This window comes from Populus trichocarpa, chromosome 11 (assembly GCF_000002775.5).
Source record: "Populus trichocarpa isolate Nisqually-1 chromosome 11, P.trichocarpa_v4.1, whole genome shotgun sequence".
Taxonomy (NCBI): domain Eukaryota; kingdom Viridiplantae; phylum Streptophyta; class Magnoliopsida; order Malpighiales; family Salicaceae; genus Populus; species Populus trichocarpa.
In genome coordinates, this window is record NC_037295.2 from 13,032,240 (window position 1) to 13,164,558 (window position 132,319).

The 132,319-nt window shown below is 31.6% G+C and overlaps 7 protein-coding genes and 2 non-coding genes across 28 annotated transcripts; 5 read left to right on the forward strand and 4 right to left on the reverse strand.

Annotated features, from left to right (window-relative positions):
• Window positions 1-4,033: 4,033 nt before the first annotated feature.
• On the forward strand, window positions 4,034-9,983 carry LOC18103326 (mitogen-activated protein kinase 19). Its single transcript, XM_006377643.3, has 10 exons — window positions 4,034-4,527; window positions 6,113-6,521; window positions 6,700-6,827; window positions 6,912-6,971; window positions 7,531-7,680; window positions 7,768-7,923; window positions 8,055-8,266; window positions 8,373-8,474; window positions 8,650-8,813; window positions 9,334-9,983. Exons 2-10 carry the CDS (start codon window positions 6,125-6,127, stop codon window positions 9,753-9,755), a joined length of 1,791 nt encoding a protein of 596 aa, XP_006377705.3. The 5' UTR covers window positions 4,034-4,527; window positions 6,113-6,124; the 3' UTR covers window positions 9,756-9,983.
• A 19,844-nt stretch (window positions 9,984-29,827) lies between these two features.
• Window positions 29,828-33,544, reverse strand: LOC18103328 (probable LRR receptor-like serine/threonine-protein kinase At3g47570). Of its 3 annotated transcripts, none has more exons than XM_052445163.1 (3): window positions 30,694-33,544; window positions 30,137-30,511; window positions 29,828-30,043 (listed from the first exon to the last, which is right to left on the reverse strand). In XM_052445163.1, the coding sequence occupies exons 1-3, from the start codon at window positions 33,347-33,349 to the stop codon at window positions 30,030-30,032; spliced, it is 3,045 nt and encodes a 1,014-aa protein (XP_052301123.1). In that variant the 5' UTR covers window positions 33,350-33,544; the 3' UTR covers window positions 29,828-30,029. The 3 variants fall into 3 exon arrangements, with proteins under 3 accessions (XP_052301123.1, XP_024436700.2, XP_006377707.3); XM_024580932.2 differs by having other exon boundaries at window positions 30,134-30,511; XM_006377645.3 differs by lacking the exon at window positions 29,828-30,043 and having other exon boundaries at window positions 30,050-30,511.
• A 7,955-nt stretch (window positions 33,545-41,499) lies between these two features.
• LOC18103329 (probable LRR receptor-like serine/threonine-protein kinase At3g47570) lies at window positions 41,500-80,394 on the forward strand. Of its 7 annotated transcripts, none has more exons than XM_052445476.1 (3): window positions 41,500-43,295; window positions 78,684-79,694; window positions 79,864-80,394. In XM_052445476.1, the coding sequence occupies exons 1-3, from the start codon at window positions 41,636-41,638 to the stop codon at window positions 80,214-80,216; spliced, it is 3,024 nt and encodes a 1,007-aa protein (XP_052301436.1). In that variant the 5' UTR covers window positions 41,500-41,635; the 3' UTR covers window positions 80,217-80,394. The 7 variants fall into 7 exon arrangements, with proteins under 7 accessions (XP_052301436.1, XP_052301435.1, XP_052301434.1 ...); XM_052445475.1 differs by having other exon boundaries at window positions 41,501-43,843; window positions 79,232-79,694; XM_052445472.1 differs by lacking the exons at window positions 78,684-79,694; window positions 79,864-80,394 and adding exons at window positions 59,641-59,745; window positions 59,915-60,437 and having other exon boundaries at window positions 41,503-44,201.
• Window positions 80,395-83,694: 3,300 nt separating this feature from the next.
• LOC7470914 (uncharacterized) lies at window positions 83,695-85,359 on the reverse strand. Its single transcript, XM_024611579.2, has 2 exons — window positions 84,099-85,359; window positions 83,695-83,989 (listed from the first exon to the last, which is right to left on the reverse strand). The coding sequence occupies exons 1-2, from the start codon at window positions 85,083-85,085 to the stop codon at window positions 83,936-83,938; spliced, it is 1,041 nt and encodes a 346-aa protein (XP_024467347.1). The 5' UTR covers window positions 85,086-85,359; the 3' UTR covers window positions 83,695-83,935.
• Window positions 85,360-85,742: 383 nt separating this feature from the next.
• Window positions 85,743-89,626, reverse strand: LOC18103331 (probable sodium/metabolite cotransporter BASS1, chloroplastic). The gene is made up of 7 exons (XM_024611578.2): window positions 89,030-89,626; window positions 87,923-88,016; window positions 87,802-87,835; window positions 87,646-87,700; window positions 87,022-87,105; window positions 86,656-86,943; window positions 85,743-86,166 (listed from the first exon to the last, which is right to left on the reverse strand). The coding sequence occupies exons 1-7, from the start codon at window positions 89,528-89,530 to the stop codon at window positions 86,014-86,016; spliced, it is 1,209 nt and encodes a 402-aa protein (XP_024467346.1). The 5' UTR covers window positions 89,531-89,626; the 3' UTR covers window positions 85,743-86,013.
• A 14,202-nt stretch (window positions 89,627-103,828) lies between these two features.
• Window positions 103,829-113,358, forward strand: LOC18103332 (uncharacterized). 11 transcript variants are annotated; one of them, XM_052445528.1, is made up of 4 exons: window positions 103,882-104,174; window positions 110,807-110,871; window positions 111,238-112,913; window positions 113,174-113,358. In XM_052445528.1, exons 3-4 carry the CDS (start codon window positions 112,395-112,397, stop codon window positions 113,225-113,227), a joined length of 573 nt encoding a protein of 190 aa, XP_052301488.1. In that variant the 5' UTR covers window positions 103,882-104,174; window positions 110,807-110,871; window positions 111,238-112,394; the 3' UTR covers window positions 113,228-113,358. The 11 variants fall into 11 exon arrangements, 9 of the variants coding, with proteins under 9 accessions (XP_052301488.1, XP_052301490.1, XP_024467287.1 ...); XM_052445530.1 differs by lacking the exon at window positions 110,807-110,871 and adding an exon at window positions 104,510-104,651 and having other exon boundaries at window positions 103,882-104,169; window positions 111,471-112,913; XM_024611519.2 differs by lacking the exon at window positions 103,882-104,174 and having other exon boundaries at window positions 110,564-110,871; window positions 111,238-111,348; window positions 111,471-112,913.
• Window positions 103,994-104,096, forward strand: LOC112323444 (U6 spliceosomal RNA). The gene has a single exon (XR_002976890.1). It is a non-coding gene; the product is annotated as a U6 spliceosomal RNA (small nuclear RNA).
• LOC112323446 (U6 spliceosomal RNA) lies at window positions 110,688-110,790 on the forward strand. Its single transcript, XR_002976892.2, has one exon. It is a non-coding gene; the product is annotated as a U6 spliceosomal RNA (small nuclear RNA).
• Window positions 113,359-114,409: 1,051 nt separating the features above from the next.
• Window positions 114,410-118,075, reverse strand: LOC18103333 (bidirectional sugar transporter SWEET2). Of its 2 annotated transcripts, XR_008060471.1 has the most exons (8): window positions 117,870-118,075; window positions 117,550-117,586; window positions 117,240-117,456; window positions 116,989-117,147; window positions 116,772-116,891; window positions 116,417-116,552; window positions 115,277-115,360; window positions 114,410-114,854 (listed from the first exon to the last, which is right to left on the reverse strand). XR_008060471.1 is itself a non-coding variant. In XM_006377651.3 (7 exons), exons 1-6 carry the CDS (start codon window positions 117,928-117,930, stop codon window positions 116,439-116,441), a joined length of 708 nt encoding a protein of 235 aa, XP_006377713.1. In that variant the 5' UTR covers window positions 117,931-118,075; the 3' UTR covers window positions 114,891-115,360; window positions 116,417-116,438. The 2 variants fall into 2 exon arrangements, 1 of the variants encoding a protein (XP_006377713.1); XM_006377651.3 differs by lacking the exon at window positions 114,410-114,854 and having other exon boundaries at window positions 114,891-115,360.
• Window positions 118,076-132,319: the final 14,244 nt, after the last annotated feature.

Genomic DNA, 132,319 nt, shown 5'->3' on the forward strand with positions numbered 1-132,319 from the left:
TGGCTCAGTGGTAAGAGTTTGGGACCAAGAGGTTTGCTCCCTCTGTGGTCTCAGGTTCGAATCCTGTGGTTGCTCATATGATGGCCATTGGAGGCTTACATGGTCGTTAACTTCAGGGCCCGTGGGATTAGTCGAGGTGCGCGCAAGCTGGCCCGGACACCCACATTAAACTAAAAAACTAAAAAAAAAATAAGAATTAAGGATGTTACCTTTTAGGATTATGAAGGAGTGTTTTTAAGTTTGAATGGCATTGCATTTCATTTATAATGTTCAAACAAGACAATGGATGTTGTTTTGAAACAATCTTTTTCATCTATTTGGATTTGTTAAAATCTTAATCTCATGTCCAACTTTGAAAAATTGATGCACAGTGGAGTTTTTTGATTAATTAAGTATCGTTTGTTAGATATAATATATCTATTCCATTGATGTTTTTTGTATTATTATTATTATTATTATTAAAGAGCTTGTAATTAATGACAAGTCTTGGTGCATCTTGTTCTATTTTTGCTTGATTTTAAACATAGAAAGCAACACAAAACCAAGGTGACTTACTTGGCGTTAAGAGACCTTTTTAAGCATTTCATTGATTTTTTTTTTTTGCAATATTCAAGTAATTCATGATTCTTATGGATTGGCCTTGATTTTGTTGTAATCCTTTTTTCATCATTTTTTTCATAAGCTAATTGAACTATATGCTATTTTCTATTTCAAAATGCATTACGCACATCGAAACAAATTTTTCTTTTGAATAATTCTTGAATTTTTTAAACTTTTTCTTGATTTTGTAAACTTTTAATTTCTTCTCCAATCTTTTTATAGTACATTTCAAATTTAATGAGTTCTTTTGAATCACAAAGATGGATTTGAAAATTGATTTATTTTGAAAAGTATGTTTTTCTATTAGTCTTAGGTCATGATTACCTTTTACCAAGTATTTTGTTTTAATTCCTTGGCTATCTACTTTGAAATGATAAATTTAAATTAAAAAAACATTTCTAAAATAACTTGTTAAGTCGTGTCTCAAAGAAGTATTGATGTATTTTTGAAACAAATCTCTTGATTGTATATATGAATCTTATATAACTTGTAAAACTTTATTGACACTAATCTTTTTTAATACTATTTTGACAACTCCAGAATCAACTAAAGCAATTATTTTGATTTTGTGTTTTTCATTAATAGCTAGGGCTTTTTAATGTATCATTTTTAAAACTATATTTTTGTAATAGTATTTATGAATTCTTGATGTTAAATATGATTAGTAATATGACTTGAGATGTTGATGGTAGATCTTGGGTTGTAAAATCAATTTGAGATGAAAATCTTGGTCTTGTTCATAATGATTATTTTATAATTGCTTTAATTCTTTGAAAAAACCCCAATATAATCAAATAACCCTAACTCAAAAAATCTATAGAATTGAATGGAATGATTTCATATGATCCTTATACATGTATATTTATAGTAATTGGCAATTGACAATGTAAAGATAAATCTTATGATGCTTAAGAAGTTACTATTGAGGCTTCTTGATAGTTACTTTTCAGACTTATTTTGAAGAAAGAAATAATAGAAGATAAAAATTTTAGATGGAAATAATATCTTCATTTTTTATGTATTATGAATTTTTTATTCTCCCTCTTTTTTATGATTATCTCTCTCCTCAAAATAAATTTCAAGAAGTAATTAATAGAATATCACTAATTATTTTATAAACAATTAAGACTTTTCATGTATATATCTCGGTAAAGGACCATATATTTTATAAATAATCTTCAATAAATATAATGCTTTATTTAGTTTTTAAATTTATTAAATTTGCTTATAATTAGAGAGTCTATAACTACAAAACATTTATAAAAAAAATCTTACAATTTATATAATCAAATTTATTAATTTATAACACTTTACCTCGCCTAAAAAAATATCAAAAAAAAATTATATATAAAATTACAATTATATTTTAATTAATAAAGAAAAACCCTTATACAAATATTAAACTTTACCATCAAACTATAATCAAATTAATTTTACAACTTTGTAATAAAAAGAAGAAGCTAGAACTTTCACAAAACACTTTGTGTGCATGCAAAATCAAACCTCACCTAATTCCAGGAAATAACAAAATCACTATCATCTGACATACCGGCAGTCTTAGATGCAGTAGAAGAATCTTGATTTTCATAAACAAATATTTCTTCAGCAGCTTCTTTGAAAATAACTTTTTTGGGTTCTTCGAGCTTTCTGCTATTGTTGAAGCTGACAAGCTGATGGAAACAAAATGCTTTCTTTGATGGTAGATGGATTGAGATTCACCAGCTTGGTTTTCCAAGATAGCAACATCACATCCCTGCTGCAAAACAGATAAGAAATATGTAATCCCTTTACCATATTGTCGCTTTCAGAAGTTATTTTATCAAGAAAATTAACACAAAGCCACCCAAGAATTCCTGTATAATCAAGCTATAATTGTTCGGTAACTATCACAAAATGTGCAGCATACCATCGCCGATGAACTGCAGGTTGAGAACCACGTGGTTGGCGCTAATTATTCAACATTTTGCTTAGTTCAATGCTATCAAAGCTATCCACTCCATTTGATGAGATGTATTGAATGAGTGCTGGAAATTCTTCTTGGAAAAATCTGCTTTCTAGATCTGGATTTTTGCTGTTTTTCATCATGAAAAGTTACCCCTGAAAGGATAGAGAGATTTGACGAAGATAAATTATTTAGCAAACATATTTCAAAGGTCAAAGATTTTTTAAACAAGAATCATCTCAAACTTCTTTTAGACCATCCCTGTATGTGTTGGCTTTCATGCTGGGCGAGCTTTTTCCAAGTTATGGTCTTCTCTAGGCTCAGTCTGTTTTCATCAGCATTTCAATGAAAATAAACAAGGTAAAATGTTTGGTAACAAATTAAATTATGTTTTGTATTTTTAGGATTACTAAAATATTAAATTTGAAATATAGGTTTTATGCAGCAGTGTTTATATTTTTTTTACTGTGTTTCGTGAAACTTTGTTTGTTTTTGTGTTTCAAAAGCACTTTTAAAAAAAATTATTTTTTTTTATTTTTTTCTTTACTTCAAATTGATATATTTTTGGTGTTCTCATCAAAAATAATTTTTAAAAAATAAAAAAAATATTATTTTGATGCATTTCTAAATAAAAAATATTTTGAAAAACAACCGCAACCACACTTCCACAAAACATTTTATACATGTTTTTTGCTACACATAAACTTCAATCATAATTTTTACCAAACACATATCTAAATTCAACTAACCATAGCTAAACCATAACTAACAATATTTTATTTAAATTTATTTTTTTAAACCACAATTATAAAATTTACCTGAAAAATAAATATACATCCATTATCGAAACATTCCCAAACTTCTTAAATTTGACAATCCCATTTCTAGGCCTACACCATCTTTACTTCTTTACTCCTTAAACACACTAGTAATTAAGGTTAATAAAACAATACTTCTTATTTTTCACTGTTCAAGCATTATTAGAATATATTTGGAAATGGGATGTAAATGACATTCTTAAAAATTTTAAAATTTGTTTTTATTTAAAATATTTTTTTTTATATTTTCAGATCGTTTTAATGTATTAATGTCAAAAATAATTTTTAAAAACTAATTTTTTTTTTATTTTAATACATTTTTAAATAAAAAAATACTTTGAACCGTATCGCTACTACAATTTCTAATATATAAATAATGTCAAAGTTTGAACAATAAAATCTTTTATTTTATAGAATTTTAGTCTCAATTTGGGTTATGATGATGAGAGTTTTTTTTTATTATAAAGACAAAAAAAATGATGTTGTTTTTTTTAGTTGATTTTATGATATAATATATATGAGATTATTTTGATTATTTTGAATTTTTTTTTTGTTAGCTAAGGATATTTTATATAATTTTCAAAACAATTGATGTAAAATGTAAAAAAATTACCTCTAACATAATTGAAAAAGAGAGTAAAAAAGATAAATATATAAATAAAGGAATAAGAGAAGCAATAACAAGACAACTTCATTTTCTCATTATTTAACAATCACTGTACCACGGTTGTGATTCTCTCTTTGTTTCTCTCTTTCCATTGTTCTCTTCTCCTCAGATCCATACAACAACCGTTTCTCTCTTTCTCACAGATTCCCTCTAAAATTTTATTTCACCAATTGAGGTGGTTCTTGTTTCAAAGTTTAAGCTTTTTGAGTTTTTGGTGGTTTTGAGAGAGAGTGAAGAATTTGAAGTGGGGGTGTTGATGGTTGTTGAAAAGAAGATAACTTTGAAGCAGAGAGTGAGAAGGAAATAGATTTGGTGGAGGTTGTTGGGCAAATGCAGTTGTTTTTTTTATAATTATTATCTTAAAGGAGAAATAAAAATAAAGCCTTTGTTTTTGTTTAAAACAATAGATAAAAAGAGAACAAGTTCTTTTCTTGTTTGTGTTTATTGTTTTGTGGTGGGTTTTGAAAATCTAGAAGACTCAACAGGATCATCCAAAGAAGGTTAGTTTCCCTTTCTCTCTCTGTTTTTTTTTCTCCTATTAATCTTGATTTTTCTGTTGAAAAAGTTTGAATTCTCTTGTTATGAAGAATTTGGGATCTGGGTTCTTTGATTCAATTTGGGTAAATTTGGATTTTGGCTAAAGTTTTTTATTCTTAATTGTATGGTATTTTTTCTTCCGGGGGAATAGAAACTAAAAGAAAAGAAGTTGAATGGATTTTTATCAAATTCAACCACTCAATTGATCAAAAAAGAATTTTTAGGATTTTTGCGGCCTTCTTTAACTTAAGGGAAGATGAAAGATTTGATTTTCGATGGTGTTCTGTTTAGTTTTTGTTGAAGTGGAAAATTATCCTTTTGAATTAGGATCTGGGTTATTGATATTGTCTATTCGGGTGGGGAGAAAGTGTAGGATAATGGATGAAGTTTTGTAATTTGAGAAAATTGGGCTTAATCAGATTAGTAAGTAAATATGTTAAGTTTGGGGTTATTTATGCTTAATTTGCATTAAGTTCATGGTCAATTGGTTTGGTTTTGAAATGTGGTTGGATACTACTTCTAGTTAACTTGTAAATTAATTCTTTGGTTTGGTTGCTGATTTATTTTAAATTTTGAAAACTTAAGCTAATTATTTGTACTTTTATGCTCTTGATAAGTTTTAACTAGAATTTTAATACTTTTGTTACTTGTACGAAAAAATATGATCTGTTTTTAGCTTTTGGTTGCTTTGTGATCATGAAGTGGTTACAGTTTTGTCTGTCGCTTATTGAAACAAATGCAAGCTGAAATTCCCCATTTCTGAACTGCTAAACTATGAATAACCTAATTGATTGGTTTGGGTTTGATGCTTGAAAATTTTGTTCCTGGTCCTAATTAGTCAGATAAATGGTTCTGATTCTCACTGATGTTGCTTCCCTCCAGAAAATAAAGGTGTTTTACTTGATATTTTTGTGTGCTGTATTGCAATTGCTAGACACTATTCTAGTCCATTAGATTCTGAATTTGATTCTTCACTAATGCATATTGTGAGCCGTGACCAATTGCAACCTGATGCCTTTCCCTAAAGTTGATGGTGCACAATTTCTCCGCTATTCATTCTTCGGTTCTTTTTTCTAATGTTTTTCATGTGTATTGATTTGTGAAAGATTTCACTATCTCATTCTTCAAGCAGTTTTTTCAGTGTAATGATGATCTTTTGGCATACAATCAAGTTAGAGATTAGTTCACTCCTAGCATGATCATTCGATAAAATTATTGATTTATATGTGTCCAGTGTTGGCCCCCTCTGGAACACTGGTATGTCTTGCTTGCTTTGGAATATACAACTTATTTCCATTTGCTTGTTGAACTGTCGGGATCTTATTTTTGGTTATGCATGCATCTGTATATAATTCCCAGTATATGCTCTATGTATGCTATCGTTTTAACAGAGGCTTCATCTGCTTGTCTTTTTTGTCCAGAGGCTCTTGGATTTGTGTTTATGTTTTCTAATTTTTTTGTTAATTTGTTTCTAGATGCTTTTTATCTAGGCAATCCCTGCAGCAAAATCATTACATGCTTGAATCTGAAATTTTTGTCTTGTTTCAGGACTTAAAAGAGATGGAATTTTTCACTGAGTATGGGGATGCCAATAGATACAAGATTCTAGAAGTTATTGGAAAGGGAAGCTATGGAGTTGTTTGTGCTGCAATTGACACTCATACTGGAGAAAAAGTGGCAATAAAGAAAATCAATAATGTTTTTGAGCATATTTCTGATGCTTTTCGAATCTTGAGAGAAGTAAAGTTACTTAGGCTTTTACGGCATCCTGATATCGTTGAGATTAAGAGAATCATGCTGCCACCCTCAAAGAGAGAATTCAAAGACATATTTGTTGTTTTTGAGCTTATGGAATCTGATCTTCACCAAGTCATCAAAGCTAATGATGACTTGACAAGGGAACACCATCAGTTCTTTCTTTATCAGATGTTACGTGCACTGAAATATATGCATACAGGTGACTGTTTCTTTCTTACCTGCTCTGTCAAAGGCCGCTTTTAGGTCAAAATTTTCCGTCTCTAATCCTTGAAAACAGATATATGCTTGGTCATTATCTTGTGTAACAGTGTAAATGCAGCTTAAATTGTAATGCTTTTGATCTACCTCTGTTCTAAACTAAAGTTGTTTGGCTGCAGCAAATATGTACCACAGAGATCTTAAACCAAAGAATATTTTGGCAAATGCAAATTGCAAACTTAAAGTATGTGACTTTGGTCTGGCAAGAGTAGCATTTAGTGATACACCAACCACTGTTTTCTGGACGGTATGTATTCCAGCATTTTATAACAAGTATCAGTTGGCAACATCTCTCAGTTAAGAAGTTTTCATTAATAAATGCATCTTGCAGGACTATGTTGCTACAAGATGGTATAGAGCTCCAGAGCTGTGTGGATCTTTCTTTTCAAAGGTATGGCTTTTATTTACAATGTGTGGCCATTCTTTTCCAGAGCTAACCTGGTTGGAGCGTGATATTGGCTACAGTGGACTAACATTTTGGTATAGGTCGACATGTAATTTACTGGTGCTTGATTCCTAAATTTCTTACAAGTGTTGCTTTATAGTGGTACATTATTTTTGTTAACACTATGGTTATTTCTTTTGTTGAATAATGCTATAGTTATTATGTCATTGTTCAGCATATTTAATATCATTTTGGTATTTCCTTGTTTTACAATAAGCTTTTGTTGGATATGAAGCAACAGAAAATATAGTACAATTGGTTGTCCTTGCATCATTGAAGCAAAATGTTTACTTCTCCATAAAATGATTGAGTGCTTTATAGTTAGCAGTAATGCCTAGATTAAAATAATTGTTGTTCAGGGAGGACTATGAACTCTCCTGGAAGTTGAAATATCTGTCAATTCAGGTAACTGTGTCAGGTTATGTCTGTTTCTCTGGAGTGGTTTAATTGCAGTGTAAAGCTCTATAATTCTGCTGCTTATTTTTGAGTTTCTACTTGGGTGCAGTATACACGAGCAATTGATATTTGGAGCATTGGCTGCATCTTTGCTGAGGTACTGACAGGGAAGCCACTGTTTCCGGGTAAAAGCGTTGTTCATCAATTAGATTTGATCACTGATCTTCTTGGGACTCCTTCATTAGAAACCATTTCTAGAGTATGACTCTCTCGCTCACCCCCCCAGTTGGTCACAGCAATTCCTTTTCAAGTTATTGGTCATAATTTGTATTGGATTAAAATGCAGGTCCGAAATGACAAGGCAAGAAAATACTTGACAGAAATGAGGAAAAAACAGCCTGTGCCATTTGCACAGAAATTTCCAAATGCAGATCCTTCGGCACACAGGCTACTGCAAAGGCTTCTAGCATTCGATCCAAAAGATCGACCAACTGCTGAAGAGGTGTGTGCTTTGTTGCATTTGCTCGCCTTAAGAATGGTGTCCTGGAATTCAATTCTTGTTGATGTATGAATGGAGCCGCTCCTTATCTTTATTTCATTGCTGAACTGATTGATGCAAGTTTTGTATAATAGGCATTAGCTGACCCTTACTTTAAGGGCCTAGCCAAAGTTGAGAGAGAACCTTCCTGTCAGCCAATCACGAAGTTGGAGTTTGAGTTTGAAAGGCGAAGGGTAACAAAGGAAGATGTTCGGGAACTGCTATACCGGGAAATACTGGAATACCATCCACAGCTGCTCAAAGACTACATGAATGGAAATGAAAGCACTAATTTTCTCTATCCTAGGTACTAAGTTCTTCCTCCCTCCAGCTCACCTTTCCCTTTTCTGAGTAGCAGCAATTGCCTTTCCTTTTCCTTTCTATGTTTTAAGTATTTATAATTTGAAATGCAGTGCCATAGGTCATTTTAGAAAGCAGTTTGCATATCTCGAGGAAAACAGTGGTAGAAGTGCACCAGTGATACCTCTAGAGAGGAAGCATGTCTCTCTTCCACGGTATGACTTGCAATTACTTGTTCCTTTGTCCTCTAAATCATTGATGATAAAATGGTTTATAGGACTTATTTGTTTTGAGGGTTATAGAGTATTGTTTAATCTGGAATTCTTGTGTTCTTCCACTGTAAATATGTTGTCTGCATTCTTTCCTTTTAACCTTTCCTTTTGTTCACAGGTCTACTGTTCACTCAAACACAATGCCTCCTAATATGCAATCAAATTCAACCTCATTTGACAACAGGCAAGTTACAGAAGATGCTTCTAAAAATTTAAGAGTACAGGATACAAGTTTTGAAAATCCAGCAAAGGTCGCAAGGCCCCCACCTCGAATGCCATCAGGTATAACTTATGCTTATTTTGCTTGCTTTCTGTAAAGAGACATTTCCCCCCTAAATCTAGCCTATTGGGAAAACTTTTGTATTCGACCTTCAAGCCTCTGCAAGTTCTCTCTCTTTGTCAGTAAGATGTTGGAGGGCTTCATCTTTCAGCAGTTACTGTTAAGGATAGACTTTACTAAATAACTACATCAATATATATGGATCACTTGAATGTTGAAGCTGCAGGGAGTTGTCGATTCATTATCATACCATAGTGACTTATGGCAGAGCTAGTTAACTTTTTTGTCCTTGCGACTAGTTTAATTCCTATCCTGGATATATGCCGTTTCCAAACTGCAAAAAGATAATTTTCTTTTGAAGCTCGGAAGCAAGAACTAGTTTCTGAATTGTTCTTATGAACTCTTTTACCAGATGTCTTTCAAGACCTTTTATTGTGCTTCCTGGGAATTTTGGTTTCCCCAAGCTAGATTCCGTTTAGCAGACTAAACATCTAATTTTTTTTGTTTTGTTTTGTTGTGCAGCAAAGCCAGGGAGAGTTGTGGGATCAGTTGTACCGTATGAGAATGGCAGAAATGTCAAAGATCTCTATGATACAAGGATGTTTTGTAGAAATGCTGTTCTTCCTCCCCAAACCAGCTCTCCACACTGCTTCTTGAGGACTAACACATTGATACAAGAGAAGTCTATCTCGGAGACTGGAAAAGATTCACAAACCAAACAGCAACCTCCTAAATGTAATGTGGCGGCCAAGCCATCCTCTGGGATGGCCATGGATGTGAACACCAACCCATATTACCAACCACAATCTAGGGTAGAGCAGTTAAATGAAAGAATTGCCATTGATGCAAAACTGCTCCAGGCACAATCCCAGTTTGGTCCGGTTGGTCGTGCTGCTGTAGCTGCTCATAGGAACGTGGGCACTGTTCATTATGGATTAACATAGTCAGTCTTATTTGAGATAAATCCTTTCCACCCTCGCGCCGATAAGACAAGTATCAAGATTATGCATTGGATTTAGGTCTAGACTCGAGTTGGGGTAGCTGGTCTTCTTTCTAGAATGATAGGTTTCAAGGGTGTAGTCAACTTCCTGTATATTCATGCTGTGTAATTAGATATCTAATGTAATTCAATTCGTTGATCAGAATAAAATTCCACTCAGCATTTCAAGGAACTTGTGTTTTAGTGGAGTACTGTAGTCTCAAATCACTATTGTCGTTTAAGCAACAAAAGGGGAAATGATGCCTGAGCGGTTAGGAGAGAGCTGTACTATTTATTAACCAGGTTTTATTTAGCAGACAGGTTTGAGCAGCCCTGTGCCTGCTAACAAGGACAAAACTAAAAGGAGAAACAGGCACAAAAAGTTCGAGGAATTTCATGAATCATAGCTATAATATTTTTTACTTGGCATTTTGCTATCTGACTGTATCGTTCTTAATTTTGGAGCAACAGTGTTAAAGTCACTGACGATCCTCTCTGCCACTTGATCTTTGCTGATGTACAGTTGCCAAGTCAATTGATGGTCAGTTTCTCTTCACAGGTTAAGTGCCAGGATCCTGCATTGCAACAATGAATCGAATAAAATAGTAAGAAGCAATTCCTAATAACATATTGGCACCCTCGTCTGACAGCAAACTTCGAAGAAAGGAAGAGAATATACCTGGTCAAGAAGTACAGTGCCAACGTCAAGTTCCCCAAGTTCTTGGATCCCCTATCCGACCAACCCCCTTCTTTATAGAGTACCCGTATTCCCCCCAAACAGGATGAGGAAGAATTTGCAGCATCTCTTGTGCTTGAGGGTTGCTATATGGATCACATAGAATATGTGGCTCTTCAAGGTGCTCAGCAGTGCCCGGAGCACACCAGAGGTGGTAAGCATCATGAGGGAAGTTCTCCTTATCGGTCATGTGGATTTTGATTCCATTTGAAAAGGGGCTATAAGGTGGACACTACTTCAAATTTTCTGGTTGGCACCAAGATTTTGTTTCAGGATTTACGATCATCTCGCGGTATCGTGTAACGTCTGTGGTCACATCCCCATCACAAGGTTTTCCTTTGTTTTTTCAACATCCTCCCATGTCCTTCAGGTAGAACTGGCTATTTGGACGGCCTCCTTGCTTTATTTCTAGTCTGAACTTCACTTCGAAAATGGGTGATTTTGGAGCCCGAGGGATATTGATAATGTGCATGAAATTAAGGTACTTATTCATAAGATCACGATCATACTAGTTATGGTGCCAAGTGGACGCTTTCAAAAAGTGCTGGAGGCCGCAACAAAAAGGCAGGAATCACAGGAGCATAACTAATTAACTTGCGACCTTGTAATAGTTTGCAAGAATAGATCGAAAGCTAGTCCTCCTGCATGGAAAGGGAATGTAAGCTTGCGGCCTTTAAAATAAATCAGTGGACGACGATATTAGAAGGGAAAAGAACATGGCGAATGAATAAGAAGCTGGAATTAATTAATTACGCATGGCAGGAACAGTTTTATGCGCCGATAAAATTAAATTCATCAGAGGAGCAATCATAATAAATGACAGAGTCGTAGAAGCTTCTGAAAGACTATACTTTAGCAATTTAGAGCAGAGTTAATTCCAGAGTTGGAACCCATCCATGCAAACAAACAAAGGCTTAAATGAGCTCCCCCGAAGCTTAAATTAATCAAAATATATAATCCAAACATCCATGTTAATAATAATAATAAAAAAACTTAAATTAACAATGTATTTCCTTGTATATAATAATAGAAAAAAACCAATAAAATAAAGCTAGCGATCAACTTTGTAGTTGACTGGAGCATCTTAAACTGTGGAAATTACAAACAGAGAGCAGCATTGGGGTATGATATAGAAAAACATGGTACGTGCTAAGCTTGAGATGTGCTAAACATTCCTCCAAGTCCACTTACATAGTAATTTATATAAAATTAATCAAAGTATATATAAATTGAACTGAACATTCACGTTAATAATAATATTAATAAAAATCATGTCCAAACATCATGGAAGGTGCAAGACTGGAGGCTGAGCGAGAAGATGTGGCATACATATCTTGTGAAAGTGGACCTGGTTTTATTTCAATACCGATTCAAGCGTAGGTGAAGCCACTCAGAATTTTTTATTACTCGCGTAGATTTGCAAATAGACAGTAAAGAAATCTATGTATAGTTTAGTAATTTAAAATACAAAAACAAATCAACTCTTAATATTATTGGCATTGGCGAGAGGAAACCTGAGTGTTTTCTATCTGGTCTGAAAATAGTTGTTGGTCAAAGTGATTTTCACTCAGAAATACATTAAAATAATATTTTTTTTATTTTTTAAAAATTATTTTTAATATCAGCGCATCAAAATGATCTGAAAATACTAAAAAATTATTAATTTAAAGAAAAAAAAATAAAAAATTTTTAAATTTTTTCAAAAACGTTTTTAAAATACAAAAACAAACAGGACCGTAGTCAATATCGTTGTTGAATCCCATGCGAGGAATTTTTGCTGGAGCGTGCAAAAGTTACCATATAACATTGTTTAATTTCATAATAATCTATCGTTGCCTATAGATTATGTCCATAATTTGATGGAAGTTTAATTTTAACATAAGATTATGTCCATAGCTTGTTACACTAATTGTTAACATCACTTTACAAGATAATTTAATTAATATTTATCATATTAAAAATCAGAATGACACGTCTTTGAAAGATTATGATAAACATCCCAAGGTTTGTTTGTAATTGCAATTTCCCTTTCACATGTAAAGAACTACAATTTTACATACCGAGTCAAAGTCAATTTTTTATATTTAGATAAAAAAGATGAAAATAACCCAAATCTCCCTTTCTTCTCCTGCCAACATAAATCAAATTTGGCTCAATTCCCAAATCAAAACGCATTGACAAATACAAAACGCCATAAGAGATCAATTTTCTATATATAAAGAAGAGTCGAAGAGCTAATGTGCATCGTGGGTGAAAGGTAACAGTTGGTTGGCTTCATAGGTTGATGATGGTGGTGTCCGTTGGTGGACAAGAAGGGGTGATGATGTTAGAGATCTAAATATATATGCCATAGTTAATCTTAGCTCACTCCCCCTTAAATTATTCTAGATTACTTTTCTTGCGCCGGTGGTTGTGGTGGTGGGAGAGAAAGACAATGGTGATTGTAGCGTTTTTTTTTTTTTTAAATTTTTTTTGGATAAAGACATTTTGAATATTAAATCAATTATAATGTAAACTTATACTATTTTAGTACTCTTTTTTTTTTTTTACTAAGTTTGCACGTTATTGATTCTGTATGTAAGGTTTTATTAACTATTTTAATTTATAAAGTATGATTTTTTAATTAAATAGAGAAGGGAAAATGCAATCACAAACAAACAATCCCTAGGATGATTATTATAATTTTTCCTATCTTTAAACATTACAAATGTCTTCATGAGATATATTAGTGGAATATCAAGAATACATCTCAAAAAACATATATTGTTTAATTGTATAAATCAACACCTTGTTTTTTGTTTTCATATATATATATATATATAAAGAATATTCAAAGGCTTGGGTTTATGCAGATGCTCTCCTTATTTAGTTTTTCTTATGGTTTTAATTTAATTTTTCTGATATTGTTCAAACTAGAGATCGCATATTATATATGTAAAATATCCCCATCATACATACACGTGTGTGTTTTTGTATGGAGGAAACAAGATATCAAGATAGACACAACCTTACATTCGTTTCAACTACTTTTTCATATAATTCCTTAGATAGGGGTGATTAGTTTGTGAGAGATTTTGTTGTTGTGACTGGGTTGATCAGCCGGACCGGTCCGAATTTAATAACTATGATTGTGAATGATTATAAAGATCAAATTTTAGTGATAACAAAATAGTTATTGTATATCTTTCGTATTTCATGAAAACCAGATTTTTCATATCCCTTTTTGTGTGTTTATACGAACACACACATTCTTTGAATGAATGTATAAAGAAAATTTTTTTTTTCCCCAAACCACTTCTTTTGATTTATTATGTTTTCCAAACAGAGATTCTAAGATTCAATGGGATATTTGCTACGCACACCCAAATTATTGACCAAAAAATAAACTTAGTTAATAAAAACCTTGGTGGTTATGAATAAGTTAGAAAAACATAGCAACATAGAGAAAATCTTACTACTGTCATCTCAGAAGTCTTGATGACTAAAATTAACTGTAAACCCCAAGTCTACTAGTGTAAACCCCCTGACAGACACACACACACACACACACACACACACACACACACACACACACACACACACACACACACAGAGAGAGCTTCCCAAGATATTTAGGGAAAAGGGCCGTTGTCGGCCACCGCTTGCTGACGACGGAACGCATCGTCAATTAAAAGTCCTCACGTTGGACTTAGTTGGAAGGGTAGGTGTTCGGCATGTCCCTTGACACCCCTGATAAACAAAAGATGGAACAAAATTTGTAAACACAATAAGAACAAAAGATAAACAAATATGTAAACAAGTAAGTTGGGTTGTTACACCTAAAAATGATCTTTAGATCTGGTCACAAGTTTTTAGTCGATATACTTTATTTTAAAACATAATATAAAACATACAAACTTCTGATGTGATTGAAGAGATAAGTCTAATAACTTAGAGTCCGCTCTAACAATCAAACTAAACAATCATAGTAAATAAGTATAGGAAAACATTCATACTCATCATATAAACTGAAAAGAAATGATAGAATAGATCTCATAGTTTTTGAAATCCGAAGGTTTCTGTATTCTTTCAACCAAGAAAAATAACTTAGCCTTGCATGTCTATTAAAAAAATAAGGAAGAGAAAAGATGAAAACATAATTTCGGGTTTAAGAGAAAAGGGTGAGAGTTTTCTTCTTCTTTCTGGCTGCCTCCTTCTCTTTCTTTTTATTTCATAGGAAACTCAAATCCCCACATCCCTCTAATCCGTTTGTATCCTCCAAAAATTAAAAATAATCCATTCCAAAGTAGACAATCTACATTTAAATAGTACAATAATTATTTTCCTAAAAAGAGAAAAAAATAGTCTTGCATAAAATCTTCAAGCTTTGACTTTGGACTTAGAGAAGTTAATTTGCCCAAATAAATACCTTTTTCATATGAAGAAACATTTGTCATGTTGGTTTGGATGCTTTGGAAGTAAGTTGGACTTGTTTCTTCACAAAACCTGTTTGTTGGCAGAATTTATAGGTTGTCTTAACAAAATCATATCTCTTTCATATGAGCTCTTTTTCTGCTTCAATTTGGTAGGTTGATAGGTATTTGAGTCAGGAATCCAAAACAATTGAGTTTTCATCAAAATGACTTCTTTAACTCAAGATATTCAAGTCGGAATGACCGAATGTCAAAACTGGCAGAATTTAAGACTTGTCTTTGAAGGTAGTGATTTCCATGCCCTTTATTTTTTATTTTTCCTTTCCATAAATTTATAGAAATGTGTGGATGTTATCTTTCTAATGCAACTAGAATCACTTCATTGTGACCTTTACAACTCAAGTTCTGCATAAAACACCGAACATAGGTCAAATATGTCAATATTCGACATGAATTGGAACATGGTCTGAATTTTATGTCTAATTTACTCCTTTTTAAATATTAAATCCAAAAGTTCCTTCAAAACATAAAACAAAGATTATTGAGGCATTTTATATATAAAACATGAACAAAATACTAGGTAAATATGAGTAAAACTATCAAATAATATGGTTGCATCAAGTCACATATGGTAAAAGCCTGGCCTAAAGGCAACCCACATTCAAAAATATGATCAATCCCTCAGGGGAATTGCTTAAGGAACTATTTTGATGCATACATTGGAAGTTTCAATTCTCATGAACAAAACCAAGTTTTTTAAAGATTTTCTTTTTGAAAAAGATTTTTTATACTAAAACAAAACCAAAAAGCCCTTACGATGGAAAAGGAAATTAAAGCATTGATAAAATAATTATAGAAAGCAGTGTCAAAACACATATTCAGTGGAGTAAGAAAGGGCCCCACAAGAAACAAAAGCTAGAGACTTCCTCCCAAGAATGTGATGGGTAAGAAAGGCAGCATAAGAAATGGATCCTGACTCAAGAATGAGCTCACACAAAAAAAAAGAGTTCATAGGAAACCAAAGAAAGGGTGAGACCTATGTTTCCAAACTAGGTAATAATATATACATTGAACCCCAAAACATTGCACAAGTTTTATTTTACACAAAAATTCTTGAAATCGGACTTACACGAGTTAAAAGACTAATAAAAAATGAGTCTTTGAAAAGCTTTAGTTGAAAGGGATCATTGAGATCTAGGGTTTCAAGTCAGCTGAGCTGGAAAAAAGGTAATATTTTGGTTCTGGTTGAAGGGGATCGTTGGATTGGGATCTCAGGTTGACTGAGCTAAAGTCAAAGACCAAGGTTCGAGTTAAAGGAGTTTTCTAGATTGAGATTTTAGGTTAACCAAGTTGAAGGCAACATTTTGGTTTTGGTTAAAGGGGATTGTTGGATTGGGATCTTAGGTTGACCGAGATAAAGATAAAGACCAAGCTTCTGGTTAAAAGGGGTCTCTAAATTAATATTTCAGGTTAACCGAGTCGAAGACAATATTTTGATTCTGATTAAAGGGAATCACCAAATTGAGATTTCAGGTTAATTGAGTTGTAAACTGTTTGATCATAGTTTTAATTGAAGGGGATTAATGCGAAGACAGAGTTTCAGGTCAACCAAATTAAAAGCTTTGAGATGATTAGTTTTAGAAGAACATTATGTTTGTTTGTACAAACTTATTACGCAAAGCACATAACAAGTTTTTCCTCCGTAAGTATTGTAAAGAGGGGTATATATTGTTACCCATTTTTTGAGGCCCCACATAAACGAAAATATCAAAAAATAAGGGAAAAGAGAAAATACAAATAAATAAAAAAAATATTGGAAGAAAAAAAACAAAAAAAAAACATATTAGTTGAGAAGAACATATCAGAACGCCTAGGAAATTGCCAAAGACTGGTTGAAGAGGATCAAAATATACAAGATTGGAAAATTTGACACCATATTTTCAACTAATGAAGACCCTATTGGAAAAAAAATATCAATTTTGAGGAGGAAAATTCAAAATTGAATGTTTAAAGATTCAATTGAAATTTTTCAAGGTTTAGTTGAATTTATTGATGGATTAATTACTAGCAAAATTATTTCTTGAAGTCAATTTAGGCTTTAATTGGAAGAAATTAAAGTCTAGGGGTCGAACTGCAAATTTTAAGAGTTAATTTGGTCAAATCAGGGGCTTAATTGCATAAATATTGAAGTTTAATGGGCAATTAGAAACTTGATTGAAGAAATTAAAAAATAAGGACCAACTTGTAAGAAGCGCAAGACTTTAAGGTTTGAAATCGTTGAAATCAGGGGCTAAATTAAAGAAAATTGGGGTCCTATTGAACAAAATAAAAAACTAAGGACTAAGTTGTAAAAGACGCTCAAATTCTAGGCTGACAATTGAGTTTGGTAGGGGTGAAATTGCATGAAATTAGGAGTTTAAGAGGAAATTACGGGTGAAAGTAAAAGAAATTGAAAGAATAAGGATTAAATTGAAGTTTTTCAAATTCAAAATTAAAAACTCTAATTTGTAGGCTTTAGCCTAAACGATGTTGTTCGGCTACTGTGCATCTTCTTTTTCGACAATTTTAGCTGATCAAGTAGGCACTTTCAGGTTAATGAATATGACGTTTCTGACCACTTCTAAGGTTGTAACCACCACCATTCAATTGACAAATTCCCCCTCTACAACCTTATTTTCACGAAATCAAACATTTACATCTCATTTTCTCCATTAATCTCAACAACATGTTGTCCACAATCAGTCATCACTGTATTTTTAGATTTTGTACTGATTAAGTTGACATTTTCAAACGAATGAATGTAGAGCTACAAACCTCGAAATTAAGCAAGAGTGGATCCAACATAAAGGTATGCACCCTCTTTACCAAATTTAGGTGGTATCGGGCAACGTTGACGTTAGAGTTGCTCCGACGAAGGCATAAAAGTGACCAACCCATTCAACTTTAATTGAGACACCTATTTGCACAAAAACACTCAACTCTTTCGTGTGTTCACACTTAAAACACTCATAAAGGGTTCTTATCAAGGGTTTGAAACCATTCTCTCAAGATCTAAAGGCCAAAAACACTTTACGTTGGTCTCCAACTTTGTTACAAAACCACCTAAATCCAAAATATTTGATCTTGTGGTAAAACCAACCTAGTTGTGGTTTGTTAGAACCCTAACAAACTCATCTAGAAGTATGAATCATCCTATAAAAGGATAGGTAATCAGAGGAGAAATGGGGAAGAAAAGGGGGAAGAAGAGATAAGAAATAAATATTGGTTAAAAGGATCCAAATTTAAGCTCACGAATTGAGGAAAAGATCCAATATGTTCTTGTTGGGTTTAGAGATAAGAGGAGCAAAAACAAAAATCGATTCTCATTTAAAGATTTTAAGCTTGAAAAGTATATCTTTGCAAACTTTGAAGGTGAAGCCCATTAAGCCTGCTGAATTGTTTTATTTTTTAAATGCAATGTTTTGAGTTGTATTAGCATGATGATTATTGCTTTAATATGTTAAGTTAACACTTTAGTTTGATATGAAATCTGTCAAATATGGCAATAAGGTTATGATGTTGTTTTGTGTTGATTGAGGCATGTTTCTAGGTTTCTGAGTGTTATTTGGTTCTTGTTAAAGGTTTAGAAAGACATTTTGAATCCAAATTGTATAAATATGTAGGCTATTTTAAGTTGATAATTTTGAAGCTTGAATTTTTTTGCAAGTTTATGATGATTTTTTTTTTATTAGTTCTTTTTTTTATTCAAGTATGCTGGTTTTGATGATGTGCTTTGTTGGAACTAAGAAAGCATGTTTTAGAGGTAAAAAAAGATCATTCTAGGTTGGATAGTGGCTGGTATTTTCTAGGCAGTTGCTAGGTTTCTAAGACAATGTTTTTTGTGTTCTTGGAAAGAACATTGTCTCAATTCTATGACTTAGATAATGTTTTATCCATTTACTTGCACATAACCTTTTAAACAACTTGATTGGCAAATAATTTAGGTTTAAAACGCATATATAACACAGATTCATACAGTTAGATTCTTGGTTTCTTTTGAATGCCAAAAATACATTTTGACAAAAATAAATAATCGAAGCAAATTGACATTTGGTTCTTGATCTATACTTGATTGCGAATAAAACCTTGCTTTCTATTGCTTGAAATGTGGTCTGATTTGATGTTCATATTGCCGGGTTTAAGTTTGAATGTTCTTCATTCTTTTTGTGTTTGATCCATTCTTCTTGAAAAAAAATTGAGTTTTTATGTTTTCTTATGTTGAATCTGTTTTGGTTTTGGGTCCTTGTTTTGGTTTGTTTTCGAGTCAACCCGGTCGGGTAAAAACCAGGTTAGGCCTTGTTTGGTTTTTTTTTGTTAATGTTTCTTTGGTTTAAGGGTGTGTTTGGCAAACACCCTTTAGGTTTGTTTAGGTAGTTTTATTTTTAAAAAATAGGTTTTTTTTTTGCCAAACATAAAATATATATTAGCATGCATTGTGGATTTAATAACTAGTTTATTAGATCCATGAGAACGTGATCAATATTTCAATAACCCTTACAATTTTTAATTCATGAGAATTAATTATTAATATTCTGGTATAAATGTTGGACCTACAAGTAGGCTTATATTTAAATAATAGGAGTTGACCATAAAATTTTCAAAATTATTCTGAATATTCACCAATATTAATTGGAAGTCTTTTGTTTTTTATCATAATATACGAGTTGTGAAAAACTCTTCCGCCTTTCAGGATAAGTGAACCCTACCAGGTCACCTATATGGATCCTTTCTATAAAAATTCATTTAGGCACATGAGCTCATAATAAATTTGAAACACCATATTTATTCACACGAATAAATCCCTATCTTAATTCTTAAGTCAAAGACAGAACACTAGTTAGAAATCCATTAAACCTTTTAAACCACATTCACACAACACAATGTAGCTTGCTCATGTAAGGTTCGCTAGGAGTGCTAATACCTTCCCTAGCTACAACCAATCCATTACTGTTAAGATTTATGATAAGCCCAGTTCACCTGGGTTTTCCTAAAGACCCTGAAATAAACAACTAGATGGTGACTTCCTTGATTCCCCGACGTTGCATGTCCATGTGCGACATACATGTAAAATATTAATGTTAAAGAACTTTATATTGGGGTTGTACATTAGTTAATAGTCTTTCAGAAAAAATATTTTGTATATGTATAACCCAAATATAAAACCTTAAAATATTAATTAAAAAATTGGTGCAACCCTAGTACAAAACTTCAGATATATTTGATGAACCTTATACATTTTGTTTTTAACAATTATAACATGCAAGTGTTAATAACGTAGCCAAATATCCTTTGGTTCTGCCAATATAAAAATATGAAAGTATATTACATTACATCACATTTTTAGTTTATTTTACTGTTCAATAAACAGTAACCACATTCTTTTTTAGTTTTAGTATTAGCCTCGGTAACCGCGCCTCACTTCGAGTTGGATAACACGCAATGAAATAATGATTAAAAACTCGATCAATGTATTAGAGTAAATTAATCAATCACCATAAGCATTGATAAATAAAAAACATTTGGTGTGACTTATTCGACAAAATGGACAAACAATAAATTGGTTGCCTCACTCAAATGGTGATCTGTTTTTTTTTTTTTAAAATGTCTACGTCATTTAGTCTTGTCTAACCCTAACTTAAATATGAAAACAAAGAATTGCCAAAAGATTAAATCGGGAAAAAAGAAACTAAGGGAGTGAAATGAAAAGATGAATATAATAAGTTAACCTGATTGAATAATTTATCTTTCTTTTTCCTTCTTTTATTCGATTCTCGACTAGGTCTTCATCAGGTCTTAATTGACCACAAATTGGATTAAACCTAGAAGCAACTAAAAGAGTTATAAAAGAATTTAAGCTAAAACTTTAAAAATCTATCATATTGTATTAATCTTAATCAACTTTAATTGAAAAATAAAATCTAGAACCCTTGTCAAAACATGATTCCAATCAGGCATAATCTTTCTAAAGCAAGTGATAAAAAATGATGAAATTGCATTTTTTTTTATTTTAAGTTAAATAAAAAAGGGTCAAACTATATTTTGTTTTTTTAATTTTGAGAAAAAAATACATAAAAAAGCCCTAAATATTGTGTCATAACCGGTTGAATCAGCGATCCATGCCATGAAGTCAGTGGAGTTTAAAATTGTTTTTATTAAATTTATGTTGCTAAAGAATAAAAAGAATTGCAAAAAAAAGCCCCATAAAACAAGTGAGTCTAGGCCTATAGAAAGAACAAAGCCTAGGCCCGCATACCTGGGCTTTATGTTTTTTTATATACTTTTAAGGAGTAGATGATCTATCGTCCGTCTCTTTTATTAAAAAAAAAGAAGACAACGTGCTGCCCGTCTATCTAGAATTCAACCACCATTGTGGTGGCTGGAAAATCAGGTTAGGGGTATTTTTGCCTAAAAATCCTGTTTTTTAACCAATTTTAACAAAACAAAAAACCTCTTAAACATCCTCACAACATCTAGAAACCTATTTAACAACTTAACAACCTAAAAAATGACCTGAAAATATGAAATCAAACTGGGTTAGATTTCTCTTTCTCAACTTTAATCTTCTTTTTAGGTAATATTGAGGTTTGAAACAACCACCTTTCAACTCCTTATATCAAATGAAACTTGTGGACATCAATATCAACCAATTTGATGGTTGTAATATGAGAAAATAATGATTTTCTTTCTCTATGCCAGAATCCAACGAAGATTTCTCTCTCTTTAAAAAACAAGGGATCAAGAAGGTCTAATTTATAAATTGGGTGATTAAAGCATATTTTTTACACCAAATTTAAACACATGACCTATTTGTGGTGCCTTTTCTTAGTTAAACCTTTGTCTTTCAATTTTGTTCATAGCCAATAAATTTGGAGTAAATGGGTGCTAATTTTGCAATTAAAGGACATAATAAAAAAATACTTAAGGGACCAAAGTGAAAAAAAATAAAATAGGCACTGCTCATGTCCACAGTTCATTGTTAGTGTGTGAACAATATTAATCATTGTTCAAAACACCCTTCTATTTTAGTTGTTTATAAATTTCGATCAATGCCCGCAATAAACTGTGAGTTAGATAAAATGTTTTTTGTTAATATAATAAAAATTTCTAGGCATTATTAATATTTTGTTTCGTAGAAATTTTTTTAAATCGCATGAGGATTGACTTAATATGACCTGGTCACCTTAATTGGTCCAAAGACAACCTAGAAAACAAATAAAAATATAGTTTGATTCAAAATAAATATTTAAGATGATATTTTTTATAAATATCGAGACAACATCATATTAGATTGATTTGGGTCAGCATAAGTTAATCTGCCAATTCGCATGCCTAGTCATGAGAATATGATAACTCCGTAGAAAACAAATAAAAATAAATTATGAAGCCTAATTTTCAATAAACTTAATGTTGAATGATGAAATCGAAAAGAAAATCAATTAAAAAAAGGATAAAAAAATAACTTGAGTCAACCCACCAAAACTACAATCCTTTTTATAATACCGGGATAACCCACTAGAAAGAAAATTGAAATAAATTACAAAGCTTAATTCCCAATCAATCCAGTGTTAAAAAATAAAATAAAATAAATCAATTAAAAATAGGACAAAAAAATGACTTCAGTCAACTCAGGTTAATATACCAAACTCGTGACCCAAGTCGTGAAACAGGGATAACCTCATAAAAACGCAAACCAAAACAAATCACGAAGCTTAATTCTTAATCAACTCATCATTAAATGATGGAATTAAGGGAAAATTAAATTAAAAAAAAAAGAAAAAAAACTCGAGTCAACTGAGTTATCTTATTAAACTTGTAGTTCGGGTCATAAGACTTAAATAACCTCATAAAAATAAATTAAAAAATTATAAAGTTCAATCCCTAATAAACCTAATGTTGAAAGATAAAATTTACCAAAACAAACAAACAAACAAACATAGATTGTAAAAAACAAAAAAAAAACCTCCTTCACTTTTAGTTCTTTTTGTTAATGTTAATGTTAACTAGCCTTAAAACACAAGACGAAAGCATTTTTACTATGGATGTGTTTTTGGGTATCATGAATTTTTTTAATTAAAAAATAAAAAGATATTATTTATGCTTAATAAAATAAATAAAATAATAAATCAAAAAAAGAGATGTTAACAATGCTAATTAAATAATAGATGCAAACTGAAATTTTTACATGGGTTGCCTGTTTCACTTTACAAGTTTTAATTTATTTTATATTAGAGATTAATTTTCATTGTTAGTTACAAATGATTTTCATTTTTTATAGGTGCACTATTAAAATACAACTCATTTATATAAAATATAAAAGACAAAAAATTGATAGCAAATTACAATAATCTCTTTGAAGTATTATGAAGTAAAAAATATATATTTAAAAAGGTCAATCACCATTTAAAAAAATTAAGTTAAACAATTTAAAAATTAAGAGAAATGATATCAATCAATATTTATGTAGAAAAAAAATCAATAAGAGAGAGGCCACGCCCATGCTCTTAGCTATCAAAGAGCTTAGGCTTTGAAACTTAGGCCTGCATATCTCACTATGTTTTTTTTTTCTTGTTTTATTTTTTTATTGCTTCTTGTGGCAGAGGATGTGTCGTCTACTTAAATATTTTCTGGTCACTAGACGTGACGAGAAAAAATCGATGTCAAAACTTTTGGACCCAAAAAACCCATTTTCTTGACTTATTTGAAAAAAACTCAAAAACATCATAGGAACCTTGATAAAAATATTTCTAATCTCAAAGCACACTAAAAAAAAACTCAATAAAAAAAATACTTAATGGACCTCGATTTATGTTTTCTGGTATGTTAATAGAAATACATCATCTTCATTGAACTTTTAATAATACAATTCGTTTGACACAAAAATGAGAAAGGGAACTTTGATTAAAAAAATATAAATTTCTTCTAAAATTTAAATTATATCTTTCTTACTAAAAAATAACAATTTTAATTATTACATAATTAAATAAAAATAAAATTTGAAACTTGCTTCGTGTAATCCTACTTACTAGTATAAACTAGAATTTGAGGTTTTCTTTTTCTTTGAATTATGATAGTTATTAACAAATACTCTAAAACTCGTAGGTTATTTACTGTAGCCCAATCAACAGTGAAATATATTTTTGAGGCTTAGCTTGAGGGTATGATAATATTTTAACGTGTGTAAAAATACTCTTTTACCCCCAAAGTCAACAAAACTTAAAATAGTTGGCTAAGAGCTTTCTTGACTTTTGACAAACTTTTTAACAGTGAAAATACTTTTTTGGCCCCCCAAATAATCAAAATATTTATGGCCTGCTGGACAAGTGTTTTTTTCAATTTTTTTATTGTTATTGTACAATGTAAAAACAAAATTAACCTTGGAGGAGACAAAAAAAAAAAAAAAACTTTGCATGTTGGGGGTATTTTTATACTTTCACACGGGTATTTTTTGTAATTGCCAAAGTTATTGGAGGGCATTTTAGTATTTTTCACATTGTTTATTAATTTTTAAATGGGAAATATTTCTAGCACGTGTATTGTATACGCCACGCGTGGGTGGCATTCGCGTCTTTCTGACGATGCGTCTGATGCCACCTGGTAGTCAAATCTAGTCTTCCACTGTCTCCTTGGATGCTCCACCATCTTCTCTTCAATTTGGAGTGGAGCGAGGTAAGAAAGTGGTCGAATTGTCGCCAACAATACCTTTTCTTCCCCCCCCTTTCTCTCTCTCTCTCTCTCCTTATAGCTAAAGAACACAATTATCCTCTTTATTTGTTTTTGTGTCAATTTCAGTCCTTATTATTTTAATTTCTTATTTCATTCTGATTTCTTTTATAGAAGTTTTTTTATTTTGCAATTGAGTCCTTCAATTACACTTTTTGAGATGTTTTATTTCTAATTTCAGTCCTCGTTCCTTTAATTTCTTATTTCATTCTTATTCTTTTTAAAAAAGTTTGTAGTTTTTCATTTTAGTCCTTCAATTACAATTTATGATTTGTTTTGTTCTTAACTTCAGTCCCCATTCTTTTAATTTCTTATTATTTTCTTATCCCTTATATAGAATGTTTTTTCAATGTAGTCTTTCAATTATATTTTTTTCAAATGTTTTGTTTTTCATTTTGGTTCTTATTTTTTAAAATTTTTCATTTTTTTCCTTGACCTTGTTGTTGAAGTTTTTTTTGCTTTCAATTTCATCATTCAATCAAAGTTTTTTTGTATTATTTTTTCCAGTTTAGCCCTCATTCTTTTGATTTTTTTTAAAAGTTATTTTTCAATTCAATTTAAACTTCCAAGTGAAATTTTTTATTTGCCCTCTAATTATTTTTTTTCACCCTCAAGTTTTTTAAAATCCTTCTATATAATTGTTTGTAGTCATAAGTTCAACTAGATAGGTGGTTTGTGCTATGCTATAAGTCGGGTCAAAGTTTTTTTAAATAAAACAAATATTGAGGAGACGTTTTAAAAAAGTAAGAAAAATCTTAGACCCGAGCCATTGACCTGACTATGTTCAACAAGCTCGGTTAATTTAATAATATAAGTATAAAAAAGCATTGACAATACATAAAGCGATAAAACAAATAGAATTATTAACTATAAAAAATGAGTTGCCAATATCATACTAGAGGAGAAAAGAAAATCTCATTGGAGACTCATCATTACTCCACCATGAGCACCCCTTACCACCAGAAAGAGCTCATCAAAATAGTTTTAATGCCACTACAAAATGGTTCACAACAACACTGAAAGAGCTTGTATACGCTGTTAGAGCAACAATCTAAAAAAGAAAACCAAATAAAATATCATGAAGTGAGCATGTCCTATTTATATATAATCAATTAGTTTAATTTGATTAAAAAACATAATTTATTTAAAAAAAAACTAAATTTAACAAAGAACAACACATAAAAAGACTTGAGATAATCTATTATATTTTTAAAATTAGTGAAAAACCCTATAGAAAGTAAATAAAAAAAGAGTAATAGAACCCAATATCCAATTAAATAAACGTTCAAGGATGAAAATGAAAAAAAAAAACATGATCTAAAAAAACAAAAAAAACAATTAAACTAGGATGAATCTCCTAAACTTGGTTAATCTTCAAAACTCATAACCCATGAAATCCTAGATATGAGCTTAATCAAAAAGCTCAATTCCCAAGCAATTTAATGTTAAAGATGAAATAAGAAAGAAAATATTAATTTAAAAAACTTTCCTTAGTAGAAAAACTAGCAATCTAAAGATTGAGTATCAAATTTGCTAGGAAAAAAAAAAAAAAAATAATGATCAAATTTGATAAGAAAAAAAGTTAAAGGAGAATGAGATTGTAAAAACAATTCAATTTTAAAAATTATCTTATATAAAACAAATAGTAATAAGAAAAATAAGAACCATTTATAACAAATGAACAAATTAAAAGAGGATGAAATTGAAAAATAAATTCTAATTTTATAAATTATTTCAAATAAAATAAATAGTAATTAAAAGAAAAGAGACTAAATTTAAAGAAAAAACAAATTGAAGGGCTACTTTAAAAATTTAGAGGGTTATGTATGAAAATCAAGAATGAGAGAGAAAAGGTAAAAAAAAGGTCATCAAAGCCAAAATAGATATCAATAATCCACACGCGCTGCCTAAGGATGAAGGGGATGCTGAGATGATTAAAATGTCGCCTCATAAGCCACCATTTGACAGTCAAACACCCCCTCACGCATTACTCGAATAGCGGGAACGCAACCTATACGCTAGCTCGTGTAGTACATGCGCTAGGCAAGTTTGCTTTTAAAATATTATATTATATTTATTAAAATACCAAATTGTCACTTAATCATCTTGATTATAACAAAAAAAAAAAAAAAGCTAATAAATATGAAAAATCCCATTAATGTTAGTTATAGCTTTTTTTTCCTTTAAGGATAATTTATCTTTTTAATATGTTTTATAAAAATAGAAATCTGAAAAAATCCCCTAGATGCCAGTATAACAAGTTTTGCTTTTATAGATAATTGAGTCATTTTATTATGCTATAAAAATATAAAAAGATCGAATTGTCTCCGATCAATCTGATATTGACTAATGAAACTTGTGAAATGAATGTATTACCCCTAATAGCCTGAGCAATAATATTGTTTTTTGGGCAATGTAAAATTATTATTACATTATTTCAATCCATGGTGTTTTATATCTTCGTCCATAGTGAAACAATCTTTTAGTTTTTTTTTAATTCTAGAATTTATTAGCATTTATTTAAAATTAAATTTGTTTATGTCTCATGCAAAACTGATCATGTTAGCATTAGGTAATGGATACTAAGGAAGCATTTAGTATTGTGGTTAGGAGAGAGAAAAAGAAGAAAAAAAAAGGATATTAACATCAAACTAGAGATCAATAAGTCACAGACATTGACTATAAATGAAAGGGGTTGTCAAGATGATTTGAACACTACCCTAAAAGCCACCATTTGACCGTCAAACGTCTCCTCACGCGTCACCCGAATAATGGGGATGCAACCCACACACTGGCTCGTGTAGTTAACGCGTCAGATAATTTTGTTTTAAAAATAATATTTTATATTTACTAAAATACTAAATTGCCCTTTATTCATCTTGATTATAACCAAAATGCCAAGCTGAAAATAGAAAAAATCCCTTTAACGCTAGTTAAAGAAGTTTTTGCTTTTAAGAATAATTTAGCCCTTTACTATGCTTTAAATAGTGAAAACTTGAACAAAGGCATGTCAGTAAATTTTTTTTTGCTTTTATAGGTAATTTAGTTATTTTATTGTGCTATGAAAATGCGAAAAAATCAAGTTGTCCTCAATCAATCTGATAATGACTAATAGAACTTGTGAAATGATCGTATTACCCCCGGTAGCCAGGCCAATGATTTGTTTTTTTTTTAAGTGTAAAATCATCATTATATTATTTCAATCCTTAGTGTTTTATGTCATAAAGAAAGGGAAAACAAAACGAAAGGCTATCGACACCAAACTAGAGATCAATAAGCCATACGCGCTGCCTGGAGATGGAGGGGTCACTAAAACGATTCGCACACCACCTTGGAAGCTATCGTTTGACCATCGAACATCCCTTTGCGTCGCCCAAATAATGAGAATGGAACCTATATGATGGCCCATGCAATACACGAGTGAGTCAATTTTGTTTTAAAAATAATATTATATATTTACTAAAATACCAAATTAGCCCTTAATCATCTTGATTATAACCAAAATACCAAGCTGGAAATAGAAAAAAGCCATTGGATGCTAGTTAAAGAATTTTTGCTATTAAGAGTAATTTAGCCCTTTCCTATGCTTTAAAAAGTGAAAATTTGAAAAAGGCCCCTAGATGCCAGTAAAACAAATTTTGTTTCTATAGGTAATTTAGTCATTTTATTGTGCTATGAAAATGCAAAAAGGCTGAGTTAACCCCGATCAATCAAATAATTACTAATAGAACTTTTGAAATGATCGTACTACCCTTGATAGTCAGGCCAATAATGTTTTTTGGGCGAAGTGTAAAATCATCATTATACTATTCCAATCCATAGTGTTTATGTCTACATCCATAGTGAAATAGTCATTTATGTTTTTTTTTTATTCTAGAATTTATTATAATTTATTTCAAATTAATTTGTATATCACCCATGCAAAATATGATCATGTTAGCATAAGGTATTGGATACCCGAGATCAATTTAGTAGTGTGGTTAGGTGTGATTGAATCTGTGTTTCGTCCCAATTACATATTTAAAAATATTTGGCTAATTAACACACAATATATACTCAAAACTTTCTTTTGAAATCTTGATTATAAAAAAAATACAATTTGTAGTTTTTTTAAAATACAATTTTCGTAACTATAACCGTAAAAGCTATCACAATATTAAACACACTAATAGCTATTAATATATATGAGTTTGTTGAAGAAAATTTTCTTTTATTATTATATAGCTGACATCAACATATTTTCCTTACACATATTTGTAGATTTTGGATTAGTTTCTTACACCATGGTATTTAACGTGCATCCGAGCTCTTTGAATCCATCATAGAGGGAAAAAAATAATTAGATCACATCCTCCTATGATGATGAAAAAATTGTTCTTGTTACATGATGGAATTTTATTTTTTTTTCAAACGGTTAGAAGTGTATTTAAATCATTTTATGTTTCAATTAAAATTGATTTTTTTCAACGATTTTGAAAACACACTCAAAATAAATTATCTTTGTTATTGATTTTAAAATTCAAACCCAAAAATTTAATAAGAAGAAATTGAATATAGTTTAAGGCCTGCTTAATGATTGTCCTTAGAGGTGGAAATGATTTTATGAGGAAATTGAATATATATAGTTTACAAATATTATCCTTAGAGTTGACCCTTTCATGTTGTCTTCGACCCAGTCTTATGATGTGAATAGGCTTAATTTCTCGTAGATTTATACACAAATTCAATGAATCTGCCAAGAAATAAGGGTTAACAAGTTAGATTTATCAATGTTAAAATTTGGGAACGTGTAAAGATGAAGTTGTAAATGACTTTTGTGCCAAAGCTTATATGGGACAAAGATTAAGAAAAGATGGTCTGAAGCTCTTGAATTTTTGTTTTTATTATTATTAATGTTGATGTCCGGACTAGTTTGCATGTATCTCGATTAATTCCACGGACCCTGAAGTTAACGACCATGTAAGCTTTTAGTGACTGGGACTCAAACTTGTGCTTTTTAAAAAACAAACCTAAAATCTTACTAATTTAGCTATACCCTTCAGAATTGAAGCTCTTCAATCTTAATTTTACTTTTGGTGCTTAAGACTTTAAGATATAAAAGTCAAATTATGTAAGAATCAGTGGAGAAAATTCTGAAGTAAAACATGACAGTTTTTCCGCACTAATATTTACAGAAAATGTTCATCATACAAACAAAGCATACTGAAATTAAATAAAATACAACTAATGGCATGATAGGTGGTAAATGGCGAGGCCCAGAAATGATAAATGATTGACAGGCGCCCCTGGCGGATGCTCCATCTCGACCGTTTGGAAGCTTGGAGAAATGCTATCATCCTTGCTTACCTGTGATGGAAGAATTTAAAATTGTGCGATTTTACATGAAAATATCAGTAATGGAGTTCTAACTTTTAAGTAGGAAGATAGCATTATTACCACCAGTTGATTGAAGTTCATTTCGGACAGAATGGAGTTGAGCAACGGCGTCGCTAATCTTCATGCGCTCTCTTGGAAATTCAACAGAACATGAGATTCCAATTCGTAATATTGAGTTCAAGCACTCGAGAGGTCTGCTGTTTCTCATGCTGCTAATTTCACGTTTGTCGTCGTCCCCAGTTGGTTCTTCCTGAAGAAGAGTTGGATCTGTTATCTGTTTCACTTGTTCAGGCACAGCTCTCTTGACAAAGTTATGAAGATTTGAGCCTTCTCTAAACATTTCATCAGTGGGCCTCTTTCCTGTGAACATCTCCAACAAGAGTATGCCATAGCTATATGTATCACCATATGCAGACACTTCACCTCCTACGCCATACTCTACAGTTCATAACCAAAACATATGATTTACTTTGTTTTTTTCAAAACATATGTAACAGTAATGCCATATGCTGAAACTTCACTTCTAATGAATGTTTACTTCTATGTTTGATGTGCGAACCTGGAATAAGAGGTTACGGGACAGAAAAAGTAAAAGATTGGAAGATTGATAGTTCTACTACCTGGAGGAGCGTAACCTATAGTTCCTCTTACTCCAATTGAAGTTGATTCATTTGTTGGATTGTCAAGGCTTGCTCCAGAAAGAAATTTTGCTAGCCCAAAGTCACCTACATGTCCAGTGAGTTCATCATCGAGAAGAACATTGCTTGGTTTAAGATCACAGTGAGCTATTGGCATTTCACAATGATGATGAAGGTACTCTAGTGCACACGCAACATCGATGGCAATGTTAAGTCTCTGGAGAAGATTTAGAGTCAGCGCTGTGCCACCTCCTGTACCAGTTGGATGCAGCCAATCCTCTAGACTCCCATTAGCCATGAACTCATAAACTATAGCCTTGAAATCATTACCATGGTAATCAATACTTGAGCATGCAGTTAATACCTTGACAAGATTCCGATGTCTGATGTTTCTCAGGGCTTCACATTCAGCTATGAAACTCCTAGAAGCTCCTTGACGCATGAGATTAAGCACTTTGACAGCAATGACCATTCCATTTTGGTCAAGCATTCCTTTATACACAGACCCAAAGCTACCTATACCAACCAAATTCGCTGAAGAGAATCCATTGGTAGCTTTTAAGAGAATTTGATAAGACACCTCCAATAGCTCATTCCGCATAGAGCTCAATTTAATTTCTCTTCTTTTCCTTCTTGATGAACAAAGAAATAAACAAGTGACAACAAGGGCCAATGCTAGAAGCACTGTAATGGCAAAGATTGCTATCTTCAATTTGAGTTTCAGCCTCTTTGGTTGGTGGACCTTGCATCTAGGCAGCCCCAACTCGGTGTTACCACCACATAGCTGGCTATTTCCTATGACTGAAACTGCAGTTGAGTTCTTGAAAATTCCTTCATCTGGTATCATGCCCTCGAAGTTGTTATAAGAGAGATCCAACATCTCTAATGAGTTAAAGCCCTGAAAAAACTCTGGAATTTTCCCTGACAAGTTGTTATGAGAAAAGTTGAACTGTAGAACTCCTCTCAGTGAACTCAATGCTGAAGGAATGGACCCATGAAAGAAGTTGGAATTCATATACAAGTCTTCAAGACTTATACAACCCCCAAGACTGCTAGGAATCTCACCTGATAACATGTTTCCAGATACATCTAAGAATTCTAGATTTATTAACTTTCCTATTTCAATGGGAAGGGAACCCGAAAAATGGTTTTTAGAAAAACAGATATACAGTAATGAGAAGATCCCAAAAAGTCCTGGGGGTATGTCACCACTAAGATTGTTTCCACACAGAGTCAACACTAACAATTTCTTGCAGTTCCCTAGACTTGAGGGGATGCTACCTTCAAGACTGTTATCCCCTAAATAGAGAGCCATTAATTTGGTCAGATTCCCTACAGAGGATGGAATACGCCCTGATAAATTGTTGTAGTCAAGAACCAATCCCTCAAGATTTTGAAGCTCTCCAATGCTAGAAGGAATAATACCTGAGATTTTGTTGTTGCCAACATCAAAAACTTTCAAGTTCACCAGCTTCTCTATTCCAGCTGGGATGCTTCCAAGTATGTTATTTTCCGGTAGACTGATCACCCCGAGCATGGTTGAGAGATTGCTGATTTGTTTCGGCAACTCCCCGCCAAAGTTATTTCGTTTAATAGACAAATACTCTAAAGTGGTGGCATTGGTCAATGAGGAGAGAAAGCTTAAGTCATTAGCTTGTCCACTTCCTAAATGGTTGGAGAAAAGGGTGAAAAAGTTGAGCCTATGCAGCTTTTCTAATGTAGGAACTTCTCCTGTTAGATTATTTAAACTTACTTGAAGCAATTCAATATTTGAAGCATTTGATATGGAAACAGGAATGGAACCAGTGAACTGGTTTGAGGCGATTGAAAAGAATTCAAGATTTGGGAGAGATATGCCTATATCAGATGGAAGATTGCCATGGAAAAGGTTGAATCCTATATCCAAAGCTGTCAATGAAGAAAGATTGAAGATTGAGGGTGGAATGACACCTGAAAGCCTGTTATCCATCAGATTTAAAATCCTAAGATTCTTCAATTTTCCTAGAGTACTAGGAACATTCCCAAACAGAATTTTATTTTTTTCTAGCCGAAGGATCTCAAGGGAGGATAGATTCCCTAAAGAAGGAGGGATAGTCCCTGTAAGACCATTGACTTCCAGAGTAAGGTTTTTGAGCTTCAACAAAGAGCCTAGCTCCATAGGAATTTCTCCTGTCAGATTGTTGAATTCAATTTTAATTGAAATAAGGTTAGAGCAATCAGATATGCTAGGAGGAATTTGACCAGAGATGGAATTATTGTGTAGAGAAAATATCTGCAAACTACGCAAACGGCCAACCTGTGGAGGGATTTCATGAAAGAAACTATTGTTTTGAAGGTGTAGTTCCCTTAAAAAGCTCAGATTGCCAATATGGGGTGATATGGTACCTGAAAGTTTGAGGGACTGTAGGGCTAACACTCTGACCCTTTGGTGCCTACGACCACAAGAGACACCATGCCACTGGCAGAAATGGATAGTACTATTCCACGAGCTCATGATCCCAAGAGGGTCATCCACTATTTTGTTCTTGAATTGGATTAAGGCTAATAAGTCAGTCTCATTAGTGTAGTCGGAGCAGGTGACTGAGATTAAAGATAAAAGAAAAACAAAGGATCGGAAGCAAAAGGCTGAACAAAACATGGATGAATGAGCCACTCGGCAGCTAAAGGGTTGGGTACTGGTGGTTGGATTTTTACAATTGAAGAAAAGATCAGAACAGCATGCAGATTCAGGTGGACATGCGGACCAAGAAGTGTTATAGAAATGGAGCTTTATAATAGATTAAGAGGTGAAGTGAAGATGCAATGTTCGACCATGGCTTTTCCCAATGGATCACTAAAAACAAAGACTGAAACCATGTGCAAATTGTCCAGCGTCACCATGCAAGTGGATCAAAGCTAGCGTTGACTTCTATGTAATTAACAAGTACAAAGTTAGAGGAATTTGTAATTGCATTTGTCTTTGTAGCATGAAAACAGTACCATCTCAACTGGATAACAACAACAACAACGCTTGTTTATGAAAGACAAGATAAAGAACAGGTTTGGCCAACATGAACTTCACTCTTGTATTGATCAAAATAATAGGTATACAATGTAACAGGACAAGAGTAATACAAGGAGTGAAATATGGAATATACAGTTTGAAAGTAAGATTTACACAGCATTTGTAGGAGAGTGTTCAGCTGGGTGTTATGTAAAGTCGACAAGTGAAGAAACAGATTCACCAACACTTCTACACCATTAATTTGGAACGCAAGAAAGTGAAGCGTAGTGATGTTAGTCCCTTTGCAAGGACATAAACCAGTTAATCGTCAAACTAAAATATCTTTATTAACTATCTTTTCTCGAATAAAATAATATAAAATAGTAATTAACTTCAACATGCTTCGTGCCGGCATAAAAATTATATTTGAAGCACGGGCATTGTCACAAACATTGCCACACCACAAAGTAGGAGGACAAGGTATAGAGATACCAAGGTCTCAAAATAACATTTGTATCCAGTGCAATTTTGTTGTTGCTAGGGCAATAGAATGATATTCAATTTCAATATTTGGACTATTTATGGATTGACAGAGTTGATTTACAACATAGCTGATATCTGAACAAGTAAGAGTACAATATTGTAAGGCACCCACTACTCCTTTATAATATGTGGCATCTGCTAGTAGCTCACCTCATATGCAGAGAGCTTAGCAAGCTCCAGAGATTATAGAAGAAGCCAGAGTATGATACAAGTGTTCTTAAACAAGTTAAAAATATATTTGGATTATCAAAGATGGAGACCAGTATGATCTATTACGGGGTGTTTAAAAATATAATAATGATTGTTTTTCAAAGTGTTTTTTGCTTTAAAATATATCAAGATAATATTTTTTATCACGAGTTTTAAATTTCAGAAAAAATAAAAACACAACCATAAAAATATTGAAAAACATCAAAAAACAAAAAAGCTACAAATGAAATCCACAAGTCAAAGTGTACTAAAACTAAAGGATTGGTAGATTGTCGGGTGGTGGAGTCACTAAAGGGAAATTTTCCAAGAGGACAATAAGATCAAAAAGTAGTTTTATTTGCATATGATGAGAGAGAAATAGAACTTAACGTTGAAGTTACTAAAAATAGCTTGGGAAGGATGTCCAAGCTGACTATGCCATTGCTTAGCAGATGCTTTCTCACCGATAGTTGTTGCAAGACCATTTGGACAATGAAAAATGGTCTTGCAACATTGAACTTAAAACGTTGAAAAATTATTGATAGAAAGTAAGTTTGTAGAAAGCATATGGACAATGAAGAATGTTGGACGGTTGAAAATCAGACTGGTCAATTTGTAAAGAGGCGAATTCAATGCTTTTAATTAACAAACATGTATCATTTTCTACAGTGATAGTCTCTCCTCCATTGAAAGGTAGCAGATGAGTGATATTTTGAGCATTTGAGGTAATGCAAGCATTGGCTCCACTGTCTGCATACCACACCTGATGTTCAGATTGTGCATTAGACTCAGCTACCATTACTCCATGCTTGGTTGGTGGATATTGACCCTGATAAAAGGAGAGAAATCTATGATAGCAGTTTAATAACTGTCTTTTGAAGACAGTGTTTCCTTCTCGTCTCTGTTGATTACCTGACTGTATTCTTTGTAGTTGGGCTGTGTTTACATGGGTTAGTTCTTTGGGCTTCAATATATACTGGGCTGGTCTTAGACGTTCCTTGATAAAAAAAACACAAATGGGTTTTGAGCTATGGCTTTGTTAATGTAGGTTAAATTCTTTGGGTTGTATTCATTGGGTTTGGGTTAAGCACACTCATGTTCAAGAATTAAAAAACAAAAAAAAATAGAATAAAAAAATATAAATAAAATCAAATTTATGTGAATCAATATTTTCTCTCCAAGCACCCTCTATATGATTTTCTCCACTGTATTCCTCGTAGTTTTGAAATTCAACTAGGCCCGGTGGATTAACTCAGGACTCGGTCGACTCGGGCTGAAACCGGGCTGGGTTGAAAAAAAAATATGAGAAGGAAAAACCCGACGTGACCCTGCAAAACCCGGTCAAAAACCTAGTTGCGACCCGTTGACTTTTATTTTTTTTTTGCAAAAACGACATCGTTTTGATTTAAAAAAAAAAAAATTGCCCGAGCAACCCGGTCAAAACCCGGTGACCCAATCAAAACCCAAGACCCAGGCCGGCCATCAGACTAGATCTGAAAACTATAGTATTGCTAATCATATCTCCAAACAAAATATTTATATCTCTAATTAAATCTCCATGCAAAATCTCTTAGCAAGATCTTGACACCTCCAATAAAATCTCCACATCTTCAAATTATGAGCACTCTAAACATTTATCTTGGTAATTTCTCTATTAATCCACCATTGTTGTTGGCACAGTTCTTATCTTCACACTGCATCACAAAGCATTCTCCACCTCAAATGAAAATGTTTTTCGCTTTAGGAGAAACAAACAAGCCAACCTCCTAAGTATGTCATAACTCTCATCTCTCATATATGAGAGATTATAGAAGAAGCTTCGTTATACTAACTCACGTATAAGAGAATTTTATTTTCCAATAAAAAACTTGTTTTTACAGGAAAAAATGGAAGTACCATGCCCAACCGCTAGCTTCGACCTAAAATGCAGCAGTGAACAATCCAAATACAATTCAAAGTTCTTGCAACTTCATCAGTTTTCAATTCAGACAATCGAGTACGTACTCCTAGAACTACTCGGGTCCTAGAAAGCAAGTAGAGCTAGAAAAATTTCATAACATTGCCGGCAGAATCTAACTTAGTTGCCATCTGTTTCATTAGCTTCGTCGAGATCTTATGTAGTGATCTCATCCTCCCATGCTCATCTCAATTAAGGCCTACGAAATATGATCTACTGACAGCCATAGGCGGAGGCATGGCAAAGGCTGGGGTGGGCTTTAACCCAGCTCAAGATTTTATTAATATTTTTTTACTAGTTTTATGTTAAAAAAATTTGTAATTCTCAATTAAATTATCAAAAAATTATTAAAATTTGCGTGAAGTCTTTTAACATGATGGTTTAGCTTGGGTTAAAATTTCAGAAGTTTTAGAGAAATTTAGAAATTTAATAAAAAATCACAATTTAACCAGTTTTACGTTATTGAATGTAATTTTCAATCCGACCATCAGATCGAGCTGAAATTTTACGAGGGATCTTAAAATATATTGAATAAAATCTGGTTAAAATTTTAGAATGAACGGAGCTTGGTAGTGCTAACAAAAAAAAGAACCGTCAAATAAAAGCAAAATGACTCATTAAGAGTAAAATGGTTATTTGCCATTAAAAAATAAAACAAATCAGCTCCTCCTTCCTTTTATATGTTGCCAACTGGGCAGAAGCAGAATAGAAAAAGAAAGAAAAGAAAAGGCGAGAGATAAATAGAAAAAAGTAAGGGAAAAAAAATCCAAGAAAAAAAATTAGAAAAGTGAGAGAATAACCTTGTAAACTTACAAAGTCCAACTTATAAAACACTAATCTAGGAAAGAATCAAGTGAAGGAAGGAGAAATTGAAAGAGAAAAACAATTTAATTACTTTATTTTCCAGTTGACATGAGATTGTTATTTTATCCCGGTTGAAGGGTTGTTACAATATCAATTCAGATTCGATTATAGATGAATTATATTCCACAAAACATCGAAGGATGTAACTTTAATAGTGAATTTATTTTTACTTTCACTTTAATTTTATATACTTTCAAATTTATTTTTTAATATTTTGGGTAGTGTATTTGAATTAAAACTTTACTGTTAACTTCAAAAATTTATGTACATAAATTAATAATCGATCTTAAAAAATATTCATATATTTATTTAATAGCCCAGAACAAAAAAAATTCCTGGCTCCGCCATTGGTGAAAGTATTTAACATATAGCAGCAGCAACGACCGAACAGTGAACAGATTAGACAAGCAATAATACCGCAGAATCAAAATACTTTCAAAGAACTGAAAGGATATAAGAAGTCATTTTCAATATATCCCATGTTTGATGTTTCTAACTCTTCTAATCATGAAATGATCCTCACTACCAAAGTATAATTTTTCACTACCACAATTTGTGATTGTTAATATAATAATTATTAGAAATTTACATAATTGTGTTGCTAATATAATAATTATTAGAGATTTATATGATTGTTAATTTTAAAATTCGTGAGATTAGTCGAGTAACACGTAAATTGATACAGACATCCATGTTAATCAAAATAAAAATAATAAATTCTTGTTGTTCATGTGTGTGTATAAAGTCGTAATAAAGTAACGTAGAGTGATGGAAAAAAAAATATTCTCTCTCTTTTTCTTTCAACATTAGCCTACAATTCTTGTAAAGCTTGAACACAGAATTTGTCGCATAGTGTCCACTAGCGATAGACCTTATTTATTATACAAGTAGATTTCATTAATTAATAGTTTTGGTTGAATGAATTCGGTAAAACTGTTGTTAAAACTAATTAGTATTAATTAAATTAAAGCTTGACTAAAATTATTTAAAACAATTATATATATCAGATCAATATTATTCAAAGTTAAATCTTAGTTAAAATTCCTTAAAACTTTTTATACAAGGTTAGCACTAGTAGAGTTAAGGAAATTAACAAGGCAGAATTTGGATTTTTCTCCTTTTAAATTTTTTTTTAATTTAAAATTAATTTTATAATTTTTAAAAATAAAAAAAATTTATTTTATTATATTTTTAAATAAAAAAATACTTTTAAAAACAAACACTTCTTATCTCTTAAATATCTCGTAATATTTCGTAGGTAATGGACAACTGAAACGTCGTCGAAAATTGACAACTGAAACTTCTCGAGGGAAACGTGTTGAAAAAATTTCAACGTTGCTATTGGCCTATTACTTTAGGTTCCCGCGTCTGTGATGTATTGTTGACTTCTCTGTATCTATCTATAATGCTTGCATGGACCATCTTCGCCTACCGACTTCTTTTTTTTTTTTTTTCCAAGACATGATTTAAGTAAACTAGAATATTGAAAGCTTGTAACTTTATTCCAAGTATTTTTAAAAAAATTTATTTTTTTTATTTTTTATTTTAAATTAATATTTTTTTAAGTGTTTTGAGATTATTTTAATACAATAATGTTAAAAATAATTTAAATGAATAAAACATATTATTTTAATGCATTTCTAAATGAAAAACACTTTAAAAAATAATTGCAACCACATTCTTAAATACGCCCTCGATCTTATCATAAACAAAGAGGCGTCTAGGTGTCAAGTTGTCTAAATCTTGAAATATTTTAATCCGGGTTATTACTTAACTCGGTTTTAAAATTAAACAGTATAAGAGTTATTTTGACATAATTTAATTGATTTAGCCGATTTAAAAACAACTTGAACAATTAATAAAAAATATGATTTAATTTAAGAAAAAAAAATCAAAGTGATCTCTTTTTAATATTAACATATTAATATATTAGATCCAACCAAGCTTCATAAATCAACCTATCAAATTCACGATCTAGGTAATGAATTTCACTGAGTTTAAGAATTTTATTTTTTAAACTATTTTTTATTTAATTATATGTTAACAAAAATAGATATTTATAAAATTGAGTGCAAACTAAATATCTATATATTTATTTGAGACTATAATACCCTTATAAAAATCAAAATGAAATAATTTATAAAAATAAATTCAAAATCAAACAAATATTAATAAATAAAAATAATTAGAATAAAAAAATGGGGGAAATTAATAATTTCACTCCAACTCTAGGGGGATAAAGCAAACCGGAGGGATGAGGTAATCTAGTCTATTTAATAGATCATGGAAAACTAGACTCCTGAAAAGTTGATGAGCTTCTGTTTGTTTGCTGGAAAGTATTTTTTTTTTTTAAGTGAATTCCGGGAAAGTGAATTATTTTCCAATATTTGGTAGTGTAATGGAAAATAAGTTGGAAAATATTTTCCAGTGTTTGGTTATGTTATGAAAAATGAGCTAGAAAATAACTTATTAATGTTTTATTTTTCTCAAGTTTATTAAAATAATGAGGAACAAATCTTACAAATTAAAAAGTTGAATGAGAATGAAATTGAAAAAAAATATATAATTTCATAAATTATCTCAAATAAAATAAATAATAATCAAAATAATAGAGATCAAATCTAAAAATAAAAAAAATTTGAAAGATGAAGAAATTAAAACAATAATAATTAACATTTCATAAATTATTTCAAATGAAATAAGTAACAATAAAAAGAATGAAAACCAAATTTGATAGATAAAAAATTTCAATTAAAAAATGATAAGGGAAAAACAAATAATAATTATAAAAATGAGGACCAAAGTTAATATAAAAATTAAATTCTAAGGGATGAAATTGAAAAACAAATATTCAAAACAAAAAATTTAAATAGCAATCAAAAGTTTGAGGACCAAATTTGATATAATCAGCAAATAATATGACATTTCAAAATTTTTCACAACTTCCAGAAAATGTTTTCCGTTGACCAACTTTTCTAATAATAAACAAACACAAAAAAATTTAAAAAAAAATTTCATATATATATATATATATTACCCTCAGACTTCAAACCGGTTGCAAGCTCAAACGTTTTTAGTGGAATTTCTACGACGGTGATGGCATTCACTAGTTATATTTTATTACATCTGTATCTTATTTATTATTTACATATAAAAAAATTATATATCAATAATTTATTTATTAAACTTTGAATATCCGTTCAAATATTTATTATTTGAGTATTATTTATTATGTAATAAAAAATTAGAAATAATATATATACACTTGAATATATATATATATATATATATATATATATATATTAAATAATTATAATATAAATGTTATACATATTCCTTTTTATTTTAAAAAAAATTCACTCATTCAATTTGATTAAATATTTATTAAAATTAGATTAAACTAGTTATTTGACCCGCGCTTCATTACGAGTTAGATAATTTTTTTTGACAAAAAACAAATTAATATGCAAGTTTTTTAAATGTATTTTTTAATTCTAACTATAAATAAAAAAAAGTCTATACTTGCATTTAATTAAATACATCAAGAATCATTTATACCGGTAAATACAAAAAAAACAAAATATTAATACATCTATTCAATTGCCTTGCTCTAAGTTGAATAATGTTTTTCTAACGTAAAAGAATTAATATATAAGTGTTTTAACGTGTTTTTTAACATTGAGTAAAAAATATAATCATAAATAAAAATTTTAATACTTGTATATAATAAAATATAGTAAAAATTATATGTATTAATAAAAATATATAAAATCTCAACAAAATATATAAAATCTCAACTTAATTTTTAATCGTAGTTGGATGATAGAATAATTTTGCAATTACTAGAGTAAAACATCATTTTCTTATTCCTTGCATAATAATTTCTTAAAAAAATATAAAAAATTATAAAAAAAATTATAAAAAGAAAATAAAAAAAAATATAAATAAATCAAGTGTAGAATAATAAATATTGAAAGTATAAAAAAAATAATTTTTTTTAAAAAAATATATAAAAAAAAGAAAACACCATTAAATGTATAAATAATTGTTTGTCACCCCGAAACCGGTGTCTTGTGGGAAAGACTACCCCGACCATAGAATTCTTGTGGTGCGGCATTATCGTATCTTGTTTATCGTACAATGTCGACCACTTTTGATGGCCCTTTCCACACGCTCGAAACTACTCTTAGTTCACTTCCGCTGTTCTTAATAATTATAATAATGCAGCTGGTCGGTCCCATTTTCTCATTTTCTGCTAAAATTCTCATCCTATTACTATATATTTCCTCCTCCTTGTTCACTGCCAAACTAGCTTAACCCTTGGCCTTTATCAATGCCTAAAAGCACCCAGTAATACCACTCAAAAAAACCTTCAGCTATTGTTCTCAATGGGTTTTTTAGTGCCTTCTCCAGTCTTCTGCCCCCGTGCCATTGTTCTTCTTCTCTTGTGTCTCACGTCCTCTGCCTTGTCAATCGACAGGAATGAGACCGACCGACTAGCCTTGCTGGATTTCAAGTCCAAAATGACCCGTGATCCTCTTGGAATCATGCGCTTGTGGAATAGCAGCATCCACTTCTGCCAGTGGTTCGGTGTCACATGCAGTCAGAAGCACCAAAGGGTGACGGTGCTGGATCTGCGGTCCCTTAAACTCTCAGGTTCCGTATCACCATATATTGGCAATCTGAGCTTTTTAAGAGAGATATACCTTCAAAACAATAGCTTCAGTCATGAAATCCCAGCGCAAATTGGCCACTTGCATAGATTGCAAATACTATTACTGCATAATAATTTTCTTACTGGTGAAATTCCTGCTAGTATATCTAGTTCCTATAACCTCGTTTCACTCAAATTAGCAAACAACAAGCTGATAGGAGAAATTCCAAAGGAGTTTGGCTCCTTCTTGAAGCTCAGAAACCTCTCTCTAGCAGGCAACAACCTTACAGGAACTATCCCTCCATCTTTAGGGAACATATCATCCCTCCAGACACTATGGCTAAATGATAATAAGTTGTTTGGGAATCTCCCTGCTACTTTAAGCAAATTGGTAAACCTCAGGATTTTGTCATTGTTTAATAATAGATTTTCAGGTACCATACCTCCCTCCATGTTCAATCTCTCTTCATTAACGGCTTTTGAAGTAGGGCTTAACCATTTCCACGGCAATCTCCCCCCTGATCTGGGCATTTCCCTTCCAAATCTTGAATTCTTTTCCATCCATTCTAACCAATTCACTGGAAGTGTTCCTGTTTCAATATCCAATTTATCAAATCTTGAAATGCTACAGTTAAACCAAAACAAGCTTACAGGAAAAATGCCTTCACTGGAAAAGCTACAAAGGCTTCTTTCAATAACCATTGCCTCTAACAATCTGGGAAGTGGGGATGCCAATGACTTGAGCTTTCTCTCCTCCTTGACCAATGCCACAAACCTAGAGGAATTGATTATAACGCAAAATAACTTTCAAGGACAGCTGCCTCCACAAATCAGCAATCTGTCAACTACACTGGAAATCATGGGCCTAGACAGCAATCTATTATTTGGGAGCATCCCTGATGGAATAGAGAATCTCATCAGCTTGAATGATTTTGAAGTACAAAACAACCACCTTTCAGGTATCATTCCTTCTACCATTGGGAAGCTTCAAAATCTAGAAATATTGGATCTTGGATTGAATAATTTTTCAGGGCATATTCCATCCTCTCTAGGAAACCTGACAAACTTAATTGGACTCTATTTAAATGACATTAATGTTCAAGGCAGCATCCCTTCAAGTCTAGCAAATTGCAACAATTTGTTAGAGTTGGATCTTTCTGGAAACTATATAAGCGGAAGCATACCCCCTGAAATATTTGTACTATCCTCTCTGTCAATTAATCTTGATTTATCACGAAACCATTTGTCTGGCTCCCTACCAAAGGAAGTAGGAAATTTGGAAAATCTAGGAATTTTTGCTATTTCTGGGAATATGATATCAGGTACGATTCCTAGTAGTCTTGGACATTGTACAAGTCTGCAAGTCTTGTACTTGGATGCCAACTTTTTTGAAGGTTCCATTCCTTCCTCCTTGAGTACCCTGAGAGGCATTCAAGAATTCAATTTTTCTCATAACAATTTGTCAGGTAAATTTCCAGAATTTTTCCAAGATTTCAAGTCCTTGAAAATTTTGGACCTATCATATAACAATTTTGAGGGGATGGTGCCTGTTAGAGGAGTTTTCAAGAACGCAACAGCAACTTCAGTCATTGGGAATAGCAAGCTATGCGGTGGCACACCTGATTTTGAGCTTCCTCCATGCAATTTCAAACACCCGAAGAGGTTGAGCCTAAAAATGAAGATAACAATCTTTGTGATTTCCTTGCTTCTAGCGGTGGCAGTACTTATCACTGGTTTATTTCTTTTCTGGTCAAGAAAGAAAAGAAGAGAATTCACTCCAAGCTCTGATGGGAATGTGCTATTGAAGGTGTCTTATCAAAGTCTCCTAAAAGCTACAAATGGATTCTCCTCGATCAATTTAATTGGTACTGGCAGCTTTGGCTCTGTCTATAAAGGAATTCTTGATCATAATGGAACAGCTGTTGCTGTCAAAGTGCTTAACCTAAGGCGTCAAGGAGCTTCTAAGAGTTTCATGGCTGAATGTGAGGCTCTGCGGAACGTCAGACATCGAAATCTAGTTAAGGTAGTGACAGCATGTTCAGGTGTTGATTATCATGGGAATGATTTCAAGGCTTTGGTGTATGAATTCATGGTTAATGGGAGTTTGGAAACCTGGCTGCATCCAAGTCCTGCAACAGCTGAGGTGCAGGGGATTCTAGATCTTACACAGAGACTAAACATTGCCATCGATGTTGCCCACGCACTAGACTATCTTCATCATCAATGTGAAAAACAAATAGTTCACTGTGACCTCAAACCAGGCAATGTTCTTCTCGATGACGATATGGTTGGCCATGTAGGTGATTTTGGGTTAGCAAAATTCCTTCTCGAAGACACCCTTCACCATTCGATGAATCCATCAAGCTCCATTGGAATAAGAGGGACCATTGGTTATACTCCCCCTGGTAAATGTTGTACATACATTTGTTCTGTTCATCCTATTCTTTTTCATTTTAATATCATATTTTCGTGCCGCTGTTTCTTCAAATGTCTCTAAACACTTTAAATTTTTCATGCTACTGCTTGCTGTATTCCGTAGCAAACTTACTTCCCATCTTATGGTTATGATTGTAGAGTATGGTGCGGGAAACGAAGTGTCAGCATATGGTGATGTATACAGCTATGGCATACTCTTGCTGGAGATGTTTACAGGGAAGAGACCAACTGATGACCTGTTTAATGGTCTGAACCTTCATAGCTATGTGAAGACATTTTTGCCTGAGAAAGTGTTGCAGATTGCAGATCCTACTCTTCTTCAAATAAAATTTGAAGGGAATTCTATCGAACAAAATAGAGTTCTTGAGTGCTTGGTCTCAGTATTTACAACTGGAATCTCCTGTTCTGTCGAGTCGCCACAGGAACGGATGGGCATTGCTGATGTTATAGCCCAACTATTTTCTGCCAGAAACGAACTTCTTGGAACCTGATTACATTACCAGAGAATGACATCCCTAGTTCTGTGTATGCTTCATGATGATGTTATAGCCCAACTATTTTCTGCTAGAAACGAACTTCTTGGAACCTGATATTACATTACCAGGGAATGACGTGCCTAGTTCTGTGTATGCTTGATGATGATGTGCTACACTCTTGTACTCAGTTCTTTCGATAGAATGTAGATCAACTATTTTCTTTTATTTCACTATGACTTTAATCGCTTTGAAACAGTAAGATCAAGTGAATCTTTTAGAATCATAATTTAAACTTATTAAAATATCAAGAATGAATTCACATAGCCTTTTCTCTAATAACTACTAATTAATGTTGCAATTTGATAACCAAAACCAAAATCAAACAAAAGAAAGTATTAAGAGAAATTTGCAAAGCAAAACAAGTTTTCCTTCGCCCTCTCTTCTTTCTCTTTTTAACTTTTGCTTTCCTTATTTCTCCCAAGCTTAAAAACCTTATTCTATCTCAATAACCTCTCTAAAGTCATTAAATCTCCCTTTTATGCCATTCATTCTCTTAATTTCACAATTTTCTCTCATGAATTTAATTGAAAAAAAGCATAAAAACCCTAACCCCCAATTTCTTCTCTCTTTATTCTTTTCCAGCAGCTCAAGCCAGCTTTAAAGGGTGTTTGAAAATGTGGTAAACATTGTTTTTCAAAGTATTTTTTACTTGGAATTGTATTAAAATAATATATTTTTTATCTTTTTTAAAATTTATTTTTGACATTAGTACATCAAAATGATCAAAAAACACTGAAAAATTATTTTGAAACAAAAAATCAAATTTTAAAGAAAAGTATATTCAACCTCAACGCCAAATACCCTTTTAAGTTGAAGAATAAACTGTAGTTTATTGATAAATGATTGTTTTACACCTCACTTACCTCTGTTTTTTTTTCCTACCCAAATGTTTATATTTTTTAGAACCTTTCTGAACTTGAATTTCTCCAAGATTTTAACCTGAGGTAAAAAAATATGTCAACCAACTTCACATAAAATTTTAGCCTGATTAGACAATTGGTTTAAAAGATATACTTGATAACATAAAACTTGCCAATACATAATTTTATGTTAAAAAATTAAATTTTCTTGTTCAATCTCTATTGGAATCATATCAGTTATTTTAGTAAATCCTCAAGACTATTTCCTTACTTCAAAATATGTTTATTTTTTCTTTCCATCTTTTATTTCTCTTGCACACTTACTACCGTTTCACACAAATATTACCGATTTTAAATTGGGGTTTACACCAACTTTTTTTTTGTACAATTCTTTCATAACTTTCATCGTTCATTTTCATTATAATTCCTTGGAATTATTTTCATTCTCAAAACACATTCATTTAAATTTCCGTAATACTTCTATCCGTCGAAACACGTTAGCTAAAATAAAAATTATGAATTATAGTTAAAAATTCATAACATCAATGAAACCAATACTTTTAAATTTATTTATGGAGATCATTCCCTCCATTACAAATCACATTTATTTTTATTTCCATAATTTATCCATCTTTTAAAGTATGCCTTGTCACACAAACTATTTGTTAAGTATGAATAATGCAAAACTAATGAGAGAGTTAATCCTATCATGTGTGAGTGGTAGATTAAGGAGAAAATGATTTGGGTCAGATGGGCCAACCCAACCCAATCTATATTAATATTATTTATATTAATAATAATGATGAAGAGTTACATCATAACAATAACTACCAATGGTCGGTAACCTTTACCCTTATAAATATGTCTATTAAATATGTTTTCCTACAAATAGATTACATTCTAGAGAGAAAAAAAGCTCTTAACAAAATTTTTTTTTAAGAAAACTACTAAATGGACTCCAAAGTTTTGTTTTGCATTATTTTGAGTAGTGTCATTCTTTATAATAACAACTCAACATCCTAATTTACTTAGCAAGTCTTGTTTATACTTTCAAAAATCTTTTTCATTCAGCATAGTCATTTAAGTCCCCTAAGCATTGTCTAGCCTTGCTAATAATAATGGTGTGAAGATTTTTTTTAATATAAAAAAACTAATTATAGGATGGTTATAAAATATTTTATATTAATTAATTTTTTTGTAAAACGTATTATATAAAAGAAACAAAAAATACTCTTACAATAGTTTACACAAAATAAACAAAGAAAAGTCGAAAGAACAGTTTCTATATTTTCTGTCAAATGTTTCACACAAAACAAATCTATTAATTTGTACTGAGTCTAAGATTGGAAGTGCTCTCTCCTTCCCCTTTGGTCTCCGCTAGTGAGTAAACATCGTGTTATATATAGATGTGTTTTAGGTTAGAAATAAGTAGAACAATCAAATTCATCGGGAAGTTAAGAATTAACATACAAAAATACTAGATAGAGATGAGTTTGGATCGATCATTAGTAATATTGGATTGCCTAAATTAGCCTAATTCATGACAAACATATACTAATACATTCCGCTATGTTTATATATATATATATATAACCTAAAAGAAAAGGATATTTTCATTGTTTATTTTCCTTTACATTTTAGATTGCTATAGTGCAACTAAGTCAATCTTTTTTATGTGCTTGAAAAATTATGTTGTTGCTGTCACTAAATCTTTTTTTTTTTAATTTTATCAGTCAATATTATGTTAATATTATGTTGAGATGGTTTTAAGCCTCATACTTTGTTTCCTCTTGCATGCTATTATGTATTCATGGCGTTCAAAAAGTTTTTTGACATGAAATTAATGCTTAATTTTGTAAAATATAATTTAATTTTATCAATTAAGAAAATTTAAGCAACATAGGCAAAATTTAACACTACAAGAATATTCATTTTTGTTTTTACAGTTCATTGGGTGCAAAAAGCCATAAATTAATCCCTAAATTTTTTTTAAAAAAATTTATTCCTATATTTTGAGGGTTCCATGTTTCAATCCTAAATTTTACTTTTTTAACATATTAATCACTCAAATTTGAGAAAATACAGCATGTTGCTGGAAAAAGGAGAGGAGGGAAAAAGCTTTTGGTCAGCCATATTCCGACCTCCAAAAAAACTAATCTTGGTGTTAATAGATTTCTCTTTAAGAGAGAGGTTCAGGCCATGTTTGTTTTCCGGAAAGTAGTTTCCGGGAAACCACTTTCCAAACTTTCCTGTGTTTGTTTACCATTAGAAAAGTTGGTCAACGGAAAACACTTTCCAGTTAACGGAAAACACTCTCCAGTCAAAAAAAAAATTGGTTTGGTTTCCAGGAAAGTGTTTTCCCTTTTCAATGGAGGTGTAGTTTCCCTTTGTACATGTTTCAAAACGTATATCTAGACTCGTAAAATTGTTTATGATATAGTTGAATTTTTTATTTATGGAGAGATTATGGTCTTTTTAGAGTTCGAAATGGGTTTATTCAGATTCATAGTATGTTTTTAGGGTATTCCAGCCGAAAACAAGTTAAGAATTGGGTTATTGGATTCCTAAAACTAGATTTTAGCTTTCCGATCACTAGGAGTAACTACAAAGTCATCTGAAAGACAATGTGTCATTTACCCAAGCAAACAATGCATAGTTTACTATATATAAAAAAACTAGTGGCAGACGACATGTCATCCACATGTTAAAAACAAAAAATAAAAGAAATCCAAACGAGTTGACTTGACCTTTCAAACCTATATGCACCTAGCATTTTCTTAGATATCCTTTCTCCTTCTTCTTCTTCTTTTTCTAAATTTTGACAAAACAAATCTCTTAAAATAAATCTATTAAAATAATATTTATGCAATTTTTTTTTTAAGAAGATTAGGTCTTTTGTGATGATATTATCGATTCCTTTATTGATAATTTTGTGTTAGCCTAATATGCATAATTTTTAAAATAATTTACCGATTAATATCGTCGCCTGTGCAGGCGCGGGGTGGAAGGACATCAGGATCGATGAGTCACCACATAGTTGTTTGGTTTAGGGTCACTAAGAAACCCAGGTGGACTGATCTTATATGAAATTCTAGGATAAATGACAGGTTGTGACTTGAAAATGTATTAACACCCCTAACACACCTTAACTAAGGTAAGCTCTATTATATGGTCTAGATGTGGCTTAAAGGTATTATTACGTTTCTAACCGATGATTTGTTTATAGGTTAAAACAAATATTTATGCTTATAAATAAATCTAGTATTTTGAATTTATTATGGGCTCTTATACCCAAATAAATTATTACGGAAAAAATTCATGTAAGTGTCCTGATAGGATCCACCTTCCTTTAAGGCTAAAGGATTTTCCATAACTCATATATCATGATGAAGAATACTCTCAATTAAAATTGATGAATATTCAAAATAAAATTATTTGAATTTTTTAATCAACTCCTGATATTTAAATATCAGTCTACTTGTAGGTTCAATATTCATATCAGAATGTTGACCATTAATTCTCAGAAAAAAATTAAGGTTTTTGAAATATTGGTCAAGTTCTCATTGATTCAATGAACTGGTTATTGAAACACTTTTTTTAAAAAAATATGATAAATGTTTTTAAAAATTTTGGAAAGTTTTGAGATTTCGACAAAAAACGGATATTTTAATACTGAGTCAGCATCTTACAATAGAAGTTTACACACTCAGTATTAGTTAAAATTGCTGGAAAAACATGCGAAAGACCCATAAATAATTTTAAATTGATCCTGAAATTTTTTAGATTTTGTTTAGAGTTTATTTGGGGGTCTTTTTGGCAAAAAAATCATTTTTTATTCAAAGCAAAATTGTCAAAATAGATCTAAAAGTGTGTTTGTTATACAATACTTTAGGCCAAAAATTCTTCAATAAAAAAAGTAACCAACCAAACAATGTCTTAGTACCTGATCCAAACCAAAACGAATCAAGTTGACTCGAAAAAACTGGTTCAACCCTGACTCGAACCGAAAACCGTGGTTTGATCCGAAACTAAATCAAAACAAACAATTAAACCAAAAACATATATAAAAAAAACACAAAAACAGATCAAACACCAAGAATATAAAGAACACGATGAACATTCAAACCAAAACTCAGCAAACACAAATCACAAACAAGACAAGTTTTCATGCAATCAAAGGCAAGGCTTTATTCGTAATCATGTGTAGATAAAAAATCGAGCATCCATTTTCTTCAATTAACACTTAAAAACTACTATTTGATCAAAATATGTTTGGGTAGTCAAAAGAACCCTAGAATATAAACGAATGAATAAATGTTATTTATGCATTTTAACCCTGGATTATTTGCTAAAGATGACAAACTAACATGTTTGTGCCAAGAATTAACCTAAAACATATAAAAAACAAGGGGCTAAGGCAAAATTCATACGAAGAACATGAACCCAAAATCTAGAAAATTTCAATAAATTGAAGAACTAATGTTAAAACCCAAATTTAACTTTTTAGGCCTCTAGACACACTATTTTTGTCCTCACAAACCACATTACCAATATCAAGCATAATTGAATCCAAAGAACTAACAAAAAACATCAAATCATCACAAACATGCTTTAAATTCCAACTTCATAACTGCAGCCCCAACAACGGTCAACAAAAACATAAAATTTCAATTCAAAACTAACTCTTTAAACACTTGGAACCCAAACCATGCTCGGAAACCAAGAACATACACTAACAAAATAGAAAAAGACATAAACACCCACTGTCACCTTTTAGTAGAATCCAAAACTACCATATTTTATCAAAATCAGTCACAAACATATTATCCTGACACTTAAACAACTCCTCCAAACAAGATTTAAACAATAAAAACAATATTTTTACATATTAATCAAAACAAAACTAGAAAATATCATAATACTGAAACAAGTTCAAAAAAATCAAAAGAGATTTAAAAATTAAGAAAACATGAATTGGTAGGCCACATGGACTCCACCCTTGAGTTTTTACATGGTTAGACCTTCTCCAAGTTTGCTGACTATAAGTTGCTTTTTTTCTTCTCTTTTTCTTCCTTCCTTTTCTTTCACTCTCTCTCTTTCTAAAGCTTGTTAGACCTTCTATGTTAGGCTCTTGAACCTTCATAATAGGGTTTATTAACAGAGCATTTCCCCACGTGTTTTCTCTTTCTTTTTCTTTTTTTTTTGGATTTTCAAGGGTATTTATAGGGTTTTTCTAGGTGTTTATGATGGAAGGTTAGCCCTTTGATTGAAGTGAGAGGTTTTTGGACAAAAGCTAATAGTTGGAAGCTCTTATACTATGCTAGTTTTGTAATTGTGGTTTTGGTTTTAGGGGTACTTGGTGGTTTTGCTAAACCTAGATGGTAAGGAGCTATTTTTGATCTTTTGATCTTGAGATAGAGGTTTTAAAGCCATTGATAAGAGCCCTTTGAGAATTTTTAAGTGTGAGCACGCGGAAAAAATGGATGGTTTTTGAAAAATAGATGCCACAGTCAAGGTTGACTTGGTTTACCGCTTTCAAAGTTTTGCTAGAGCAACTCTAATGTAAACGTCATTGGAAATCATTTGAAGTTGGTATAGGAGGTGCATACCTTTTATTTAGATCCAACCTTGCTCAATTTGAAGGTCTATAGCTTCACATTCATTCGTTTAAAGGTGCCAACTCGATCAGACCAGAATTTGAAAATGCAGGGAGCTGATCGGGAACAAGATGTTCTATCTCATTTTTAGGACAATAATTTGTCTCATCTTGGGATAAGAACAATGTTTGTTAGGTCTAGCCTAAACGGGCAAAAAATCTATCCTTTATTAGGAAAAAAATCTTTCATTTTTGGAATTGCAAAGCTATCCATTTTTAGAATAGTAATGGGATATCCGCTAAAATTTAGAGTCCAACAACAAATAGTATTTAGACCTTGTTCTAACTCTAAGAACTCAATGTCAATCTTGTACAAATTTTTAGGATGCCTAGAGATTGGCACACACCACAATGTAGTGTTATAACATCTTAGAGGTCTACGTTGTCTAGTTTTCTCTCTAAAAGCTACCACCATTGATGAGTATATCTTACGCCTTGTCAATATAATACTTTCTCATCAATTACCCTCGAGCACTAACCATTCTCGTCAGTGGCTATCTCCTGTCAACTTGTCTCCTTAATGGATGCTAACTGTAACAACCGGGCTTTTCAAGCCCAAAACAACATTAGTTTTTTTTTGTACTTGACACACATCGTGTCGGTAAACAGCGAACATGTTTCCTCACATCATCAATACACAATCCATACATCAATAACAATCAACATTTCATTTAAAAGTGAATCTTACATAAACTCATAATATTATGTTGCATGATTAGAAATTCGCATTTAAAATATACATGCATAGACATGAGTTTGTATTCTATCCCACAAATAGTCGTCACAAATTTAAGCTAAAAGGATCTAATAATAGTTATACATTCGATACATTGATTCATACAAAGTACATCATGATTTAGAATACAACTACATGATTCCTTGCAAAAGTAGGTCCCAGTGTATTGGGTTTCCTAGGCACCTTGTTGGTGTGACGTCCCTACTACAGTACAAAACATTTACAAGAATGTAATTACTTAATAATAATAATAATAAAAAAAAAATGATCTGGCAGTTTAATGAAGCATTAACATTATCTCATGTTTAAAGCGTGACATTTATACTTCCTTTATGTTCTTGGTATACACAACTTGCAATACATATAGATGCACCAATTCTTACAATCAGCCATAATCTTAAATCCGGCCATCATCTTAAGGCATCATTTGTCGAGGTTAACCGTTCACTCACCCCGGCCAACCCCTTCGAATGCCATCAGCCAAAGCTAATCATTCATTTGTCCCGGTCATCCATTCGGAAGCCATTAACCAAAGCTAATCAATCGTTTGTCTCGGTCATCCCTTCGGATGCTATTAGCCAAAGCTAATCATTCGTTTGTCCTGGTCATCCCTTCGGATGCCATTAGCCGAAGCTAATCAATTGTTTTTCCCGGTCATCCTTTTAGATGCAATTAGCCAAAGCAAATCATTCATTTGTCCCGGCCATCCATTCGGATGCCATTAGCCGAAGCTAATCAATTGTTTGTCTCGGTCATCCCTTCGGATGCAATTAGCCAAAGCAAATCATTCATTTGTCACGGCCATCCCTTCGGATGCCATTAGCCGAAGCTAATCAATTGTTTGTCTCGGTCATCCCTTCGGATGCAATTAGCCAAAGCAAATAATTCATTTGTCACGGCCATCCCTTCGGATGCCATTAGCCGAAGCTAATCAATTGTTTGTCTCGGTCATCCCTTCGGATGCAATTAGCCAAAGCAAATAATTCATTTATCCCGGCCATCCCTTCGGATGCCATTAGCCGAAGCTAATCAATTGTTTGTCTTGGTCATCCCTTCAGATGCAATTAGCCAAAGCAAATAATTCATTTATCACGGCCATCCCTTCGGATGCCATTAGCCGAAGCTAATCAATTGTTTGTCTTGGTCATCCCTTCGGATGCAATTAGCCAAAGCAAATAATTCATTTATCCCGGCCATCCCTTCGGATGCCATTAGCCGAAGCTAATCAATTGTTAACATTTAAGCATTTGAAAATCTGATATCTGAATTAACACAATACAATAACATTTATGATAAAGTATTTTTCATTATTCAACATTATTAAAAAGGAAGGTGAAGTCACCTACCTGCAGTAGAAGCTCTACTCATGCTCCCCTATTGCTGCTGTTGCACCACACCGATGGTCCCTCCTGCAGTCACAGACTCATCTTATAAATTTTCCTCATTCAAGGATATGTTTTAGAATAATCATATCAATAGCTAATAGATCTTTCTTTCAATCATTTCTTTCTTTATATCTTACATTTTTCTCATTACACCCATTAATGTTGTCCTCCTTTATCCAACCATAGTTATCATTCCTTCAAGTCGATATTACAGAGAATCCATATTCATCCATTACTCATATGTTATTTTCTATGCATGTTTATTTCCTCATAATAACATATATACATATATCATGTATATTTTCAATGTTAGTATCTCAATGTGCAAGTGTTCGTATAACTCAATTCTTTTATATTTTTATATATAGTATTCACGTGAAAGTCTACTGTTACTTTCTAACTTGGAACTGTTACTGTCCAATTTCCAACTGTTACTGTCTAACTTTGAACTGTTACTGTCTAACTTTCAAAAAACTGAAAGGATATATTAAGTTATTTTTCATATGTCCCATGTTTGATGTTTTGACTCTTCCGAGTAATCTTAACTAGGAGTGAGTAAAAAAATTGAAAAACTGATTAAATCGAGAAAATCAGAAAAAAAAATAATCTAAAAAATCGAACCGAACCGAAAATAATCACCTCTAATCTTAATCATGAAATGATCCTCACTACCAAAGCCTTAATTTTACACATCCTAATTTAGGAGGAACATGCTATAGCGATAAATCCTTGTATATAAAGAGTCGTAATAGAGTAATGTTCCACAGATTTGTTCCACTTTGTGATTTATCACTGGTGTCCTCTTTTATAAAAGGGAATGCAATACTGTACAAGCATGTGCCAGACTGTTATGTAGTGTTAAAAAAAAAATGTTTTTTCTCTCTTTCTTTCACCATTAGCATATAATTCTTATATTCTATTTATTTTTGTGTTTTAAAAAAATATTTTTAAAAAAATTTAAATATTTTAACACAAGTTTAAAATTATACAGTTATTTTGATATAATTAAATTAATTTATCATGTTTAAAAATAACTTAGATAATTAATAAAAAAACATAATTTGATTTTTTTAAAATAAATTCAAGGTGATCTTTTTTTAATATTGAAATATTAATATATTAGATTGGATCAAGCTTCACGAATTAATCTATCAAATTCACGATCCAGATGATAGACTTTACTGAGTTTAAGAATTTTGTTTTTTAAATAATTTTTTATTTAATTGTACGATAACAAAAATAAATGCTCATAAAATTAAGTATAAATCAAACATCGAGATATTTGTTTGAGACTACAATACCCTCATAAAAATTAAACCAAAATAATTTATGAAGACAAATTCAAAATCAAGCTAATATTTAAAAAACATTAAATAAAAATAACTAGAATAAAAAAAGAAAAGAAAAATGCTTTAAAAAACATCACCTTCTTAGGGTCCGTTTGTTTACACGGCTGCGGCTGCGTTTAAAGTAAACCACAAATATTAACCTCAATTTACTATTCAGTGAGACCCATTTAAATTTAAGTAAAACCGCAGGTTTGTGGAAAGCAGTTCTCAACTGCTTTTCGCAAACCTTCGGGTTAACACAGTGGAGAGTGAATTATAATTCACTCTTCACTGTTCACTTAAGTGAACAGTGGATTGTGCATGTGAACAGTGGAGTCACTCTCCACTATTTCGGCCATTGTTCTGGTCGGACCGGGTCCGGTCCAAAACTAAATGCATTAAACCGGGTCTGACCCAGTTATAAAAAAAATCAATTTTAATTTTAATTTTTAATTGTATTTTATTCGAAAAATTAGAAGGAGATCGCTTGATGACGTAGCATTTGCAGAATTTGATCGCAATCCCAAATTTTGTTCTTGCCGGGTCTGACCCAGTTAAAAAAAATTCAATTTTTATTTTTATTTTTAATTGTATTTTATTCAGAAAATTAGAAGGAGATCGTTTGATGACGTAGCATTTGCAGAATTTGATCACAATCCCAATTTTGTTCTTGCCGGGTCCGACCCATTTAAAAAAAGTTCAATTTTTATTTTTATTTCATGATGTAATAGCAGTAGTTAAATCTATAATATTTAAATTAAAAACCATAAATATTAATATATATATATATATATATATATATTTTAATTATTTTATAACCTCAATTTAAAAAACATTCTTTTAACCAAACACATTAAACTATTTTTTGTTCAACCTCAATTTAAACTACAGTTTTAACCAAACATCTATTTTTTCAAACCAACCTCAACTAAAAATACTTTTTATAAAACAACTTTTTTCAAATTACAACCACAAAAACTACCGCAATAACTATTCATATAAATAATAATAAAAGTGAATTTCACTCTAACTTTTTACTTTATGTGTGCGTGTGTGAAAGCAAATTACTAGAAATGTGAAAGCAAATTACCCTTTTCTAGTTCTCAAGAGGAGATATATATATATATATATATATATATAAGTACGAATGTATTAAACGTTTTTAGTGGAAGTTCTACGATGGTGATGCTATTCAATAGTCATATTTTATTATATTGTGTCTTATTTATTATTTACATATAAAAAAATTTATATATCAATAATCTATTTATTAAAGTTTGAATATCAATTCTTTTATCACTTAATGAAAAATTAAAAATAATAAATATACACTTGAAGTATGTATAGATATATTAAATAATTATAATATAAATGTTATACATATTCCTTTTCATTTTTAAAAAAATGACTAATTCAATTTGATTTAATATTTATCAAAATTAGATTAAACTAGTTATTTGACCTATTCTTTGTTGTGGGTTAGATAATTTTTTCAATACATTGAGAATTATTTATACCCATAAATAAAAAAAAACAAAGTATTAATGTGTCTAATCAATTGCGCTCCAAGTCAATAATTTTTTTCTAATGCAGAATAATTAATGTGTATGTGTTTCTAAGTGTTTTTTGACATTGAATAAAAAATGTAACAGTGAATAAAAAATTTGATGTTTATATATAATAAAATATAGTAAAAATTATATGAAAAACTAAAAATATATAAAATCTCAAGCTAATTCTTAACGTAATTGAAGAATGAAACAATGTTGTAATTACTATAATAAAATCCTTTTTTCTTAGTATTTATTTAATAATTTTTAAAAATATAAAAAATAAACTAAAAAAATGATATAAATAGATTAGGAGTAGAATAATAAATATTAAAAGTGTAAAAGTAAAAAAAAAATGTAAAGAAAAAGAAATGAAAACACCTTCTTGACTACCCCGACCATAGAATTCTTGTGGTGCTGCAATAATAACAATTATGGCCTACCAAACAAGTCATATTCTTGACAGTGCGGCATTATCGTATCTTGTTCATCGTACTTTTGATGGCCCTTTCCACACACTCTTTAGTTCACTTACACTTTTGATGGTCCAATTTTCACATTTGCTGTTAAAATTCTCATCTTATTACTATATATTTCCTTCTCCTTGTTCACTGCCAAACTAGCTTAACCCTTGGCCTTTATCACTGCCTAAAAGCACCACTCAAAACCTTCAGCCATTGTTCTCTATGGGTTTTTTAGTGCCTTCTCCAGTCTTCTGCCCCCATGCCTTTGTTCTTCTCCTCTTGTGTTTCACGTCCTCTGCCTTGTCAATCGGCAGGAATGAGACCGACCGACTAGCCTTGCTGGATTTCAAGTCCAAAATAACCCATGATCCTCTTGGAATCATGCGCTTGTGGAATAGCAGCATCCACTTCTGCCATTGGTTCGGTGTCACATGCAGTCAGAAGCACCAAAGGGTGGCGGTGCTGGATCTGCAGTCCCTTAAACTGTCAGGTTCCGTATCACCATATATTGGCAATCTGAGCTTTTTAAGAAACCTATACCTTCAACACAACAGCTTCAGTCATGAAATCCCAGCACAAATTGGCCACTTGCATCGATTGCAAATACTAGCACTACATAATAATTCCTTTACTGGTGAAATTCCTGCTAGTATGTCTAGTTCCTATAACCTCGTTTCACTCATATTAGATAACAACAAGCTGACAGGAGAAATTCCTAAGGAGTTTGGCTCCTTCTTGAAGCTCACAGACCTCTATATAGACGACAACAACCTTCTAGGAACTATCCCTCCATCTTTAGGGAACATATCATCCCTCCAAGAACTATGGCTAGATGATAATAACTTGTTTGGGAATCTCCCTGCTACTTTAAGCAAATTGGTAAACCTCAGGGTTTTATCATTGTTTAATAATAGATTTTCAGGTACCATACCTCCCTCCATGCTCAATCTCTCTTCATTAAGGACTTTCCAAGTAGGGCTTAACAATTTCCAAGGCAATCTCCCCCCTGATCTGGGCATTTCCCTTCCAAATCTTGAATTCTTTTCCATCTATTCTAACCAATTCACTGGAAGTGTTCCTGTTTCAATATCCAATTTATCAAATCTTGAAATGCTAGGGTTAAACCTAAACAAGCTTACAGGAAAAATGCCTTCACTGGAAAAGCTACAAAGGCTTCTTTCAATAACCATTGCCTCCAACAATCTGGGAAGTGGGGAAGCCAATGACTTGAGCTTTCTCTCCTCCTTGACCAATGCCACAAACCTAGAGGAATTGATTATAACGCAAAATAACTTTCAAGGACAGCTGCCTCCACAAATCAGCAATCTGTCAACTACACTGGAAATCATGGGCCTAGACAGCAATCTATTATTTGGGAGCATCCCTGATGGAATAGAGAATCTCATCAGCTTGAATGATTTTGAAGTACAAAACAACCACCTTTCAGGTATCATTCCTTCTACCATTGGGAAGCTTCAAAATCTAGAAATATTGGGTCTTGCATTGAATAATTTTTCAGGGGATATTCCATCCTCTCTAGGAAACCTGACAAACTTAATTGGACTCTATTTAAATGACATCAATGTTCAAGGCAGCATCCCTTCAAGTCTAGCAAATTGCAACAAATTGTTAGAGTTGGATCTTTCTGGAAACTATATTACCGGTAGCATACCCCCTGGCATATTTGGACTATCCTCCCTGTCAATTAATCTTGATTTATCTCGAAACCATTTGTCTGGCTCCCTACCAAAGGAAGTAGGAAATTTGGAAAATCTAGAAATTTTTGCTATTTCTGGGAATATGATATCAGGCAAGATTCCTAGTAGTCTTGCACAGTGTATAAGTCTGCAATTCTTGTACTTGGATGCCAACTTTTTTGAAGGTTCCGTCCCTTCCTCCTTGAGTACCCTGAGAGGCATTCAGGAATTCAATTTTTCTCATAACAATTTGTCAGGGAAAATTCATGAATTTTTCCAAGATTTCAGGTCCTTGGAAATTTTGGACCTATCTTATAATAATTTTGAAGGGATGGTACCTTTTAGAGGAATTTTCAAGAACGCAACAGCAACTTCAGTCATTGGGAATAGCAAGCTATGCGGTGGCACACCTGATTTTGAGCTTCCTCCATGCAATTTCAAACACCCGAAGAGGTTGAGCCTAAAAATGAAGATAACAATCTTTGTGATTTCCCTGCTTCTAGCGGTGGCAGTACTTATCACTGGTTTATTTCTTTTCTGGTCAAGAAAGAAAAGAAGAGAATTCACTCCAAGCTCTGATGGGAATGTGCTATTGAAGGTGTCTTATCAAAGTCTCCTAAAAGCTACAAATGGATTCTCCTCGATCAATTTAATTGGTACTGGCAGCTTTGGCTCTGTCTATAAAGGAATTCTTGATCATAATGGAACAGCTGTTGCTGTCAAAGTGCTTAACCTAAGGCGTCAAGGAGCTTCTAAGAGTTTCATGGCTGAATGTGAGGCTCTGCCGAACGTCAGACATCGAAATCTAGTTAAGGTAGTGACAGCATGTTCAGGTGTTGATTATCATGGGAATGATTTCAAGGCTTTGGTGTATGAATTCATGGTTAATGGGAGTTTGGAAACCTGGCTGCATCCAAGTCGTGCAACAGATGAGGTGCGGGGGATTCTAGATCTTACACAGAGACTAAGCATTGCCATCGATGTTGCCCACGCACTAGACTATTTTCATCATCAATGTGAAAAACAAATAGTTCACTGTGACCTCAAACCAGGCAATGTTCTTCTCGATGACGAAATGGTTGGCCATGTAGGTGATTTTGGGTTAGCAAAATTCCTTCTCGAAGACACCCTTCACCATTCGACGAACCCATCAAGCTCCATTGGAATAAGAGGGACCATTGGTTATACTCCCCCTGGTAAATGTTGTACATACGTTTGTTCTGTTCATCGCATTCTTTTTCATTTTAATATCATATTTTCGTGCCGCTGTTTCTTCAAATGTCTCTAAACACTTTAAATTTTTCATGCTACTGCTTGCTGTATTCCGTAGCAAACTTACTTCCTATCTTATGGTTATGATTGTAGAGTATGGTGCGGGAAACGAAGTGTCAGCATATGGTGATGTATACAGCTATGGCATACTCTTGCTGGAGATGTTTACAGGAAAGAGACCAACTGATGACCTGTTTAATGGTCTGAACCTTCATAGCTATGTCAAGACATTTTTGCCTGAGAAAGTGTTGCAGATTGCAGATCCTACTCTTCCTCAAATAAATTTTGAAGGGAATTCTATCGAACAAAATAGAGTTCTTCAGTGCCTGGTCTCAGTATTTACAACTGGAATCTCCTGTTCTGTCGAGTCGCCACAGGAACGGATGGGCATTGCTGATGTTATAGCCCAACTATTTTCTGCCAGAAACGAACTTCTTGGAACCTGATTACATTACAAGAGAATGACGTGCCTAGTTCTGTGTATGCTTCATGCTGATGTGCTACACTCTTGTACTCAGTTCTTTCGATAGAATGTAGATCAACTATTTTCTTTTATTTCACTATGACTTTAATCGCTTTGAAACAATAAGATCAAATGAATCTTTTAGAATCATAATTTAAACTTGTTAAATATCAAGAATGAATTCACATAGCCTTTTCTCTGATAACGACTAATTAATGTTGCAATTTCATATCCAAAACCAAAATCAAACTAAAGAAAGGATTAAGAGAAATTTGGAAAGGAAATCAAGTTTTCCTTCGCCCTCTCTTCTTTCTCTTTTTAACTTCTACATTCCTTGTTTCTCCCAAGCTTAAAAACCTTATTCTATCTCAATAACCTCTCTAAAGTCATTAAATCTCCCTTTTATGCCATTCATTCTCTTAATTTCACAATTTTCTCTCATAAATTTAATGGAAAAAAAATAAAAACCCTAACCCCCAATTTCTTCTCTCTTTTTTATTTTCCAGCCGCTCAAGCCAGCTTTAAAAGGTGTTTGAGAGTGTGGTAAACATTGCTTTTTAAACTATTTTTTACTTGGAATTGCATTAAAATAATATATATTTTTTTATCTTTTTTAAAATTTATTTTTGACATTAGTACATCAAAATTATCAAAAAATACTAAAAAATTATTTTGAATAAAAAAATCAAATTTTAAAGAAAAGTAGGTTCAATCTCAATGCCAAATACCCTTTTAAGTAGAAGAAGAAACTGTAGTTTATTGATAAATGATTGTTTTACACCTCACTTACCCTTGTTCTTTTCCTACCCAACTGTCCATATTTTTTCAGAACCTTTGTGAACTTGAATTTCCCCAAGATTTTAACCTGAGGTAAAAAATATATCAACCAACTTCACATAAAATTCTAGCCTGATTAGACAATTGGTTTAAAAGATATACTTGATAACATAAAACTGGTTAGTACATGATTTTATGTTAAAAAATTGAATTTTCTTGTTCAATCCCTATGGGAATCATATCAGTTATTTTTGTAAATCCTCAAGACTATTTCTTTACTTCTGATTAGTACTTAAAAGTGCATTTTTATCAAGGTTTTATATCATCATTTTGCACTTGAAGTATCAATAACTCCTTAACTAAAGCATGTTCTATAATAACATATCTAATAATATAAAATACCTTTAATTTATGGTAAATGTTCATCTTAAACGCAGGCCTATCACATAAATGAAAGAATTGATTGATGAGTTGAAGTACTGAAATTGAAAGGACAAAGAGATGGCCAAACTTAGAAAAGAGATGTTGGTGCAGTTCAAACTGGAACATTGTTCGGTAATCGGGTCATATCTAGAGCTGTAGATCTCAGATTTAGGTCTGCTTTATATGGATGGAAAGCTAAGACATAAGCCTACAACTTTCATGAGGAGTCCAAGATTTAAGAAGGCCATTTTCAAGTCCAAATTGTAGCAACAACGAAGAAGTCCAAATCTGTCCTGCAGACCAGACACTGTTCAATGTTCAGCCCATATCTCGAGTTCTAGAAGTCCAAATGATCTCAAATTTTTACCCTGGAAAGCTGAGACAATTTCCTAGAACTTTCATGATTTAGGTCTGTTCAAATTATGACGTTATCAATGACGTTTTTGGCAGACAAGAAGATAAGGATTGTCACCAAGTCAAGATGTGGCCACCCACTCATCAATTAGTCAACAAATCAATAGTTCTGAATTTTGGCCTATAAAAAGAGGCATTTGCCATGTATTTAGGCATCTTGGTTTTCATATCAAGATCATGCTCTTGCTCTCTCTTTATATTTTGTAATGCTTAAGTTTTGCTTATATTAATCTCTTGCTTATGCTTTTCATTTCCTTTCCTTGTTTATTTATGTTTATCTCTTTCATTATGATTAGCTAAGTTTATCATGTCAAGGTGAAAAGGTTATACTAATGGTGTAAGAATAAGTATAATATAAACTCAACATGGACCTTAATGTTTGATACTAACATGTTTTATATTTGTTATCTTGTTCACTTTTAATACTTTGCTTGTTAAATGGTTAATCTAGATTTATGTTGTATAACCCTTGGTACAAAAAATACTTGGCACTTTCATAGCTCAACTGTATGGTATAACCGACACCTGTGCTATGAAAGGAACTTGATTTGTTGTTAACATAAGTTATAATCATGAATGCCTGACAACATTTACAAGTATTAGCATTATTCGAATAAGATAACTAATGTAATCATGTTAACAATTTATAATCCGATTGGAACCTCCTTTGTGTGTGGTTTCCAGTTGAGTAATAAAAAGAGTTTATACTATACTTGTTTGAAATACCATTAGTGGATCCTCTAACCTTGACAATTATTTTATCCTTGTTTAATCCTTACATCAATATCACATCTCAAAGCTCTCTTTAACTTGTTGTTGTTGTTGTTATTTATAATTTATACAATTAACCTCCCTGTGGTTCGACTCCGGTCTTGCCGGGTTATTTATTACTTCGACACTCCTGCACTTGGGAGAAGACATCAATCTTTTGGTCGTGTCAACTTCAAAATATATTTATTTTTCCTTTCCATCGTTTATTTCTCTTGCAAACTTACTATTGTTTCACAAAAATGTTACCGATTCTTAATTGGGGTTTACACCAAATTTTTTTTGTACAATTCTTTCATAACTTTCTTCGTTCATTTTCATTATAATTCCTTTGAATTATTTTCATTCTCAAAACACATTCTTTTAAATTTTCATAATACTTCTATCCATCGAAACACGTTACTGGTTTCATCGATGTTATGAATTTTCAGCTATAATTCATAATTCTTATTTTAGCTTCAACAATACCTTTAAATTTATTTATGGAGATCATTCCCTCCATTACAAATCATATTTATTTTTATTTCCATCATTATCCATCTTTTCCCATCCTGAATTTCCATTACTTGTCGGGGCCTTATCACCTTCGATCCTTTATGAGTACAAGAAGTATAATGAATGAGATCATGAGAGATAAAAAAAAAGTAAAAATAATCAACGATACTGCATACTACATCTATTTTATGTCTTATTATTCAAGAAGTTATATATTTCTAATAAATATATTGCAACTTAGCTTTTAAAGTATGCCTTGTCACACAAACTATTTGTTAAGTATGAATACTGCAAAACTAATGAGAGAGTTGATCCTATTATAGATGAGTGGTAGATTAAGAAGAAAATGATTTGGGTCATCTAAGATGGGCCAACCCAACCCAATCTATATTAATATTATTTATATTAATAATAATGATGAAGAGTTACATCCTAACAATAACTACCAATGGTTGGTAACCTTTACCCTTATAAATATGTCTATTAAAACCAATAGACAACATACAAAAAGGAATTGATAAAAAGTAAAGCGGAGAAATGACTCGCAGAAGAAAACTCTTTGTAAATTCTCAAAAAAATCATTTGTGCAAACACTTAGGCATTGAATAATAAGAATGATTCATTGTTTTTTAATGTTATATATATATATATATATATGTATGTTTTCCTACAAATAGATTGTGCATTCTAGAGATAAAAATAGCTCTTAACATTTTATTTTATTTTTTGAGAAAACTTCTAAATGGACTCCAAAGTTTTGTTTTGCATTATTTTGAGTAGTGTCACTTTTTATAATAACAACTCAACATCCTAATTTACTTAGCAAGTCTTGTTTATACTTTCAAAAATCTTTTTCATTCAGCATAGTTATTTAAGTCCGCTAAGCATTGTCTAGCCTTGCTAATAATAATGATGTGAAGATTTTTTTTAATATAAAAAAAACTAATTATAGGATGATTATAAAATATTTTATATTAATTAATTTTTTTGTAAAATGTATTATATAAAAGAAACAAAAAAATAACAAAAAATACTTTTACAATAGTTTACACAAAATAAACAAAGAAAAGTCGAAAGAACAGTTTCTATATTTTCTGTAAAATAACAAATATATTAATTTGTACTACACAAAACAAATATATTAATTTGTACTAAGCCTAAGATTGGAAGTGCTCTCTCCTTCCCCTTTGGTCTCTGCTAATAAGTAAACATCATGTTGTATATGTGTTTTAGGTTACAAATAAGTAGAACGATCAAATTCATTGGGAAGTTAAGAATTAACATACAAAAATACTAGATAAATGGGTTGGGATCGATCATTAGTAATATTGGATTGCTTAAATTAGCCTAATTCATGACAAGCATATACTAATACATTCCGCTATGCTTATATATATATATATAAAAAACCTAAAAGAAAAGGATATTTTCATTGTTTATTTTCCTGTACATTTTGGATTGCCATGTAGGAAAGATGAACTTGCTATTCATGTATATTGTTCGTGCCTTTAAATAGGCATTACATACAATACAGTACATTACATGTCATTGATTCTTACTATATATATATATGATTTGATGCAGGAATTATGGAAATCATGAAGTAAATGGAATGAAGAATTATTGCAGGGGATCTCTCAATAGAGTGATGTATGCAGAAGATCCATGCAGGATTTCTACACTTGCATCCTGCATGGGATCTCTGCATATATTTCCATATTTCTTCATCCCCCCTCAAGCTCAAGGCGGGGCTGGACCGAGGCAGAGCTTGTCAAGATTTAATGCAAACATTGCAGCACAAAGTGATTTGGTAAAAATATCTGTAATTTGATCGGATCCTGGAATATAAGCCAATGAAAGAGCACCACTTGCAACTCGTTCTCGGACAAAATGGACATCTATTTCAATGTGTTTTGTACAATGATGGAATACTGGATTTTTAGCCATATGGATGGCACTAATATTATCACATTATTAGAGCTTAGGAAGAGGAACACAGTGGCCAATATTTTTGAGTAAGTGGACGAACCACATGAGCTCAGCTGTAGTGGAGGCTTAGGCGCGATACTCTGCCTCAGCTGTTGATCGAGACACAGTGGTCTGCTTCTTAGTTCCCCAGGATATCAAATTGTTGCCTAAAAAGATAGCGAACCCAGTAGTGGAACGTCTGTCATCCCTACAGCCAGCCCAATCTGCGTCACAAAAACCACAAAGTTCATGAACAGGACTGCGAATGTAGTGAAGTCCAACATTGAGTGTCCCCTTTAGATACCGAAAAATCCTTTTAACAGCAATAAGGTGAGTATCATGAGGTGCTTGCATGAATCTGCAGAAGTGATGTACAACAAATAAAATGCCTGGTCTGGTCAGGGTGAGATATTGTAGAGAACCAACCAAATAGCGATAGTGAGAAGGATCAGCTAAAGGAACACCATCAGTGGCAGACATGGAAGAGCCTGATGCTAGTGGAGTGCTTACTGGTTTAGCACCGTCAAAGCCAAACTTTTGAAGAAGAGATAGCAGATACCTTGTTTGAGTGACTGTGAAGGTGGACTCATCACGAACAATTTGAAGTCCTAAGAAATAATGAATGTCACCAAGATCTTTCATGTAGAAGACAGCAGAGAGATGGGCAATAAGCTTGGTAATCTGTGAAGATGAGCTGCCTGTTAAAAGAATGTCATCAACATAAATGGGTAAAAGTAGAATGGCTGATCCTTGAGTGCGATAAAATAAGGATTGATCATAGGGGCATCATGTAAATCCCATTTGCTGAATATAGGTATTGAATTTGAGGTACCATGCACAAGAAGCCTGCTTCAATCTGTATAAAGCTTTATGAAGATGACAAACATAATCTGGATGATATAAATCTTCAAAACCTGGAGGTTGAGCCAGATACACTTGCTCCTGTAGATCACCATGAAGGAAGGCATTACTTACATCTAGTTGTTTGACAGACCATCCTTGAGAAAGTCTAATGGTGAGGATAAGCCGAATGGTGCTTGGTTTTATAACATGACTGAATGTTTCATCATAATCGAGTCTTGGTTGCTATGAAAATGCACAAGCCACTAGCCGAGCTTTATATCTTTCAATGGAACCATCAAATCATATTTTGATTTTAAACACTCATTTGCTGCTGATAATATTCATTGTTGCTTGTCTAGGTACCAGGGTCCAGGTTTTGTTGCTGTGAAGGGCATTCATTTCAACTTGCATTGCTTGAAGCCAATGTGGATGTTGGAGAGCTTGTTGAACTGATGATGGCTCTTGTGGTTGGGCAACAAGGTTAGCAACAAAACAGGCAGGGATGGGATGTCGTGAAGAAATAAATACCTTGGGTTTTAGCTTCCCTGTTTGAGTTCATGTAATCATATGATGCTGTCGCTATGGAGCTGGACCAAATGTAAGAGAGATCGCTGGTGGTACAGGAGTGATTTCTGGTGCAGTTGATGAAGATAGTGAAGCAGAAGTGGCAGGTTGAGATGTTGATTCTTCTTGAACAATTTCTGCATTTTGAAGAATTGTTACTAGATCGTGATGACTGACTTGTGGGGCTGTGGCAATAGATTTTTCTACCACAGTTTTGAGTAATCGAGGAAGTGCTTTAATTTTAAACAACTGAGAGGCATGTGTGTCAGGTTGCTGCATACAATTGTAGGGAAACTGGAATTCATTAAATTTCCATGGCGTGATATATAAAAACGATGTGTCTGTGGTTCAAGACAGAGATAGCCTTTGTGATTGGTGGAGTAAACAAGAAAGACACATCGTGTGGATTTAAAATTCAACTTTGATCAACCAAATGGTGCAAACATGGGATAGCAGGAACATCCAAACACTCGTAAGGAGTCATAAGTAGGAGCAGAACCAAAAACCACTTCATGCGGTGACTTGTAACCCAAGACTGAAGTAGGTAAGCGATTAATTAGGAACACTGCAGTACGAAACGCTGCAGTCCAGAATTTTATTAGAATAGAAGCATGTGATAACAATGTTAATCCTGTTTCTACGATATGTCGATGACGTCGTTCGGCTAATCCATTTTGTTCTGGTGTTCCTAGACATGAAATTCTAAGAATGATGCCATTAGTTTTGAAAAGATTCTGCAGACTTTGATTAACAAACTCACCGCCTCCATCACTTTGAAATATTTTAACATGAGTATCAAACTGTGTTTCCATTTGCTTGAGAAAGGAAGGAAATATTGTTGCTACGTCAGATTTTCGATTCATAGGAAAGAACCATATATACCGGGAATACTCATCAACAATAATTAAATTAAATCAGTTTCCATCATAAGAAGGGACAGATGCAAGACCCAGACATCTGAATGCAGTGTATGCAGAAAAGCAGTAGCATATGATTTTCTAGATTCAAACGGTAACTTTGTTGATTTTCCCAAAACACAGCTTTCATAGAAAACATTTTGTTTATCCATAGATGGTAAACATAACTTTGTGAGAATTATGGCTTGAGGGTGGCCAAGTCGTGCATGCCATAAGTTGGTGGACACTTTATTTGCTAAAAAACTGACTGAAAGTGTGGAGAATTGCTGTAGATTGATCGGATATAACCTATCCTTCATGAAACCTTTAAGAATTACTTGCTTCGTCTTCATGTCCTTAAGAATAAAACCCCATGGATAAAACAGAAAATAGCAGTTATTATCTCTTGTAAATTGAGATATAGATAATAGTTTCTTCTTAACTGCAGGAACCATAAGAACATCATTTAGCTTGAGATTGGTAGTGGGAATAGTAACGTTTCCAGTACCAGTGATAGGCAAGCCCTGACCATTTCCAACCATAACAGAGTTATTTCTAGGATAAGAGATAATACCTTGGACTTCATTTGTGTCAGACGTCATATGCTGGTTTGCTCTAGTGTCAGAATACCATGTCTCTTCTGCAGTTTCACCAATTTTGATTGCAGCAAAGGCCTTGTATTGATCAGCTTCTTCATCAGATGCAAAGCATCCATCTGCTTTGTGATTAGGTCCCCCACATCGAAAACAAGTGATGCTACCACGTCCACGATTACTGTTATGTGAGATTTGTTTCTGACGAGTCCCAGTGAAGCTTCCATTTTGGCGAGGAAAATGAGTCTCTTTAGCTCGTAGTGGAGTGTTGTTAGTGGGATTTCTCACAGTGAAGTTGCGATGATTGCGACCACGAGTGCTGGTGTTTATCCATGGCTTTGAGTTTGTGCGGCCATGATTTGTATAAAAAGCCACAGAAGGAGCAGTTGTCCGTGCTCCTTGAATTTGAATTTCAAAGTCACGGAGTTTGCCAATAACTCCTTCAAGAGATGGAAAGATATCTCTAGCATTTAATGCTGCTACTATAGGATCAAATTCAGATCCTAATCCTCGAAGAATACAAATGATAAATTCATCATCATCCATTGGTTTACCTGCACCACAGAGAGACAAAGCCAAAGCTTTTACTTTGTGTAAATAATCTTCCAGTGAAGAGGTACCTTTTGTCAGGGACTGTAGTTCGCCTTTGATTTGTTGGATGCGATCTCGAGTGTGAGTGCCATAAAGAGTCTCTAACACTTGCCATGCATCATGCGAAGATTCACTATTGATGACTTGAGAAAGAGGTCCATCAGATAGTGAACTATTGATCCATCCAAGGATCAATTGATCCGTGCGCAGCCACACTGCTGCAGCAGGATTTGTTTGTAACTCACCATTTTCACCAATGATAGTTGATTTTGGGCAGGGAACTTCATCCTTCACATATCCAAGGAGTCCATAGCCACGTAAAACAAGAATAACCTATGCTTTCCACATAAGATAATTGCTTGAAGCCAGCTTGATGGAGATATCAGACATATGTGATTTTGGGAGTGTAATCTCAAGAGAATAAGCAGGGAACATTGTTTGAACTGAAGAAGAAGATGTCATGGTGATAGAAGGCTCTGATACCATGTAGGAAAGTTGAACTTGCTATTCATGTATATTGTTCGTGCCTTTAAGTAGGCATTACATACAATACAGTACATTAAATGTCATTGATTCTTACTATATATATACATGATTTGATGCAGGAATTAGGGAAATCATGAAATAAATGGAATGAAGAATTATAGCAGGGGATCCCTCAATAGAGTGATGTATGCAGAAGATCCATGCAGGATTTCTGCACTTGCATCCTGCATGGGATCTCTGCATATATTTTCATATTTCTTCATGCCATAGAGCAACTAAGTCAATCCTCTTTTCTTTTTTGTTTTGTCCTTGAAAAATTGTGTTGTTGTTGTTACTAAATTATTATTTTTTTAATTTCATCAGTCAACATTATATTAACATGGTTTTAAGCCTCATACTTTGTTTCCCCTTGCATGCTATTGTGTATTCATGGTGTCCAAAAAGGTTTTTGACATGAAATTAATGCTCAATTTTGTAAAATATAATTTAATTTTATCAATTAAGAAAATTAAAACAACAGAGGCAAAATTTAACACTACAAGAGTAACCATTTTTGTTTTTATAGTTCATTGGGTGCGAAAAGCCATAATTTAATCCCTAAATTTTTTACATTTTTATTTTTTGATTCATGTATCTTGAGGGTTCCATGTTTCAATCCTAAATTTTACTTTTAACATATTAATCACTCAAATTTGAGAGAATAGAGCATGTTGCTGGAAAAAGAAGAGGAGGGAAAAAGTTTTTGGTCAGCCATATTCCGACCTCCGAAAAGACTAATCTTGGTGTTAATAGATTTCTCTTTAAGAGAGAGGTTCAATGGAGGCGTAGTTTCCCTTTCTACATGTTTCAAAACGTATATCTAGACTCGTAAAATTGTTTATGATATAATTGAATTTTTTATTTATGGAGAGATTGTAGTCTTTTTAGAGTTTGAAATGGGTTTATTCAAATTCATAGTATGTTTTTAGGGTATTTCCAGTTGAAAACAAGTTAATAATTGGGTTATTGGATTCCTAAAACTAGATTTTAGCTTTCCGACCACTAGGAGTGACTGCAAAGTCATCTGAAAGACAACGTGTCATTTACCCAAGCAAACAATGCATAGTTTGCTAAATATAAAAAAACTAGTGGCGAACGACATGTCATCCACATGTTAAAAACAAAAAATAAAATAAATCCAAACGAGTTGACTTGACCTTTCAAACCTATATGCACCTAGCCTTTTCCTAGATATCCCTTTCTCCTTCTTCTTCTTCTTTTTCTACATTTTGACAAAACAAATCTCTTAAAATAAATCTATTAAAATAATATTTATGCAATTTGTTTTTTAAGAAGATTAGGTCTTTTGTGATGATATTATCGATTCCTTTATTGATAATTTTGTGTTAGCCTAATATGCATAATTTTTAAAATAATTCACCGATTAATATTGTCGCCTGTGCGGGCGCGGGGTGGGAGGACATCAGTATCGAAGAGTCACCACCTAGTTGTTTGGTTCAGAGTTACTAAGAAACCCAGGTGGACTGGTCTTATATGAAATTCTAGGATAAATCACAAGTTTTGAGTAGAAAAGGTATTAACACCCCTAGCACACCTTAATTAAGGTAAGTTCTATTATATGGTCTAGATGTGGCTTAAAGGTATTATTGAGTTTCTAACCAATGATTTGTTTATGGGTTAAAACAAAGATTTATGCTTATAAATAAATCTAGTATTTTGAATTTATTATGGGCTCGTATACCCAAATAAATTATTACAGAAAAAATTCATGTAGGTGCCTTGATAGGATTCACCTATCCTTTAAGGCTAAAGGATTTTCCATAACTCATATATCATGATGAAGAATACTCCCAATTAAAATTGGTGAATATCCAAAATAAAATTATTTGAATTTTTTAATCAATTCCTGGTATTTAAATATCAGCCTACTTGTAGGTCCAATATTCATATCAGAATGTTGACCATTAATTCTCAGAAATTTTTTTAAGGTTTTTGAAATATTGATCAAGTTCTCATTGATTCAATGAACTGGTTATTGAAACACTTTTTTTTTGTTTTTTAAAATGATAAATGTTTTTGAGATTTCGACAAAAAGTGAATATTTTAATATTGATTCAGCATCTTACAATAGAAGTTTACAGCCTCAGTATTAATTACAATTGCTGGAAAAACATGCGAAAGACCCACAAAAAATTTTAAATTGGTCCTAAAATTTTTTAGATTTTGTTTAGAGTTTACTTGGGGGTCTTTTTGGCAAAAAAATCATTTTTTATTCAAAGTAAAATTGTCAAAATAGGTCTAAGGGTGTGTTTGCCATACAATACTTTAGGCAAAAAATTCTTCAATAAAAAAAAAACCAACCAAACAATGTCGTAGTACCTGATCCAAAGCAAAACGAATCAAGTTGACTCGAAAAAACTGGTTCAACCCTAAATCGAACCGAAAACCATGGTTTGATTCGAAACTAAATCAAAACAAACAATTAAACCGAAAACATATCAAAACTAAAAAAAACACAAAAACAGATCAAACACCAAGAACATAAAAAACACGATGAACATTCAAACCAAAACTCAGCAAACACAAATCACAAACAAGACAAGTTTTCATGCAATCAAAGGCAAGGCTTTGTTTGTAATCATGCGTAGATCAAGAATCAAGCATCCATTTTCTTCTATTAACACTCAAAAATCACTATTTGATCAAAATATGTTTGACTAGTCAAAAGAATCCTAGAATATAAAAAAATGAATAAATGTTATTTATGCATTTTAACCCTGGATTATTTGTTAAAGATGACAAACTAAAATGTTTGTGCCAAGAATTAACCTAAAACATATAAAAAACAAGAGGCTAAAGCAAAGTTCATACGAAGAACATGAACCCAAAATCTAGAAAATTTCAATAAATTGAACTAATGTTAAAACCCAAATTTAACTTTTTAGGCCTCTAGACACACTATTTTTGTCCTCACAAACCACATTACCAATACCAAGTATAGTTGAATCCAAAGAACTAACAAAAAAATCAAATCATCACAAACATGCTTTAAATTCCAACTTCATAACTGCAGCCCCAACAACGGTCAACAAAAACATAAAATTTCAATTCAAAACTAACTCTTTGAACACTTGGAACCCAAACCATGCTCTTAAACCAAGAATATACACTAACAAAATAGAAAAAGACATAAACACCCACTGTCACCTTTTAGTAGAATCCAAAACTACCATATTTTATCAAAATCAGTCACAAACATATTATCCTGACACTTAATAACATCAACAACTCCTCCAAACAAGATTTAAACAATAAAAGCAACATGTTTATGTATTAATCAAAACAAAACTAGAAAATATCATAACACTGAAACAAGTTCAAAAAAATCCAAAGAGATTTAAAAATTAAGAAAACATGAATTGGTAGGCCACATGGACTCCACCCTTGAGTTTTTACATGGTTAGACCTTCTCTAAGCTTGCTGACTATAAGTTGCTTTTGTTTCTTCTCTTTTTCTTCCTTCTTTTTCTTTCACTCTCTCTCTTTCTAATGCTTGTTAGACATTCTATGTTAGGCTCTTGAACCTTCATAATAAGGTTTGTTAGCAGAGCATTTCCCTACGTGTTTTCTTTTTCTTTTTCTTTTTTTTTTTGGATTTTGAAGGGTATTTATAGGGTTTTTCTAAGTGTTTATGATGGAAACTTAGCCCTTTGATTAAAGTGAGAGGTTTTTCGACAAAAGCTAATAGTTGGAAGCTCTTATACTATGCTAGTTTTGCAATGGTGGTTTTGGTTTTAGGAATACTTAGTGGTTTTGCTAAACCTAGATGGTAAGGAGCTATTTTTGGTCTTTTGATCTTGAGATAGAGGTTTTAAAGTCATTGATAAGAACCCTTTGAGAATTTTTAAGTGTGAGCACACGAAAAAAATGGATGGTTTTTGAAAAATAGATGTCACGGTCAAGGTTGACTGGGTTTACCGCTTTCAAAGTTTTGCTAGAGCAATTCTAATGTAAACGTCATTGGAAATCATCTAAAGTCGGTATAGGAGGTGCATACCTTTTATTTGGATCCAACCTTACTCAATTTGAAGGTCTATAGCTTCACATTCATTCGTTTAAAGATGTCAACTCGATTAGACCAGAATCTAAAAATACAGGGAAGCTGATCGGGAACAAGATGTTCTATCTCATTTTTAGGACAATAATTTGTCTCATCTTGGGATAACAACAATGTTTGTAAGGTCTAGCCTAAACAGGCAAAAAATCTATCCCTTGACAAAAATCTTTCCCTTTTGGAATTGTAAAGCTATCCATTTTTAGAATAGTAATAGGATATCCGCTAAATTTTGGAGTCCAACAACAAATAGTATTTAGACCTTGTTCTAACTCTAAGAACTCAATCTCAATCTTGTACAAATTTTTAGGATGCTTAGAGATTGGCACACACCACAATGTAGTGTTATAACATCTCAGAGGTCTATGTTGTCTAGTTTTCTCTCTAAAAGCTACCACCACTGATGAGTATATCTTATGCCTTGTCAATATAATACTTTCTCATCAATCACCCTCGAGCACCAACCATTCTCGTCAATGGCTATCTCCTGTCATATCTCCAAACATATTATCTATATCTCGAATGAAATCTCCATACAAAATCTCCTTGCAAGATCTTGATGCCTCCAATAAAATCTCCATATCTTTGAATTATGAGCACTCTAAACATTTATCTTGGTAATTTCTCCATTTATCCACCATTGTTGTTGGTACAATTCTTACCTTCACACTACTTTATCGTGTAATTTTACACCTCATAGATATTAAAGTCTACATATAGACCCTAAAAAAGATTGGAAAAGAGTTTTTGATATTTTGATCAAATCCTAATGGATAATCATAAACTGGTTACGATATCTATTTTTGGATTTTTTTAAACATGAGAAAGATGTAATTTTTTATTTTTTTTATTAAAAATATGCTTGGAAAATTTTAAGATTTGGTTGTATGCATGAAAAAAATATATTTTTTTTCTATTTTTGAAAAGAGAAATTAATTTAAAAGTTTTGAATTTTTTTAGAAACGTTTCAGAGAAAACGGGGTATTTTAATACCGGATCTGTATCTTATAGTGTAAGTATACAACCCGATATTAAGTAAAACTAGTAGAAAAACATGCAAGAAAATCATAAAAAAATTTAAAGGATTTTTGAAATTTTTTGTTTTTTTTAAATATATATAATATTATAATATATAATATTATTTTATATTAATTAAATTTTATTAAATATATGGACTGGGTCGATACCAGCTTAAAATAATTGGGTAAAAAGTAGCTATTGGATGTGAACGGACCAGGCCGGCAGAATCTAACATAGTTGCCATCTGTTTCATTAGCTTCGTCGAGATCTGCTATAGCAATAAATCCTTGTATATAAAGAGTCGTAGTAGAGTAATGTTTCACAGACTGTTATGTAGTGTTATATATATATATATATATATATATATATATATATAAAATGTTCTCTCTCTTTCTTTCACCGGTAGCATATCATTCTTATATTTTATTTATTTTTATGTTTTAAAAATATTTAATTTTTTTAAATATTTTAACACAAGTTTAAAATTATACAATTATTTTGATATAATTAAATTAATTTATCAGGTTTAAAAATAACTTAGATAATTAATAAAAAACATAATTTGATTTTTTAAAAATAAATTCAAAGTGATCTTTTTTTTAATATTGAGATATTAATATATTAGATTGGATCAAGCTTGACGAATTAATTTATCAAATTCACGATCTAGATGATAGACTTTACTGAGTTTAAAAATTTTATAATTTAAACAATTTTTTATTTAATTGTACGATAATAAAAATAAATGTTCATAAAATTAAGTATAAATTAAACATTGAGATATTTGTTTGAGACTAAAATATCCTCATAAAAATTAAACCAAAATAATTTATGAATGCAAATTTAAAATCAAGCTCATAGTTAAAAAAAAATTAAATAAAAATACTAGAATAAAAAAAAAGAAAAATGCTTTAAAAAACATCACCTTCTTACTATTCATATAAATAATAATAAAAGTGAATTTTCACTCTAACTTTTTACTTTATATATGTGTGTGTGTGAAAGCAAATTACTAGAAATGTGAAAGCAAATTACGGGAAAGTGGGGACCCCACCAAGACTGTCTTTCCCTGCCTTTCCTAGTCGTGGGGGTCAAGTAAACGAGAGTTTGTCTTGCAAAGTTATGAACACCCGCGCTCCCGCTCGCGGCTGGCCTAAAATTGAGTCCTCGGCGACGGTCGTCACGACGAGCGGTGGTTGAGAGATCCTCGGACACTGTCGTGCGCGCGCCCGTCGCCCCCGGGATCTCCCGGACTCTCGGGCATCGACCTTCTAGGATGCTCTCGTTGCGACCCCAGGTCAGGCGGGACTACCCGCTGAGTTTAAGCATATCAATAAGCGGAGGAAAAGAAACTTACAAGGATTCCCCTAGTAACGGCGAGCGAACCGGGAAATGCCCAGCTTGAGAATCTGGCGCCTGCGGCGTCCGAATTGTAGTCTGGAGAAGCGTCCTCAGCGGCGGACCAGACCCAAGTCCCCTGGAAAGGGGCGCCGGAGAGGGTGAGAGCCCCGGGGAGAAGCGGCAGCGCAGATTTTTCGACGAACATGGGCTGGACGATGGACTGTCCAGGCCAGGCAGGAAAATTCGTGCAGGGGACACGTTGACGAAACAGCGCTGGTTTAGACACGGTGGGGGCAGTGTTGGAATCGGCATATTTTATTATATTGAGTAAGTACGAATGTATTAAACGTTTTTAGTAGAATTTCTACGATGGTGATGGTATTCACTAGTCATATTTTATTATATTGTGTCTTATTTATTATTTACATATAAAAAAATTTATATATGAATAATTTATTTATTAAAGTTTGAATATCAATTCTTTATTACTTAATGAAAAATTAAAAATAACATATATCCACTTGAAGTATGTATAGATATATTAAATAATTATAATATAAATTTTGTTCATATTCCTTTTTATTTTAAAAAAAATCACTAATTTAATTTGATTCAATATTTATCAAAATTAGATTAAACTAGTTATGTGACCTATTCTTTATTGTGGGTTAGATAATGTTTTCAATAGATTGAGAATTATTTATACCAATAAATAAAAAAAACAAAAACAAAGTGTTTTTAATTGCCTTGCTCCAAGTCAATAATTTTTTTTAATGCAGAAGAATTAATGTGTAGATATTTCTAAGTGTTTTCTGACATTGAATAAAAAATATAACAATGAATAAAAATTTTGATATTTATATAAAATAAAATATATTAAAGATTATATGTGTTAGTAACAATATATAAAATTTCAAGCTAATTTTTAATGTAGTTAAAGAATGGAACAATGTTGTAATTACTACGATAAAATATTTTTTTTTTAGTATTTATATAATAATTTCTCAAAAAATATAAAAAAATAAAAAATAAACTAAAAAAATGATATAAATAGATTAGGAGTAGAATAATAAATATTAAAAGTGTAAAAGTAAAAAAACAATGTAAAGAAAAAGAAATGAAAACACCTTGTGGGAAAGACTACCCCGACCATGGAATTCTTGTGGTGCTCCAATAATAATAATTATGACCCACCAAACCAGTCATAATCTTGACAGTGAGAATCAGTGTGGCCTTATCGTATCTTGTTCATCGTACTTTTGATGGCCCTTTCCACACACTCTTTAGTTCACTTCCACTTTTGATGGTCCAATTTTCACATTTGCTGTTAAAATTCTCATCTTATTACTATATATTTCCTTCTCCTTGTTCACTGCCAAACTAGCTTAACCCTTGGCCTTTATCACTGCCTAAAAGCACCACTCAAAACCTTCAGCCATTGTTCTCTATGGGTTTTTTAGTGCCTTCTCCAGTCTTCTGCCCCCATGCCTTTGTTCTTCTCCTCTTGTGTTTCACGTCCTCTGCCTTGTCAATCGGCAGGAATGAGACCGACCGACTAGCCTTGCTGGATTTCAAGTCCAAAATAACCCATGATCCTCTTGGAATCATGCGCTTGTGGAATAGCAGCATCCACTTCTGCCAGTGGTTCGGTGTCACATGCAGTCAGAAGCACCAAAGGGTGGCGGTGCTGGATCTGCAGTCCCTTAAACTGTCAGGTTCCGTATCACCATATATTGGCAATCTGAGCTTTTTAAGAAACCTATACCTTCAACACAACAGCTTCAGTCATGAAATCCCAGCACAAATTGGCCACTTGCATCGATTGCAAATACTAGCACTACATAATAATTCCTTTACTGGTGAAATTCCTGCTAGTATGTCTAGTTCCTATAACCTCGTTTCACTCATATTAGATAACAACAAGCTGACAGGAGAAATTCCTAAGGAGTTTGGCTCCTTCTTGAAGCTCACAGACCTCTATATAGACGACAACAACCTTGTAGGAACTATTCCTCCATCTTTAGGGAACATATCATCCCTCCAAGAACTATGGCTAGATGATAATAACTTGTTTGGGAATCTCCCTGCTACTTTAAGCAAATTGGTAAACCTCAGGGTTTTATCATTGTTTAATAATAGATTTTCAGGTACCATACCTCCCTCCATGCTCAATCTCTCTTCATTAAGGACTTTCCAAGTAGGGCTTAACCATTTCCAAGGCAATCTCCCCCCTGATCTGGGCATTTCCCTTCCAAATCTTGAATTCTTTTCCATCTATTCTAACCAATTCACTGGAAGTGTTCCTGTTTCAATATCCAATTTATCAAATCTTGAAATGCTAGAGTTAAACCTAAACAAGCTTAGAGGAAAAATGCCTTCACTGGAAAAGCTACAAAGGCTTCTTTCAATAACCATTGCCTCCAACAATTTGGGAAGTGGGGAAGCCAATGACTTGAGCTTTCTCTCCTCTTTGACCAATGCCACAAACCTACAGCGCTTGATTATAACGCAAAATAACTTTCAAGGACAGCTGCCTCCACAAATCAGCAATTTGTCAACTACACTGGAAATCATGGGCCTAGACAGCAATCTATTATTTGGGAGCATCCCTGATGGAATAGAGAATCTCATCAGCTTGAATGATTTTGAAGTACAAAACAACCACCTTTCAGGTATCATTCCTTCTACCATTGGGAAGCTTCAAAATCTAGAAATATTGGGTCTTGCATTGAATAATTTTTCAGGGCATATTCCATCCTCTCTAGGAAACCTGACAAAGTTAATTGGACTCTATTTAAATGACATCAATGTTCAAGGCAGCATCCCTTCAAGTCTAGCAAATTGCAACAAATTGTTAGAGTTGGATCTTTCTGGAAACTATATTACCGGTAGCATGCCCCCTGGCATATTTGGACTATCCTCCCTGACAATTAATCTTGATTTATCTCGAAACCATTTGTCTGGCTCCCTACCAAAGGAAGTAGGAAATTTGGAAAATCTAGAAATTTTTGCTATTTCTGGGAATATGATATCAGGTAAGATTCCTAGTAGTCTTGCACACTGTATAAGTCTGCAATTCTTGTACTTGGATGCCAACTTTTTTGAAGGTTCCGTCCCTTCCTCCTTGAGTACCCTGAGAGGCATTCAAGAATTCAATTTTTCTCATAACAATTTGTCAGGGAAAATTCCAGAATTTTTCCAAGATTTCAGGTCCTTGGAAATTTTGGACCTATCTTATAATAATTTTGAAGGGATGGTACCTTTTAGAGGAATTTTCAAGAACGCAACAGCAACTTCAGTCATTGGGAATAGCAAGCTATGCGGTGGCACACCTGATTTTGAGCTTCCTCCATGCAATTTCAAACACCCGAAGAGGTTGAGCCTAAAAATGAAGATAACAATCTTTGTGATTTCCTTGCTTCTAGCGGTGGCAGTACTTATCACTGGTTTATTTCTTTTCTGGTCAAGAAAGAAAAGAAGAGAATTCACTCCAAGCTCTGATGGGAATGTGCTATTGAAGGTGTCTTATCAAAGTCTCCTAAAAGCTACAAATGGATTCTCCTCGATCAATTTAATTGGTACTGGCAGCTTTGGCTCTGTCTATAAAGGAACTCTTGATCATAATGGAATAGCTGTTGCAGTCAAAGTGCTTAACCTAACGCGTCAAGGAGCTTCTAAGAGTTTCATGGCTGAATGTGAGGCTCTGCGGAACGTCAGACATCGAAATCTAGTTAAGGTAGTGACAGCATGTTCAGGTGTTGATTATCATGGGAATGATTTCAAGGCTTTGGTGTATGAATTCATGGTTAATGGGAGTTTGGAAACCTGGCTGCATCCAAGTCCTGCAACAGATGAGGTGCGGGGGATTCTAGATCTTTCGCAGAGACTAAACATTGCCATCGATGTTGCCCACGCACTTGACTATCTTCATCATCAATGTGAAAAACAAATAGTTCACTGTGACCTCAAACCAGGCAATGTTCTTCTCGATGACGAAATGGTTGGCCATGTTGGTGATTTTGGGTTAGCAAAATTCCTTCTCGAAGACACCCTTCACCATTCGACGAACCCATCAAGCTCCATTGGAATAAGAGGGACCATTGGTTATGCTCCCCCTGGTAAATGTTGTACATACAATTGTTCTGTTCATCGGATTCTTTTTCATTTTAATATCATATTTTCATGCCGCTGTTTCTTCAAATGTCTCTAAATACTTTAAATTTTTCATGCTACTGCTTGCTGTATTCGGTAGCAAACTTACTTCCCATCTTATGATTATGATTGTAGAGTATGGTGCGGGAAACGAAGTGTCAGCATACGGTGATGTATACAGCTATGGCATACTCTTGCTGGAGATGTTTACAGGAAAGAGACCAACTGATGACCTGTTTAATGGTCTGAACCTTCATAGCTATGTCAAGACATTTTTGCCTGAGAAAGTGTTGCAGATTGCAGATCCTACTCTTCCTCAAATAAATTTTGAAGGGAATTCTATCGAACAAAATAGAGTTCTTGAGTGCTTGGTCTCAGTATTTACAACTGGAATCTCCTGTTCTGTCGAGTCGCCACAGGAACGGATGGGCATTGCTGATGTTATAGCCCAACTATTTTCTGCCAGAAACGAACTTCTTGGAACCTGATTACATTACAAGAGAACGACGTACCTAGTTCTGTGTATGCTTGATGATGATGTGATACACTATTTATCTTAGCCTCGATTTTTTCTTTGATGAAGAGCCTATCTATCTCTACATACTTTATCTAATTATGTTGCCCTGAATTGTGAGTTAATTCTATAGTTGTCTTGTTGTCATAAAATAGCTTTATCGCATTTCTTGGTGAATAGCCAATTCCAGTAAGCAACTCCTTTAGCCATAACGTTCCACAATCTTCTTATTTCTCTATGAAATAAGATTGCCCCCTACAAATTTAAAATAGCATGAAGTAGATTTTTTATCAATAATCTTTTCTGCCCATTATGCGCATATATATACACACACTCCAATCAGTTTTCAATCCGAACTTTCAAACGATTGTCAATCTTAATATTGGGAATATCAATAGGCATGACTTAATACATTCTTTCTTCAAAACTCTAAGGATAGTAATTTTTGACTATTTTATTTTACCCTTTATACAAAAACTACAAATTTACCAAACTAGTTTTGCCAATGATGAGAATATTTTGGTTGCCTTAAAGACATTCTTCAACCTCGTCCAATGATTACATATTTTTCAAACAAAATTTTCAAGCCTTAAAAAATGATAAAAGATTTGTTCATGGTATTTTAACTCTCGGCATGGATTTCTCATACTATTAGAAAATTCAAAATTAAATGGTAGGATTTCTTTACAGTAGAATTTAAAAGTTTCAAATTGACAGTTTTACAACGGTTGAAACAAAACCAAAAGACTGAGATTAAGGACCTAAACCCTCAATCCAAATTCTTAGTTCAAATATCTCATGTCTCTGTATTCTTAGCTATAACGAAATCTAAAAAAGAATACTTTGTGATCATGAAGCAGCTCCTACAAAGCAAAAAAAAATAATAATTCCACCCTATCTTCATCTTCATCTTCATCATGTTCCGTCATAGATCTAGCAGATGATAATGAAGATGATTGTTATGGTATTCTTCCACATATACAAAATTCATAGGCATTTTCTGCCCACAAATATAAATGTCAATATTTTTTAAAAAAATATATATTTTAAAAGGCCAAAAACTTTTATGGCCCATTTTCATCTTTAAACCTTTTCAATACCCCTTTAGCCTAATTCCCTTGTCATTAGAAAACACCAAAATTGTTTCTCCACTTGCAGAAGAAGACATTAAACTTTCAGTGGTGGGATTTCTTGGCAAATAACTACATTAACTTTTCAAAAAGCAACATAATTGCTTTACAAAAATTCAAAAATGCCTTCCACAAAACTGCTTTATAAAAGAGAACTTCTCTTAGGCATTCAAGGCAGGACTTCAGAATAGAATTTCTCTATAAAAGAAAATTTATCTAACCCTTTGTAAACAAAACAACCAGGAAGATCCTATTGTAACCATATACAAAATTCTTTGTACTCATATCTCTTATATCCATTTTCAATGCAAATTTAAGTAATATTTCTTCAAATCTTATTTATTACTATTTCTATTATAGTTTAAATTTTGCATTTATATTTTTGCAAATTATAAGTATGCTTTGTGCTTGTTAGAGGATCTCATTATTATTAGATTTGTCTCTTCATTCACACTAGAAATTTGTGTTTATTTCTATATTTATTTATATTGTTTGTGTTTATTTATATTGGTGTTTCTTTAATTTGTGTTGTTTATTTATATTGGTGTTTATTTTTTTTTGTCTCCTATCAAGTATTTATATTAGTGTTTAATTATTTATTTATTGGTATCAGAGCCAGCTAGGATCTGGATAGAGTATTGTTATTGTATAAACTTACAGGAACCAAGTAGAGAACAAAGAACCTTAGAAATATAGATCAATATTATTGAATGATTGTCAGACCTATTTGATAGACAAGAGGGCAGTAAACCATATGACTCGCAACTTATATTTTTAAACTATCTTTTCAAAATCATGGATTCTATTTTTTGCAGAACTATTTCTCTTTCATCCTCTTCTACCTCTGATTCTTCTGAAAATAAAAGAGTTATTAATAATGAAAAAATTACTATATAAGATTTTATAAAAAATATTGAAAATTAGAAAATTCCAAAAGTTCAAAATAATTAGATTTATCGAACATCTTTTAATCTTTTCAAAATTGATTTTACGATAAAAACTGAAAGGACATTCAGCTTACAAAGCCTTTTGAAACCATCCAACTCCTTTCAAAAAATCCTTACAAAAACACCAAGATCAAAACTATAAATATATTTATATTTATCTCGTACAAGTTAGGATTTAACCCCTTACTAAAAAAGGTCTGAATACTTTCATCCTAGTTATCCTTAGAGATTTTAGATTCTAAAATTTCAAAGATTTATTAATAATTCTCATGGAATCCAGTTTATGTAGTGATCATGTTTCCTTTAACTCTTATCGAAACCTTATTATATCCCTCAAAAATAAAAACATCCTACATAGTATGATTCTACATATCAAAACCCATAACTATAATATGCTTGAAGGATGGGTTCTCATACCCTTGATCTTCAAAATCCATTATAAGACAATATTTTATGCTTTTACCAGTAAATATAAATCCCAATCCCAGAAAGATAAAACCTTACTCCTCCCAACAGACCTTTCTAGATCAAATACAATTGAATCCAAATGAATATGTTATCATCAATACCAAACACATCATCTAGCAAAATAAATTTACAAATATCAACCTCAACATCATTAGAAAGCAATTGACCAGACTAGAAAAACAAATATAAAAATCTTTAGTCTCTCCAATTAAACTTCATCAACGTCTGTTGATCAAAAACTTAAAAATCTAGTTTTCAAACCATAACAGGTTACCAAAACTAGTCAAATGTCATTACAAAACAACAAAAAAGACTTCCTTAAAGCTATCAAAAACAATCTCAACCACCTTAAAGTTTCATCTTCCACCTTAATTGCTTATGACACTCCAAATCAATAACCATTTTTCAACCTCTACAAGTTATATCAAAATTATCTAAAATAATCAATTCTAAACTTCAAATAAAGAAGCATTTCAGAAAGAAAGTCCTGAAATCAACAAACTCTTTTGAAAAAACCCTAAAACATTTGTTGCTCTAGATATAACAATAAAAAATAAACCAACCATCATAAACGAATACAGATTCAATGTTTTTTCCTTCTATGAAACTGGAATGTCTAAATATAATATTCTAAACGCCTTACAACAAATAACCATGATTGTCAATGACTACAAAACTTAAACTAGAACCATAAACAAAGTTATAGCTAAATTTCTTATAGTTATTTTTTCTAACGAGTTAAAAGGATAGTCGAATTACCATCCTACCAAAACACAAAATCTTGAAATATTAAACTCATTAAAACATCAAAACAACTAAAGATCAAATACCTATATTAGACTTTATTGGAAATATAATTCAGGATGTAGTTTCAACTTTAAATTACTAAGTAATTCAATGAAGGAAATTTAGGAGCTAATGGCTAGTCACAAATTATTGATATTCATAAGAAATCAACTAGACCATTAGGTGCATCACACTGGGTAAAATTAATCATATCAGCTCAAATAATCAAAACTACCAACTTAAAATCTAAACAAGATAGCTATCTTAACAATATTGGAAAAAGAAAAAAATGTAATTTTCATCAAAGACTAGCACATTCTCAAACCCTCATCAATGTCATTCAATAGCCCACCTAGAGCTTATTATTTTCTGTGCTCTTCTCTAGCAACAATCTTGAACTTCCCTGTCTGTTGTTGCTGCAAAAAAAGGGGGGGGAACCCATCAAAAAGCCATAGAAATATGAGATCTCTCTACCAATCAAAATTTTGAATTGAAACGCGTAATGCTTTTTTTTTCTTTTTTTACCTTATCCCATAATTCAGTGTGTCTTTTGCAGAAGCCAGCAACTATAGTCTCCTTCTTCTTCCCTTCTTTATACTCGATATAAACATCCTCATTCAACCCACAAGTAACATGAAATGCCAGAGGACACTTAGGCTCAGAGCAGTCAATAACACACCCTTTTCTACTCTTGCAAACATAACATTTCTCTTCCCATCTCCTTTTAGGAACCTTAGAATAAACAATTCCTTCACGGCCATCTGGATCTTCAAAAAACACCTCAGGAATCAAAAGTGCGCACACAATATGAGCCCATGACTCATCACGGCCAATTGTTGCGGTGGGTTTCAAAGCACCACCCTTTATTGGACACAAGCAACAAGATAAGGATGGTTGCTTAGTTTCTTTGTCGGATTTAGAAGCCAAACACTGACTACAGAACCAATCACCATCAGGAACACCCTTTATTAAAGGATTGCCATAGCAAGTAGTGTGAACCATTAAATCGCACCCGTCACAAAACACTATAGGATCTGTTGGATCCCCATCTGTGCTTTGACAAATAGCACACAAAATACCATCATCCTCTTCCTCCTTATACTCTTGTTGATTGTTTTCATAAAGAAATGTGACTTTCTCCTCTTGTTGTAAACTATCAATTGACTTATTAATAATTGGAAGAGGGGTTTTCTTGTTTTCCTCATCTGCTTTAATTTCTTCATTAGAAGAAGGAATATACTCAACGTTGAGATCGATTAGCGGCGAAAGAGGCTTACCGGAAACTAAATCAGGATGCAGTGCCCAAACCCTCTTCTTGGTTGGCAAGCAGTACGCAGCACTAGTAGTGCCTTTGGGATCAGCATCCGCAAGAAGTGGGTTCCGGGACTCCTTTCGCTTCTTGGCCGGCAATTGCGAGGAGAAGGGCACATTTTCTTCGTTTTCTTGTTGCTGTTGCTGTTCTAAGAGGGTGTGCCTTTTGAAAGGAGGTAAGGCTTGGAATTTGGTATCCATTGTTGATTCTGTGTTTTTTTGGGATTTTGCAAGCAGAAAAAGATGGAGGCGGAGATTTAGGGCTTTTGTGTGGTTAAAATTTTGAATTATTAAAGGCAAATTTGGTTTGGAGGGAAGAGAGCCCGGGAAGGGAAGAACAACTCTATCAAAATCTGGTTTTTTGTTTTCGTTTTTTCAGTTTCTCAAAGCTTTGTGGCGGCAACTTAATTTTAAAATTTTCATGCCCCTCCAACTATCAATAAGGTCTCGTTTTGGTCCCCATAGCACCGGCAATTTTATTTATATCCTTCTCTCCGATTTTGGGCATCTGCTTATTTTATTTATAAGCTTTGTAATTTAATCTGTGGGGGTGCTCTAGGCATTTTCATTCCGATGCTTGTTTTCATATATTCGGACCAACTTCTATATACGATGCTTGTTTTCATATATTCGGACCAACTTGTATAACTAATTTTCCGATTCTCTGAGATCAAATTAACATTCATGAACCTTCAATAGCAGTCAAACTTAAAACCTCTAGAAAAGCATAATTGTTTACGGCTCATGGTGACCTTAAACCCCAACACTTGGAACACCAACTCGTGGGCAACAAATTTGTTCATCCAGGCCTACCTTCCCTCTCCCATAACATCTTGCTGCTCTGTAAGCTCTTTACAATGCACACAATAAGGTCAATTCATAAAAACTTCCGTTGTCCTCAATATTGTACTCTGAAATTACAAAACCTAGACACATTTCAAATGCCAAATACTAACAAGATGGGGGTACATTACAAGTCTGTAGTGCAAAGTCCACAGTTCAAACACAGAATAAATCTCAAAATTTGTAATCATAATGTTACTGAAAAATATGGCATTCCACATTTCTCAAATCAACCATGAAAGGCCCACGTCACTAGCTACTGCTTATCGAGTTTCTAGATGTCATGTCAATCATCATTCTGGGCAGGCACACTGCGTCTCCAAATTCCGGCCAGGACACTACCAAAGATTGAGTGGCAGACACTAGAAACAGCACACGGCACTGCTGTAAGCGGGTTACCAAAATGCTTTGTAGCAAGAACAACACCGAGCACAGAGTTCTGAAAGATAAAACAGGAAAAGTGGAATTATTTGTCTTCATAGAAAATGGGAATGCATAGGAGAGATCAACTTCTAAATGTGATAGACATTAGACACAAGGGGGCCAAGAGCCATGGTCCCACCAAAGTTGAGAATTTCTCTCTTTTGATGCAGCGCGAGATTTATTTTGACCTCCTCATGAATAGAGAATTTGCCTCTTTCCCTTTAAACTAAAAGGATAGATTTTTAAACATATTTAGCCCCTCCATGCCAAATGTAAAATTCTGGCCCCATTAAAGCATCAATCCAAGGATCTGCTCCCAAAATCACCAAAGTACCATTCACAGCAGGCGGCCACAACAAGACTACTGTAAACTTTGCCTGGAATTGGAATCTACAAACTACTATATGATTACTCCACCGTGTACAGTGAAGTGTAGCATATGAGTCATCAAATAGAGAACAGGAGAGAAGCATCCCTTAATAATCCAGCTAGAGTAATTATCTACCTGCATGCCAACCTCAATCGAGATGGTCCGTGATGATGCCACATCAAGCCCTAGCATTCTTGAAAGCAAATATCCAAAGAAAAAACCACACGCATGAAGGAGAAATGCAGCAAGCACCACTTGTCGGCCAGACATAAGGATTGCAGAAGAACTCTGGGCAATTGCGTTTCCACACAGAACAGCAACAGTTCCCACAGCAATGGGTGGCATCAAGGGAGATACAATTTTAACCAGGCTCTGGAAATACTGATTTAGAAATGCACCAACAAGTACAGGAAGCAGCACGACCTGTCTTTGTAGCAGGAAATGACAAAATTGCTCTTGAAGTTAATGGCATCAAAACAGGATCAGGGCAGGAAAATGTACCTGCATGGTTGACACTAAGAGTCCAGTGGCATCTACTGCAACATATTGCCCAGCCAGTTTAGCTGTCAGAAATGGGGTCATCACCTGCAAACGGCAAGGGAAAAGAAAATACTATTATGGAATCATAAAGGGCAAACAAACTCCAAAGGGTACTGCAACGTATTGCCCAGCCAGTTTAGCTGTCAGAAATGGGGTCATCACCTGCAAACAGCATGGGAAAAGAAAATACTATTATGGAATCATAAAAGGCAAACAAACTCCAAAGGAGGTGTTTTGCATTTTATGGACCGATTGTCAGTAAAATTACTTTAGCAAAAATAAGAAAAATTAAAAACTCCTTCCTTCCAAACTACATCACAGCTGAACACAAGAAAACTGTATTGTACATATTTCATAAATCTAAAATTTAAATTCTTTTTGAGAAAACAAATCGATCTCCTGTAAATTTTAACTGGACAAAGAAAGGTGAGTAGATGAATGCTAAAAGGAGATGTCGATGCAGTATGTATAAGTGAAAAGCATCATCCTTGAATTTCTTCACATAATATTGCATTTAGCTGAATGCACTGAATTTTACCAGGTAAAAGAGGGGAACATAAGAAGAGAGAAGGGCTAGTTACCAACCACAGATGCAAAAGTGCTCGCTGCAGTCATTAATACTGAAAGCGCCACATTTCCACTGGAAAACAAAAAGGATTGTCACATTTGTTGGTTCCAGTGTAATTAAGCACAAAAAGACAGAAAGAAATAATTATGATTACAACAGTAAGAATCACATACCGGGCAATATAAGTGACAATGTTACTTGCTGTTCCTGCAGCCAAAAAAATTATAAACTATATTTGTCATAAAAATAAGCAAGAAAAAGGATCAATAGTACACAATTAACAGATATGCATACCGCCTGGGCAGCAACCAACCAATATGAGACCAGCTGCATAGTAAGATGGCAGATTCAATAGCTTGCTCACTAGAAACCCTGATATTGGCATCACCTGCAAACCATTCACACATCCATGCTCTATTAGCAGTTAACAGAATTTGATATAAAGCTGAAAAATCTCCTAGAAGTGGTTTATTAGCTATTACTTTAGTGCTTTTCAAAAAATTTACAATATCATTCATTGTGGTGGAAAAAAAAAGTGATATTGACAGAAAGGAACGCAAGTAACCACACACTCAGAAATGGAAAATGAGTCAAGTTATACAGTTCCATGAGGTGGGATGCAACTGAGCACGTCCAGACCGTATATGGACAGATTTCATTTAAAGGATGAACTTCTAGTATTGATTCTCCAAAATGAGAATTGAGATTTGTATGAGAATGGCATAAAATGCACTTTTACAGTACAATATTACAACTTAGAAAACCTATCTTCATACAAGTGTCGACTTATTAAATCATGAACAGTTTTGACCTTACCATCAGCTCTACATTACTAAATAAAGTACATTCTTAGGCACCTTTGCTAATGCACTGTAGCAGGAGTATTCGACAGCCCACGGTAGGAGTAATCCACTAAACACTCCAAAAGTCAGAAACGGCTTTGTGGAAAACAATGGTGACTTAATACTTCATTTTTAATTTGATAGAAAAGCCTTTCTTTCCAAATCCTAAGCCAATATGTTTTATATCTTCTTCATGAAGCTAACGATATAAGTAGCAAGAATTTGATCTCACCAGACTTGAAAGCCCTAAAACATAAAACACACTATCTACCTTTTTCTAGTTAATATGACTCATTTAGATCGGTTGATTTGATAAAAGAAAACTTGAAAGGACTAAAACATAAATGCTCAAAAAAATTATTACAGCAACAGACCTAATATAGTCCCATAATGCTGATGATTTTCATTGAAATGCAATAACTAACAAACAAATCTCGATATAATACTAAAGAATAAAGCTCCTTTAAAACACTGTTAAGATTGAAGGGAACACTGGACATAAACAAACAAACACAAAAAGAAAAGAACAACAGATAGAGAGAGAGAGAGTTGAACAAACCGAGTACTGGAGCACAAAGCCAGAGAGCACCTCTTTAGGCATAGCAAAAGCGTTGCTAAGATCATCAAGTGTAAGTGTCATACCCATACCAAGCATTGTAAGAGGAAGGCCAATACCGACCCATTTGGGAGTGACCCAATTATAAGCAGTTGGTCTTAGGAGACCTAATAGGCAACCCAAAGATACCCATATCGGAAATGCTGTAGATATTGCGTCACTAATCACATCAATCCACTCCCTCAAACCCCTTTTAGAACCGGTACTCAAATCGTTTGATGAAATGCCACAATGAAGTTGGTTTGCTGATTTTCTACCGAATTTAGGCTTCAAAATGAGTGGCCAAATGGGTTTGTTTTGCGGGGTTTGTGAGCTTGGTTGGAGTTGAGATTTAAGTGAGAAGGCGAGTCCATGTGGTTTGATTCTTGTTGGATGGCTTGAAAAGAGGTTTGTGTATGGCTTGAATACGAAATTGTTTGATGTTCCTGAAAGTAATGACTGCATTTTAGCTTCGTGTACTCTTTTCTGTTACTATCTGTACGACTAGGATAGTCGTTGAGGAGCCCAGCTGGATTGCATTTGTATAATGTTTGATGCCATCAAGGGAATGGATCGTCATTGGAAATAGCGATGATTTGGACACGGCCATCCTGTCATTATTTATTCCTTGATTTGTTTATTAAAATAAGTTAGTTTTTAAAATATTTTTTATTTAGAAAAATATTGAAATAATATTATTTTTATTTTTTAAAATTTATTTTTGTATTAACATTTAAACGAAAATATTAAAAAAATCATTTTAAAACATAGAAAAATAAAAAAAAATCAAATTGTTTCATAAATTCTTTTAAAATACAAGAACAAACGACTTTCTAATCTCTTTTCTTGTGTATTAGCTGTGGTTGATTTAAGGGGTGTTTTGGAGTAAGTTTCAATCTATTTTTTAATAAAATTTAGAATTTCTTGTTTTAAATTAATTTTTTTAGTGTTTTTTTTATAGTTTTAATGTCCTGATATTAAAAAAAATTATTTTAATGTTTTTCGAGCGAAAATAATATTTTGAAAATTATCCGCTACCACACTTTTAAATTTAAATGTCCTTTAAAGACAGTTTTCTTTATGAGTTAATTATAAATTAGCAAATTGATTAATCTCTTTAATTTGAAAAATAACTAAATAATCTCTTAATGAAAATTTACCAACAAATAGCTAACTGATCTATTGCTTTCAATATTGATATCTAAACAATCCTAATAATTCATTTTAAATATTTATTGTAATAATATTTTATTAATTAACAAAATCTGAATGGCATTTGTTTTCACTCTAGCAATTGATAGTCAAAACCCTGACTTGCCTTTAGAGAAATCATCAAAGGAATTGACCATATATGGGTAAAATGATCTTTTTATATGAACACAATAGTTATTTTCAAATTTTGTGGGGTTAGATTGGTTTTTTTACATTGTTTAGGAACTGTGATAACTAAAATACCATTTACAGAAAAAAAAAATGAAGCAACGTATATAGGGGTTTTATAGACAATTCCATTTTATATGCACAGTGGAATTATTTTGATGCCCTTAGGATTAAAAATTTTAATGCTTCCTTATAAATTGTATGCAAAGTAAAATTACTTAAATTGTCTCGAGGTCAAAATTTTTAAAGTTTCCTTGCTAGGAATTTTTGGTTTTTTATTCTTGGTTTTTTAGTTAAATTGACGTTAATAGAGCAATATAGTCTTTCTATAAATATAAAGTATTGTAAAAAAAAAATAGGTTCTTGGTGCATGTCTCACGTGCTAGCAAGTGGACACCACCCACACCCTTCGAGTGGTGCTTGCAATATCATCCTACAATTAAACTTGTCTTTCCACGATCGAATTAGAAGCACACTAATGTCCTCTCTCTAGTGGTGTGATGTGTGTGGGCGATGAAGTTGTGGTTGGGATCTGACGGGTTTTTTTTTCCTCTCTCTTCTCCTTGCCAAAGTATGATGGTATTCAGTCATTTATTTTTTGTTTATAATTTGGTGCTTATTCTTTTGATTGCTATTTGTTTTTTAATATTCTTTTGATTTATTTTTTCTTCAATTTCGTCTTGAATCATTTGGTTTAATTTGATTTTTAAATCAAATTTGGTTCTCATTCTTTTGATTTTTTTATCCTTTTACCAATTGAATTTTGTTTTTAATTTCATCCCTAACATTTGATTTCAATTTATTTTTATATCAAATTTGATCTCCATTCTTTTTATTATTGTTTATTTTGTTTAAGATCTTTTTTTATTGCATTTGTTTTTTTTTCAATTTTATCCCTTTTTTATTTATGATTTTGCTTCTTCTTCTTCTTCTTTTCCTTCTATGGGGTTACTCTAGGCTTTAAGAAAAAAAAATTACAGGTTTTGAAGGTTAACACGGGTTTACTTTTGTTTTATTAGGTCTTTTTATCAAATTGATTTATTTTTAATTTCATTCTTCAAAACTTTATTTTTGGGAATTGGTCTTCGTGTTTTATTTTTTTTACTTTTATTTTTATAGGCCTATTACAATATTAAACACATGACTGCATTGTTAGTGGGTTAATTCGGTTTAATCAAATCTATTTTGTACTTTTTTTATTTTGTAGTTTCATCACCCGACAATTTTTATTGAGAATTTTGTTTCATTGTTTTTTAGATTTGCTTTTTATATGGTCATTGTATGTCTCATAACCACGGTCACAAGTTTTGAAAGTTAATATGAGTTGACTTTAGTTTTTTGCTGTCCTTTTTAAATAATTTTTTATCAATTTCAATTTCAAAATTTAATATTTTAAGAATTGATCTTCATTCTTGTTTTTCAATTTCCTTTCACATCTAATTTTATGTGAGATCAAATATATTAATTTATTTGGTCATAAATGTTTTTATTAAAGTGAACACAAGACGAAGATATCCATATGTTATTCCATCTTCGTAACAAAATACTTGTTCGTACACTTTCTAAGACACTCAGATGTGAAATGATCAGAGATAAGAGTGCGTCAGGAAGGCTGTTAATTTGATCATCACCTTCAATATCCATCTTCATAAATGACAAGCAAATATATATATATATATATTATAAAACCTTAGATATATGGATTCTAAATAGGATATTTTGATGATGAATTTAAAAGAGTGATGAAGGGTTGATAAATACTATGAAAAGTAAAATTTTACTGCACTTCTACTATTTTTTATTATGACTTTGGAGATTTATTTATCCAACCACAGTAATAATATGCACGAAACTCGAAAAGAAAGTTTCCTTTTAAAAAAATAAATATTTTTCCTTATTTTTATCCAACTGTTAAATATTGACACACGTATACTCACACCATGAAACTTTCACTAATAAATAACATGGTCCCCAAAATGTTTTTGAAAACTTTGTTTTGGTCTTTACATTTCATTTTATAACAAAAACAATCCTTATTACATGTCAAATTGTAAACTAGCTCAAAATTAGTCAAATAATTTTAATGGGTTTATAGATCTCATAAGAGTTGAGTAAATTTAAATATGATAAAACCACGGTCATTTATATATTTTGCTTTTTAGATTTGCCTTTTATAAGGTCATTTTTTATCTCATAACCACAGTGACAAGTTTTCAAAGTTAATATAAGTTGATATTAGTCTTTTGCTCTCCTTTTTAAATTATTATTTTTTCAATTTCAACTTTTAAAATTTAATTTTTTGGAAATTGACTTTCATGATTTTGTTTCACTTTGTTTTTACATTTAATTTTTTATGAGATCAAATATATTGATTTATTTGGTAAGAAATATTTTTTTATAAAAGTGAAGGCAAGACGAAGATTTCCATATGTTTTTCTATCTTTCTCACAAAATGTTTGTTTGTATATTTTCCGGTATATTTTCTAGGATACTGAGATATGAAATGATCAGAGATAAAAGTGCGTTAGGAAGGCTGCTGATTTGATCACCACCTTCAATATCCATCTTCATAAATGATAAGCAAAATTATAAAAATAAAAACCCTATCTATATGGATTCTCAAGCGGATATTTTGAGGATGAATTTAAGAGTGATAAAGGGTTGATAAATACTATGACAAGTAAAATTTTACTGCACTTCTACTATTTTTTATTATGACTTTTGAGATTTATTAGTCCAACCACATCAATAATATGCACGAAACTCGGAAAGGAAATTTCCTTTTAAAAACAAAAAAAAATATTTTTCCTTATTAGTTTTTACTCTTTTTTTTATCCAGATGTTAAATATTGACACACGTATGCTCACACTATGAAACTTTCACTAATAAATAATATGGTCCCTAAAATGTTTTTGAAAACTTTATTTTGGTCTTTACATTTAATTTTATAATACAAAAAATCCTTATTACATGTCAAATTGTAAACTAGCTCGAAATTAGTCAAATAATTTTAATGAATTTATAAATCACATAAGAGTTGAGTAAATTAAAATATGATTAAAACCATGGTCATTTATACATTTTGTTTTTTAGATTTGCCTTTTATAATGTCATTTTTTTTCTCGTCACCACGGTCACGAGTTTTGAAAGTTGATATGAGTTGATTTTAGTTTTTTGTTGTCTTTTTTAAATTATTTTGTTTTCAATTACAATCTTCAAAATTTAATTATTTGGAAATTGACCCTCATGCTTTTTTTCCACTTTCCTTTCGCATTTAATTTTTTATGAGATCAAATATATTAATTTATTTAGTAAGAAATATTTTTTTATAAAAGTGAAGGCAAGACAGAGATTTCCATATGTTTATCCATCTTCTTGACTGAATGGTTGTTCGTATGGTTTCTGGAACACTCAGATGTAAAATGATCAAAAATAAGAGTGTGTCACAAAGGTTGCTGATTTGATCAGAACCTTCAATATCCATCTCCATAAATGACAAGCAAAATATAAAAATAAAAACATTAGCTATGTGGATTCTCAAGCGGATATTTTGAGGATAAATTTAAAAGAGTAGTTGATAAATACTATGAGAAGTAAAATTTTACTGCACTTGTACGATTTGTTATTATGACTTTGGAGATTTAGTAGTCCAACCATAACGATAATATGCACGAATCTCGAAAAGAAAATTTCCTTTTAAAATAAGAAAAATAAATATTTTTCCTTATTAATTTTTACTCTTTTTTTTACCCTGATGTTAAATATTGACACAAGTATGCTCACACCATGAAACTTTCACTAATAAATAATATGGTCCCTAAAATGTTTTTGAAAACTTTATTTTGGTCTTTAAATTTCATTTTATAACAAAAAAAATCCTTATTACATGTCAAATTTTAAACAAGCTCAAAATTAGTCAAATAATTTTAATGGGTTTATAGATCACATAAGAGTTGAGAAAATTTAAATATGATAAAAACCACGGTCATTTATACATTTTGCTTTATAGATTTACCTTTTATAATGTCATTTTTTTATCTCATAACTACGGTCACAAGTTTTGAAAGTTAATATGAGTTGACATTAGTTTTTTGCTGTCTTTTTTTAAAAAAATTTCATTTCAACCTTCAAAATTTAATTTTTTGAAAATTGACCTTCATGCTCTCTTTTTTTCACTTTCCTTTCACATATAATTTTTTTATGAGATCAAATATATAAATTTATTTGGTAAGAAATTTTCTTATCAAAGTGAAGGCAAAACGAAGATTTCCATATGTTTTTCCATCTTCCTGACAACATGCTTGTTTGTATACTTTTTGGGACACTAAGATGTGAAATGATCAGAAATAAGAGGACGTCAGGAAAGCTGTTGATTTGATCACCATCTTCAATATCCATCTCCATAAATGACAAGCAAAATAAAAAAATAAAAACCTTAGCTATATGGATTCTCAAGCGGATATTTTGAGGATGAATTTAAAAGAGTGATGAAGGGTTGATAAATATTATGAAAAGTAAACTTTTACTACACTTCTACTTATTTTTATTATGACTTTGGACATTTATGAGTCCAACCACAACGATAATATGCACAAAACTTGGAAAGGAAATTTCCTTTTAAAAAACAAAAATAAATATTTTTCCTTATTAATTTTTTTTTATCCAGATGTTAAATATTGACACACGTATGCTCACACCAAAAAATATTTCACTAATAAATAATATGATCCCAAAATGTTTTTGAAAACTTTATTTTGGTATTTACATTTCATTTTATAACAAAAAAAATACTTATTACATGTCAAATTGTAAACCAGCTCAAAATTAGTCAAATAATTTTAATAGATTTATAGATCACATAAGAGTTGAGTAAATTAAAATATGATAAAAACCACGGTCATTTATACATTTTGCTTTTTAGATTTACTTTTTATAAGGTCATGTTTTATCTTATAACCACAGTCACGAGTTTTGAAAGTTAATATGAGTTGACATTAGTTTTTTGTTGTCCTTTTTAAATTATTTATTTTTCAATTTCAACCTTCAAAATTTAATTTTTTGGAAATTGACATTCATAATTTTTTTTCACTTTGCTTTTAAATTTAATTTTTTATTAGATCAAATATATTAATTTATTTGGTAAGAAATAGTTTTTATAAAAGTGAAGGCAAGACGAAGATTTCCATATGTTTTTTCGTCTTCCTGACAGAATGCTTGTTCGTATGGTTTCTGGGACACTCAGATGTGAAATGATTAGATATAAGAGTGTGTTAGGAAGACAACTGATTTGATTGCCACCTTCAATATCCATCTCCATAAATGAGAAGCAAAATATAAAAATAAAAACCCTAGTTATATAGATTCTCAAGCGGATATTTTGAGGATGAATTTAAATGAGTGAAGAAGGGTTGGTAAATACCATGAGAAGCAAAATTATACTGCACTTCTACTATTTTTTATTATGACTTTGGAAATTTATCACTCCAACCATACCGATATTATGCACGAAACTCGAAAAGGAAATTTCCTTTAAAAAAACAAAAATAAATATTTTTCCTTATTAATTTTTACCTTTTTTTATCCTGATGTTAAATATTGACATATGTATGCTCACATCAAAACAATTTCACTAATAAATAATATGATCCCAAAAATATTTTTGAAAACTTTATTTTGGTATTTACATTTCATTTTATAACAAAAAAAAAATCCTTATTACATGTCAAATTGTAAACCAGCTCAAAATTAGTCAAATAATTTTAATGGGTTTGTAGATCACAAAAGAGTTGACTAAATTAAAATATGATCAAACCCACGGTCATTTATACATTTTGCTTTTTAGATTTGCATTTTATAAGGTCATGTTTTATCTTATAACCACGGTCACGAATTTTAAAAGTTAATATGAGTTTACATTAGTTTTTTGCTATCCTTTTTAAATTATTATTTTTTCAATTTCAACCTTCAAATTTTTTTTTTTTAAATTGACATTAATGATTTTTTTTCACTTTGCTTTTACATTTAATTTTTTGTGAGATCAAATATATTAATTTATTTGGTAAAAATTAGTTTTTATAAAAGTAAAGGCAAGACTAAGATTGCCTTAAGTTTTTCCGTCTTCCTGACACAATGTTTGTTCGTACGGTTTATGAAACACTCAGATGTGAAATGATCAGAGATAAGAATGCGTCACAAAGGCTGCTGATTTGATCAGCACCTTCAATATCCATCTCTATGTATGACAAGCAAAATATAAAAATAAAAACACTAGCTATATGGATTCTCAAGCGGATATTTTGAGGATGAATTTAAAAGAGTGATGAAAGGTTCATAAATAGTATAAGAAGTAAAAATTTACTCCACTTCAACTAATTTTTATTATGACTCTGGAGATTTTTAGTCCAACCATAGCGAAAATATGCACGAAACTCGAAAAGGAAATTTTCTTAAAAAAAATCAAAAAATAAATATTTTTCCTTAGTAATTTTTTCTTTTTTTTAATCCTCCTGTTAAATGTTGACACACGTATGCTCACACCATGAAACTATCACTAATAAATAATATGGTCCCAAAATGTTTTTGAAAACTTTATTGTGGTCTTTACATTTCATTTTATAACAAAAAAAAAATCCTTATTACATGTCTAATTGTAAACTAGCTCAAAATTAGTCAAATAATTTTAATGGGTTTATAGATCAAATAAGAGTTGAGTAAATTTAAATCTGATAAAAACCACGGCCATTTATACATTTTGTTTTTTAGATTTGCTTTTTATAAGGTCATTTTTTTGCCTCATAACCACGGTCACAAGTTTTGAAAGTTGATATGAGTTGACTTTAGTTTTTTGGTGTCTTTTTTTTAAAAAATTTCAATTTCAACTTTCAAAATTTAATTTTTTGAAAATTGACCTTCATGTATTTTTTCTCACTTTCCTTTCACATTTAATTTTTTGGGAGATCAAATATATTAATTTATTTTATCAGAAATGTTTTTATCAAAGTGAAGGCAAGTCGAAGATTTCCAAATGTTTTTCCATCTTCCTAACACAATACTTGTTCGAATGCTTTCTGGTATATTGAGATGTGAAATGATGAGATAATAGTGTGTCAGGAGGGCTGCTGATTTGATCACCACCTTCAATATCCATCTTCATAAATAACAAGCAAAATAAAAAAATAAAAACCCTAGATATATGGATTTCTAAGCGGATATTTTGAAGATGAATTTAAAAGAGTGATGAAGGGTCGATAAATACTATGAGAAGTAAATTTTTACTGCACTTCTACTATTTGTTATTATGACTTTGGAGATTTCTTAGTCCAACCACAACGATAATATGCACGAAACTCAAAAAGGAAATGTCCTTTTAAAAAAACAAAAATAAATTATTTTTCCTTATTAATTTTTACATTTTTTTATCCGCCTGTTAAATGTTGACACACGTATGCTCACACCATGAAACTTTCACTAATAATAATATGGTCCCTAAAATGTTTTTGAGAACTATATTTTGGTCTTTAAATTTCATTTTATAACAAAAAAAATCCTTATTACATGTCAAATTTTAAACAAGCTCAAAATTAATCAAATAATTTTAATGGGTTTATAGATCACATAAGAGTTGAGTAAATTTAAATATGATAAAAACCACGGTCATTTATACATTTTTTTTAGATTTGCCTTTTATAAGGTCATTTTTGTCTTATAATCACGATCACGAGTCTTGAAAGTTGATATAAGTTGACTTTAGTTTTTTGGTGTCCTTTAAATTATTACTTTTTTCAATTTCAACCTTCAAAATTTAATCTTTTGGAAATTGACTTTCATGCTTTTTTTTTTCGCTTTCCTTTCACATTTGATTTTTTGTAAGATCAAATATATTAATTTATTTGGTCAAAAATGTTTTTATCTAAGTGAAGGCAAGTCGAAGATTTCGATATGTTTTTCCATCTTTCTGACGGAATACTTGTTCGTATGCTTTATGGGACAATGAGATGTGAAATGATGAGATAATAGTGTGTCAAGAGGGCTGCTGATTTGATCACCACCTTCAATATCCATCTCCATAAATGACAAGCAAAATATAAAAATAAAAACCCTAGCTATATGGATTCCCAAACGGATATTTTGATGATGAATTTAAAAGAGTGATGAAGGGTTGATAAATACTATGAAAAGTAAAATTTTACTGCACTTCTACTATTTTTTTATTATGACTTTGGAGATTTATTAGTCCAACCACAGTGATAATATGCACGAAACTCGAAAAAGAAATTTCCTTTTTAAAAAACAAAAATTAATATTTTTTGTTATTAATTTTTACTTTTTTTATCCCGATGTTAAATATTGACACACGTATGCTCACACCATCAAACTTTTAGTAATAAATAATATGGTCCCCAAAATGTTTTTGAAAACTTTATTTTGACTTTACATTTCATTTTATAACAAAACAAATCCTTATTACATGTCAAATTGTAAACCAGCTGAAAATTAGTCAAATAATTTTAATGGATTTATAGTTCACATAAGAGTTGAGTAAATTCAAATATGATAAAAACCACAGTTATTTATACATTTTGCTTTTTAGATTTGCCTTTTATAAGGTCATTCTTTTGTCTCATCACCACAGTCATGAGTTTTGAAAGTTGATATGAGTTGATTTTTGTTTTTTGTTGTCTTTTTTAAATTATTTTGTTTTCAATTTCAATCTTTAAAATTTAATTTTTTAGAAATTGACCTTCATGGTTTTTTTAACTTTCCTTTCACATTTAATTTTTTGTGAGATCAAATATATTAATTTATTTGGTAAGAAATTTTGTTTTTTAAAGTGAAGGCAAGATGATTTCCATATGTTTTTCCATCTTCCTGTCAAAATGTTTGTTCGTACGGTTTCTGGGACACTCAAATATGAAATGATCAGAGATAAGAGTGCGTCAGGAAGGCAGCTGATTTGATTGCCACCTTCAATATCCATCTCCATAAATGACAAGCAAAATATAAAAATAAAAACCCTAGCTATATGGATTCTCAAGCGGATATTTTGAGGATGAATTTAAATGAGTGAAGAAGGGCTGATAAATACCATGAGAAGTAAACTTTTACTGCACTTCTACTATTTTTTATTATGATTTTGGAGATTTATCGGTCCAACCATACCGATATTATGCACGAAACTCGAAAATGAATTTTCTTTTAAAAAAACAAAAATAAATATTTTTCCTTATTAATTTTTACTTTTTTTTATCTAGCTGTTAAATATTGACCCAAGTATGCTCACACCATGAAACTTTTACTAATAAATAATATGGTCCCAAAAATGTTTTTGAGAACTTTATTTTGGTCTTTACATTTCATTTTATAACAAAAAAATCCGTATTACATGTCAAATTGTAAACTAGCTCAAAATTAGTCAAATAATTTTAATGGGTTTATAGATCTCATAAGAGTTGAGTAAATTTTAAATATGATAAAAACTACGGTCATTTATACATTTTGCTTTTTAGATTTGCCTTTTATGAGGTTATTTTTTGTCTCATAACCATGGTCACGAGTTTTGAAAGTTAATATGAGTTGATATTAGTTTTTTGTTGTCCTTTTTAAATTATTATTTTTTCAATTTCAACATTCAAAATTTAATTTTTTGAAAATTGACCTCCATGATTTTTTATCACTTTGCTTTTACATTTAATTTTTTAAGAGATCAAATATATTAATTTATTTGGTTAGAAATATTTTTTATAAAAGTGAAGGCAAGACCATGATTTTCATATATTTTTCCATCTTCCTGACAAAATGCTTGTTCGTATGGTTTATGAGACACTCAAATGTGAAATGATCGAAGATAAAAGTGCGTCAAAAAGGCAGCTGATTTAATCACCACCTTCAATATACATCTCTATAAATGACAAGCAAAATATAAAAATAAAAACATTAGCGATATGGATTCTCAAGCGGATATTTTGATGATGAATTTAAAAGAGTGATGAAGGGTTAATAAATATTATGAGAAGTAAAATTTTACTGCACTTCTATTATTTTTTATTATGACTTTAGAGATTTATTAGTCCAACCACAGTGATAATATACATGAAACTCGAAAAGAAAATTTCCTTTTAAGAAAACAAAAATAAATATTTTTCCTTATTAATTTTTACTTTTTTTTATCTAGCTGTTAAATATTGACCCAAGTATGCTCACACCATGAAACTTTCACTAATAAATAATATGGTCCCAAAAATGTTTTTGAGAACTTTATTTTGGTCTTTACATTTTATTTTATAACAAACAAAATCCATATTACATGTCAAATTATAAACTAGTTCAAAATTAGTCAAATAATTTTAATGGGTTTATAGATCTCATAAGAGTTGAGTAAATTTTAAATATGATAAAAACTACGGTCATTTATACATTTTGCTTTTTAGATTTGCCTTTTATGAGGTTATTTTTTCTTTTATAACCATGGTCACGAGTTTTGAAAGTTAATATGAGTTGATATTAGTTTTTTGTTGTCCTTTTTAAATTATTATTTTTTCAATTTCAACCTTTAAAATTTAATTTTTTAAAAATTGACCTCCATGATTTTTTATCACTTTGCTTTTACATTTAATTTTTTAAGAGATCAAATATATTAATTTATTTGGTTAGAAATATTTTTTATAAAAATGAAGGCAAGACCATGATTTTCATATGTTTTTCCATCTTCCTGACAAAATGCTTGTTCATACGGTTTATGAGACACTCAAATGTGAAATGATCGAAGATAAAAATGCGTCAGAAAAGCAGCTGATTTAATCACCACCTTCAATATACATCTCCATAAATGACAAGCAAAATATAAAAATAAAAACATTAGCGATATGGATTCTCAAGCGGATATTTTGATGATAAATTTAAAAGAGTGATGAAGGGTTGATAAATATTATGAGAAGTAAAATTTTACTGCACTTCTATTATTTTTTATTATGACTTTAGAGATTTATTAGTCCAACCACAGTGATAATATGCACGAAACTTGAAAAGAAAATTTCCTTTTAAGAAAACAAAAATAAATATTTTTTCTTATTAATTTTTTTTATCTAGATGTTAAATATTGACACACGCACGTATGCTCACACCACGAAACTGTCACTAATAAATAATATGGTCCCCAAAATGTTTTTGATAACTTTATTTTGTTCTTTACATTTCATTTTACAACAAAAAAATTCTTATTACATGTCGAATTGTAAACTAGCTCAAAATTAGTCAAATAATTTTAATGGATTTATAGATCACATAAGAGTTGAGTAAATTTAAATATGACAAAAACCACGACCATTTATAGTTTTTGTTTTTTAGATTTGCCTTTTATATGATTATTTTTTATCTCCTAACCACGGTCACAATTTTTGAAATTTAATATGAATTGACTTTAGTTTTTTGTTGTTTTTTTTAAATTTTTTTTTTTTCAATTTCAAAATTTAAATTTCTTGAAATTGACCTTCATGCTCTTTTTTTTTTCATTTTCCTTTCACATTTACTTTTTTATGAGATCAAATATAATAATTTATTTAATTAGATGCATGTATAAGCATTTCAATTTATAATTAAAAATTGTTTATATTAAAAAAACTTGTTGGGAAATCATATATATTCATTTTTCTTAACTAAAAAAATAGTATTTAACCCGCATCAAAGCACGGGTCACATAGCTAATTAAATATTCATATGTTATAATGTTTGTCATTACCTAATCTCTTACCCTCCTTTTTTTATTTGTTTTTGAGAAAAATCCAAAAAATAGCAAAAACACAACAAAAAATTCCAATTTTTTTTTATTTTTGATGCATTTGTGCTTTTTTTGGTATTTTTAATTTCTTTTCAAAAAAACTAAAAACTGAAAAATTTACTTTGGATGCATTTAGTTAGTTTTAATGTACTCATTTCAAAATTATTGAGTTATTTTTCCCATCAAATTGATGTTGTTTCAAAAAAAAAAAAAAATATTTGGATAAAAAAATTAAAAGTACAAAAAAATAAAAATAAAGTGATTTTGAATTATTTAATCACCAAGTAGACAAAACAATTGAAAGGAAAGAAATAATTAATTTTCCTATAATTAAAGAGGAATCCCACACAGCTAAAATAAGGCCTTCACCATTTTCCTCATTCTTCTTCTTCATCGTGAACCCTATCTTGACCATACACACAGAAAAAACAAAGAAAAATACAGACCAGTTTCTTCTTCCCAAACCATCAGCCCTTCACTCCCTACCATCAAAAAACAGCCACGCACTGCCAGTTAGCTCCACCTCACTAGCAGCCATGGAAAGCAATAGCTGAAATAAACATGGCCTTCTATCTAGCCAAAAAATGTGACCCTCTCTCTCTCTCTCTCTCTCTCTCTCTCTTTCAAAGCAAGTGCTTAGAAAAGCAGCAAATCCTCGGCCATGGCACCCACCTTTCCAACAACAGCAGCAAGTTACAGCTTCACCTTTCTTCAGCGTCTCTCTCATCTTCTCAAGTAGCAGCGGTCGTGTTCCTCAACCACTCCAGTAGCTTCAACCGTATCTCTTCAGTCACCAGATGAAAGTAATGTCAATCATGTAAATAATTAAATAATTTTTTTTTAAACATATCAAGGAAGGATGTATATTGTTATTTGCTTGTCAAGATTTAAAATGTAAACTATAATATTTTAAAACACAATGAGTAAATATAAAATTAACTATAGAATATTGGATGGTTAGGTAATTTTTCAAAAATAATAATAATGTGAATTAATGATTATGTTTACACTTAAGATGCCATATTATACCTTTGACCTATACTTAATGAAACTAATCGGTCAAATTAGTATAAGGTTTGATCACAGGTCGGACGAATTTATTTAAATTAATTTAAGTTTCTTTTTAAATATTATAATGACATCATTTAAAAAAAATAAAAAATTGTACATGTTTTTGTATTGATTTTGACTAGGTTGCTGGTTAATTTATTAAGTAAAATAAGTCAATTAAGTTATTTCTAGGTTGATTATTTTTAAGATTCAGCATGAAACAGGAAGAACATTATTTTTTAACATAACATGGGTTTCAGCTAGGCGTAGGTAGTCAGCTAATAAAGATTGGAAGTCTTGTTGTTGCGCTGCCAGATGAGCCTCGAAGTCTCGAACATGATAAGGAAGGCGCCTGGGGCCCATCCCAGACTGGGGCTCTCTCTCACATCCTCTGAGAGAGAGAGAGAGAGAACATGTGGAAGGAAAAGAAAAGAAAAATGGTCAGGCAATTAGGCTTTTAGGATGCCCAGAAGAGAAGAAAAGAAAAGACAGTTTTTTTATTCCTTTTCCTCTCTTTTTTTTTTTTTAATTAAATGCTACATAATTAATGCCTGCGGTTTAAAAGGCTCAGATATTTAATTTCCCTACGGATGGTGGCGTGATCAAGGTTGAGAGCGAACTGAACGTACCTAAACGCGTAGTCGCAACGGGACTAGATATCCCACATCGGCTGGTTAGAGCAAACTAATAGCCTTTGTATACGCGACGCAGAGAAGAAAAGCTTGTCCCTTCGGGGACATCCGATAAAATTGGAACGATACAGAGAAGATTAGCATGGCCCCTGCGCAAGGATGACACGCACAAATCGAGAAATGGTCCAAATTTTTTTGTTTTTTTCAGTCTCTGCTCTTCTGCTTGCTTGCTTCAGTGGCTCCCTTTCTCATCTGGGTTCTTTAGAAGGTAAGGTATTTTTTAATGTTTTGGATTCTGTGCTTTCTGCAATTTACAGACAAAATCTAGGTATTGGTTTCTATCGTGATGGTCTTAGTGTACTTTCTGCAGTGTATGTGGAAAAATCACTTATTGTGTTAGCAGAACCATTGATTTCTCAGGGTGAACATATCGTAGAAAACCTTAGTTGAAACAAGGAAACAACTCACTGTGTTTGCAGCCTTTTAGTATCTTGATTAAGTTGCAAATTAGTGGGTGTATTCTTGCAAATCATAGCAGTATTTTTCACACTTTGCTTTTCTAATCTGTTTCTTCATTCGACTGTTTCTAATCTCATATTTTGCTGCAGCACACATATTGTCATCTTATTCTATGTTCAGTGGCAGCGAGGATGCTCACTGTCTTTGAAGGCCCTACAACATGTAGAGAGAAGATATTAAAATGTATCAGATTGGAATTCTTGACATTTTTCAAGTTTTCTTCATTCTAAGGTAAATTACTGTCTCTGTTGCTTGTTCAAAAAGGCGTGAGAGTTTGCAATACGGGTGCTTTGTAGAGAAGCTATACCATGCTAAATTGATTCATTTGTTTGTGCGATGTTTGGAAAATGAAGGATAAAATAGAACCCCAGATTGAAGTTTGGCCTCAATCAAGATGAAGATTGGAAAATGGCACCATCCTCAGTTTTGTCTCTGTGTATCTCGTTGAAGCTAATGAAACTGATAGGAGTTGAGCTGGATTCTGCCTTCAATATCATGATACATCTTCTCTGCTAATTTGACCCTTTTTTGAATTCAGATATTATTGATTGTCCCATCACAAACTACAGATGTAGTGTATATTATATGAATCTGTTTTTTTTTCCTCCAAGTGGCGAAATCCCTTAGGTGGATTCTTGGGATATCTTGGTCCAGTGTAGATTTGGTTGGCAAGGATCACCGTCAAGTTCTCAGTAATTTAATGGTAAAATCTAGCCAGTGATTTCTATCTTGATGGCGATTTGTATTTTATGCAGTTAATAAGAGTTTTGTTTACAAATATACAAGAACTATGGTTAAGAAGCAGTTTATTCTGTTGAGCTAGACAAATATAGAAGGTTTGGCATTACTTGATGATGATTAGTACAAGTTTCTAAACGCAGGCTTCTATGATCTTTCCAAACTTGTCTCGCTGGTTGTTTTGTTTACAAGGTGGCAATCATCCCTCATCCTAGCAGGTGTCAGGTTGGTGGCTTTGCCCAGGATGGTCTTGCAGGGGAGCGAGATGAAGACAGAAACAAGCATTAACCCGTATTGTGCCAGTCTTTTCACAATGTCAAACTACTTTTCAAACTGCAGATTGGTTCTCTTGCGGTTCAATTCCAGGTGGAAAGAAAGACCAAGTCAATTGTTTTTGTTTCTATATATTGCAAACTACGAATTGCAAGTCACATACGGTAATGGTCGATAAAACCTGAACTCACCCCCACTTTTAGGCTATTTTAGTCTTTCATATCCAGAGAATCTAGTGTTGCTAGTAGAGGCATTAGAGGTTCCAAAGTTGGCAGAAGTGATGCTAGTACATCATTCTCTCAACCCTCGACATAAACACATGTGTTTCTATTTAATATACATGATCTTTCTATTATTGTAATGCAAAATATATACTTTGACTAATCTATATTTTCTAAAATTACAGACTAGTAAATTTGCATTATCCCAGTGCTCAACTCAATTGTGTTGATTGAAGAATGTAGCTAACAAATTGGTGAATGTTTTTGTAAACTGTTATGTGTGTAGTATGTGGATCATTGCTATTAAGGTGTTTTGTTAAAATATTTTATGGATTTATGCTTCATTTTATTCAAATATGAATGTTATGTTGTTGCCATATAAATTTACTTGGCATATTTAGTCTCTTGCATTTTGTTCAATAGTTAATAGTTGCGAATACATTGATTTTATTTTATTTGTTCGACATGAACTCGATAATAGATAGAAACAATAACATTTCACACACCAAAATTGCTACAACAATAACTCGATATTTGCAAATCTAGCCTTTACATTATGATTTTTGATCCAAATTCTACGTGGTTTATCTTTTTTTTTTATTATTATTTTAATAAAAAATATTATTTTAATAAATTTTTATATAAAATACACTTTAAATTGTAATCACTATAACGCTATACTAGCCATAACATATTTAAAGACAAAAGTAAATGTATCAATAATGAAATAAAGGATAAATTATCTAAATTTAGTTTACCCAGGTTGCTATCCTTTCATTATTATTATTATTATTATATTCTGATATCATATATTCTCAACAACATATTGTGTTTTAAACTATCACTTGTAGTTAAATTAATTAAATGACTCTTTTCTGATTTTTACCAAAAAATTATTTGAAATACTCGAATAAAAAAGAAATTGAAGCTCAAAGATTAGATTCAATTTGCCCCAAAATTAAGGATAATTTAATCTTTAATAATTTAGTCTGAGATAAATTACGTGATTGTCTAGTTTCAACCCATTTACGCAGATCAAGACTGGATTCATCAATAGGAAAAAGAGAGCCGAGAGTGATGAACTGAGGATGAGCAGCTGATTGTTCATGATGAAAATACCCTTATTTACACAAATACCCGATTCAATTCTTTGAGTTTTGCAAGATAAACCGCACCTCTGCCAGTCAGCTCATTTTTTAACCCACCCAAGGTATTTCATGCATAAATATATATGAGGTATGGTATTTGATGTCATAATTCAATGTATTCTTCTCCTCTATAAAATAATTAGTTATTTGACTCGTATTTCGTTGTATTTTTTTTTTTGGTAAAAAAAATATGCAAGCTTTTTCAAACTTTTTTTTTAAAATTTTAATTATAAATCAAAAGGCATATACATACATTTAATTAAATACATTGAGAACCATCTATTCCAATAAATAAATAAAAGTATTAACTTGTTTATTCAACTTTCCTCGTTGCAAGTTGAATAATTTTTTGTTTTATATAATATAAAATAATTAATGTATAGGTATTATTAATGTGTTTTTAACATTGAATAAAAAATATAATCATGAATCAAAAAATCGATATTTATATATAATAAAATATAATAAATATCATATAAATTAATAAAAATATACAAAATCTCAAATTAATTTTTTTTTATAATAATGATGATAATAATAATAATGGTTCTAATACCATCACATACAACTAATGCATCCAATGACATAATTAGGGTTAACCCACTCAATGCACCTCCTAGTGCCAACGAAATATAATATAGTTAGACGACATCAAGAAATTGTCTCAAATCATCAGCTTTTCTTTTTTTATATTTCTTCTCAGCAGCTAAAATATAAATATAAAAATGAGAGAAGATGCCACATAAAAAAACCTGCTGGATAAACAAGACAACGATCGCTTGCTCCAATAATGCTACTATAATTCGGCAAATTTTAAAATGACAATGTACTTATTCCACTAAATCAATCCTTTTTTTGTTGTACAAATGAAAGGAAACAAACAAGACAATTAGGACTTAATGAACAAGATTCCCAAAGAATCTGCTAGGAGAAAATGGCTCAGTCCTGGAGGTGGATGATCCCAAATCTGAAACCTTTCCATCCCTCTAGCAACATTCTTGGCTAGGAAATTTGCTCAAGAGTTGGCCTCCTTGAGGGTGTGATGCATTTGTACCTCCCAAGGTTTCAACAGTAGCCTCTTGATATCAAGGATAAGAGGTCTTAACTTGTGAAAAACTTGTTCTTCACTGTAGATGAGAAAAATGACATCCATGGAGATGAAGTTGCATCTATGGAGACAGAGTTGCAGAGAACCTTTCCATGCCTCTAGTCCCAAGAAATATGGAGACCATGTTTTATCGCTAACAACTCAGAGAAGCCTACCAACCAAGCACCTTCCATGTCCTTAATAAGACCACCGAATCCAACTCTCTCTGAATTCCTGAAGGAACTGCCATCAACATCCAATTTCACATAGCCTTCCAGGACACCAACGGAGGGATCCTTGGGGTTTTAGTCCAGCCTCCATGCTCTGAGACAATCATCTTCCAACAAGAGGATCCTTTTGATCAACCAATCTGCACTCGCATAGGTCTCAGCAAAGGCAACCATGTAACATTGTCTCCACAACCACCAAACTCCAGCCAAAAAAGGAAGGATATCAAGAGGCTTTTGGAGTACATGTTGCTAGATATGAGTACCACTGGGTTTCTCAAAACACATATATGCAATGAATACAGTAAATTTTAAATTTTTTTCAGGAATCCCGAGAATCACATTACAAATCTAGAATTGTTTAGGTTTGTACGAAGATTACCTTTATTAAACACACCATATATACGTCAACACACCATCAGCATCCTGTACTTGATAAACAAAGGTTAATGTTTGAGTAAAGGATGCAACTCAGGGGAGAGGACAAAATAAGGATTCATGTCTTCGATTTCTAACAGAAGAATCTGCAACTCGAACCATCTCCAATTCTCCAAGAAATATAGTAAAGAATCATGCAATGATTGTAAATGCCAGAAAATATTGATGCAGTGGAAAACAATAAAAAGTAAGCATCAATACAAGCTAGCCGAACATTAATCCTCTACATCTCTTCAAAATAAACTAAAATATTTTGTTTAACACAAACTGCTCAGTCAAATATTAACTTTTCTAGAGACTAAAAGTCTAAATGTCAGAAAAAAAAAAAAATTTCAACTTCAACACAATTCAGTTAAAATATTTAGCATACTGAATTGAAAAGTAAGACTCAAGACAGAAAATGACCCTGTAAGAAGACAAAAAAGCATCACATTATTGGTCTTGAAGTGGTTGTTGTTGTAAACTATAGGCTCTAAATACTATATTTCCTTATCTAGATTGTGTAGGTAGGAGGGATCGATCCCTATTCAGATTGCAACTCCAATAACCAAACTATGGACACTCTCTAAGCTCAGCATTGTTGTGCAGGTAGGAGGGATCGATCCCAATCCAGATTGAAAATTTAATGACCATCCTATGGACACTCCTCTAAGCTCAGCAAACAAATGCCAGTTTTAGATTTTATCAGGTAAAGAAAAATGTGAACCACAGAGTGAGCGAAAAGCAGGACAATTCTCCAACACATTTGCTTATAACACCTATCCAGAATAAACAAAAGGAATATGGCCAAGACAAATGACTGATGATGCTGCCAACACATTCACATAAGCAATATAGCTCCATAAATTAAACATCACAACACATTTTCCCCCCCTATCCTTCCAGCAGTGTAACCCTGTCAAAATGCTGCTTCCTAGAGTGCTCATCACTCTTACATTACAGAGTTTACAAATTAAGTCAACATCAAATCATCATCGCCAATCCATTCATTTAATGTTTTGTCCCATTATTTCAACCTCCTGCACTACCGAGATCAGAAAGTGCCCAAAAACTAGCACGCAAGGAAAGAAGAAGAATAAGAAGAAGAAGAAGAAAGAAGTAAACCAAGAAATACAACGTATAATACGCTGGCAATATTCATATTGCTTCAAAAAACGCAACCGGAAGACAACCCATGTAGTCTATTTTCATGACTTTGAAATGCCTCAACGATTGATTACAAAAGGCTGCCTATCATATGCAACAACCAAGAGATTGGCACCAAGCTACTAGTGTACTTGCAGAGAAAAGAAATTAAAAAGATTTGTTCTGGGAAACAAAATCGAGGGAATGGAAATACAAATAAAAGATTGCCTACTCGCAGAAAGTAAAGCAGTAATATGCTTGTAACCAATCAATCATGGCCCATGGGATTGATGGTTTTCATCACTACTCAACAGCAGGTCAAGGGAACCCAAGCTAGCTCACACTGTACATGATGAAGCTCATTCCGCGTAGTTTTCACCCCACGAAGATCCATCTCCATCCGTACAGACTTGTCATTCAATTCTCTCATCTGAACATCCTTGTCTGAATGAAATGCATCCGCACAATGTGCAATCCTTTGCGAAGCATGCTGAGCCGCTTCCAAATCCTGCTTTAACGTAACATGGGTTGCAGCTGGGCGCAGGTAGTAAGCTAATAAAGATTGAAAGTCTTGTTGTTGCGCTGCAAGATGAGCCTAGAACATGATGAGGAAGAGAGACGGAAATTCGGGCAGGTCCTCATTGCGCCTGGGGTCCATCCCAAACTGGGGCTGAGAGAGAGCGAGAACATATGGAAGGAAAAGAAAAAAAAAATGGTCAGGCAATTAGGCTTTTAGGATGCCCAGAAGAGAAGAAAAGAGAGGACAGTTTTTTATTCCCTTTCCTTTCCTTTTTTTTTTTTTTTTACTTTTTTAATTAAATGCTACATAATTAATGCCTGCGGTTTAAAAGGCTCAAATATTTAATTTCCCTACGGATGGTGACGGGATCAAGGTTGAGAGCGAACTGAACGTACCTAAACGCGTAGTCGCAACGGGACTAGATATCCCACATCGGCTGGTTAGAGCAAACTAATAGTCTTTGTATACGCGACGTAGAGATCTGAAGCTTGTCCCTTCGGGGACATCCGATAAAATTGGAACGATACAGAGAAGATTAGCATGGCCCCTGCGCAAGGATGACACGCACAAATCGAGAAATGGTCCAAATTTTTTTTTGTTTTTTTTCAGTCTCTGCTCTTCTGCTTGCTTGCTTCAATGGCTCCCTTTCTCATCTGGGTTCTTTAGAAGCTAAGGTATTTTTTAATGTTTTGGATTCTGTGCTTTCTGCAATTTACAGACAAAATCTAGGTATTGATTTCTATCGTGATGGTCTTAGTGTACTTTCTGCAGTGTATGTGGAAAAATCACTTATTGTGGTAGCAGCACCATTGATTTCTCAGGGTGAACTTATCGTAGAAAACCTTTTTTGAAACAAGGAAACAACTCACTGTGTTTGCAGCCTTTTAGTACCTTGATTAAGTTGCAAATTAGTGGGTGTATTCTTGCAAATCATAGCAGTATTTTTCACACTTTGCTTTTCTAATCTGTTTCTTCATTCGACTGTTTCTAATCTCATATTGTGCTGAAGCACACATTTTGTCATGTTATTCTATGTTCAGTGGCAGCGAGGATGCTCACTGTCTTTGAAGACCCTACAACATGTAGAGAGAAGATATTAGAATGTATTAGACTGGAATTCTTGACATTTTTCAAGTTTTCTTCATTCTAAGGTAAATTACTGTCTCTGTTGCTTGTTCAAAAAGGCGTGAGTGTTTGCAATACGGGTGCTTTTTAGAGAAGCTATACTATGCTAAATTGATTCATTTGTTTGTGCGATATTTGGAAAATGAAGGATAAAATAGAACCCCAGATTGAAGTTTTGGCCTCAATCAAGATGAAGATTGGAAAATGGCACCATCCTCAGTTTTGTCTCTGTGTATATATTTTGTTGAAGCTAATGAAACTGATAGGATTTGTGAAAGTAGTCTTTTCACAATGTGATAGGAAGGGAGACCTTTCCATTGCATCTACCTCTGCCTCCCTCGAATTCAAAACTTTCCTCTGAAGGGAGACATATCTTGACTACTTTCAAACTGCAGATTGGTTCTCTTGCGGTTCAATTCCAGGTAGAAAGAAAGACCAAGTCAATTGTTTTTGTTTCTATATGTTGCAAACTACGAATTGCAAGTCACATACTGTAATGGTTGATGGTGTTTTGCTTCATGATTGTCAACGATAAGAAGCTTAGTATGTGCTCGGCTAAAGATACTCTAAAGGGGAGAGGAATCTGTGTACCAATTGCATGTTCTTGAATTTCAGCGATCGTGGATGATAATTGGGTGTCTCTACAGAAAAATACAAGATGCAGATTTTGAAAGTTCCATAGAGCACTCAGACTTGGGATGATGTGAAAATCGGCTCTGACTATTTGCTTAATTTCATGAAAGTGATTCCTCCCATAGCTTAGTAGTCAATTAAACCAGGCCAACTCGAATCACACAGAAGGCAGTCAAGCATCTGTGTCATGTATAGTTTGCATATCATACATATATCCCTCGTGAGGTGCTTTAATTAGCTCAAATCGGTGAGATACTTCCAACGGCTAGAACACAAGGGAACACTACACATGAGCAGCCACTAGGCCTAACCCCAGCTAGCGGTGGACCTCACGTGAAGGTCATCACAGACACCCTGATATAGCCAAGCTACACGCTCAGCAACCTAGCATGATAGATATCATCAGTAACACCCAGTCTCACACTCATACTAATCAGTTATGGAAGCATTGTGGAATTTGGAGGACGAATGGAAGCTGACAACCCAAGAAGCAGTTCTCTTATTTGTTTGCACAGCCCTTGCAGTCATTGCGCTTTGCGCTGCAATCATGCTTAAGAGGAAGGCCCAAACAAAGCAAAGATCAGTGAACCAAGACCCAAGCACAGGTAGCTCAAAACGGTGGTCTGAGCCCGAGCCTGGCTCTAACAATTGGATCACAATAAGGAGGGTGTTGATGGAGTCAATGAGGTGGAGTGGAGCAAGCAAATGGGATGAGGGAAGTAGCGGGAGTGGCAGTGGCAGTGGGATGCTGCTGCCACCACCGGTTCTTGGGTTAGAAAGGTGCGAGTCAAGTATGGGGTGGCAAAGCCCTGACTCTTTGTCAGCAGTGTGGCAAAGGCCTATACTAATGGGAGAGAAATGTGAGCTTCCAAGGTATAGTGGTCTTATTCTCTATGATGAAAGAGGGCGGCTACTTGATCATTCTCTCACATCTTCTCGTAAAGAAAATATTCACGAGGTAAATAAAGGAGAGCAATGCTTATTTGCTAACCACACTCATCCTGTATTATAGAATTGATCTCTGTTGCTTCCATGAACAACAACAATAATAATTTCTGAGTTTGTTGATGTTTCTTATCGTTTTAATATGTTGATTTAAAAAAATATATATTATTTTAATATATTTCCAAACGAAAAGTATTTTAAAAAATAGTTTGAAAAGTAGTCGCTACCATACTTTTAAACACTCATTTCATCTTGGTGTTATATGTGTTGCAGGAAAAACCAGCAGCTGTTCTGAGAACTACTCTGAAGGATTTGCTATTGCCGTAGTATTTAGGTGATGTTGATGCTTGTAACCATGACAAGAGAGTGATATCATGTGGGGGATTTCCAATTGAAGAATTGTTTTCCAGATTTATTCTGCAATAAGAACCCTCATACAATGCTGTGCAGTTACATTATATGCTGCTCACCTTCCTTGCTTCTATTTACGTTTTCTAGAAACCCAAAGAAATTAGGAGAGAAGAAGATATGGGATAATTTATGGTCACATTGCACCGCATATTTGTTCTTGCTCACGCAAGAGACAAAATGTGTCCCACGGATTATTGCTTGGATTAAATAGAGATGGGTAATTATGCGACATAGAGTTATTATTTATCTCTAACATATCAATAGCATAAAATTATTTTTTTAAAAAAAAAAAAAGAAATAGACGTTATTCAAAGCTTTTTTGCAATTCTATTATAGAAACACAATTCATATAGATCCCTAAACAAATCACCTCATAATTAATTGAAATTTCATATATTTACTATTAAGGTGAAATTGCACTATGTATTAAATTTGAGCTTATTTTGATGTTGTTTTCTTAAGGTTTCAATTAGAGGTTTAATTCTGCCGCAAACTGAACATATACGAGTTTCAATACCTAGACATAAGATAATGATCTATAAACTGAGATATGTAGTTTATTGGATATCAGGATACTACATATTTAATTTTATATCATTCCAATATCGTTAGGTCTTATTTCAATTCTAGTGCTTTAAAATTACATAACATGTTATATTTATGTTGAGTTTCAAAACGTATTTGTCTACTGATTGTTTTGATCAAATCAATTTGTTTCTATTATATTAGGGTTATTTAGGAGTCAAATTAGTGTCTTCATTAGTTTCCATTACTGTTTTATTTCGCGTCTTCATTTCGTCCACAATTCATACGAATTTGCATTTCTACTTGTAAAATCATAATCGTATTTTTGTTTTGCTTGTTTTCAGTATATTTATTAATTTTTTAGTCTATAGTCATAATTTGAAATTACTATACAACTTTTAGATTAAAGATTCTGATTGTTTACTCTCTAAGGACAATATGGTAATTGTACTGTTATTAAAAAAATAAAAAGACGAAGCTGCCCCAAACAAATTTAGAATGATGAATTGACCATGTGCAAAGACCATTCTACCCCTCACATAAAACTTTAAAAATAAAAAAATAAAAGGTAATAAAATAATTTCTCTGTTTTTCATTGTGGATAGTCTACAGAAAAAAACAGATGTGGTTTAGTATTGTAGTTAATAATGGTCACTAATTAAAAGACATCCATCCAAATTTAGAGTTATGAAGTAGCAAAGCAACCACCTTCAACACGTGCACACACCATAGCTATCCATGCTAATATTTCCAACTTTTGGGGAACGAGAACCCCTGTCATTGGCAAAGCAATTGATGGATGTGCAAGGAATGTGGGCTCCGTTAGATTTCTTTGAGAAATGAACATGAAATGCCAATAAATATCTATTAATTTCCAAATAATATTTTTTTTTTTTTTTTTTTTGTTTTGTGTTCATTGCGAGTCCAACTGATATTGAATTGAACTATATAATATATAATTATTTGACACTCCCGGTGATATTGAATTGATCTATTAAGCTTCCCTTTTAGAACTTAACAGTGAACATTACCAGCACATACCACCATCATCATGTGACCCAAAGAATGCTGTGTCCACCAAGGCACCACCACAGCATCATTTTTTTCAATTTTTGCTTTTGAAAGAACAGTGATGTTCAAGATTACAATAAGAATGGAGCAACTGATGAAACAAGATTAAAATAGGAAGGAGAGCAACAGGTAAAGAAACATACGAGGCTTCCAAGTGGTACAATCAAATATTGAAAAAGAATGGTGAGAAGAGTTACGAATTGAAGAAGATGAGGGACAATAGGAAAAGTGGCAACTTGGAAAAGCAGTCCTCAATAAATGGAGGTCATCATCACTGAGAAAAAAATATTCTCAAGACCAAACACTGCCAAACTAACACTCTTGCAAGAACTTCTGCAACCTTTCTGGAACACCACGAACAAAAGTGACCAGCAAACAATCAGGTAACTGCCTCAGCTAACACAGGATCAGTAACATGAGCTTTATGAGCTGCTAGACCTGCCATGGATTATCCTGCAGAATTACGAAGAACAGGCCTACATGTAAGACTTTTTCCTTACATTTGAAATCAGAAAAGTTTATGATCAAGACATCAACAGCTAATGAGATTATTAAAACAGGAGACATCCCTTGCTCTACCATCTTGGAAATGGAGGGAGAAATCAAGGATGATGCTATTGGCTCGCACAACTTTTCTATGATCAGACAGAGATAATGACCCCCCCATAAGAGATGAGTGAGCAATATAATGTGATTTCTTTTCTGCATTCAGCAGTTCAATGGACCTAGACTACAACGGAGATAACTCTTTCCTCTCTTAAGTGGCTTGTCTGATTTTTTTTAATCTACACGCTATTTCTCTCTCTCCCTCTCTTTCTTTTTGTGTTGATGAAAACATAAACAAACACAAAAGAGGAGAGGAAGAAGCCAAATAAGACTTGTGACACGGATGCATTATTTGTTTCTTACACTTAATTATCACAGTTTGATGAATAAAACTGTCTAGATGCCTCTAATCATGTGAGTCTATTAAGGAACTTGCCTATTTAGCAGAGTTGCTGGTTTATTTCTATAGGATTTTATTTCTCATAGGCCTCATTCAGCAGAAGAGGTTCGATAAACGAATCCTCAGTCAAAGAATGTACTAGACGATGTACATCAACCCTGGCATGGAAAGTATAGACAATGCTAACAGATTTAAAGATGAAAGGCAATAATAAAAATTATGGATCCACACATCAGCAGTGCACATTGGATTTTGATAGCCAATGTGTACGCACACACGCAACAATGACTAAATAGCATGAATTAGGATATGTTACCCATTTACAAGCCCACCTAGGGCTTTTCTTGTTATTATTTGATTAGGAAGTTGGATAAACAAACCCATTTAAAATCATTCAGATATGCAGAGAAGTTCCATTTCTCATACAACAGAAGTTTAACATGCCCTGGCACCCCAGTATTAAATAACCCAGGCATAAAAAAGGTTCAACCTCTCATAAAAGAGAAAACTATCACGCAATTAGAGAGAACAAAACTATTGAATTGAGATCAGTTATTCCTCACCTTCTTATTTCAGCATGTTAATTTATGCATGCGAAGCTATCAAGGGTTCTATAGAGTCTTGTGTGGATTTCTTCTTATAGTGAACGTATAGGGCTAATTGGATAATTCCCAAAATGGCGCCTATGCCATTTGGAACCTGCAATTTAAAGAGGAAAATCAGTCTTCAGTGGGAAAATTTATAGATACAATAAATTCATTCATATACAGCTACATAATTATGATTGCTGGAATTAATTTGTGTTAAATACGGAGAACATTATAATGCATGTACATTAAGCCTACTGTATTAAAAGATGAAAAAGGGAAAAGATAAAGGTTGCTGGAGAAGATAATGAATGTGCCAGGGGGAGCTTACATAAACAAAGGCATCGAAATTCAAAAGTCCATACAGCATGAAAGAGGTGCTCATCAAGAAAGTGGAAAGGGAGAGATAAAATGGCATGAATTCAACACTCTTTGTTCGGATCACCAAATTCTGGAGACATAAGCAAAAAACAATACGAGATTAAGCAATTTACGGTAAATAGTTTACTGGAAGGAAATACTAAGGCTAATGTTATTGATTTACTCACAATTATAAATAGTGGGGAAGCAAACATTGATATGAGAGAAACAACAGTCAATGAGCCAACTGAGAGCCAACGTATCATTCGATCAGTTATTTGCAAGCTTCCTACGGCTATGATTGCAAATAGGCCAAGCACAACTAGCAGCGAAGCCAACGTCCTGACCTGCTAGCAACAATTGGAAGAAAATGTAAGTGAATGACCATGGAGAACCCAGAAAATGCAGATAAGGCTTGCAAATTTGAAGGGATAAATACCTTTATTCTTCTCTCAGCATATATTGTAAACAGGATAATGTAGGCTAACTGAAATACAGCACCAAATGAATTGACAGTGACAAGCAAAAGATTATCAGCAGATACGAGGGGCGTGCCGTACCACATGCAGATCAAGCAATTCATGAGCGCATATATATATGGCAACCCCGAGAACTGTTCTGTTGACCGGTTTCTGATGATTCTCCTATATGTTGGTCTGGGAGTTTCAACAAAAAAAAAAAGCTAGTCAAGGGACGAATTACAACAATCTCCGTGGTCAAGGAATACCTAGGACGGAAGAAGAACTTACATAGGCGATACAAACAGCCCAAAAGCGAAGATATTCCCTGCAGCAATTAAATAGTACTGGTATCAGAAACAAAATTCTCAAATTGGATTCCAATTCTAGGTTCTCCCTCTTATTTTACGTGGCGAAAATACACTCATTTCATAAATCATATCATGTAATTTGACATCTGTTTCGAGTTCCAAACTGAGAATTGCAAGCAGCTAAACAATCCTTCGTCGACAACCAAAAGGGCCGATAAATTGATTAAGCATAAATACACTATCCAATGTATGCATAGAATTTAGGAACAGAATCAGGGAGAGAAAGAGAAAGAAGATCACCGGCGATTCCTGCTGCATCCTTGCAAGTAGTCCAGACAGGATTAGGAATAGAATCACTCATCAATCCCTCCTTCACTAAACAACTCTATGCTCTCTTTTTAACACCAATTCAATTATAATCCAACCAACGAGAAGCTAAACCAAACCATATTGTCTTCTTGTCTCTGTCTCTTTAAGGCATTATAAGAAGCATGTGTCTTGATTTTATTTTATTTTTTTTCCACGTTTTTTGAATTGCAAGCCTCACTTTTTTTTTCTAAAACAGCCACCCACCTTCTTACTCCGGACAAGGGGTTGAGCTGGCAGGCCCGTTGGTTACGGTAGTGACCAAGACACTTGCACAATTAATTTTTTTTTAATGATAAAAATTTAATTTAAAATTATTATATATAAAAAAAATATTTATATATTTTATTATTTTTTAATTAAATATGTTTTTATTCCTGTATTTATTAATTTATTTAAAAACACTAATTAAACATAACATTAGAATCATTCAATTACCATTCAAAATTTTTCTACTTTTAGTGCAAAAGATTTTTCAACTTTCAATTTCAAATGAAAAGGAATAGTCCTTTGGGATTTTTATTCATAGATACGGTACAAAGTTGCTCTAATTTAAGTTTAACTATTATATTGGCACAGTTACACCATGGATTAGAGCGGAAAAAAAATTAAAACTTAAGAAAATTCAAGTATTAATAATATGTCTTTTAAAAATATAAATTTTAATTATAAATTGAACAATATTTTTATTTAATATTAAAATAAAAAAATATTCGATTTACTAGATTAACTTGGGTTGACCTGTAAAATTCATAAAGGTAATATTAAAAAAATTAGAAAACTCAATCATGAATTAACTCAATATTAAAGGATAAAATTAGTAAAAAAAAGTATTTAGTTAAAAAGAATATTTAATTTTACTAGACTAACTTGGGTTGACCTAAGCGTGTGAGTCTTGTCTTTATTTTTTTTAATTTTTTAAGGGGATGTTTATCCTTTTTAAAAAAAAAACAATAGTAAAACTACAAAATATGGTAACAAGAGATTGCTGAAAAAATAAGGCTTTGGTTTTTGCTTATATGTTTTAATACAATTATGACAAAAAAAAAAAGTTGGGGATACAATTGATGACAAAAAAAAAGTTGGGGACTAATATGAGGCTACCTTTTATTCTTTATTTGCTTATTTGTTTTGATACTATATTTAAATATCGATATATAAAAAAAAAAAAGTTAACTTATAACAGCATGAGTCTAATTTTATAGTTGAAATCTTTATTTTTTTTCTTGGAGTTATGATTAATACTTATTTTAACAGGAAAATTATACTAGCTTTAATGACAATTTTATAAGTCTTAAAATTCAAAACCTGGGTTTGCGATGAGGTATTTTTTAATAAATAATTAATTTGAAATTTTTATCACAATGAAGCAATATTTTTTTTTATTTCTCAAGGGATCTTTGAGCCATTAGGTAGAAATGATCGATATATATAATCTTTTTTAATTAAAAGAAATACTTTTTACAATAAAGTCAGCGACAATGCAACTCATTTGAAATGCTCTTACCATCAACGTTGAACTTTATTGATTTTAAAATGTTCGCTTCAAAGTTTTTCCAGCTTGTTGTCGGTTTTCTTTTAATTATTGGAAGTTTTTTTTTTCTTATGTTAGGAAACAACTAGATTATATATATATATATCAAAGGGTTGGTTTTTAATGTTAAGAATTTTTTTTTGTTTTTTTGAGTTTGGATTGTAATGAAAATTTAATATTTATACGAATATTAATATTGCTGCAAAGCAATGTAGATGAAAAATCCCTAAAATCATTTGAAAATAGGATTTAATTTTGATTAACATGTAAATAAATAACTAATAAAATCATGGATAAATAATCTTGTCGTTAGAGTATAACATGATGGAGAATAATATAAATTATATCTTAGAACCTCATCTAATAACTTAAACTTTTGGGTTGAGATGTTTTTTTGACATGGTATCAGAGCTTTAATAATCAAGCGGTCACAAATTCGAATCTCATCATCCCTATTTATTTGATAAAAAATAAGCATAATATAATATGAGTCTGTGCAAGTTTCAAGCCCAAAGAACTTTCACTTGAGGGGATGTGTTAGAGAATAATATAAATCATATCTTATAACATCATCTAACAACTTAAACTTTTGGGTTGAGATAGTTTTTTGAAATAACATATTCATCATATTTTTAAGTACCAAAATGGATCAATCGATATAAATTGTCTCTAAAATATTGCAAAGTCTTCAACTTAGGATAAAATCACTATGTGTGTGTGTGATGATAATTTGGCGTGCCGGAGTCGCTTCCAAGACAATTTGGTTGTTGCTTGTCTTTACTCTTTACACAAGACATGCACAAAGCGTTACAAACACGCTATTGAACCAAATCAATGCGTAAAATCTTGAGAAAGCCCTATGCCGAAATAAATTAGAAAATATAAAAATAAAATGTATGCTTGCACGTCTGATCATTAGCTAAAAAAAAATAATATATGCAATAATGTAGTAACTGTGAAAGTCAAATGTACCTTATAAACAAAATAAAAATAAAAAATGATAGCTGTCGCTTCAATGAACCTGTCTGGTAAACTTGGGAGTTAATAAGCTTAAATAAGTACTTTCGTCCAAATCCAGGCATTAAATGTTGATTTGACCTCATAAATGGGATCTGCTACTCACTTTTTCTCTTCTAATTTCAAGTTAGCCTGCGTTGTCTAGCGATACCACAACTTGATTATAAAATTTTGACGAACATTGATATTTTAGTTTTGAGTTATAGGAGGGATAAACAACCACTCATTTATATTATATGCGGGATAATATTGATTTGATTGGATTTGATTGAATAATATTAAATTATTTTAGAAATTATTTTTTGTAATTATTTTAATTATTTTAGTTGAGTTAAATATTGGTATAATAAAAAAAATTTCGATTTCAATTTAATGTTAGGTTGAAAGTGAGGTTTTATAAAAAAAAATTTATTTGCTTTTTTTTTAGTTCTCTTGATTTCATGACCCGATTTTCGGGTTTGTAAGTTAACCTAGGTTGACCTGAGAATTTTTTTGTTTTTTTTTTAATTTTATATTTTCATATTAGATTAATTAGAAATTGACCTTCATAATTTATTTTGATTTTTTTTTTATACAATTATCAGGTCTCATAACCTGAGTTGCAGATTTGATAGGTTAATTTAAATTGATCCAATATGTTGTTGTTTCAATATTAAAAAGAAAGTCATTCAATATGTTAGTGCATCAACATTTAAAAAGATGTTGTTCAATATGCATCATATTTTGAGTTCATAATTAATTTTTTTATATAAGAAAACACTTCAGCAAAACTTGAATTTTTTTATGTAAAAAAATTGATTCGACCCACGACTTTGTATCCTTCAATATTGGATTGATTGATTTCTTTTCTTTGTATCCTTCAATATTGGATTGTTTGAGGATTAGACTTCATAATTTATTTCAGTTTGCTCTCTATGATATTACCCCGCTTTCATGACCTAGGCATGTTAACCCAAGTTGACTTGTGTTGTTTTTTTTTTTATCATTTTTTTATTTCATCATTCAATATTAAATTGAGTGAAAATTAAAATTCGTATTTTTTTTTTAATGAGGTTATCCTCATCTCATGACCTAATTTTGGCAAGTTAACATGGGTTGATTTATATTATTTTTTTTATGGTTTTTTTTTTAATTTTATCCTTCAATATTGAGTTGATTAACCTTTTGGTTTATAAAGGATTGAGCTTCATAATTTATTTTAATTTACTTTTTATGAAGTTATGCTAGACTCATGACTCGGGTTGCAGGTTAACCCAATTTATGAAGTTATTATGGTCTCATGACTTTGGCAAATTAACCCGAGGTGACTCAAATTGTTTTTTTTATTGATTTTATTTGTTCAATTTAATCTTTTAAAATTAAGTTGATTTGGAATTGGATTTTATAATTTATTTTGATTTGTTTTCTATAGATTTATCTTGATCCTATGATCCAAGTTTGACAAATTAACCCAAGTTGATTCAGGTCCATTTTTATCATTTTTTTAATTGAATTTTCATTTTCAATTATATCTTTCAACAATGGTTGATTGAAAATTAAATTTTATAATTTTTATTTTATTTTCTATGGGGTTAAAGATGTTGTCTTGAGATTTTGTTTTTAATAATTTTATATTTTTAATAGTCTTTCGAGTTATTTTTGGATCAGCCAAATAGACTAAATCACATTGAGTTATCCCCATATTGTTTGATTTTTTTTTCTACCACAAACACGTTAATAACACCTTAATATCATTTTACACTAAAAAAATTGATTTGATCCTCAATATATTGCGGTCTAATAATCTAATTTAACATCTAAATTTAGATGGAAGTCTTATTTGAAATAATTAACATTAAGAAAATCTTTTAAACTTATTAAAATGTCAAATTAAAGAGTAGTTTATTTCTCGAGTTAATGTTCTTGTATATCCTTATATTTTTGTTTTAATATTTAAAGGTCTCTCTACTATTTTTTTGTTGTATTCATATCATCTTTATACGTTATATGATTGTTATATGATTGTTACTGTTAGGTTTTTTCATCAGTTAACGATGTTAAATAATAAATAAGATGTGTCAATTGCTAACAGTATGCAATATTTTTCTGATGTATATTTTGGTCCCTAAATTTCTTGAAAAACTTCTATTGGTCCCTATATTTTATTTTTTATTATAAATAAGTTCTTAATTGAAGTTTTTTTATCCTTATATTTTACCAAAGAGTTTTTTTTTTAGGATCTGGATTGGATAATTGAGTCATTATGATTTAATTTGTTTGGCAGTAAAGGTCCCCTCCAATTGTAGGCAACCTAACTTTCCTTTATTTTTCACTTTTAAGGATATTGAGGGACACATTTCGAGTTCCTATTGGTTCTAAGTTTAGAAAAAAAACAATTGATGAAACTCAAGAAAATAACAAACAATTCAAGAAAACTATTTAAAAAAATTATATTTTATTTATTTATATGCATATAAATTGTATTAAATTTTCTCCTAATTATTATTTTGACCTTATTTAAGAAAGCCAAAAAAATGATTAAAAATTATTTATTTAATTGCTTATGTTGGATTTTTCATATTTGTTTTTTTTTTAATTTTTATGTATTTATCAAAGCTTTCATGAAAATCAAATTAAAAAAGCATGGATATGAAATACACACTTACTCCATCAAGTGAGTTTCATCAATAAATTCATAATTTATTCCTTCATTGAAGATTAGACCATCTTTTGATTTATATGACCCAAATGATTATTATATAGTATGTACTTAATGTTAAATTATGCCCTCCAAATTTGGCTAAAGGCCATTCTTCTTTAATTGAAAGATTTTACACTTGTTTTGGACAACGTTAAATTGTGAGGTCCAACCTATTAAATGCGTATTCACAAGAAAACAAAATCTATGTTGGCAAGGTATTTATGAAAAAGAAAAGTAATTAAATTATCATTTTTCCTTTTTTATTATTACAAAACAAAACCATGTTTTCTTACAAATAAGAATATTTTTTTATGTTGCCCAGTATCTTAATTATCTTAATTATTTGTATTAGTTATGGAAATCTAAAAAATATATTAATAAATATGATTAACATTAGATGCTATGACTAGGGGTAATTATTTTTTGTTCGATTCGGTTTTTATATATATAAAAAAAGTAATCAAACTGATTTTTTAAAAAAAAAACCAAAACCGGTTCAAACCAACCAGTTTCGGTTCGGTTCGGTTTGTTTTTAGGACAAAAACCGATTCAAATCGGTTTGGCTCGGTTTTTTCGGTTCGGCTTGGTTTTGGTTCGGTTTTTTCCAGTTTGGGTTCGGTTTTTTCGGTTTCAGGCTTATAAAACCGAAACCAAACCGTAGGTTTTTTCAAAATTTTAATCTGTTTAATCAGTTTTTTTTTACTGTTCGGTTTTTTTGGTTTTTTTTTTCTGATTTTCTCGATTTAATCGGTTTTTTGGTTTTTTCTCATCCCTAACTATGACTATTTGTTTAAATTCTATTGACGATACTCAAACCTAGAACCTCAATCTTAGTTATTTAACAATGTAAAATAACATATGATACTATGTTTAAATTAATAAATATAAAATAACATGTGGATTTAACTTTTTTTCTTAGATAATTTTTAAAATGTACCCTCCATATCGATTTAGTTCATTCAAAGAGATTTCTATGATTTTTTTCTAGATATTTACCTCAAGTTTAAATCCAAGAAACTAATTAAAAACATATTTCTCTTTAAATTTACTAAATTAAAAAATATTCTTGAATTATTCTTCTTGCGATATTTATTTTGTGAGCTCAATGAAAACACATATTTTATTTTGAAAACTCGAGAAGATGCAACGGCGAAGTCGAATGCAGAATAATATAACCTTTTATTCTTGAATTTTGAGGAGGCTGACTATTACTAATAAATTTTCTTCATCGGTTTCTTAACAATTTATTAAGAGGATATGAATAATAAAGGGCGGCCAAAAAAATTTTATAATGAAATATATTGACAAAATTTCTATTTTTCCATATAGTTTCGAACTAGTTTACCTCCCATGTTATTAAAATCAATTAATATACTAATCTTTACACAACTATTTGATTAATATTTAATCAATTTATAAAATTTATGACCTAAGTTATAAACTATATTGAATTGAATTAGATTATTTATTTTATTATATAATAAAAAATACAAAAATTAATTTACTATTAATCAGATAAATGAATGGTCAAATTTAATAAAAACCCCACATTAAATTATTGAAAAGATAAAAAAATCCAAAAAATACTGACGTATCTTTTTTATTAATATTTAGTCTATTCAACAAATTTACAATCCAATTTATAAATTCAACAAATACAATTTAATTTTTTTTTTTATTATGTGATAAAAAATACTAAAATTGATTTACCATCAACTCAGTACCAAATAATAAAATTTAATAAAAATCTCAAACTAAATGATGGATTAAAAAAATAAAAGAGATAAAATTTTTTGACTCAACTCTTTGATTAAACTCGCATCCTGGATTATGAGTCCCATTGAATTTAGTTAATTGTTTTATTTTATTATATAAAAATAAATTTATCATCAATTCAATACTATAAAATAAAATTAAATAAAAATATTACACAAAAATAATGTAATTAAAAAAACAAAAAAAAATGATCAAGTAAAAAAAAAACCCAGCCATGCTGGGCTGGGCTTGTTTAAAGCAGCCAGGTGCATGGCCTTATAGGAGGCTTTCTCATCATGCTTAAACCAACTAAATTAAGAAACAACTTTATTTTAAAATATGTAAAATAATATATTAACCTCGTATATTTTTTATTATTTACATAAACAGATAAACCATTTGCAAGCCTTTTAGTTCTATAATTAGAATATGAAGGAAAATTATAAAAATCTTTTAGTTTTAGTTTAAGAGATTCCTTTTTATTGCATCATTATCATAATTTTCAAAATAAAGTTCTATAAATATCTTATGTCTATACGAGTAAAAGGGTGATCTATAAATCTCTTCTGTCCATACGAGTGAGAGTGTGACATGAGAGACAAAACAAAGATCTATGTAGTTACTTGATGAATTAGTCTAGATGAAAATATTAACAAGTTGTTTTTTAAAATAAAAAATTAATTATTGAAGAGGAAATTTCATTATTCCCTCCTCATGCACACTATAACAATGATTTTTTTTATTTTATAGTTTAACATTGATTTTACTAAGTGTAGAGTTTTATAATTTATTTTTATTTATTTTATATTATGTTATTGTAATATTATGACTTGAGTTGTGAGTTTGACGGGTGAACTTGATTAACTCGATTTTTTTATCTAATTTTAATTGAATTGTTTTCCAGTTTTATCATTTAATATTTAATTGATTGAAAATTGAAATTTATAATTTTTCTTGGTTTATTTTCTATAAGATTATCTCAGTTTCATAACTCTAGTTGCAGTTCGGTGGATTAACCTGATTAATACGGGTCATTTTATGGGTCCTTTGTTATTTAATATTCTTTCAATTTCATCATTAAACATTGAGTTAATTAAGAATTAGGCTTTATAATTTATTTTGGTTTACTTTCTATGGGGTTATCCTAGTCTAAAGACCTAATCCATGAGTTTGGCTGGTTAACCTGAGTTGACTTGAGTTGTTTTTTTGTGTCTTTTTTTAATTGATATTTTTTAAATTTCATCATTCAATATTAAGTTGATTGAGAATTGAGTTTCACAATCTCAATTTCATTATTTAATATAATTTGATTTTTTTTCAATTCTAATATGTTGTCATCTTAATATTTTTTAAAAAATAATATAATCTTGAATTTTTTTAGTTAAACTATATTTTTATCAATGATTCAGGTTATTTTTTGACCTACTGAGTTAGGTCACATCGAATCAACCCTCACACGATTTATTTTTTTTCTACTAGAAAATTCATTAGCATGCTTGAATAATGTTTTTTACATTAAAAAATATTATATGACCCATAACATAATGCATGCCAATAATCTAGTAGGTTACCGTGTAGAGTAATTTATAAAGTTATTTTATGTTTGTTTAAATGAAAATCAATATAAATATTTTAAATAATAAAATCTTGCTGATATGGATAGTTTTGACAAACCAAAAATAGGCCAACATGATATATAACTAGACCAATGACTTGCCTATGTGAGGGTCAAATTAATTTTTTTTAATGCAAAAAAAAAAAGAGTGTAGACATTACTAATGTGTTTTCTTAAAAACAATTAACGATAGATTCCACAAATTAGATGATATCTTTTTAAAATATTAAGAAAATGATATATTAAATGATTTAAAAAAAATATTGAAATAACAATATATTAAATTAACCTAAACTAACCTGGGTTAACTAGAGAAACCCGTAAGCTGATCATGAGACTTTAATAACCTTATAATGGTAAATTAAAACAAATTAGAAAGCTCAATTTCCAAATAATACCAAGTGAAAGGATGAAATTGTTAAAAAATAATATTTAATTAAAAATTAAAAGATAAAAGCTTAAGTGAATCTGCCAAATTCGTGATCTGGGGCATACACCTCACTACATTTAATAGTTTTTTTATCTCTAAAATTACTTTTTATTTAATTAGATGATTGTCATATGCATGATATTTTTTTTTATAAAAATATCATTGAATAAAAAATAATGATATATATATATATATATATATATATATATATATATATATATTAAAAAATTGACGGACTGAAAATGTATAATATAACAAAAAATAACAAAAAGGCCAGATGTTTGGGTCAATCTATTTTGTAAAAAAAAAATTGTTGTCAATTTATTCTAATGTACCATAGTGTAAAACTAGTTACATGACCCGCACGATGCCGTGGGTTAAATTTTTTTTGCATAAAAATATAAAAAAAAACTAAGATAAAAAAGTGTTACGTTTTTCTGCAAAGCTATACTCAAGAGTCTTGGGTTTGGCTGCAACACTTGATCCAAGAGTAATATTTATAATATTAATAATAACATTAAACTTGCATGACCCAAGTTTAAGTGGGTCTGACTGCAATACCAAACCCAATAGCCTTGGATGTGGGTTTGGCTGCAAGATCATGTCATAAAAGTGTGATAATCAAATAGATTAATTAAAAAGAAAAAAAAACCAACAGGAAAAAAAAAAACTAATGAAGAAAAAGAAAATTTGTTTGAATTAACTGGGTTAACCCTTCAAACCAGGTTAACCTGTCAAACCTTGGATTCGTGTCGTGAAAGTTTGATAACTAAATAAAAAAACAAATTGACGGGTTAACCCAGAATTAATTAGGCTAACCCGTGAAACCAGGTTAACCCATTGAACCCGGGATCCGTGGCATGAAAGTTTGATAACTAAATAGAAAAAAATTTAACATTAACAAACTAAATTAAACGAAAAAAATTAACTAAAAAGGAAAAAGAAAAAAAAAAAAACAAAAGGCATCAAGCTTTTCATTGTGGACTGCACTGTGCAGTCCACAGTCAAAGACATAAAAACGACAAAAAAGCAAAAAGAAAAAAGAAAAACTAAAGGCATCAGGCGATAACTAAATAGAAATTTTTTTAATATTAATGAACTAAATTAAATAAAAAAAATATTGATTAAAAAGAAAAAATAAAGAAAGAAAACCTATAAGAAGAAAAAAAACTAATGAAGAAAGAGAAAAAAAATCTAAATTAACTCTGAATCAACTGGGTTAACCCGTTAAATCAGGTTAACCCATCAAATCTGGGATCCGTGTCATAAAATTCTGATAATTAAATAGAAAAAATTTAATATTAAGAAAGTAAATTAAAAATAATAATTAAAAAACAAAAAAAAAACAAAGAAAAAAGCTAAAAAAAAAACTAAAGGCATCAGCTTTTTCACTGTGGACTGCACTGTGCAGTTCACAGTAAAAGACTTAAAAAGGAAAAAAAACAAAGGCATACGCCAAGGGTTAATTTTTTTTTCTTGCATAAAAAATATCAAAAAAAGCTAAAATCTAAGAGTGTTAGGTTTTTCTGCAATGATATACCCAAAAATCTTGGGTCTAGCTGCAACGCTTGACCCAAGAGTAATATTTATAATATTATTAATAATATTAAACTTACATGACCCAAGTTTAAGTGAGTCTGACGGCAACACCAGACCCAATAGCCTTGGATGTGGGTCTGGCTGCAAGGTCGTGTCATAAAAATATGATAATTAAATAGATTAACTAAAAAGAAAAAACAAAGAAAAAAACTAACAGGAAGAAAAAAACTAATGAAGAAAAAGAAAAAAAAAATCTGAATTAACTGGGTTAACCCTTCAAACCAGGTTAACCTGTCAAACCTGGGATTCGCATCATGAAAGTTTGATAACTACATAGAAAAAAAATTTAACGGGTTACCCCAAAATTAATTAGGTTAACACATGAAACCAGGTTAACCCGTCAAACCCGAGATATGTGTCATGAAAGTCTGATAACTAAATAGAAAGAAATTTAAAATTAACAAACTAAACTAAACGAAAAAAATTAATTAAAAAGAAAAAAAGAAAAAAAAATTCCGGGTTAACTCGTCAAACTAGCTTAACCCGTTAAACCCGGGATCCGTGTCATGAAAGTCTGATAACTAAATAAAAAAATTTAACATTAACAAACTAAATTAAATAAAAAAATATTAAAAGAAAAAAAAATTTGACGGGTTAACCTGTGAAACCAGGTTAACCCGTGAAACTTGAGATACGTGTCATGAAAGTCTAATAACTAAATAGAAAGAAATCTAATATTAACAAACTAAAGTAAACGAAAAAAATTAATTAAAAAGAAAAAAAAGCAAAAAAAAATTTGCAGGTTAACTTGTCAAACCATGTTAACCTGTTAAACCCGGGATCCGTGTCATGAAAGTATGATAACTAAATAAAAAAAATTTAACATTAACAAAAAAAAATTATTAAAAGTATAAAAACAAAGAAAGAAGCAAAAAAAAAAAACAGCTAAAAAAATTGAAAAAAAAAACAGCTCATCTTTTACTGTGAACTGCAATCTAAAATAAAAAAATGAATCGTTTTAGTTATAGTTTAATTAACGTAAGAGGAAAATAAACAAAAGGAATATATATATATATAAAGAAAACAGGCAATGTGCGCCTACTACTAGCCCATAAAAAAAAGGCATCACTTGCTCACCAGGCCTATTATTTATTTATATTAAATAGCAGAAAATGCACATACGATGTGTTGATTGTGACCCTAAAATTCAACAACCGAAGGTTCATTGAAAAATCAAGATAAGGATATTTTATGCCTGAAACTTTAATTTTTCAATCTATTATTTTATACAAAACACTTATAAATTTTTAGAGAACTTCATAAACCCTAAAAATCCAAAATCAACTTAAATCTAAAAAACTTTTCAATATCATATTTATCATCTCAAGCAATAAAAATATTAAAAAACACCCCCAATGGAATCTTCCTATCAAATAGAACTCGTGATCACTAAGATTGATTATTATAGTGATTTAAATTGGTGTTAACCGAGATTTTTTTTCTTTGCTATCAGAATTTGACCCCTTTCTCTCTCTCATCTTTCGAATTAGAAACTGAAAATTAAAAAAATTAAAGAGTCAGACCAATATTGAATTTTAAAAAACTATAGGGCCAAAAATATATCTATTAGAAAAAGAGAGGATGAAAGTTAGCTTTTCATGTCAATTTTGAAAAAGCCATATGTTCTTTGCCTTATTTACTTTGGTCCCTTTACTTTTAATCATGACCTTCATCAATAAATTGCAAGCAACTGGCAATAAATTTGGCTACAAACTGATCAAATCAAAGAGAAAAAAGTTCAAGCACTAAAATGAAAGAAAAAATAAGACAGCGTGAATGCACAATGATTTGTGAGAGGTTGCATGCATGATTGTACAATGTTTTCACCTCACCTCTTCATTTCTTTACTAGTTAGTTGACATGCGTTTTGTTGCGGGTTGAATTATTTTTTTTAAATATAAAAAATATATATATAAACATTGTTAAAGTGTTTTTTGATATCGAGAAAAAAATTAAATATAAATTGAAAAATTAATGCATACATTTAATAAAATAAAACAAGAATCATATATATTAATAAATTCCAAAAGGAGTTAATGCAACACCAGATATAGGATTTCAAGTTAATTTTTAACATAGTAAAAAAAATAGCAATGTTGTAGGTGCGTTTAGTGATTTTCTTAATTGAGAAACTCATAAATATTTTTTACATTGAACGAAAGAAATTTTAAAATATATGAACCGATAAATTAAGAAAAAGTTACTAGTAATGATCAAATGCTAAAATAAAAAGATAATCATTCTATACAAGTATGAGATAGATAAGTATGATATTTAACCTTAGCTTTTCCTTTTAATTTTCATGTTTTTTTAAATTTTATTTTGATCTGATAGGTTATTTTTTCTTACCAAGAATAAATTATTTTTAATTTTATAAACACATTATGGAAAAAAAATTAAAAAAAGAGTTAAAGTACTTCACTATTCATATGAATATTGAAATACCTCAAATAATCCTCAAATGTTTCAACAGTAAAGCATCTGGGAGAAATCTCAGATGTTTTAGTGTTTTTGTTTTTAATTTTGATAGCACAGTTTTCTAGCCATAAATGAACATTTATTCTCCCTAAGATCACTGCCGGAGAGTACGAGGATAGTAAAAACATGTACGGATTTGCGGCCTCCTAAAAAAAATAATTATGTTTGTTTTTGAAAATATTTATTTATATTAAAATTGTATCAAAATAATATTTTTAAAATTATAAAAAAATTATTTTTTTATATCAAAATTATTTTATTTTAAAAAAAAATAAAATTTTTGGAAAGGCCAGGTTGGTTTCCAAACACTTCCCTAATAAAATATTGCACCGCGTTAAAAAAAAAAATATATTTTTTAAAAATATATTTTTTAATACATTTATGTTTAAAATAAATTTTAAAAAATAAAATAAAATTATTTTAATATATTTTTAAATAAAAAATATTTTAAAAATTAATTACTCCTGCTGCGGTACAAAACATTACCGGAGTCTGTGATCCTCCGTAGAGGGTTTGTACGGTCATTAGTGGTTAAGTTGCAGGTAGTATTAATTAAAAAGAGGATCCATTCCAACACTATACAGCTGAGTTTTAGCATCGGCAGCCATCGTCTTCTGATTGTTCACTTTTAGTATCTGCAGCCATCGGCTTCCTTGATTAAAATTTAAGACAGAAAAAACTAAAATGACGATTGTTCACTGATCAGACTTTTCTTTTATTATTTCTTTTGTTGAGTTCAGTTGCTGAACCTCTTTTTTTTTTGTTTTTTTTTTTTTTGTTTGTGATCGTGCTGATGATTGAACTTAAAAACACTCTGGCAAGGCTCTCTACGAGAAAATAAAATCAAAGGGCCTTTAAAAGCTTCACTCCCTTTTGTTTTGAGAAGAAATTGGCTTCAAAGGACCAAATCATATTTGCAGTCTGAATGCTGCCAATAAGATTATTATTTTTTGAAAAAAAAAAAGAGGTTCCGGTTAATGCTAATCATTAATAAAAAGAAAATCTCAATAATTAATTAAAAGATAGTAATGTTAACTTTAATAGACATATATGTAGATTTCCTCGACTCTTCCAAGTCCTGGAGTGGAAACCAGACCACACGGCCGCCTCTACTATTCCGCGTCAACACCCTACGCGGCCTCACCCTCCAACCCCGCAGGAGATGAACAATTTTAAGTGTAAAAGGTGCCTAGCCCTTTGACAAATACAATTCAGTCCACGAACAATTTTGGGATTTCTTTCTATTTCATCAATAGAACCTTTACCAAGACATAAT

What these genes read in the sequence shown, in the direction of transcription:
- LOC18103326 (XM_006377643.3), top strand. Translation starts at nt 6,125, where the DNA reads ATGGAATTTTTCACTGAGTATGGGGATGCCAATAGATACAAGATTCTA. An exon ending in CATTAGAAACCATTTCTAGA is followed by an intron (nt 7,681 to 7,767) that starts GTATGACTCTCT and finishes ATTAAAATGCAG; the next exon opens with GTCCGAAATGACAAGGCAAG. An exon ending in ATCGACCAACTGCTGAAGAG is followed by an intron (nt 7,924 to 8,054) that starts GTGTGTGCTTTG and finishes TTTGTATAATAG; the next exon opens with GCATTAGCTGACCCTTACTT.
- LOC18103328 (XM_006377645.3), bottom strand. Translation starts at nt 33,349, where the DNA reads ATGTTTTGTTCAGCCTTTTGCTTCCGATCCTTTGTTTTTCTTTTATCT. An exon ending in TATAGGTTACGCTCCTCCAG is followed by an intron (nt 30,512 to 30,693) that starts GTAGTAGAACTA and finishes TATGAACTGTAG; the next exon opens with AGTATGGCGTAGGAGGTGAA.
- LOC18103329 (XM_052445476.1), top strand. Translation starts at nt 41,636, where the DNA reads ATGGGTTTTTTAGTGCCTTCTCCAGTCTTCTGCCCCCGTGCCATTGTT. An exon ending in GGATGCCAACTTTTTTGAAG is followed by an intron (nt 43,296 to 78,683) that starts GTTCCATTCCTT and finishes ACTTTTTTGAAG; the next exon opens with GTTCCGTCCCTTCCTCCTTG. An exon ending in CATTGGTTATGCTCCCCCTG is followed by an intron (nt 79,695 to 79,863) that starts GTAAATGTTGTA and finishes TTATGATTGTAG; the next exon opens with AGTATGGTGCGGGAAACGAA.
- LOC7470914 (XM_024611579.2), bottom strand. Translation starts at nt 85,085, where the DNA reads ATGGATACCAAATTCCAAGCCTTACCTCCTTTCAAAAGGCACACCCTC. An exon ending in ACACTGAATTATGGGATAAG is followed by an intron (nt 83,990 to 84,098) that starts GTAAAAAAAGAA and finishes CTTTTTTTGCAG; the next exon opens with CAACAACAGACAGGGAAGTT.
- LOC18103331 (XM_024611578.2), bottom strand. Translation starts at nt 89,530, where the DNA reads ATGCAGTCATTACTTTCAGGAACATCAAACAATTTCGTATTCAAGCCA. An exon ending in ATTGTCACTTATATTGCCCG is followed by an intron (nt 87,701 to 87,801) that starts GTATGTGATTCT and finishes TTTGTTTTCCAG; the next exon opens with TGGAAATGTGGCGCTTTCAG. An exon ending in TCTTAGTGTCAACCATGCAG is followed by an intron (nt 86,944 to 87,021) that starts GTACATTTTCCT and finishes CTACAAAGACAG; the next exon opens with GTCGTGCTGCTTCCTGTACT.
- LOC18103332 (XM_052445528.1), top strand. Translation starts at nt 112,395, where the DNA reads ATGGAAGCATTGTGGAATTTGGAGGACGAATGGAAGCTGACAACCCAA. An exon ending in GTAAAGAAAATATTCACGAG is followed by an intron (nt 112,914 to 113,173) that starts GTAAATAAAGGA and finishes TATGTGTTGCAG; the next exon opens with GAAAAACCAGCAGCTGTTCT.
- LOC18103333 (XM_006377651.3), bottom strand. Translation starts at nt 117,930, where the DNA reads ATGAGTGATTCTATTCCTAATCCTGTCTGGACTACTTGCAAGGATGCA. An exon ending in GGGCTGTTTGTATCGCCTAT is followed by an intron (nt 117,457 to 117,549) that starts GTAAGTTCTTCT and finishes TGAAACTCCCAG; the next exon opens with ACCAACATATAGGAGAATCA. An exon ending in ATGCTGAGAGAAGAATAAAG is followed by an intron (nt 117,148 to 117,239) that starts GTATTTATCCCT and finishes TGTTGCTAGCAG; the next exon opens with GTCAGGACGTTGGCTTCGCT.